The following is a 144,179-nucleotide window of genomic DNA, read 5'->3' on the forward strand; positions in this document are numbered from 1 at the left end:
ACAGTGGGAGTTGCGGAGACTCCAGAGCTGACCTTAGCCAAAATCCTTGCTCCATTGCTCCATACTCAGAGAGCCTGCCCATGTAACTCAGAATTCTGACTGAAAAGGGAAGGAAAAAGCACCACAGGAATGGCAAACAGTGCCCAGGAGCAACAACTTTCCAACCTCAAGAAAAACAAGAAGAAGGGGTTGACCCTGGATAATTTTTAGAGAGGAAAAACCCAGGCCACAGAGGGAATAGAAGAGGAAATCCAAATAAATGCACCAAAATCTTCCAAAAACATGGAAATTGTCCACATGCTCTTGAAGAATTTAAATTGGAGCTTATCAAAAAGATGGAAGCCTTCTGGCAAGAAAAGTGGTAAATAGATAAAAAAGAAAATAACAGCTTAAAGGACAAGAACTCCCAATTAGAGAAACAGCTGGAAGTCATGACAAGCAGCATAAACCAAATTGAAAAGGAAATTCAAAAGAATATAGCAGAAAATCAAAAGACTAAAACAGAAAAACAAAAGATTATAGCAGAAAATCAAGAGACTATAACAACAACAACAACAAAAAAACAGGCCTTAAGGACCAGAATTGAGCAATTAGAAACCAATGATCTTGCAAAACAGCAAGAATTAATAAAGTAAAGGCAAAAAAAATTACAAAAGAGAAGAAAACATAAAGTATCTCACTGAAAAGATGATGGGTCAGGAAAACAGAGCATGAAGAGACAATTGGAGAATCATTGGTCTACCTGAAAACCCAGAAATAAACAGAAATCTTAACATCATACTACAAGAAATTATACAAGAAAACTGTCCTGATGTTCTCTAACAAGGGGGAACAATAGACATTGAAAGAGTTTGTAGAACACCCTCTACCCTACATCCTCAAAAGTTAACTCCAGGAAAGTAATTGCCAAATTCCAGAACTTCCAAGCTAAGGAGAAAATTTTACAAGAAGCCAAAAAGAGACAATTCAGATATCAAGGAGCACCTATCAGGATTATATAAGATCTGGCAGCTTCTACACTAATTGGCATATGATATTCAGAAAGGCAAGAGAATTGGGTCTTCAACCAAGGATCATCTATCCATCAAAACTGACTATATACTTCCAGGGGAAAGTATGGGCATTCAACAAAATAGAAGATTTCCAAGTATTTGTAAAGAAAAGACCAGAACTAAGTGGAAAGTTTGATATCCAAACATAAAAAGCCAGAGAAACATGAAAAGGTAAATAAGAAAGAGAGGGAAAAGGGGAAAATGTTTTTATGCAAAATTTCTTCTTTAAGGGCTTCAATAAGATCAAATTATTTATATTAATATGGGTTAAATGTTATCTGTAACTCTCAAAAATCATATTCACTGTTATAGTAATTAGAGGGATAATTCACAGGAAGAAATGGAGGTAGTAAGTGCTATAAGATGATATGCAAAAAAAAAAAAAGAAAAGAAAAAGGGAGGGGGGAATTGAAGATGGCACCAAGAGATACTTGAAGAAATAAAATAAATAAGACAATCTTTATCACACAAAGACACACAAGAGAAGGGGAAGGGAAGAACACTCTTATAAGAAGGAGAGGAAGAGAATGCTAATAGGCAATACTTAAACCTTACTCTCAGTGAAATCAATTCTGAGAGGGAAGAGCATCTAGATCCATTGGGGAATTGAATTATATCTTAGAACCCTACAGGTAAAGTAAGAAGGAAAACTAATGGGGTTGGGGGGGCAGGTAGTACAAAAAGGGAGGGAAAGAAAGGGGCGAGGGAATTTAACAGATCCTAAAAAAATAAGAAGGGAACAAAAATGAGAGGGCAGAAAGAGAAGCTTATTAAGGATGGGGATTAGGGGGACTGATTAAAAGCAAACCACTAGTTTAAAAGTATATAGCAAAAGAAGAAATGACAGAACTAGGAGAGGATATCAAAATGCTGGGGAATACATATTTGGCAATCATAACTTTGAACATGAATGGGATGAACTCATCTATAAAATGGAAACAAACAGGAGAGTGGATTAGAAATCAAAATCCTACCATATGTTGTCTGCAAGAAACACACTTGAAGTGGAGAGACACTCACAAGTTTAGAATTAAAGGTTGAAGCAAAACTTATTGGGCCTCAACTGATAGAAAGAAGGCAGGAGTTTCAATCATCATATCTGACAAAGCTGAAGTAAAAATAGATCAGGTTAAAAGGTAGAGGGAAGGTTACTATATCCTGATTAAAGGCAATATAGACAATGATGAAATATCAGTAATCAACAAGTATGCACCAAATGGCAAAGGAGAAACTAGTGAAGTTGAAGGAGGAAATAGATAGTAAAACTATACTAGTGGGAGATCTGAACAAAACAATGAACCCCTGCAGGACTAATGATATGAAATGTCACTTCCTTCTGGCAAGAAAACTGAAGGATTTAGTGCAGACTGAAGCATTTTCCTCTTTTTTCTTGCTTTTTTTGAAACATGGCTATTGTGTATATGTTTTGCATGACTTTATATGTATAATGGGTATCATAAGTCTTGCTTCTCAAATGGGGGGATGGGCTAGAGAAAGAGCATTTGGAACTGAAATAGAAATAAGATTTAATCTAAAAGAATGAATAACCAAGGAATAATTAGAAATATTTAATCCAGGAATGTTGAATTTAAGTTCCCATAGTACTAAACAATAATGTTTATCAGTGTTTTTTAAATGCACTATTTTCAGGAAAAGTACTGTTGGATATTCAGCATGTCTCCAAAGTGTTAGTGCAGTCTTAACTCATTAAAGCTTAAAAACTTTTGGGAAAACCTGTATTTGACAAACTTCATAATTTTTGGAATTTCCAGAATTTAAAATTATTTGAGGTAGATTCTATCTTCTACCCTCATTCCAAGTAAATTGTATCTTACAAATATAAATCCCAATCAACATCCAGAGAATTTGCATGTGATTTCATTTTTCTTCTTTTTAATCTCTTAAAAATTATTATTTCAATGCTCAATCATCACATTTCCCCCCTCTTGCCTCCTATTCACTAAAAGGAAGAAAGAAAGGTAGGAAAGAATGAAGGAAGGGGCAAAAGGGAGCAAGGGAGGAAGTAAGGTAGAACTCTGTCATAAGAAGAGCAATGCCCTGGAGCCCTAGCTGATCTTTAGTTAATCCGAATTTTTAAAAAGTTTCAAATGTCAAGTAATATTCAAGATAAATTTTTGTAGAATTAAAACCTAAATAAACATAAATTTATAATAAGGATGTTTGCAGGTTAATATTTTAATCTTTGGTTAATCCAAATATCATTATAATTGGGTCAGGAAAAAGCATTCCATTTAGAGTTTGAATACTGGCACAGTTTATTAAGCTATAGGCAAAGTCAAAAATATTATTCTCTTCACTAATACAATATGAGTGAGAATCAGGGATAAACTACAGAAGGAAATGATCCCAAGTAGATGAAACAGCTAAAGAGACAAATGTTGCCCAGTATGATTAAAATATATCTGCTGAGAAACAGTAGAATATATCAGCTCTTAAAGGAAATTCAAACACCCCAGTAATCATAATATTGCAATAAAATCAATAATTTTAGCCTGGTATAATAGCTGAGCTATAGTAAAAGCATTATATTAAGAAGGATCCATTTAATATCATTGAAGAGGTTGGCTGTTACTTTACCACACAAGCACAAACCAGTGCAATCTAACCTTACATAAATGGCAAACCTTTGTGATTATCGATCAATATTAGCAACAGCTTTCTGTGTGTACAGCCCCAATACAGGAAACACCTGACAGAACAATTTGAGGTTATGTAGGAAAGTGAAACTATAATAAAACACTGTAAAGAAATTAGGGTTAAGGTTTATCATTCATTAATCCTCCCCCAATCAAAGCAAACAAATAAAGTCAGCTCTTACCTAAAGCTTTCAGATACCTGACTGTCTTGCTCCAAAGCAATGGCCGGGTTCTAATGCACTTGCTGTCTGTAGAAAATTCAATTTCAATGTCACCAGTTATTTCATCTTTCAAGAGAATGAAAATGTCACCAGGATCCTACAGAATAAAACATGTATTCCAATCAGTTTGTGACCAGATTCCTTACTCATCAACCACAGAAAGTACCAACAATGAACAGAAAAATTCTTTCAGTGAGTTCCCTCTGCTACCTTCTCAGTTCATTTTCATAGGTGATCTCTACATTCTTCAGGGTTGTGAGATTAAGAGAAATAACATACGGGGAAATGTTACCAAACTAGAGATCCTTGGTTAATTCATAGAGATTTTAGGATATTGAAGAGAGCAGGGTGTTTGAAGGGGCACCAATATGTAGACTGAAGTCTCCCAAGACAAGGGCAACATTTGGAATGGAGAGCAAGCCTAAAGTCAGAAATGCAATGCAATATCAGATATCATTAAAGGCATAACTCTCAAGACTTAATAATCATGTGGGTCAAACAGTTGTGTCCATATATTTTTAACATTTTAAAGGATTTACTCAATAAAAATGAACAAAAAAGAAATACTCTTACAGATATAATGAGGAGAAATCCTACATAAATATTTTGTATTTGACAAAATAAAAACAAATGGATGAACAAATAAACAGAAAATGGATCTAATGTAACTTTTAAGTTGATTTGGGTTATTTATGCTTTTGATATCATATATGTATATTGTTTGTACCCATTGCATATATGTATTGAATATATTACATGTGTGGATGTGTATTCACATGTGTAAATGTATATGTAAAAATATACATAGTTAATATTTGTCAGAGAAAACTTGAACTCATTCTCCCTGACTCTAAAGTTAGTTCTCTCTCCATTATATTAAACTGTCTCTTGGTCTGTTGCCCTTTTTGTATTTATATTTTTAAAGAAAAATATTTTATCATTATATAGAATTGAGAAATAAAATAATTACATTAAGTGGGAAATTTTAAAAAGATAATGTAGGAATTCTCTAAAATTATACTTGCTTTTATTTTCAGTCTCTCATGGATAAAGAGTAGGTCATTTCCCAATCTTTCTCTTCCTTCCTCTTTTTTGAACTTATGACTTTCTCTTTTACTTTTATTCTGCACCAACACATTCTAAAAGGTTGAGGTCTAACAACTTCCCTTACTTCTCATTTCTTGCTATCATGCTTCTTCCAACTTCTCCCACTTACAGAGATCTGACTCAATCCAGAAGACATTGAGTTCCTGGCCAATCTCTTGAATATTGGATGCCTTCTTACACACTGAATCTGGACAAAGAGTAGGCATGTATGTTTTTTCTACCCCCCCCCACATCTTTCCTCTCCTGTTATCATTGAATAACCTCTTTTTCTTTTCAATTTAGTCCATCCAAATTAATTAGCCTATCCAGATCTTGCTGACAATTATCTATAGCCCTTCAAGTCTGCTATAAATATTTTGGAATGAATAGGTTCTTTCCTTTTACTTTGACCTCCTTGGAAAAGAGACTCAACAAAGGTCTTGCTGGGTCTAAGGATATACATAATGTTATAGCTTCCTGGGCATTAATCCAAATGGCTCCCCAAAATGGATCAGTTCATAGTTGCACAAACAGTGACTTAGTCTCCCCAGTGTTCCATATCTTCTGAAACATTTGTCATTTTAGTCAAAATGATGTGTTAGATGACACCTCAGAATTGTTTTGGTTTGGATTTGAGCATTTTTCAAGTACTTATATATGGCTTTGATTTATTTGTCTGAAAACTATCTGTTCATATCTTTTGCTAATTTATCAATTGGATGATGACTCTTATTAGCATAAATTCGACAAATTTCTTTATATATATATATATATATATATATTTATTTTATACCTCTTAGAGATGATGAAAAATCTTGAAAATATTAGTTTGATTTGAATAAGAGATTTTCAATTTAATGTACTCAGTGTTATTCATTTTATATCTTATAATGTTCTCCAATTTCTTGTTTACTCACAAATTCCTCTCCTTTCTATAAATCTGATAGGTAATATTTTCAAAGTTCTTCTAATTTGCTTAGATCTCCTTTTATGTCAAGATAGTGTATCCATTGTGATCATATCTTAGTGAATGGTGTAAGATATTTGTCTGTACCTAGTTTTATCAAACTACTTACTAGCTGTTCCAGAAATATTTCCAAATAGTGATTTCTTATCCCCCAAATATGAATTTATATATAAACATATATAAATACAGGGTTGTTATAATCTTTTACTACTGTTTCTTGTATGTCTGTTCTGTTACACTTATCTACCTTTCTATTCATAGCCAGTTCCAGATAATTTCAATAATTACTGCTTTTATAATAAAGTTTAATAACTGGTATTGCTAGACCTCTTTCCTTTATTTTTTCATTAATTCTTTTGCTATTTTAGATACTTGATTCTTTGAAATTAATTTTGCCATTACTTTTTCTACGTTACTAAGATAATTTTTGGGTAATTTGATTGGGATGAAATTAAGTCAATGTGTTAGTTTAGGGAGGATTGTCATTTTACTTGTATTGGCTCTGCCAATCCATGAACAATGAATATTTACAATAAGCTTGCCTTGGGCAAGGAGGAATTGAATGTACACAGTGTGGGGTCATGATAGAAAAATATCAGTGTAATGCAGCCAGATAAAAGAAATGAGGTATTTAAACTAAAAATTCTCATTAAATTGAGGAGTTAGTGTTTATGATCCCACCCTCCAATCAAAGGTACATAAGCTAGTGATGAGACAAAGTGCCAAAACTGATGAGATCTTATAGCATGATGACATAATGAGAAATAAGCCTAAAATATAATTTCTCTAGTATGAAATACTTGCAGTGTACTCCCCATGAGGAAATTTTTCTGCCAGTATTGATTTACAACAAATGTGCAACTTAAAAGTCTCAAAGGATTACTTGGGAGCCCTCAGAAGTTAGATGACTTCTCCAGTCACAAAACCACTATGTGTCAGAGTTGGGGTTTGATTTCAGGTCTTCTTGACTTCAGTGATGGTTCTCTAATCACTATTTTGAGCTTACCCTCAATGAAATGCCCTTCAATAACATATCAGTATACTTATCACATTTATCACAGGTCGCATATGAAAGAAGATCATATTTTAAACAAAAAATAACCAAAAGTAGGTACCAAAAGAAAGGAATTTGAAAACTCAAGAAATGCTTAAAAATTACCAGGTTGATGGAGACTCCATCTCTAGCACAGGGTCACTTAGTCATTTATATGATAGAAGTATTCTTAATTTGGTTATTAATAAATTGGAGAATGCTTAAAATGTTTTTATTATCTTTGTTTCTGAATGATATGGACCACCTCTTCCCCCTTCTGCAGTATTTCCTCCTAGGGAATCTAGCACTATTCTGTGAACAGTGTTCACATTGAAGGCACTCATAAATGTTGCCTAGATTAAAGATAATGATATTTATGATGAAAATGATAAATAACTCTCAATTAATTTATTTGAGAAGTTTCTCCTTTTCTTGTAAATATGTTTGAGTAATATGGATATAGAATTCTAATACAAGGTTCAACCACGTGGCCTGTTATAAAATCATCAAACAACAATTGAAGAAAAAAAAGAAACTGTTCAGAAATCTATGACATGAATTGTATAAGAGATTTACAAATGTACTAAACTTACCTCACAGGGTATTTTAGCAGGTAGCACTAGAACTGATGACTCACTGATTTCTGAAGTTTCTGATGCTGTTTCAATCTCCTTTGCCTCATTTATTTCTATATGGTGTTCCATTTCTGTTTCTCCTGGATCATTAACTTCAAAGTAATTCTGGGAACCTAGAGAAAAGTCATTGATTTAAGTCATAAAAATGGTTAATTTATTCCTTCCAAATATCAATATGAAAAATAGTTTACTTCGTAGTCAACTCATTAAAACATTTTAGAAGTCTGATTAAATAATTTAAATAACTGATACAGCAAATACTTATTGAGTATATATATATTTCTATATATTCTTTTGAAAGTCATTATGCAATGCAATGTAGGATGTATGAAGATGGTTCTTGTCATCAAGGAGAATATATTTTAATTGGGGAGATAATTCTTTACTTTGATTTGGAGTTTATAATTTTTATAAATCTAAGCATTCTTTTCACCAAAAGAAACAAAAACTCTTCCATACATTTTTATTCTCTCCAAATCTATATAAGGAAAACTTCGTAAAAAAGCTATCAAGTGTACTAAGGGATTTCCTTTAGTTTTTTTTTTTAACATCTTGATGATATCTTGTGGCATTTGATGTCTATCTGGTTTCTCATTTTTGTAATTTGATTGGCCCATAATATTGCTGGATTTAGAGTCTTAAAGACCCATGGTTGAATAAAATTAGCTACTGTTGAGCCTATTAACTTATCTTGGCCTCATTTTCTGGAAGCCCCTCCAACATTTGTTGTTTACTATTTTTGCCACTTTTGTCAATCTGATAGGGTAACAGTTTTGTTGTTATAGTGTTAGGAAATACTTTTCTAATGATTCCCCTCGTTTCTTCTTTATTGGTTATTAATTATACTTATACTTATATTATTATATATATAATAATTATATACATTATTCTTATACTGTTTACTTTTGCTATTTATTTTTCATGCTACATGGTATGTGTACCTGGAGTCAGGAGGTCCTCAGTTCAAATTTGATTTCAGATACTTACTTGCTGTAAGTTACTTAACCTATCTTTGCCTTAATTTCCATATTTCTAAATGAAAGATTTTAATAAAGTGTACTATGTGGGGATGTTGTAAAGATAAAATAAGATATTTGTATAATAGTACAGGGCATGGTACAATGTAAGTATAAGATAAGTGATCATTATTATCATTATATACTTGTTAACTAAAAAAATCTGTTGTTTTATTTATTACTTTTTAACAGTGCATTTTGCCAATTTACTCTTGATTGTCAGTACTTCTATTTAGGTATTTATTCTTTTTAATAATTTGTTGTTTTTTAAGTTTTATTAGTTTCCTGCACAATTCATTGAGTTTTCTTTCTTTACTTAAAATTTTAAAATCTATAAGGTGGAGCCAAGATGGCTGTTTGAGAAGAGAAGCCCAAAGTCACCACAAGAATCCTCTCCAACCAATCTTAAAATAATGACACAAAATGAATACATGAGTGAAAGAACCAAGAAAGAGAGTAAAATAACTTTCAAGAAAAGAAAAACCTAAAAGGTAGACAGAGAACATCTGGGGCACTGGGGTGAGGTGACAGGGGAGCACAGAGAGTAGGAGGCTATAGCAAGAAGTGAAGAGCAAGTCAAGAGCAAGTCACAAACTCCCATCCCACATCTGCTGTTTCAACTTCAGAACCTAATCCAACATCCAGAACCTGGTGAAATAGGGGTCTAACCATCCCACCCCCTTGAAATTTCAAACCTGTAGTGACATCTGGAATTCCAGCCCAGGGCAGTCTTTGATAAAGCAGACTGATCTGTGTGGGACCAGAATGAAGCAAGGAGTCCTAATCTGGGCCTGTGCCACGGATATAGATCTTAGTTTGTGGTCATTGGTAGACCCAAAGAGGGTTGTAGAGCCCTAATTCTTTTTCCAAATGTTAACTGTGGAGCTACAGGACAGGGAAGTCTACTGTGTGCCTGACTAGATGAAGCCAATAGTGAGCCAAAACCTTACCTTTAAGCCAGAGATTAGAATTTTAGACAGGTTCTAACCTGATCAAGCACAGAGTGGGACCAAAACCTTACACCCAAGCCTGAGTCAAGTCTTTAAGCTCTCAGTATCTCAAGGGTTAATTGAATCAGCAGTGAGAGGAGGCATTTAGAGCTATCAGCCTTTAGGCCATCATACCACCTTGGAAGAACTGAAATGAGCAGAAACCCAGAAATAAAACTAAGGGTAGCATCAAGGAAGAACTGAAATTTAAGATGATATCCTAACCTCCCAGAGAACAGAGCCTACATATAAAAAGAAAGGAAAGATGAGCAGACAAAAAAAAGGACTTAACTATAAAGAATTTTTCTGAAGACAAAGAGCAAGGTACAAACACTGAAGGGGACAGTGAAAGCAAAGCAAACATACAGAAAGTACAAAAGAAAAATATGGATTATATACAGATTCTGGAAGAACTCAAAAAGGATTTAAGAAAACAAATAAAAATGGTAGAGGGAAAAGAAACGAAAGCAATGCAAGAAGAAATGAGCCAAATGGAAAAGTAAACCCAAAAGCTGATGGAAGAAAATCAGGTATTAAAAAATTAGAATTGAGCAACTAAAAATGAATAATTACATGGAACATCAAGAAACAATAGAGCAAAATCAAATGAATGAAAAAAAAAACAGAAGAAAATGTGAAGTATCTCATTAAAAAAAAACAATTGACCTGGAAAAATATATAGAAATGATAAAAAAAAAGAACTTGGACATTATAATACAAGAAATTATCAAAGAAAATTACCCAGACATCCTTGAACAAGAAAATAAAATAGAAACTGAAAGAATCTACAGATAACATCCAGAAAGAAATCTTCAAATGACAACTTCCAGTAACATAATTCCTAAATTTAAGAGTGCTCACGCCAAGGAGAAAACTTCAACCAGTCAGAAAGAAACAATTCAAATACTATGAACCTTCAATTAGGACTACACAAGACTTAGTGACTTCCACAATAAAGAATCAGAAGACATGGAATATGATATTCAGGAAAGTGAAGGACCTTGGTTTACAACCCAGAGTCATCTATCTGGCAAAACTGAGTATATTTTTTCCAGGGGAAACTAAATAATATAATTCTTCAAACCTAGTGGGTCAAAGGCGAAATTAGAGAAACAATTACTGATTTCATTGAAGAGAATGACAATGAGGAGACCACATATCAAAATCTATGGGATACATCCAAAGTAGTACTCAGGCAAAAATTGCTATCCCTGAGTGCCTATATCAAAATATAGAGGGAGGAGGTCAAATTAAAAGAGAACAAATTAAAAGTCCCCAGATAAAAACTAAATTGGAAATCCTAAAAGTTAAAGGAGAAATTAATAAAACAGAAAATAAAAGAACTATTGAACTAATAAATAAGACTAGGAGCTGGTACTTTGAAAAAACAAATGAAATAGATAGAATGCTGGTTAATTTAGTCACAGAAGAAGAAAAGACTCAAATGAACAGTATAAAAATGAATAATGAATAGGAAATTAAGGCAACCATTGAGAGCTCTTTTTTCCCCAATTATAAGACAATAATATGATGATATAGCTGAAATGGGCAAACATTCACAAAAAAATATGAATTGTCTAGATTAACAAAAGAGGAAATACAATACTTAAATAATCCCATATCAGAAAAAGAAATTGAACAAGCCATCAAGGAACTCACTAAGAAAAAATCCCCAGGGCCAGATGGATTCACAAGTGAATTCTATCAAACATTTAAAGAACAATCAATTCCAATACTACACAAACTATTTGACAAAATAAGGAAAGGAGTCTTACCAAATTCTTTTATGACACAAATATGGAAGTAATTTTCAAGTCAGGAAGACCAAAAACAGAAGGAAAACTATAATCAATCTCCTTAATGAACATAGAAACACAAATCTTAAATAAAATGCTAGCAAAGAGGTTATAGCAAGTCGTCACAATGATTATTCACTATGATCAGGTAGGATTTATGACAGGAATGCAAGATGGTTTAATATTAGGAAAACCATCCACATAATTAATCATGTTAACGACCAGATTAACAGAAATCACATGCTTATCTCAACAAATGCAGAAAAAGTCTTTGACAAAATACAACACCTCTTCCTATTGAAAACACTAGAATGTATAGGAATAAAGGGCCTTTCCTCAAAATAATAAAAAGTATTCATTTTAACCCGTCAGCAAGTATCTTCTGCAATGGGGAAAAATGGGAAGCCTTCCCAATGAGATTAGGAGTGAAGCAAGGATGCCCATTATCACCACTATTATTTAACATTATTCTAGAAATGCTAGCAGAAGGAATTAGAGAAGAAAAAATTTGAAGGTATTAAAGTAGGCAATGAGGAGACTAAACTAGCACTCTTTGCAGATGATATGATGATCTACTTAAAGAATCCTAGAGAATCAACTAAAAAACTAGTAGAAATAATTATCAAGGTTAGCAAAGTTGCAGGATACAAAAATAAACAAACATAAATCATCGGCATTTCTATATATTTCTATTATAACTATGCAGCAAGAGTTAGAAAAAGAAATTCTATTTAAAATCACTCTAGACAATATAAAACACTTAGGAATCTATTTGCCAAGACAAACACAGAAATTATAAGAGCACAACTACAAAACATTTTACACACAGTTAAACTAGATTTAAACAATTGGAAAAATATAAATTGCTCATGGGTAGGATGAGCTTATATAATAAAAATGATAATCTAGATTTAAACAATTGGAAAAATATAAATTGCTCATGGGTAGGATGAGCTTATATAATAAAAATGATAATCCTACCTAAACTAATCAAATTGCCAAAAAACTTTTTCAAAGAATTAAAAAAGATTATAACAAAGTTCATCTTTCCAGAACAAAATATCAAGAATATAAAAGGAATTGAATGAAAAACAATTGTTAAGGATGTAGACCTAGCAGTATCATATTTTAAACTATATTGCAAGGCAGCAATCATCAAAACAATATGGTAGTGGTTAAGAGATAGAAGAGTGGAACGATGGAATGAATAGACTAGGGGTAAAAAACCTCAGCAAGCTAGTGTGTGATAAACCCAAAGATCCCACCTTCTGGATCAAGGACTCACTATTCAACAAAAACTTCTAGGAAGATTAGAAAATGATATGGGAAAATTAGATTTAGATTAACATCTCAAACCCTATAAAATTCAAAATGAATAAAAGATAAATATAAAGGATGAAACTATAAGTAAATTAGGTGAATATAGAATAGTATACTTGTCAGATACATGGGAAAGGAAGGAATTTAAGACCAAGCAAACTATATAGAACAATACAATATATAAAATGTATAGTTTTGATTATATTAAATTAAAAGGTTTTTGTACAAGCAAAAACAATGCAATCAGAATTAGAAGGGAAGCAATAAACTGCAGGAAAACATTTTTAAGAAAACTCTATGATAAAGTTCTAATTTCCCAAATATATGAGGAACTAAGTTTTTTTTTTTTTAATTAAAAAAATTTTTTTTAGACCCTTACCTTCCATCTTGGAGTCAATATTGTGTGTTGTTTCCAAGGCAGAAGAGTCGTAAGGGCTAGGCAAACGGGGTTAAGTGACTGCCCAGGGTCACACAGCTGGGAAGTGTCTGAGGCCAGATTTGAACCTAGGACTTCCCATCTCTAGGCCTGGCTCTCAATCCACTGAGCTACCCAGTTGCCCCCTGGAACTAAGTTTTTTTTAAAAGATAAAAGAGTGGTTGTCATAAACTGTGACCTCGAAAATATGGTTTTAAATAAAAAAAATATAGCGGTCACCATGGGAAAACTCCCAAATATTAAATATACCCAAGTCGGCTGGGTTTATAGAGATTTTAATTAATACAAATTAAGGAATTAATGAAAGGAAGAGATAGTAAGAATAAATAATGAGAAAAGGGCTAGGCCAGCCTAGGCTTAAGCCTTAAGAGAGAGATCAGTCAGTCTTTAATCCACTCACCACAAGATTTTCAAGATTCTAATGTTCAGAGAGACCCACCAGTTTAGCTCCTCAGCTCCACTAAGTTCAGCCATCGAGTCCTCCAATTCAGCTTTGGCAAGCTGCCCCTCTCAGAACCCTTTCTGACCTCCTTTTAAAGATAATTTTCTCCTATGTCACCTCCTCTAAGTTTTTACATCTACTAATCACAGCAGACATTTTCCAAAGGACTGACCATTCTTAATTCACACCTGAGTAGACTAAAACTTCACACCTCTGTTGTTAAGCTTGTCCCTTGCAAGTTTGCAAGTTACCTGACCTTCATAGGTACTTAGCATCTTTTTGTATTAGATCTAAAAATAGACCCAGCTTAAGGTTTTTTAGCTTTATTTTAAGTATGGGTAAAGTACTTTTCATTGTTCAGTAAAGAGTTTACAACTTTATTTTCCCCTAAATTATGCTTAAGTATGGGTGGAGTAAGGTTATAGTTCTCACATTCCTGGTCAAGTACCTTCATTGTTTAAAATGGGGAATGGTCTTAACCAAATGTTCTAAGGTAGAGTCTGAGAATCTTTAACATTCACAAGTCTGAGAAATTTTAAGATTTACAGTTAAAAGTACAGTCATTACACAATTGACAAATGGTCAAGGGATATGAATAGGCAATTTTTGAGATGAAGAAATCAAAACTATCAATAATCACATGAAAAATACTCTAAATTCCAAGAAATTCAAATCAAAACAACTCTCAGGTACCACCTCATACCTATTACATTATTCAGTATGACAGTAAAGGAAAACAATAAATGCTGGAGAGGCTGTGGCAAAACTTGGTCACTAAAGCATGGCTGTTGGAGTTGTGAGTTGATCTGACCATTCTGGAGGGCAGTTTGGAATTTCATGCCCTTTGATCCAGTTATATCACTGCTGGGTTTGTACCCCATAGAGATAAAAATAAATTGTACAAAGATATTTATCACTGAGCTTTTTGTTGTGGCAAAAAATTGGAAAATAAGAGGTTGTCCCTAGTTTACAGAGTGGCTGAATAAATTGTGGTATATGATGGTAATGGAATACTCTTGTGCTATAAGGAATGATGAACTGCTTGATTTCTATACAAACTGGAAAGACCTCCATGAACTTATGTGGAGTGAAATGAGGAGAACACTGTATACAGTAACTGATACATTGTGGGATGATCAAATGTAATAGGCTCTGTTCCTAAATACAATGCAATGATCAAAAACAATTCTGTGGAACTAATGAAAAAGAAAGCCATATATATTTAGAGAAAGAACTATAGGAGTAGAAAAGCAGAAGAAAAACACATAATTTATGACTTGTTTATATGGCTATATGATTTGGGGTTGTGGTTTTTAAAAGATTACTCTATTACAAATATGAATAATATAGAAATAGGTTTTGAGTAATAATACATGCAAAACCCAGTGGGATTGCTTGTCAGTTATAGGTGAGGGGAGTGAAGAGGGGAGGAAAAGAACATGAATCAAGTAACCATGGCAAAACATTTTTAAAAAGAGAAATAAAATAATGTGAAAAAAGAATTACATAGAATCAGGAAAAAAGTGTACACAGTAATAGCAATATTGTGGAATGATCAGTTGTCATAGACTTACCGGATATTGGCAATACAGTGACCCAGGACAATTTGGGGGCATTTATCACAAAGAATGCTATCCACTTCCAGAGAAAGAAATGTTGGAGTCAGAATGCTGATGAAGGCATATGTTTTTTAAGTGTTTATTTGGGTTTATATTTTGTATTATGCACTTACAAAAATGAACACTATGGAAATGTTTTGCTTGATGATACATACATATCCCAGATCAAATTGACTGCCAGCACCAGGAGGGGGAAGGAAAGGGTGGGAGATAGAAATGTTTGATCATATAACTTGGGAAAATTTGAGTGGAAATTTGTTATTACATACAATTTGTAAAAATATTTTCAAATTTATTAAAAAGTAAAATAAAATAAAATTTAATTCAAAATCTACATATTTAAAAGTCAAAACTTTAAGATATATAAAATTTCCCCTTAGTCTTGCTTTGTTTGTATCCTATAAAGTTGTGAATCCATTTCTCAAACCAAATGTTTGGTTCATTTTCTTTGATGGTATTATCTATTTATTTTATCATTTGTTCTTTGACTCAAAATCAGTACATAGTAAGTGCTCAATAAATGTTTCATCTACATGTATTTAATAAATAGGTAAACATTCACACATTGAGTGTATGCTTAAAAATTTACTAATAGAATTGTGAGAATGAGTTTGGAGAAAATTAATAGACTACTATACTATATTGGATGCTAAAATATTCAGGTTTATGAAAGGATTTTTTAGTACTAATCTATTGGTTTGGGGACTTCTGATCAAGGAATTGTATTCTTTCCATTTCCCTCTGATACCACAACCAATCGCTATTCATCTCTACTTATTGACTAGAGTGAGTGAGATCAGTTCCTATTTATACTTTTCCAGAAACTTCCCAGACTTTCCAACACGTATGTTGGAAGAGTAAGTTATCAGGCTGGTAATTAATTTTTTATCTCTCTCTACATTGTGGTTTAAGGATAGGTTGGTTGTGCTGTCTATTTTGCAGAATTTTCCAGAGTGGATTTTTTTTTTAAACACAGAAAAATACCAGATAGACTTAGAAACATCATTCCATTAAATCAAGCACAGAATCAAAAAACATTAGAGATCAATTATTTTAGCCTCTTCAGTGAATAAATATAATTGCTGAGGGCAAGGAGGTTAAGTAAAGCTACCTTAAACCACAGTCAGTTTGGGTAAAATCCTCAAGCTTCTCTAGATATATTCTGTAACAAAATCATTGAGGCAATAAAAATGATAACAGTAATTGATTTTTTGTGTCATACAATCAGATATCCAATTCAATTTAATTTAATAAATATGTATTATGTCTAGGACATGCAAGGTGCTTTGCTAAACACTGGGGATAAAATGACAGAAGTGGAACTGTCCTTGCCCTTGAAGACCTTCTATAGGAGCAAATTGCTTTGCTGGCACTTTTGGCTTCTTGATGGGAAGCAGCCTTCAGAGGTGCGATAACACATGCAGGCAAATTAGGCACACTCTTATACGCACCTTTACTGGGGAGATACAATGCAAACTTAGAGAAATATAGAATTGATCAGGAAGCAAAGAGAGACTGAAAAAAATCAAACTGCAGCAAGAATATTTGAGTAAGAAGAAGACATTAATAGAAAGGGAGTGCAATAAAGACTCCTGAATTCAAGAGAGAAATGAGACAGTCAAAAAAAAAAAAGAGTATCTGAGCTAAGCCTTGAAGGAGGATCAAATTCTGAAAGAAAAAAATGAATATGGAGAGCATTCAAGAGATAGAGGACTGGTGATGTAAATGTGTGAAGGGAGGAGATGCAGGTCAAGTTCAGGGAATAGCAAAGAATCCAATTTTGTGTGTTGGATGGGTAGGTTGGACTAGAATTTGGAGGGCTTTCCATGCCAGATTAGGAAGCTTGTAGAAATATTAGAGACATTTGAAATTTCTGAACAAGCCAAAACTCTGCCTAAGAAAGCTTATTTTGGAAGTTGTGTGCAAGATGGATTGAAGAGTGACAGAGATTGGTTAGGAATGCAAACAAGACAGCTTTTATAAAAATATACATTAAAATCTTAGAGTTTATCTAATATCCCTTATTTTATGTATTGGAAAATTAAGACCCAAGGAGGATAAGTGATTTTTCTGATTAGTAGTAGCAGAGGTATGATCTCAGGCCATCTGACTCCAAATCCAGTGATCTGCTAACTCTACCATACTTTGTCCTGATTAAAATTCTGTATCAAGGAACAATCTGATAGATCTATATACAGGGATATATAATTCTTCTAAAGGAAAGAAAATTCTGAATCTTTTTTCTTACTGATTGCTTAGATGCAAGCTAATTGCATAGGTCATGAAAGAGAAAGCTAACATAATTGCTGATTTACAACTGAATTACAACTCCACCTAAACATTGCAATATTATCTACTTGTTTCATTATCAAGCTCACTGCCTTTCCATTATCATCTTTAAAAAAGATATTTTAAAATTATTCCCTCTAACTCCATCATGGACTAAGAAATGTTACTTTAAATCACCACAAAAAGGGCTGCTATGAATGTTTTTGTACAGGTAAGATTTTTGCTTCTATCTTTAATCTTGTTGAGATATAAATCTTGATCTTGTAGTGATATTACTGAGTCAATGGGTATGCACAATTTTATGACCTTTTGGGCACAGTTCCAGATTGTGTTCCAGAATGGTTATACAGTTTGCAGTTTCACTAGCAGTGTATTAGTGTCTCAATTTTTCTACAACCTCTCCAACTTTTATAATTTTCCTTTTTGTCATGTGAGTAATGGCTGTGAGATGGTACCTCAGAGCTGTTTTAATTTGCTTTTCTCTAATCAATAGTGATTTGGATAGACTCTAAATGCTCACTCTATTGCAAATATTAATAATATAGAAATGGCTTTTGAATGATGACATGCAACCATGGAAAAATATTCTAAATCAGTTAATTAAATATTTTTTTAAAATAGTGGTTTAGAGAGTTTTTCAAGTGACTGAAGATAGTTTTAATTTCTTTCTCTGAGAATTGCCTGTCTTTATCCTTTGACCATTTGTTAACTGGGAAATGCTCTATGCTCAGGTCTCTATATATTTGATAAGTGAAGCCTCTGTCAGAAAGATACTATAAAGATTTTTTTCCCAGTTTATGGTTTGACTTTTAATTTTTTTTGAATTGGGGTTGCTCCATTCTCAATCTCTCCACCATGCTTGAGGGCATTTTTGCATGTCGCACTCCTCTGTCCAGAAGACCAATGTGAGCACTTCATCCCTCTATTTTCTGGGGTAATGTGGGGGACTCATGGGCCACTTGAAGATGCTGTGTGAGCACATGATCTCTTAAAAGTTACCCAACACTAATCTAGGCCTACAACCAAAAAAATCACTCACCAAAACTAAACATAATACTCTAGGGGAATAAATGGATTTTTAATAAAATGAAGGAATTTCCATCATTCTTTTCTTTTGCATTTTTTTAAAATTTTATAATATTTTATTTGATGATTTCCAAGCATTATTCATTAAAGAAAAAGATCATTTTCTTTTCCTCCCCCCCAACCCCCATAGCCAACGCATGATTCCACTGGGTAACACATGTGTTCTTGATTTGAACCCATTGTCATGTTGTTAGTATTTGCATTAGAGTGTTTGTTTAGAGTCTCTTCTCTATCATGTCCCCTCAACCATTGTAGTCAGGCAGTTGCTTTTCCTCGGTGTTTCTACTCCCACAGTTTATCCTCTGCTTATGAATAGTGTTTTTTCTCCTAGATCCCTTTAGATTGTTCAGGGACATTACACCTCTACTAATGGAGGAGTCCGTTATGTTCGATTATACCACAGTGTATTATTCTCTGTGTACAATGTTCTCCTGGTTCTGCTCCTCTCGCTCTGCATCACTTCCTGGAGGTCGTTCCAGTCTCCATGGAATTCCTCCACTTTATTATTCCTTTTTGCACAATAGTATTCCATCACCAACATATACCACAATTTGCTCAGCCATTCCCCAATTGAGGTGCATTCCCTCGTTTTCCAATTTTTGGCCACAACAAAGAGCTCAGCTATGAATATTCTTGTACATGTCTTTTTCTCCATTATCTCTTTGGGGTACAGACCCAGTAGTGCTATGGCTGGATCAAAGGGTAGACATTCTTTTATTGCGCTTTGGGCATAGTTCCAAATTGCCATCAAGAATGGCTGGATCAGTTCACAATTCCACCAGCAATGAATTAATGTCCCTACTTTGCCACATCCCCTCCAGCATTCATTACTTTCCTTTGCTATCATGTTAGCCAAAATGCTAGGTGAGAGGTGATACCTCAGAGTTGTTTTGATTTGCATCTCTCTGATTGTAAGAGATTTAGAACACTTTTTCATGTGCTTATTAATAGTTTTGATTTCTTTAATCTGAAAACTGTCTATCCATGTCCCTTGCCCATTTATCAATTGGAGAATGGCTTGATTTTTTGTACAATTGATTTAGCTCTTCATAAATTTGAGTAATTAAACCTTTGTCAGAGGTTTCTATGAAGATTTTTTCCCAATTTGTTGTTTCCCTTCTGATTTTAGTTACATTGGTTTTGTTTGTACAAAAGCTTTTTAATTTGATGTATTTGAAATTATTTATTTTACATTTTGTGATTCTTTCTATATCTTGCTTGGTTTTAAAGTCTTCCCCCTCCCAAAGGTCTGACATGTATACTATTCTGTGTTTACCCAATTTACTTATGGTTTCCTTCTTTAAGTTTAAGTCTTTCACCCATTTTGAATTCATCTTGGTGTAGGGTGTGAGGTGTTGATCAATTCCTAATCTCTCCCACACTGTCTTCCAATTTTCCCAGCAGTTTTTATCGAATAGTGGATTTTTGTCCCAAAAGCTGGGATCTTTGGGTTTATCGTATACTGTCTTGCTGAGGTTGCTTGCCCCAAGTCTATTCCACTGATCCTCCTTTCTGTCTCTTATCCAGTACCAAATTGTTTTGATGACTGCTGCTTTGTAATATAGTTTAAGGTCTGGTACTGCAAGGTCCCCATCATTTGTTTTTTTTTTTCATGATTTCCCCTGATAGCCTTGATCTTTTGTTATTCTAAATGAACTTTGTTATGTTTTTTTCTAAATCAGTAAAGAAATTTTTTGGGAGTTCAATGGGTATGGCACTAAATAGATAGATAAGTTTGGATAGGATGGTCATTTTTATTATATTGGCTTGTCCTATCCATGAGCAGTTAATGTTTTTCCAATTGCTCAAGTCTAGTTTTAGTTGTGTGGAGAGTGTTTTGTAGTTGTGTTCATATAGTTCCTGTGTTTGTCTCGGGAGATAGATTCCTAGGTATTTTAATTTGTCTACGGTGATTTTGAATGGGATTTCTCTTTCTAATTTTTGCTGCTGAGCTGTGTTGGAGATATATAGAAATGCTGATGACTTATGCAGGTTTATTTTATATCCTGCAACTTTGCTAAAGTTGATTATTTCAATTAGCTTTTTGGTTGAATCTCGAGGATTCTTTAAGTAGACTATCATGTCATCTGCAAAGAGTAATAACTTGTTCTCCTCCTTGCCTATTTGGATGCCTTCAGTTTCTTTTTCTTCTCTAATTGCTACTGCTAGTGTTTCTAGTACAATGGCAAATAGTAGAGGTGATAATGGGCATCCTTGTTTCACTCCAGTTCTTATTGGGAATGCATCTAGTTTATCCCCATTGCAGATGATATTAGCTGATGTTTTTAGATACATACTGTTTATTATTTTTAGAAATGACCATTCTATTCCTATGCTTTCTAGTGTTTTCAATAGGAATGGATGTTGTATTTTATCAAAGGCTTTTTCTGTGTCTATTGAGATAATTATGTGGTTCTTGTTGCTTTGCTTGTTGATGTGGTCAATTCTGTGGATGGTTTTCCTAATATTGAACCAGCCCTGCATCCCTGGGATAAATCCTACTTGATCATGGTGGATGACCCTTCTGATCACTTGCTGGGGTCTTTTTGCTAGTATCCTATTTAAGATTTTTGCATCTATATTCATTTGGGAAATTGGTCTATAGTTTTCTTTCTCTGTTTTTGATCTGCCTGGTTTTGGAATCAGTACCATGTTTGTGTCATAAAAGGAGTTTGGTAGAATTCCCTCTTTGCTTATTATGTCTAATGGTTTGTATAGTATTGGGGTTAACTGTTCTCTGAATGTTTGATAGAATTTACTGGTGAATCCATCATGCCCTGGGGATTTTTTCTTAGGAAGTTCTTTGATGGCTTGTTGGATTTCATTTTCTGATATGGGATTATTTAAGAATTATATTTCTTCTTCTGTTAGTCTAGGCAGTTTGTATTGTTTCATATATTCATCCATATCACCTAAATTGGTGTATTTATTGCCATATAATTGGGCAAAGTAATTTTTAATGACCCCCTTAATTTCCTCTTCATTGGAGGTGATGTCCCCCTTTTCATCTTTGATGCTGTTAATTTGCTTTTCTTCTTTCCTTTTTTTAATTAGATTGACCAGTACTTTGTCTATTTGGTTTGTTTTTTCAAAGTACCAGCTTCTTCTCTTATTTATTAAATTCCCTTAATTTTTAGGGTTTCTAGTTTGGTTTTCTGCTGGGGGGGGGTTAATTTGATCACTTTCAAGTTTTTTTTATTTGCATTTCCAATTGATTGATCTCTGCTCTCCCTTGTTTGTTAATATATGCACTCAGGGATATGAACTTACCTCTGATTACCGCTTTGGCTGCATCCCAAAAGGTTTGAAAGGATGTCTTGCCATTGTCATTTTCCTCGATGAAATTATTAATTGTTTCTATGATTTCTTCTCTAACTAAAATACTTTTGAGTATCATATTGTTTAATTTCCAATTAGTTTTTGATTTGGTTTTCCATGTACCATTACTGATCATTATTTTTATTGCCTTGTGATCTGAAAAGGCTGCATCTACTATTTCTGCTTTTCTGCATTTGTAGTCCATGTTTCTGTCACCTAATGTATGGTCAATCTTTGTGGATGTGCCATGTGTTGCTGAGAAGAAGGTGTATTCATTTTCATCCTTATTGATTTTTCTCCATATGTCTATTAATTCTAATTTTTCTAAGATTTCATTCACTTCTTTCACCTCTTTCTTATTTCTTTTTTGGTTTGATTTATCTAAATTTGATAATGGTTGGTTCATGTCTCCCACTAATATGATTTTACTGTCTATTTCATCCTTCAATTCTCCTAGTTTCTCCATTAGAAATTTGGGTGCTATATTATTTGGTGCATATATGTTGATTAGTGTAATTTCTTCATTATCTAAAGTCCCTTTTAACAAAATATAATTACCTTCCCTATCCCTTTTGATCAAGTCTATTTTTGCTTTGGCTTTATCAGATATCATGATTGCAACTCCTGCCTTCTTCCTATCAGTTGAGACCCAGAAGGTCCTACTCCATCCTTTAATTCTGACCTTGTGGGTGTCAACCCACCTCATGTGTGTTTCTTGAAAACAACATATGGTAGGGTTTTGGATTCTAATCCATTCTGCTATTTGTCTTTGTTTTATGGGTGAGTTCATCCCATTCACGTTCAAAGTTATGACTGTCACTTTTGGACTCCCTTGCATTTTGATATCCTTCCCTAATTCTAACCTTTCTTCTTCAGCTCTACCTTTTAGTCCAGTGATTTACTTTAAATCAGTCCCCCTTGTCCCCTCTCTTGATATATTTACCTTTCTTGTCCTTCCCTTTTTGTTCCCTCCCCTCCCCCCTCTTCTTCCCTCCCTTTTTTGTGTTCCCTCTCCCTTACCCCCCTTGGTTTTCCCTTCTCCCTTCCCTTGTTGGGTAAGATAGAATTCACGATCCCATTTGATCTGGATGTTCTTCCCTCTCAGAGTTGATTTCCCTTAGAGTAAGGTTTAAGTAAAAACTCTCTTCCTCTCCTTCTTATAGGAGTTTTCTTCCCCTCCCCTTCCTGTGTGAATCTTTGTGTGAGAAAGATTATTCTATTTGGTCTTTCTTTCCCCCCTATTTACTCATTACATTTTCCTCACATGTTAGTATACATAGATTGATATAAATGTAGTCCTTATTGAAGGGAGTTTGAGTAAAAGAAAAAGATAACATTTTTCTCCTTTTCCCTCACCTTCTCATTTACCTTTTCAAGTATTCCGTGCCCTTTGTTTTTCGATATCGAACTTTCCACAGAGCTCTGGTCTTTTCTTTGCAAAAACTTGGAAATCTTCAATTTCTTGAATGCCCATACTTTCCCTTGGAAGTATATAGTCAGTTTTGCTCGATAGCTGATTCTTGGTTGAAGACCCAGATCGCTTGCCTTTTGGAAAATTATGTTCCATGCCTTATGATCATTCAAAGTGGAACTTGCAAGGTCTTGTGTGACCCTGATTGGCATTCCTTTATATCTAAATTGTCTTTTTCTGGCTTCTTGTAGAATTTTTTCTTTTGTTTGATAGCTTTGGAATTTGTCAATTACATTCCTGGGAGTTGTCTTTTGGGGATTTAGTGTAGAGGGTGTTCTGTGAGCTCTGTCAGTGGCTGTATTGCCCCCTTGTTCTAGAATCTCTGGGCAATTTTCTTTGATTATATCTTGTATTATGATGTTGTGTTTGCTGTTTATTTCTGGCTTTTCTGGAAGTCCAATTATTCTTAAATTATCTCTTCTTCCTCTATTTTCCAAATCTGTCACCTTGGCAGTGAGATATTTTATGTTCTCTTCTAATTTCTTGGTCTTTTGGCTATGCTTTATTAATTCTTGCTCATTATCTTCGAGTTGCCTGATTTTGACTTTTAAAGCCTGGTTTTTCTTTTCACTTTGGTCAAACTGGTTTTGCAGATGCGAGAATTTCTTTTGCATTATTTCCCACTTTTCCTCCAGAGGGCTTCCATCTTTTTGATCGTTTCCTATTCAAATTTTTCATGGGTTTGTGGAGAGTTTCCATTTCCTTTGGAAGGTTTTGGAGCATTTGCTTGTGTTTCCTCTTCCATCTCCTCTGTATTTTGTATTTTTGCTCCATAAAATGTGTCCAAAGTTGCCCCCTTCTTCTTGTTTTCTTGGAATTTTGGGGCTTTTGTGCTTCTGTGGAGTTTGCCATCTCTATCTGAGTGGGGAAGACTAGCTTTTCTTATCTCTGTCTGGTTGTCAGAGGTTTTAGCCCTAGGCAGATTGTTGGCAGATTGTCCTTTCTATGCAGTTGTTGTTCTGTCTTCCCGGGTAAGCCAGGAATTGCTTGTGTTTCTGTGTTACTGCCCTCCCCAGTTCCCTCCCAATGCTTCTCCTTTGCCTTACTTCCAAGCTCTGAGCCTGGCTTGGCCCGTTCCTGGGGGTGTTTGTTTCTGTGCCTTAGCAGGCCAGGAGATCCAGCACTCTGAGGGGGGAGGTGCTGAGGCTTCCCGGAGCTCTGAGGGCTCCTGATATGATTAACTTTCTCTGGGTTGAACTGAGTATGCTTTGAGGCAGGGACCTTCCGTGAGACTCGGATGGAAGGATCCAGCCAGGGGGCTGTAGGCTCCTTCGTCTCTTTCTGTTTCCCTGCTGTCTGGGTGCCCCCGCGACTGGGTCAGGTTGTTTTCAGGATACGGCCTTCAGCTCCAAGGCCCTTTTGCCAGCCCTGAGGGTTACTGTTGTTTCAGAGGACCCTGCTCTCTGAGGGGGGAGGGGCTGTGGCTTCCAGGAGCTCTGAGAGCTGGTGATAGGATTAACCTCAGACTGAGTATGCCCTGAGACTCAGGTGAGACTATGATGAGACTCAGATGGAAGGATCTGGTCAGAGGGCTACAGGCTCCCCCCATCTCTCTTTGTTTCCCTGCTGTCTGGGTGCCCCTTTGACTGGGTCAGGTTGTTTTCAGGAAGTAGCCTTCAGGATAGCCGTCCCTGAGGCTCTGAGGTTCCCTCTGCTGCCTCTGACTCAGCTCTCTCAGTTGGGAGGATGGGTACTGGGACCTTCCTTCTGCCTACCCCTTAGGTCCAAGTGATCTCGGGTTCTGGCTTTTGGGGGGGCCTTACCTTTTGATCCAGGTCCAGGTCCAGGAGGAGGATTCCCGGGGTCTATGCTATTGTTTGTTTTGAATTTAGGTGCCTTAGGAGCATATAGTTTGAGTTAGGTAGGGAAGGGTTTCCGGAGACCTGAACTTTAGCTTTCTCTAAGCTGCCATCTTGACTGGAAGTCCAATTTCCATCATTCTTAATGAAATAATCAGGGCTAAAAGAAAGCTTAGTGATCATATTTGAAACTCAAAAGAAGCCTAACAAGGTACAAAGAAAAAAAAAACCTCAAGAATCACCGGAGTTAAACTAATCACAATCCTGTATGGGAAAGTGGTAACCAGGATATTCAATATTTCCATAGTACAAAAAAGGCCTTATGTATTAAATATATTTAAAGTAATTAAGGGAAACAATTGTCTAAAGTGATCTACATTCCTTGCACAGGAAAGTAATTACTAGAACACTTAAGATACTTATGGTACAAGAGATATTTAAGATACTTAAGATACTTTAAGGTAACCAAGCAAAATGATGAGTTTAAACTGATTACATTATTACTAAAAAGGTGATAACTAAGATGCTTAAGATATATAAGATGCTTAGAGTACCCAAGATACCTAAAGTACTTAGGATCATTAAAGTGCTGAAGATATTTAAGAAATTTATCACTATTAGGACAAAGAATAGGAGCAAATATTGACAGAGCAAGGAGCTAAGATGAATATGATAGGAAATTGTTCTTTTAATCAAGATATAAGTAACAGTAATACAATGCAAAAAAGAGAAAAAGAGAGAATGTTTGGAGTAAATTATCTCACATGAAGAAGCACTAAAGAATTGAGACAGTGGTATGTAAGGTAAGGGCATAGCATACAATGTTTGAAACTTACTTTGATCAAAATTGTTACAAATTTCAAATAATATCTACACTCATAGGTACAGAAATCTTTCTTACCGAGCAAGAAGAGTAAGAATGGGGAAAGGAACAAAAAATGGAGGGGGGAGAACAGACAAAAAGGAAGAAAACATTCAGGAGAAGCAAAAACATTTGTGAACAATGAAAGGCTGAAAGGAGATAAAGAGAAGAATAAATGGGGGAAATAAGATGGAGGGAAACACAGTTAATAATCATAATTAAATATGAATGGAATAAATGTATGCATAAAATCACAGAGGATTGCAGAGTGGATTAAATGCTAGAATATCACAATATGCTGTCTACAAGAAATCGTTTAAAACAAGGATACAGATAGAGTAAGGGTGAAGGGATGGAGAAAACCTATTTTGTTTCATCCGAAGTTTAAAGAGCTGAGGTAGTGGTGGCAGCTGGGTATCTCAATGGATTGAGAGCCAGGCCTAGAGATGGGAGGTCTTAGGTTCAAATATGGCCTCAGACACTTCCCAGCTGGGTCATCCTGAGCAAGTCACTTAACCCTCATTGCCTAGCCCTTACCACTATTCTGCCTTGGAAAAAATACACAGTATTGATTCTAAGAAGAAGGTAAGGGTTTAACAAAAAGCTGAGGTAGGAATTATTATCTCAGACAAAGCAAAAGTAAAAATTGATATAATTAAGAGATAAAGAATAAAATAACACATTTACAAAGGGAACCATAGTTGATGAAAAATATCTATATTAATCATATATGTATCAAATGGCAGAGTATCCAAATTCCTAAAAACTAAACTACATGAATAACAAGAAGAAAAAGACAATAAAACCAGATTAGTAGAGAACCTTAAACTTTCCATCTTAGAATTAGATGATTTAAATGAAAAAATAAACAAGAAAGAAATTAAGGTGAATAGAATTAGTGAAAAATTAGACTTCAAATATCTCTGCAGCAAAGTGAATGGGAATAGAAAAGATGATATATTTTCTTAATAGTAGATGGAACTTTCATAAAAATTGATCATATAATATTATGTCTCAATCAAATGCAAAAAAGCAAAAATATTAAATACATCCTATTCAGACCATAATGCTACCAAAATTAAACAAAGGACTGGAGAATAAAAGACCAAAGTTTAATTAGCAACCAAATAGCCTCATATCACTGAAAGCATCAAAAATTTCACTAACAGAAATGATAATAAGAAGACAACATATGACAATTTTTGAATGCAGTCAAAGGAGTATTTAGGGGACAATTTATATATCTGAATGCTTACATCAATAAAGCAGAGAAAGATCAGGTAAATTAATTAGATATGCAACCAAAAAAACTAGAAAAAGAATAAACATTTAATGCTCACTCCCCCACCCCCATTAAACACCAAATTAGTATTACTGAAAATGAAAGGAGAAATTACTATTTGACAAAAACTGAAGGGAAAACTAGAAAATAGCATGGCAGAATTTAGACATAGACCTTACTCCATACACCAAGATAAAGTCAAAACAGATATATGATTTAAAAATAAAGGGTATGCTATAAGCAAATTACTGGCAGAAAAAATACTTTATTATCAGACTTGTAAATAAGGGAAGAATTTAAGTCAAAACAAGATATAGAGAATATTATAACATGTAAAATAGATAATTTTTGACTATGTTAAATTTAAAAGTTTATGCAGAAAAGCAATACAAATGAAATTAATTTTGTCAGGCAATCTAATGATTCTTAAATTTTCTATCCTGGATCTGTTTTCCAGGTCAATTGTTTTTCTTGTGAGAGATTTCAAATGTAGTCAATCTGTTGTTTTTCTTCGGTGTTTCTACTTCCATAGTTTTTCCTCTGAATGTGGATAATTTTCTTTCTCATAGATTCCTCTGGGTTATTCAGGATCACTGCATTGCCACTAATGGAGAAGTCCGTTACATTTGATTGTACCACAGTATGTTGGTCTCTGTGTACAATGTTCTCCTGGTTCTGCTCCTTTCACTCTGCATCAATTCCTGGAAGTCATTCCATTGGAATTCCTCCAGTTTATTATTCCTTTGAGTGTTAATAGTATTCCATCCATTCAACATATATATATATCACAATTTGTCCAGCCATTCCCCAACTGAAGGGCATCCCCTCATTTTCCAATTTTTTGCCACCACAAAGAGCGCAGCTATGAATATTCTTCTACAAGTCTTTTTCCTTATTATCTCTTTGGGGTACAAACCCAGCAATGCTATGGCTATATCAAAAGGCAGACAGTCCTTTAGTGCCCTTTGGGCATAGTCCCAAATTGCCCTCCAGAATGGTTGGATCAATTCACAAATCCACCAGCAATGCATTAATGTCCCAACTTTGCCACATCCCCTCCAGCATTCATTACTTTCTGTTGCTGTCATATTCACCAATCTGCTAGGTGTGAGGTGATACCTCAGAGTTGTTTTTATTTGCATCTCTCTGATTATAAGAGATATAGAACACTTTTTCATGTGCTTATTGATAGTTTTGATTTCTTTAACTGAAAATTGCCTATTCATGACCTAGCTGCTCTCAGGGGTAGGTCCTAGGTGGTCTCAGTCAGCTGCCAAGGACCCAGAGGTGGCCCTCACTCGTTTGAGAGGTGTCCCTCACTCACTCACTGATTCTAGTCCTTCCTGGCTCTGGCTCTGTAGGTGAGGTGAGGGAGGGTAGATCAGCTTTTTTTTTATTGAAGATTTTTCACCCCCTTATGATATGGAAATACCCAAATCTCATGTACCTTCAATTCTGTGCCCTACTGTAGAGTCCCTTTGTTCATATGAGTTTGGGTTTTTTTTTTTTGGCTTTTTAAGGTAGTCCGTATTGAGGGGTGGTGAGGAAAGGTAGAGTCCTGTGTCTAGACTGTTGCCATGTTTACCTGGAAGTCTCTCCACATTTTCTTTTGAGGCTTAAGAAATTTTCTTTTTTGTATTGTTGTCCTCTTCTGAGATTATATTTTGGTTATCTCTCTTGTTGAGATATTTTTCTTGCATCAGATTTTTTCTCTATCTTTGAATTATTCATCCCCCCTTCTCCTCAATTTTGTATATATTCTGAAGGTTATCTCTATTCCTGGGTAGCGGGAGTACTGTACAACACTTGTACCATGCCTGAGATTGACTCAGCTGTTTTGGTCTTGATAATATATGTTATTAATATGAGACTTATTGGGACCTTCAAAAGAGAAATACAGTTTTGGAAAATGAACATCTATTTAAAAAGAAATGGATTGAATTTCTGAACTTTAGCTTAGGTGTAGGAATAGTGAACAGTTGGCTATGAAGTTAGTTGAAAAAGGACTAATCAAAGTGTATTTATATGAATATTTGAGACTTGGTCAAGAAAGGAACATAAAGTATATATATTCCTTAAGCCAGATTTTTCAAAAAAGAGAAATTAAGAAAAATATCAGTGGAGACTAGAAATTTAAATAAAGTATCAGTAGGGTATATTGTTACAGAAAAGAATACCCGAAATTATTGACAAGAAAACACATGGCCTTAAAGGGTGCTAAAGAAATATATTCACTGCTGTATATGATATATGTTTTGGAAACTCAACTTGTTTCAAAATGATTGACATGTATGGAACATTTTGAGCATAAAGTAGAATTTTGAATCAGTTTCTAGAAAATGTATTAGAGAGAACATAGGAAATTGTACCATTTCACAATAACACACAAGCTGCAACCCTTTCCACTCTCACATTCACAGGTGGGCTTCATATTTTTATGAAGGTAAAGTCCTTTATTTATTTTTTATTTTCTGGCAGAGTTGGGGTTATAAATATAGGGGGGAGAGTGCATACTATTCCCATTTCCTTTGACTGTGGTGTCCTACTATTGGTGAAGTGGCATGCCCAATCTATTTATGCATACTGAACAGCATCCCAGGAACTAGAGCCATAGAGACATAGTCACTATTAATTAAAATATTCATGAATTTCTTAAACATTTAATGTGTAAAAATGTGCTACTGATTTTTTATTAAGTTCCTATCGTAAAAAAAAAAAAGTATCACTGATGGAGTATTTGAATGTTGTGTCCCTAACTCCATTTCCTCCATAAGTTCTGTAGTTTTTATTGCATAATATTGTACATCAAAGTGCTTTTTGGGAATTTATATGTCACATTATTCCTGATTTAATTGTATGAGCAACAACCAACATGAAATCATATCTGTCTATAAGACAAGTTTGACTATATGGTTCACACCAAGATTTTCTGAGATGTGATCCACAGGTGGAATATGGTTTATGTCTTCATTAATTTACTCCACAACTATTTCTCTGTGTAATGCCCTTGTTAGACCTTGGGGAAATTACAAGGATAATTTAGACATGGTTCTTGTTTTCATGTCTGAGAAATGGGTGGGTGTTAATCTTAGGATCTCTTAATTTTAAGTCAGTTGCCCTACCACCTAGTTCTATTAATATTGTTCTAATATTAGCAAAAAGCTTTCCTCGCAATAAGTGGAAAAGGACATGAAAGTAAAATAATTTCCTTCTCATGCCAACTCTTCAAGGTCACTCATGATGTCTAAACAAATAACCTATTTTCACATCTTTTTAAAACCTCTCTGAAGCACCTGACACTGCTAACTACCCAATCTTCTTGTAGTTATTATTCTTTCTGGGTTTTTGTGGCACTGAACTCTTTTGGCTCTCTCCCATCTATTTGAAAAGTTCTCCTCAATCTTCATTGCCAGACCCTCACAAGGCTTTGTCCTGGGACTTCTTCTGTTCCAACCCTCCCCCCAATATTCTCAAGGATTCCTTCAGCTGCTATGGGTTTGCCTATCATCCCAATGCAGATGACTCTCAGATCTATTTAGCTAGTTCTGCTTTATCTTTTAAACTCATCACCATTTTATATAGAATATATCCCACTGGATAGCAACATAGCAGGAAAAGCTCTCAAGGCCTAGATATGGAGCATCTCACCCCAGAGCGAAATAAAACTAAAATTTGATAAGGAAGAATTCAAACAAAAACTTATAAAATCATCAATTGTTCTTGTAATTCAGAAGAGGTAAAAAAATGTGACCAGATTTTGATGGCTACACTATTAAAATAACTATACCCCACATGTAGATTTGCTTAGAGAGAGAGAGAGAGAGAGAGAAAGAGAGAGAGAGAGAGAGAGAGAAGGTGTGTGTGTATATGTGTGTGTGTGTGTGTTGCATGCACATAGAGGCTGTGGGGGTGCAAAAGTCCCTACATATATTGTAGATCCCAGTGATGAGTGTGGGTCAAAGGAAGTGGAGTCTCTCATTCTGTTATTCTTTATTCATAACCTGGAGTGGGGAGAATAGGCATATAGAAGGAGTAATATTTAAAATGGGGGGGAAAAAGATCCAAAAGAGGACTTATGCTAAACATAGCCCCTTTTAGGTCCCAGGCTGGTTCACAATGTTGATTCATCTATATCTGTGTTAAGAGGTTCTCAACCTGGAGCCTATGAACCTTTTATTTTTGGAATATTTTGATTATGTATAATTGATTTCTTGTTCATTCTCTTATTTTATGCATCTGAAAACACGATTTTAAAAATGAGTCCATATTCTTTGAAGAATAAATTGTATATGTCTACCTAGAGAAGGAACTGATAACTAGAAATAAGTAAAACATGATTTATATATGTAAAAAGAAAAAAGATCCATAGACTTTCCCAAACTGTGAAAGAGGTCTATGACACAAAAATTCTTTGGACTACAAGTTTACTTTATATTTCAATCTCGTTCCATTTACACACTGTACTGTTAATCATATATATAAGAAAATTAACCTATGATAGCAGATTGGTTCCAGAAGAATTGTGATTCATGGGGGCAGGAGGGGAGGGCAGAATCCTTATTCTGCCATCTTTTGGAAGCTCTCCCTCGGGTTGGGTGTGTCTTCTGCTTTTCTTAAACTAAACATTCTCTTTAATCTTAATTGGCATTATTAATATCACATACCCAAAGAAGATTAATATTACTATTTTCTCAACATAGCAACAGGCTAAACTCAATAAGAGAGGAAAGGGAAGAAGCTCTCAGAGTGAGGATAGATATACAGTCAGTGCAAAGAGTGCTTATAAGGCAAACAGCTGTATCCAACTGCAACAGGGCATTCTTGAATCTAATAGAGAAGAGTTGAGATAAAATTTTTGGGGAGGAGACAATGAATGCCACATCTGTCTCCCCCTCATGATATCATAAGGGAAGGAAATTTGATGAATTATCTAACCAAACATGATCCAATCAGCTTAGGAAAAAGTCTGTTCTTGGCAGAAGCTGTAGCACACTGCTTCATCACAGTTTTTTCAAGAGAGGATTACTGGGGAGAAAAATAGCAGGAATCAATAGTGCTCCTCTAAGATGGAAGGTGAACTCTGATCTTTATACTTTTGACCCACAATTTCCTCTTCTGGCATATTTTTACAAATGTAGCAGTCCCAGTTCTATAAGGACACATGGGTTCTAAGATAATATCTCTAGTCTCCAAGGTGATGGTTATTTATGATTAGTTTATACTTGGTATATACTTGATAAATATAAGGCAGAAAAATTAAGATTGGCTCTTATTTCAAACCTTAAAAGCAAATGATAATATATGGTGCAGATTTTCTTTGTAAGAAATGGGAAAATCTCAACGTATTTGAATTCAAGATTTACTTTAAGCATCAACATAATTGACCAAGAAATAAAGGGAAAATGATATAACTATTAGGTACACTATCTTCATTGGTTCAGAATTGTCAAAAATCATTCTTTATATTGGTGGAACTGTGAAGTGCTCCAGTCATTTTGAAGAGCAATCTGGAGTTATGTTAAAAGAGTTATAAAACTGTGTTTACCTTTTGACATAGAAATACCACTAGTAGGTTTATTTCCTATGGTGATCAAAGAAAAAGGGAAAAATTGATATGTTTCAATATATATGCATATATATATATATATATATATATATCAGATCTTTGTGGTGGTAAATAAACAGAAATCGAAGGGATGCCCATCAATTGGGGAATGGCTGAACAAGTAGTTTTGGCATATGATTGTGATGAAATACTACTGTGCTATAAGAAATGAACAGGTTAATTTTGAAAAACATGGAAAAATCAACATGAAACTATGAAGAGTGAAATGAGAAGAACCAGGAGAATATTATGTACAAGATCAGGAATATTTTTTGAAGAATGACTTGTGTATGACCACTTCTAGAGAAAGAACTGATCAACTGAAATAGGCAAGACATAGTTTTATATATGCATATATAGTTTTTTTCAAGTGATGCCTTCTTTAGTGTGGTGTGGGGAGAGAAGAATAGAGTATTTTAATGTAACAGAAAAATTAATATTTAAAAAATAATCCTTTATATATGGATAAATCATCACAGGGAAGTAAAATGATTTATAGTTTCCTTTTTATTCTATATCCCTCATAAATTCCAAGCTATGAACAAGGATAAATCTCAGACCAGGAGGAAGAAATCCTTGGAGCTTTCTTTTTCTAACATAAATGCCCTGCACTCCTCAGAAGACCTGGGGTTGGAGATGTGATTTAAATGTGAAAGTGCACTTATAATGTGTTCTGACCTTGCTTGCACTTGTAGCTTTAGACCTCCCATAGACTCTCCTCACATCCACCTCTCAACTATAAGCAGACCAACCAGATGTCCTTTGTTTATGTGAGTGCATCCCTTGATCCAAAAGTTCTTTGCCATATTTTTGACCTTTTTGTCAATTGAAACAATATCATAAAGCACTTGGCACAATGTATTAAATACTTAATAAATGCTCCCCAACACTTTGGCAGTCTGGTGAAGCATAGGGGTTCCTAAGCATATTTTAAATACAAGAAATAAAATACATAAATGACAAAGGAACCATTTATATTGAAATATAGTTACAATTTTAAGCACTCCTGAATTAAGTCACTTCATCTATGAGTAGCCTTTAAATCCTTTGTCCTGCCAGAGTCAGTTTCTGTTCAGTTTCCTACTTTCCTTACACTAGTCTTTAGCCAGCTAAATTCCTTGACCTCTGTCAACAATTCAGAATATGTAATAAATTCTCTCCTATTCCTCACAGAAGCATTTAATGGACTGGGCAGAAGGCTCCTGCCTAGATAGGAGATCAAAGCACTAGACTGGTTGTATGGTTTTGTTGCTGGGGATACTGAATACTGAGCTGAAGGGTTAGAAACAGAAGGAAAAATCTGGATAATATGCTGGATTAGGTACCTGGATTAATCTGAGTTTGAAAAAGAAAAGAAAGATTTACTCTGGAAGGTCAATAACTTCTTACAAAGAAGTTTGAAGTTCTACATAGAATCTTCACAGTTTGCAGCACTTAATTTCCTTGAGGAAACAGATCTATTTTTATGCCTGGCAACAAGTCTGGACCAAACTTCCATATCTTTTCTTAAATGACTTCAGTTGGATGGAGGCCTACTGCTATGGGCAGTAATCTCTAAGGAAAGGTCCATCTCAAAGTGGTGAAAAATACCTGCAAGTTTTTCAAGTAACCTATGAACATAGAATCCAATTTTTGCACTTGGAAGGGAATTCAGAGGTCAGTTAGTCCAGAAGTATCATTTAACAGATGAAGGACTGAGGCATCTAGAGATAAAGTGATTTGTCTGAAGTTATAGACAGGTAGTAAATGGCAGAAACAGAATTTGAACTCAGACTTTGTGACTCCAAATCAAGCATTCTTTACATTGGGCCATGATGCTTCATTGTTTCTCATAAGCTGTGCTCAACTTGGATACAATGTTAGTGTTACAATTCCCTTTGCATAGCTTGTTCTTGTTTGGAGTAGAAAACTCTGTTTTGATCGATGTGGGAAATTCAGGTATGGACATTCCCCATAGACTATGGTCATTTAGTTGTTTTTCAGTGTTGTCCAACTTTTCATGACCCTATTTGGGGTCTTCATGGCAGATACTGGAGTGGTTTACCATTTCCTTTTCCAACTCATTTTATAGATGAGAAAATTAAGGCAAACAGGATTAAGTAACTTGTTCAGTATATATACTATATATACTATATATATATATATATATATATAACTAGTATATATAGCTGGTTAATACCAGAGGTAGATTTGAACCCAAGAGTCTTCCTGACTTCAGGTCCATCTGATGCACCATCTAGTTGGTACAGCTTTGCAAATCTGTAACTGAATGTCTTTGAGTGGTACTTTGGTTAAATGATTTATTGTTCATTGGGTTAGAATCTAGATTTTCCTAACTCCAAAAATTTCTTACACTAAACAATACACCATATTGTTCTCCTCTACTCCCCTACATTAATGCTCCCAGGAGTTCCTACAATCGTATGCCAAATCACTTTCGGGAATGGTAATTGTTCAAGATTGTGTTGGAACCAGTTTGAATTGGATGGTTAAGTTTTCTATGTGATCTTAACAGCTTGTGGCTTGATTGTTTTGTTAATTCCTATATTTAAGAAAGTATTAATAATGCAGATTAAATTTAAAGTTCGTTTTTCTTTTCTATTTTGCAGTCCAGTTGCTAAATACTTATGGGTATATCTCTAGATTCCCTCAAAATAGCTCTTCAGCAATAAAATACCATTGTATTGAAGGTTTGCTCATTCTTGCCTATTTTTTTAATACAAAAACAAAAGAGATAGATCCCACAATGAAGCAACAGATTAGGTGCTTAGCTTATTTTATTTTTCTTCTTCCCATGTTTCCTCCCCCTCAAAAAAAAGAAAAAAGAAAATAGTTAACAGATTAATAGAATACATGATGTTTTATGATGTGTTATATCATTATCTATTATTATATTCTATATAGTATTCAGATTATATATATATATATATATATATATATATATATATGCCATGGTAAGAACATAGTCTTGATGTCCAAATTGTTTCCTTCATCTATTTTTAAGTCAGTTAATTTTTTCTTCCTTTCACCATCCCTTCATAAACATTCCCACTAATGTAATGAATTTATCTCTGATTAAACTCTGGATGGATATCAGCTAATTAAATTCCTATCCAACATATTCAAAGATTTTCTGTTTCATAAAACTATAGACTAGAACCCATGAATTGTTCACCCAAATAAAGACCCTAAAAGATAATAGGATCATAGTTTTAGAGCTGAGATTGATGTTAAGAGGTCACCTAAGCCATTTTGTTAAGAGGTCGCCTAAGCCACAAACAGCTCATTTGTCACAGGTGTAAACCTAGGCTGAAAGGTGAAGCAATTTGCTCATTATCACAGAGGTGAAAGGGTCAGACCTGGGATTCAAACACAGATCTTTTGAGTCCATACTCAAGTCTCTCTTCAACAGTACCACAATGCTTCTCACATTTAAAAAAATGAATGCTCTGAAGAAGTTTGAAGCACATTCTCTAGAAATATAAAACATATATTGGATTAAATTAAATGAGTAAAAAGCAATTACTCTTAGCCTAAATATAGAATTAGCATGAAATATGTGATGCTACAGGAATTAAAGAAGGAAGGAAGAATGGGCATAAATTTGTAGAGTCAGGGAGACAACGGAGAAGGGTGAATTCTATCTGGAACTGAAGGATAGATAGGACCTGGTTAGGAAGGCAAAAATATGAGTCAAAAGAAAGGGTTATCGATGAGTAGGATGTCTAGCCAATGGCAATAAGAAGTCTTTCCTATTTGGAATATTGTTTGTCTTGGAAAACTGTTGGGCCCTTGTGGTCAGCTTAGATTTCTTCAATTCTGGTAGCTTAGAATTTATAATTACATGCTATATAATTATATGATATAATAAAATGAATTTGTAAACACATAAATGTAAAAATATGTGTTTGCATACATATACATATATAGTTTTAATTGTTCAGTTGGTGTTTCAGTCATGCCCAACTCTGTGTGATTCCATTTGGGGTTTTCTTAGCAAAGATACTGTCTTGGTTGGCCATTTCCTTCTTCAGACGATTGAACAGATGAGAAAACTGAAGCAAACAGGGTTAAATGATTTGTCCAGGGTCACACAGCTAGTAAGTGTTTAAGGTCAGAGCTGAATTCATAAAAATGAGTCTTTGTGACTCAGGCCCATACATACTTACCTATTCACACATATTTATTTTATATATACATATACATATATACAACACATCTCTATATATGATGAATAAAGAAATGCACTACTCACTAGATCTTTATTTGGGTGAAGCATTCATGATGAATGAGTTTTAGATTGTATTCTAATGAACCTGAAAGTCTTTGACTATATTGGAAAGGAATTTAGTTATCTGATCTCCATCTAGGTTTTAATGAGTTGTGCCTTCATTCTCACTAATAGGATTGCTTATGAAGGGATAGAGATCATATGCAGACATCTATTCGCATATAAATACATATTTACATATATTATATATTTATACATACACATATGCATATATACACAAATACATATATTTACATATATAGCCATATATGCATACACACATCTAAATATAATCTCTGAGAAAAAAGGAGGCATCAGAAAATTTAAAGAAAGATTCAAACTAACATGGGTGACATGAATAGAAAAAAGGACTTGAAGGAGAGACACCTTCATTCCATTGAAAGAATATTGTCTTCAGAGTCAGAGAACTCAAGATCAAATCCTGCCTCTATCAAGTGTAAAACTTCTTTCTCATTGGACAATCCATTTCAATTGTGTAGGCTTCAGTGTACTCATCTGTAAGATAAGGGGGTTGGAGTAGGTGACTTCTAAGTTCTCATCTAGATTTCTAACCCTATGAAGACATAGGAAACAGCTCTATCAATGAATACAAGAGAGTCCATTTTTTTCGCCAAGGGCTTAATTAAAAAACAAAACAAAACAAGAAATTAGAATTTTTTAGAACACTTGAAAACAGCATATGGTCTCAACCTCCAGCTATGTATGTCTAAGGCATCAACTCCTGTTACCAGCTTAAACTCACAGCCTATTCCACATTAAAACATTATATTTGTAAAAATCTCTTAACACAGAATTATAGTCTTTGTGTGGATCTGACCTGTTTTCTTTACTGATCTTGCGATAATGTGCCATTGCAATGAACTTTATAAAGAATTCAGAGATTCTGGGGGCACTGCTTTGTGATGGAATTTTTAGTGGTTTTTGTTTGTTTTAAAAGACTATAAGGAAAGAAAAACATATTTTAAAAATACCTATTACCTGCCAGGAACTGTGTTTAGCATTTTACAGATATAATTTCATTTGAGCTTCTCCACAGCTTTGTGAAGGAGGTTCTATTTTCATCTCCAATTTATAGTTTTGGGAACTGTGACAGACAGAGGTTGTGATTTAATGATGTGCCCTGGATCATGTAACTAATAATGTCTGATGCAGAATTTTAACTCAGACCTTTCTTCCTCTAGGCCCAGGGCTCTATCCACTGAGACATCTAGTTACCTCTATAAATATCATAAATCAAAATTGGTTTAAATAAACTCTGATTCTGTACCAAGTTGAAAGCAAAAGAGAGAGAAATTTTTTTCTGTTTTTTTTTTTCTTAAGTTTTTAACTCCTGAGTCTCTCTATCTATTCAAAATGATAATGTTCTGATTCACTGGTGGTAGTTTTCTTTGGTTTGCTTTTGACAGACATCTATTGCTATTCTTCACATTTATAAAAGATTAATCCAAGCTTTGACCTTCTATCTTGACAATCAGAACTACAAACTTAGAATATATTCCCTACATCTCTATGAGTTCTACTCATTGAATTGGCCTCTCTACTGATGACTTCATTTTTCAATCTCCCTATTTAATTCACCTAACTCAGGGCTGTAGATCATTTCAGTATATTTTATGCAAAACTTTTAGAATGCATTATAACTTTCAGTTTTATACTTTCAAATAAATTTATGAAATGACTTTGAAATTGCATGCCACTACATAAAAATAGTATTTCAAATGAAGTAACCATCACCTCTCACTTGCTCCAAAATGAAGTCCTTTACATAACTTGTGAGAAACCTCGCTCATTTCTCCAGTAAAAAATAGAATCATATAGTTTAACCTGATTCTCCTACCTTTGAGACAGAAATAGAATTTATATGTCTCTTCAATTTACTGAGGCAGGAGAAGAAAGAAGAGAAGAATCTTTCCCTTTTTTTCAAAGAAGGAGGGAAAATGAGGCAAATGAGTTCAGTCCAACCATGTTCAGTTGTATACTCCCCCTAGCAGAGGAAGGTGCAAGGGAGGAAATATTTGTGATGAACCGTCACCAATGAATATCTCAGGGCATTTCTTTATCACTTTTATAATGATTTACTGGAAACCTGTTCTTCCAGTGTCCAGCAGACTCCTCATGGCTAGTAAGCTACTTGCTATTTTATAAATTGTCAAATTGTACAAAAAAAGAGGAAAGAAATGATAAGTCTAAGAGGAATACAGAGAGATATTCCTTTCTTCTGTGCTCAGGAAACAATGTTTTCTCCAAAAAAATGGAGAATGCACATAGATATCCCGAAGGAAAAAGACAGAATCAAACTTGAATTATGAGGAAACTTAAATAAACCAAGATAAACAACTTAGAGAATTTCAATGTGAGGAAAGAAAATGTAAAATTTTAGTCATGGAAAAAGCATCCTGTGAGCAATCTCAAAGGGGAAAAAGATGCAAGACACAGCCCAGTGGTATACTTAACTATAATGATAGAAATTGAATATGAATGATGAATATGAATCCATAGAAAGCTCAAAATCTCAGACAAGAAGAAGATAAAATATGAGCAAAGGATGCTGTTAAAAATAAAGAGAATGAGTTTTGTGTAAATTACATGCTCATGATTAAGGAATTGGGTCCATCAGTTTATATGGTAGATCTAAGATTAACCAAATGAAAGAATTCACAAAAACCTAAAGATGAAGGTCAGATAGGAAAAAAAAAACAACAACAGGGAAGGGGGCCAAGGAAACTATAGAAAGATAGTCTTTAGTTATTATATATCCTAGATTTGCTGCAATTGTGGGTCTTACTAAACTTTGTGGGCCTGATCCCAACCCTGACTTAGTAAAAGAAGATACTAAGGATCCCCTGACTTTTTAATATCACATTTATATGTATGTGACTATAAATATACACACATACTATCTTCCTCAATAGAATATAAGTTCTATAAAAGCAAGAACTTTCCCCTCCATTTTTACCTGATCACTTTTCTTTGTGTAAACACCTGGTAGTAGAATTATTACTTGTAAGAAGCATATATATATATATATATATATATATATATAAATTAGTGACTTTTTAAAAATTATAATACAAATTATTTTGCAGAGTAGTTAGAAGAATTTATACTATCATGGCCAGCATACTAGTATCTTTTGTCATTCTATAGAACCACTGATATTTATTTTGTCTTTTATCTTCTTAATCTATTGAAAATGGGTAAAACCTCAAAATTGCTTGCATTTTCATTTTTTTAAGCAGTATTTTGGAAATGTTCATATGATTGTTGATAACTTGCATTAGTTCTTTTGAAAAATTGTTCACATTCTTTGACTAGTTATTTCTAGAGGAAAAGTTATTTTAAAAAATTAAATTATCTTTTATTAATATCAACTTGACAAGCATCAAGAAACATAAAAATAAATGAATACAATGGAAAACAATAAAAGTGATTTAATATGAAGTTGTGAAACTGTGCTACATATATTTTGTGTATTTTTGAGAATATTATTCAAATTTAATATATTAGTTCTAACACTGTGGAAACTGTGCTGTCTATATTCCCATCTGAATTTCTTTTCCCTCCAATGTACTTTGTAATTATTTAATGATGACCTTTTATAAATTACTTGGCGGGGGATATAAGAGAGTAGTTACTTTATGAATCCTCCTGAGTCCACAATTTTCCACTTTTTCTAAAAAAGAAAAGTAAGGTCAAGATGGTGGCCTAGAAGGAACAGAAGTTCAGACCTCTGAATACCCTTCCTAACCAATCACAAACTGAATGTTCCTACGGGACTAAAAATCAAACTTAACAAAAAGACAGAGCCAAGGAACCCTCCTGCTGGACTTAATTCAAAAGGTTTTTCCCCAGAAAAATTGGAAGCCGAGAACACTCGGGTTTAGGGGAAGACAAAAGGAAGTTCCCAGGACCCATCCACACTCCCACCCATAGTGCTGAGACTCCAATGGCAGTGGGAACTTCTGGGCAGGCAAAGGTGCTGGTCTGGAGGGGGTACCTTGCGGGCAGGGATGTCCCAAGTTCAGAGTGTCCAACATAGACAGAGGGGAAGGAGATAGAGAGGGAGCATAGACCTGGCAGCCTGGCCAGAGCTGTGGAGATCCTCCATATTTGCTCCAGCCTTCCAGGAGGTTTTGGATTCAGAGCACACCCAGACCAACAAAGCTAAACTTAATCCCATCAAATATCTCCAGAACTCAGGGAAGCCCAGGCTCCACACCCATCCTCATTGACTGCTGGACATTAATCCAATCAAAAGCCTCCAGAGGACAGGGAAGCACAAACCCCCAACAACCCTCCCCCAGAGACTACACCTAGAGATCCTCTGATAAAGTTTCAACAGGGGAGACCTAAAGAAACCCCAAAACCAAAAAAATGAGAGGAGCAAGAGCACAGACAAATATGGGGAGTAAAGAAGAGGTGAATATGAGCAAACAACAGAAAAAGAAGAAACTACAATAGACAGCTTCTTCTCAACAAATGGAACAGAGGGGGAGAGATCAGCAAACGATAAATCAGAAATTCCAGCAAATTGGATACAGGCTGTGGAAGAACTCAAAACACAATTAATAGAGGCTGAAGACAATTGGGAAAAGAACTTAAAAATTAAGATAAGTCATGTGGAAACAGAGGCACTTGAACTAAAACAAGAAAATAGTGTCTAAAAAGCCAAAATCAACCAGCTGGAAAATGAGGCAAAGGAGATGAAAGATGAGGCAAAGGAGATGAAAGATAGGGTAAAGAGGATGAAAGATGACCTCCAAAGAAAATCAGACCAGAAGGAAAAGGATGACCAAAAAGCCAGGGATGAAATCCAGTCTTTAAGAACCAGAATACAACAACTCCAATTAAGTGACCTCACAAGGTAGCAGGACACTATAAAACAAAAAGAAAAGAATGAAAAATTTGAGGAAAATGTGAAGCATCTCATTCACAAAACAGAAGATTTAGAAAATTGTTTGAGAAGAGTCAATTTAAGAATCATTGGTCTACCAGAAGACCATGACAAAAGAAAAAGCCTGGACATAATACTACAGGAAATTATTCAGGAAAACTGCCCCCATATCCTAGAATAAGAGGGGAAAGTGGAGATTGAAGGAATCCACAGATCACCTCCTGTATTTAATCCCCAACTGAAAACACCCAGGAATGTTATAGCCAAATTAAAAAAACTATCAGACCAAAGAAAAGATATTACAAGCTGCCAAGAAGAAGTCATTCAGATACCATGGAACCACAGTGAGGATAATGCAGGATCTGACTGCATCCAAAATGAAGGACCAAAAGGCATGGAATATGAAATTTTGGAAAGCAAGGGAACTAGGTCTACAATCAAGAATCAACTACCCAGCAAAACTGACTATATTCTTACAGGGAGGGAAAGTATGGTCATTCAACACAATGGAAGAATTCCAAGCATTCATAAAGAAAAGACTAGACCTGAACAGAAAATTTGATGTCCAAGCACAGAACTCAAGAGAATCTTCAAAAGGTAATTTAAAAAGAGGGGAGAAAAGAAAAACAAAACAAAACAACAAAAAAATTAAGAGACTCAATAATTTAAAATGATATGAATCCCTATAAGAAAAGAGGTCATTGGTAACTCTTAAAAACTGTTGCTATCACCTCGGCAGCTAGAAGAATTACACTTAGAGGGAACAGTGACAAACTGTATAGGATGAAAGGACAAGACAAAATAGGTATATAGATATATGCATGCATAAATGTGTGTGTGTGTATACAACTAGAGCTAAAAAAGAGGTTAATACTAAAAGAAATGGGAAAAGAAACAAATGGCGGTAAATTTATATGTCACAAAGAAGTTCATGGTGGGAGGGCAGAGAACATCGATACACTGGAAGGGTAAAGAGATTGTAGATACAAAATACTCAACTCTTACGTGCTTTGAAATTGACCCAAAGAAGGAAGAACAATCCAACCCATTGGGGCAGAGAATAGATTTGTGCCCTATAGAGGAGTAGAAAGGTAACAAATGGACTGGTGGGGAGGGAAACAGTACAAGGGAGGGAAGGGGTAGGGGGGGAAATTTTTAAAATACTACAGGGAAAATAAGGTGGGAAATAAGAAGGGAGGGGGCTAGAAAGGGAAGTAAAATAAGGGTGGGAACTAGGGGGCCTGATGTAATATTTATTGGGAAAGGAAATGGGGGGATTGGAAAAATGAGGGGGATCAAGGGAGGTTTGTATGGGGGTAACGTGGAGTTGAAGAGAGAGAGAGAATATTGCTTGGTGAGGCAAAGGAGGGAGATGCCCCCTGCTGAGAGGAAACAGCAGGGGTCCAATAAGGACCGTTTGTTGTTGAATGACTGAACTGAAGTTCAGCTCCCTCTATGACCAGAAAAGATAGACCACATATCTGACTGAGAATTCAAATAATATAAATTTTAATAACCAGTTGGGATTGGAGTTTTTCTCTTAGCTTCAGGGTTGAGGCCAGCAGAGGGTTTTTCCCACTCCCATCTACTCTATATCAGTCCTGCTTAGTCTAATTCAGAATCTTAGCAGTAGACAGAAAGCAAACAAGAACAGGTCTAACCTTCAGAAGCCTGTGTCTTATGGCTAAACCAAGAAGAGTGTGCCACTCCAGACTGGGCTGAATAAGCTCCTCTCTCCTCCAACACCAGGAAGAAGTTCCACACGGCAGGAAGGAAGTGCTAGTCACAAGACCCAACTGCCACTCCCAGACGCCCCTTCCCCCACCAACTGTCAGTCTTATTTCCTTTCCACACTGATTATAAACCAACATCGGTGTAGTTGGAAGAAAAGTCAGGACCAGGAGTAGAAAACAAAATGCTGGGAAATACACAGCTAGTAATCATAACTCTGAATGTGAATGGAATGCACTCACCCATAAAATGCAAGCGAATAACAGAGTGGATTAGAATCCAAAACCCTACTATATGCTGTTTACAAGAAACACACATGAGGAAGATAGATAAACATAGTGTGAAAGTAAGAGGATGGAGCCAACTGATAAAAAGAAGGGTATCAACTGATAAAAAGAAGGCAGGAGTCGCAATCACGATATCTGACAAAGCCAAAGTAAAAATAAATCTAGTTAAAAGAGATAGGGAAAGAAATTACATCCTGATAAAAGGCAGTATAGACAATGAGAACATATCTGTACTCAACATGTATGCACCAAATGGCATAGCATCCAAATTTCTAAAGGAGAAACTAGAGGAGAACAAGGATGAAATAGACAGAAAAACTACACTCGTGGGAGACCTGAACCTTCCTCTATCCAAACTAGATAAATCAAACCAAAAAATAAATAAGAGGTAAGAGAAGTGAATGAAAACTTAGAAAAATTAGCATTAGTAGACATGTGGAGAAAAATAAATAGGGACAAAAAGGAACACACTTTCTTTTCAGCAGCACATGGTACATTCACAAATATTGACCATGTATTAGGGCATAAAAACATTGCAAATGAGTGCAAAGGGGCAGAAATAATAAATGCAACCTTCTCGGATCATAATGCCATGAAAATAATAATAAGTAAGGGCACATGGAGAGGTAAATAAAAAATTAATTGGAAATTAAACAATACAATTCTCCAAAACCAATTAAAGAACAAATCATAGAAACAATAACTTCATTGAAGAAAATGTTAATGGTGAGACATACTTTCAAAACCTACAGGATGCAGCCAAAGCCTCACTCAGGGGCAAATTTATATCGTTGAATTCAAATATTAACAAATTAAGAAGGGTAGAAGGCAATGAATTAGGCATGCAAATTAAAAAACTAGTGAACAAATTAAAAATCCTCAGATGAAGACTAAATTAGAGATTCTAAAAATCAAAGGAGAAGTTAATAAAATTGAAAGTCAAAGAACTATTGATTTAATAAATAAGACTAGAAGCTGGTACTTTGAAAAAAAACAACAAATAAAATAGAGAAAGTACTAGTCAGTCTAATTAAAAAAAGGATAGAAAAAAATCAAATTGACAGTATCCAAGATGAAAATGGAGACCTCACCTCTAATGAAAAGGAAATTAAAGGCAATCATTAAAAACTACTATGCCCAATTATATGGCAACAAATATGGCAATCTAGGTGAAATTGATAAATACTTACAAAAATATAAATTGCCTAGACTAACAGAGGAAGAAATAAATTACCTAAACAACCCCATATTAGAAAAAGAAATTGAACAAGCCATCAACAAACTCCCTAAGAAAATACTTGAAGGCATTAAAATTGGCAATGAGGAGACCAAGCTATCACTCTTTGTGGATGATATGATGGTATACTTAAAGAATACTAGAAAATCAACCAAAAAGTTAGTTGAAATAATCGGCAACTTTAGCAATGTTGAAAGATACAAAATAAACCTGCATAAGTCATCAGCATTTCTATATATCTCCAATCCATCACAGCAGCAAGAATTAGAAAGAGAAATTCCATTTAAAATCACCCTAAACAATATAAAATACTTCGGAATCTCTCTGCCAAGACAAACACAGGAACTATATGAACACAACTATAAAACACTCTCCACACAACTAAAACTAGGTCTAAACAATTAGAAAAAAACATTGATTGCTCATTGGTGGGATAAGCTAACATAATAAAAATGACAATCCTACCCAAATTAATTTACTTATTTATTGCCATACTCATTGAAAGACCAAAAAACTTCTTTATGGAATTAGAAAAAAAAACATAACAAATTAATTTGGAAGAACAAAAGATCACGGATATCCAGGGAAATCATGAAAAAAAAATGCAAAGGAAGTTGGACTTGCAGTCCCAGATCTCAAACTATACTATAAAGCAGTGGTTATCAAAACAATTTGGTACTGGCTAAAAGACAGAAAGGAGGATCAGTGGAATAGACTTGGGGTAAATGACTTCAGCAGGACAGTCTATGATAAACCCAAAGATCCCAACTTTTGGGACCAAAACCCACTTTTTGATAAAAACTGCTGGGAAAATTTGAAGACAGTATGGGAGAGATTAAGTTTGTATCAACATCTCACACCCAACACCAAGATAACCTCAGAATGGGTGAATGACCTGAATTTAAAGATGGAAACTATAAGCAAATTAGGCGAACACAGAATAGTATACTTGTCAGATCTTTGGGAAAGGAAAGACTTTAAAACCAAGCAAGAGCTAGAAAAAAATCACAAAATGTAAAATCAATAATTTTGATTACATCAAATTAAAAAGTTTTTGTACAAACAAGACTAATGCATCCAAAATTAGAACAAATTGGGAAACAATCTTCATTACAAAAACCTCTGACAAAGGTCTAATTTCTCAAATTTATAAGGAGCTAAACCAGTTGTACAAAAATCAAGCCATTCTCCAACTGATAAATGGGCAAGGGATACGAACAGGCAGTTCTCAGATAAAAAATCAAAACTATTAATAAGCACATGAAAAAGTGTTCTAGATCTCTTATAATCAGAGAAATGCAAATCAAAACAACTCTGAGGTATCACCTCACACCTAGCAGATTGGTTAACATGACAGCAGAGGAAAGTAATGAATGCTGGAGGGGATGTGGCAAAGTGGGGACATTAATGCATTGCTGTTGGAGTTGTGAACTGATCCAACCATTCTGGAGAGCAATTTGGAACTATGCCCAAAGAGCCATAAAAGACTATCTGCCCTTTGATCCAGCCATAGCACTACTGGGTTTGTACCCCAAAGAGATAATAAGGAAAAAGACTTGTACAAGATTATTCATAGCTACGCTCTTTGGGGTGGCCAAAAATTGGAAAATGAGGGGATGCCCATTGGGGAATGGCTGAACAAATTGTGGTATATGTTGGTGATGGAATACTATTGTGCTCAAAGGAATAATAAAGTGGAGGAATTCCACGGAGACTGGAACAATCTCCAGGAATTAACGCAGAGTGAGAGTTACAGAACCAGGAGAACATTGTACACCGAAACTGATACACTGTGGTACAATCAAATGTAATGGAGTTCTCCATTAGTGGCAATGCAATGACCCTGAACAACTCGGAGGAACCTATATGAAAAACCACTATCCACAAGCAGAGGATAAACTGTGGGAGTAAAAACACCAAAGAAAAACAACTGCTCGAATAAATGAGTTGAAGGTATATTTTTGGGATGTAGATTCTAAATGAACATCCTAGTTTAAACAACAACATGGAAATGGGTTCTGATCAAGGACACATGTAATACCCAATGAAATTGCGTGTTGGCTGAGGGTAGAGTGGGTGGAGGGGAAGGAGGGAAATAATGTGATTACTATAACCAAGGAATAATGTTCTAAATTGACTAAATAAACTTATTCAAATGGAAAACAAAATTTAAAAAAAAGAAAAAAAGAAAAGTAAGACTTCTTTTGTAAACAAAAACAAAAAAAAACAGTTTAATTAAGGAAAATAAATCCATAGATCATCTGAAAATTTATCTTTTATTTTTTACCTCTAATCCATCTATACTTACTCAAAGGTGGAGAAGCATAATTCATCATCCGTCTTTTGGTTTGGTTGTAATTATTTATTGCATCAATATTAGTCCTGAAACTTATCAAATCTGTTTTCCTTTAAACCACTGCAATAATTACATTAATTTTTCTCCTGGTTTTGCTCACTTCATTTAGCATCAGTTCAAAAAAATCTCCCCAGCTTTCTTTAGATATTTCTGTAAATATTTTAAAATACATGGTTCTTTCTCCTACTTCTTTGATCTCTTTGAAGTATAAACCTACTAGTAGTATTTATCAGTCAAAGGATATAGGAGAAGTTGAGTTATGAGGAAGCTGAAATAAAACTGAAATAATAGCTAAAAAAAAAAAGATGCCAAGATAAGTAATGTGGCAAACCACATTATTGAGAAAGGAAAATATAAAGTTTTAGTGTTAGGGAAAAACTATTTCTCTGAGCAATGTAGAATAGATGTTTATTAGATATAAAAATATATTAACTCATAATTTGAATACCATCAAATGGAATCTGTAAGTTAATTGAGGTAGTCTTGTCATTTTAATTAAACTTTTATAGCCCAACAAAGAATAATGTTTCCATGTATCTGACTTTATTTCTGTAAATAGTACTTTGGAATTATGTTCATAAAATTCCTAGACTTTAAAATATTTTATATTTTCCTTATATGTTTAAATAGAATTTCTTTTTCTATCTCTTCCTGCTGTGTTTTGCTGGTAATATACAGAAATGTAGATGATTTGGAGGGTTTATTTTATAGCCTGCTATTTTACTAAAGTCATTCATTGTTTAAAACAAATGATAGTTGATCTCTAGGGTATCATAAATAAATCATTACAACATTTCCAAAAAGCAATGATTTACTCTTCTCTTTGCTTATGATTATTTCCCTAATCTTTCTTTTCATTATTACAGCTATTATTTCTAGGCTTTTATTAATCATTGGGACAATACATATCCTTGCTTTTTAATTGAAAGACCTCTTGAATGAATGATTCTAAATCTGAGTTTTAGATAAATATTGTCTACCATACTTAATAAAGATTTAATTACTTTTATAGTTTGCAGTATTTTCTTTTTTTTTTTTTAATTTAAGATTTAAAAAATTACCTTTTGTCTTAGAATCAATACTTGATATTGGTTCCAAGGAAGACGAGTAGTAAGGGCTGAGCAATGGGGTTCAAGTGACTTGCTCTAGGAAGTGTCTGAGGCCACATTTGCACCTAGGACCTCCCACCTCTCAGCCTGGCTCTCAATACACTGAGTCACCCATCTGCTTCCTCCAGTATTTTGTAATGGAAGTAAATGTTGAATTTTGTCAAAAGCTTTTTTTTCTGTATCTTCTGAGGTAATGATATGATTTTTTTGTGGTTCTTATTTTAAATATGGTCTGTTTTATTTAGAATTTTCTATACCACCCAAGGCTTGATGTCTGGCAAAAATCCCACCTGGTCTTTTTATGGTATAATCTTTTTTCATATGGTGCTATAGTTTCTTGGCTAATTTGAAATTTTTCTAATGACATTCATTAAAGATATTAATCTATATATTTTCTCTCTTTTTTCTGTCTTAAGTATTATGATCATATTTGATCACAGAAGGAATTTAGTTTCTGTTCTTTCCTGTTTCTGCAAGGAGTTTATATAATATTGGCATTAATTGTTCTTTGAATATTTGATAGGACTTACTTATAAATCCATCTGCTTCTGATTCATTTCCCCCCTCCTTTGGGTGTTTATAGCTGTTCAGTTACTTTTTCTGAAATTGGATTATTTTACTGATCTATTTCTTGTTCTGTTATTCAGGGTATTATATACTTTGTAAATATTCATCCATCTCATTTGTCAGTTTTGTTGGCTTAGAATTGGGCAAAACAATTTTTAACAAGTTTGCTTATTTTTCTGCTTCAGTTGTAAATTATCCTTTATCAGGTTTCATATTAGCAATTTGATCTTCCTCTCTTTTAAAAAAATCAGATTATATAAAAGTGTATCTAGTTTGTTAGTTTAAAAGTGCTAATACTTTGTCAATTACATGTATTTTGGTTTTTTTTCAAATTTCATTTTTCTTTTGTTTTGAAAATTTTTGTGTTTGGGATTTTCTGATTTACTGTTATTCTAGTATATTTCCCTAATATATTTTTGGATGAATTCAAAGATATTCAATTTAATTCTTATATCATTTTTTAGTTTCCCATTTTATGATCCATACTACAGAGTTTATTTGACTTGTGTTTTGTTTATCATTCTGTTTCTATCCTCAATGGGATGGCATGAGATCTCCTCTGTACAACTTTGAATTGCTATCTCTATTGAAAGGCAGAATCTACACATCAGGAAAAGGCCCCTGAGAGATTAACCTTTCCTCTATATCACTGACTAATAATCCTTTCTATAGCATCGCTGATAAGTGGTCAGTCATCTTCTGTGTAGGGATCTCCCATTCTCCTTTCTGGATACCTTTCTCTTTGTCACAATTGGGTATGTCCTCAATCATAAAGAAGACACGGCAAGAAGCATATAAAAGAAAACCATGTAGAGGTGAGGATGTATGGCCCAAATCTTCATTTTTGGCTTTAGAAACCTCAACAACTCCCACAGTGTAGAGACCTAAGGATATATACTAGTATACAAAACACAAATAGGCTTATATATAAATTGAATCATTCATTCATGTGATCAAGGGGCCAGGATCATCATAGACGTATAGAGGATATACTGAGGAGTTAAAAAATGTTTTTACATGTAATTGGAGGAAAATGTTGAAGATAAAGAAGTAGAGGGGACAGAAAATGAGAGAATCTCTTGCTAAATTGAGGGAACTATAAAGCGTGCCAACTGGGCTGAGGTAGGGCATGTAGGTCCTGGAGGAGAAGGCAGCTTAATTTTCTGTAACAAAGAATAAAGTAATAAAAGCTGTAATAAAGCTCAGAAGTAACACAACTAACTGTTTAGGAGTAGGACTGCATCTCTATTCATTGCACCAAGCTTTACAGTATTCTGGCAATGCTGTGGGAGGAAAAACCCTCTTGTTCTCTTTAAGAACTACTCTTGGCTTAAGGTGTAAAGAAGCCAATTTTTGCATAGGGTAGACTTAACTACAGAACTGAGAAATACATCTCAGGAGGGTGTCTTTCACAGCTCGACTCCTGATAAGAATGGAGGAAGGAGAGTTAAAGGCAGTGTGGTTATTGATTACATAGAAGGCCTGCGTATGTAATGATCTAGAACTAGAAAACATTTTTCACAGTTTTTGTTTCCTTGTATAGACTTGCCCTTAATTCCTGTGGAGGGCTTTGAAAAAGAGGAATGTTGCATAAGTGATAAGTACTAGAACATGCAGAGCCAGCCTCCTCAAACGGGAAGCTATTAAGGAGATGGATGAGTATTACCTACATCCCTATGAATATATTTGATAGTGTAATGGTCCCAAAGCAAACATTAACATTCAGAAATAAAATATGGATATGGGGTAATCTCAAGTGTCTGGAACTTTTAAAGTTGGGGGGTAGTGTCAATTTCATTCTGTTCCCTACGTGCTGATAGTAACTCAAAAGGAAATTACAATCACTTAGAACCATGTAATTTTAAATAGAAAAATAGATCTTAAAGGGATGTGGGCAAATTAATTTGCTACCCTGACTTGAAAATTGTCACTTTGTATTTGTTGGCATAGCTGAAGTTAAGGCATTGTATTTCACTTACTTTTAAATATAATGGAAACTAGTTATTGTATCTCAAAGTGATGGACAGAGCTAAAGCTCACTTACCTCCCATATGATTGCTCATGTTAAACAACAATTTGGAAAACAGTATTTGGGTAAACCACCCTGTCGCAGTCTGACAACCTACAATAACCTTATTTATCTTTTGAGGGTTTGCTTTTCTTCTGAGGAGGAGGAAAATAAATCTAAATAGAGGTGAAAAAATATCAGAAAGAAGCTCAGGCTGGAGAGTGGAGGAACAGGGAACTCCAGGTGAGGAAATTCCTTCTTTCCATGTCAATCAGAAAATGTATTACAATGTGTAGTCCTAGTGCATAGCCTGAGTCATTCAAAGGTTAATTGACTTGTGAAGGAGTCACATTTGAATTGAGGTCTTCTGGACTTTGAGATAACTCTATCCAATATTGTTTTTCAGGAGAAGAAGATAACATATAGAAATATAGTCAGGAAAGCAATCACTAAGTACTCAGTTGCCATCAGGAACAAAATACTTTGAACTAAATAGTAGAGTTAAAATAGGCCTTAAGTTCTGTCTAAATGAGACCTAGGCCACATAGATAGGCATAGATCTTGACATTTTATTTGGTAAAAGACTGAACCATTTAAACTATTGTTTTTTACCTTTTTGCCCTACACAGGGCCTAATTATATATTAGTTTCTTTTTAAAAGCAGTCAATACACTAGTAAATTCAAAAAAGCTAAGCACAGATACTAATCACATACAGAATTGACCACGCTTTAAAAAGTAGCTTGGGATGGAGGTATTGTAAACAAACTGACCTCAGGGTGCTAGTTCTGCTCCTCATGGTATAAGACATCTACCAGTTAGCCCTGATTAGCATTTTACATGGCTATTTGTCACCTTGAACAGGTGCTGGAGCTGAGAAAGGGAAGGAGTTAGTTTTGGCAGAGGAATGGAATTGGAGTTGGGGCAAGAAGAAGGTGTTAAGATTGTCATTCAAAGAAAAGGGGCAAAGAGATATTGTAACCCACAAGACACAACTACTTTGACTCAAGATATTTTTATTTTGGTAACATGAAATGCATCTCCAAATTAAACTAAATACTAAAAGAACAGATATCACATAATATCCTCAATGTTCATTAAAACTGTGACATCTGAATAAGTTTTACTTTTATTTTATCTAAGAATGACCCAACACTTTCTAGTTTTGTGAGTCTGGGTAAGTCACTTTACCCTGTTTGCTAGCTCTTGCTCTTCTGTCTTAGAGACATTACTAGGAAAAAATAAGTAATAAAAAGAAACTAAGAATTTCCAAAAAAAAAGACTAGAAATTGCATTTGAGAATTTTAAAAATGACAACAATGAGAAACAAGTCCTACTCTGATGCCTCATTGGATCACAAAAGTGACCTGATATTTGGTAATAATAACAGTAATAGCTAGAGTTTATGAAGCACTTTAAGGATTACAAAGCCTTATCTCATTTAGACCTAACAACTGCCTTATATTATTATCTCTTTTATAGATGAGGAAATAGTCTGAGAAAAGTTAAATGGAGACATCTGGGTTAAGATGACCCTAGAATAGAAGAAAGGCTCTTCCTCTCCTCTCCACTAACCAATATAAAGTGCCTCAAAAGGAGAATAACCAAAATCAGATGAGCAAAGGGGCCCCACTGTAGGGCACAGCATTGAAGAAAGGCATAGTTTGGGCATTTCCATGCTAAAAGGGGGAAAAATTACTCCCACCTAACCAGGAGCTCATCACCCCTCCCCTACTCAACCTACAGCTCTACAGTCAGAGTGAGTGTGGGAAAATCTCTAAGTTCTGAGAGGGCTGGCTGAGGACACCACAGACTTAACCCTGAGAGAGCAAGACTTGGGACCCCAGGATGCTGAGGAAATGTGGAGATTGGGCAGAGAGGGGCTGTACATAGCAGACACTACAGGGAATCAAAAATAGCCTAAGGGGACAAAACTTCTCTGGAGCTCAGTAAAAAGATCCAAATATCGTCCACCTTCCTCACTCAGACTTCTGAATGGGAAGGAACAAAGCAATGGCCACTAATACCCAAGGACTACAATCCACAACAACAAAAAAAAAGAAGAAAAGAAAAACACCATGACCCAAGATAATTTTTATACAGAAAAATTACAGAACACAGAGGAGACAGCAGAAGGCAATAAACAAGTAAACACAGCCAAACCGTCCAAAAAATGGAAATTGATTGATCACAAGCTCTTGAGAGCTCAGATTTGTGATAATGAACCAAATGTGAAAGGTAGAAGAAACTTGGCAAGAAAAGTGGAAAATAGTTCAAAAAGAAAATAACAGTTTAAAAGATAGAAACTCCCAGTTGGAAAAAGACACACAGAAATCAAATGATATAAGCAAACTGAAGGCCAGAAATAACTTCCTAGAAGCCAGAAAAGAAGGATAGACCAAACCAAAAAGGAAAATAAAAAGATCATAGCTGAAAACCAAACTTTAAAGACCAGAATTTGGCAAATAGAAGTTAATGATCTCATAAGACAGCAAGAATTAACAAAGCACAGTCAAAAGAATGACAAAATAGAAGGAAACATGAAATATCTCACTGAGCAGATGACTGACATGGAAAGCAAGTCTAGAAGAGACAATGTGAGAATCATAGGTCTACCTGAACCCTAGACATAAACAGAAACCTTGACATTATAGTACAAGAAATTATCCTAGAAAACTGCCCTGATGTTCTTCAATAAGAGGGCAAAATAGACATTGAAAGAATCCATAGACTTCCGGTCAAGATGGCAGCTTAGAGAAAGCTAAAGTTCAGAGCTCCAGAAACTCTTCCTTACTGATCTCAAACTAAATGCTCCTAGGGCACCGGAATTCAAAACAAACAACAGAATAGACCCCGGGAACACTCCTCCTGGACCTGGATCAAAAGGTACGGCCCCCCAAAAGTCAGAACCCCAGATCACTTGAATCTAAGGGGTAGGCAAAAGGAAGGTCCCAGGACCCATCACCCACAACCCAGAGCTCTGAATCCGAGGCAGCAGCAGGAACCTCAGGACAGGCAAAAGGGCCTTGGGAGACAGCTATTCTGAAGGCTGCACCCTAAAAACAACCTGACCCAGTTGAGGGGGCACTCAAACAGCAGGGAAACAGAGAGAGATGGGGGGAGCCTATAGCCCCCTGACCAGATTCTTCCATATGAGTCATACCGAAGGTTCCTGCCTCAGGGCATACTCAGTCTGAGGTTAATCCTACCACAGGCCTTTGGAGCTCCAGGAAGCCATGGCCCCTCCCATTCATAGTGCAGGCTCCTCTGGCCAGCAAAGGCATTGAAATAGATCTGAGAGTGTCAAGCCAGGCACAGAGCACAGAAGTAAGGCAACAGAGGAGCATCTGGAGGGAAATGAGGAGGGTAGTAACACCGAAAAACCGAAACACCAGCAATTTGGGGCTTCCTGGGGAAGACAGACAATTTACCTGGGGCTAAAGCCACTGAACACCAGACAGATAACAGAAGAGCCAGCCCCCCTCACTCAGATAGAGATAACAAACAGAACAGAAGCAAAAAAGCCTCAAAACAACAGGAAAACCAAGAAGGGGGCAACTTTGGACATATTTTATGGAGCAAAAATACAAAATACAGAAGAGATAGAAGAGGAAACATAAGCTAATGCGCCAAAATCTTCCAAAGGAAATGGAAACTCTCCACAAACTTTTGAAGAATTTGAATCGAAAATGATCAAAGAGATGGAAGCCTTCTGGCAGGAAAAGTTGGAATTAATGCAAAAGAATTTCACACAACTACAAAACCAGTTTGACCAAACTGAAAAGGAAAATCAGCCTTTAAAGGTCAGAATTAGGCAACTGGAAGACAAAGAGCAGGTAAAAGAGCAAGAATCAATAAAGCAAAGCCAAAAGATCAAGAAATTAGAAGAGAATTTAAAATATCTCACTGACAAGGTGACAGACTTGGAAAATAGAGGGAGAAGAGATAATTTAAGAATAATTGGACTACGAGAAAATGCAGAAATAAACAGCAAACACGACATCGTAATACAAGATATAATCAAAGAAAATTGCCCAGAGATTCTAGAACAAGGGGGCAATACAGCCACTGACAGAGCTCACAGAATACCCTCTACACTAAATCCCCAAAAGACAACTCCCAGGAATGTAATTGCTAAATTCCAAAGCTTTCAAGCAAAAGAAAAAATCCTACAAGAAGCCAGAAAAAGACAATTTAGATATAAAGGAATGCCAATCAGGGTCACACAAGACCTTGCAAGTTCCACTCTGAATGATTGTAAGGCATGGAACATGATTTTCAGAAAGGCAAGAGAGCTGGGTTTTCAACCAAGAATCAGCTATCCAGCAAAACTGACTATATACTTCCAAGGAAAAGTATGGGCATTCAACAAAATAGAAGATTTCCAAGTTTTTGCAAAGAAAAGACCAGAGCTCTGTGGAAAGTTCGATATTAAAAAAGAAAGAGCATGGAATACCTGAAAAGGTAAATATGATGGAAATGTAAAAGGAGGAAATTGTTATCTTTTCATTTATTCAAACTCTCTTCTATAAAGACTACATTTATATCAATCTATATATATTAATATATGGAAAATGTAATGTGTAAATAGGGGGAAAAGAAAGACCAAATAGAATCATCTTTCTCACACAAAGATTCACATGGGAAGGGGAGGGGAAGAAAACTCCTATAAGAAGGAGAGGAAGAGAGTTTTTACTTAAACTTTACTCTCAGGGAAATCAACTCTGAGAGGGAAAAATATCCAGATCCATTGGGATCTTGAAATCTATCTTATGCAACAAGGGTAGGGAGAAGGGAAAACCAAGGGGGAGAGGGAGGGAGGGAAAACACAAGGGGAGGGAAGGAGAGGGGGAAGGGGGAGGGAACAAAAAGGGAGGGGCTAAAAAGGGAAACATATCAAGGGAGGGGACAAGGGGGACTGATTTAAAGTAAATCACTGAATTAAAAGGTTAGAGCTAAAGAAGAAAGGATAGAATTAGGGAAGGATATCAAAATGCCAGAGAATTCACAAGTCACAATCATAACTTTGAACGTGAAAGTGATGAACTCACCCATAAAACGTAGACGAATCGCAGAATGGGTTAGAATCGAAAACCCTACCATATGTTGTCCTCAAGAAACACACATGAGGTGGGTAGACACCCACAATGTCAGAATTAAAGGATGGAGTAAGACCTTCTGTGTCTCAACTGAGAGAAAGAAGGCAGGAGTTGCAATCATGATATCTGATAAAGCCAAAGCAAAAATAGACCTGATTAAAAGGGATAGGGAAGGTAATTATATTTTGTTAAAAGGGACCCTAGACAATGAGGAAATATCATTAATCAACATGTATGCACCAAATAATATAGCACCCAAATTTCTAATGGAGAAACTAGGAGAATTGAAGGAAGAAATAGACAGTAAAACCATATTACTGGGAGACTTGAACCAACCATTATCAAATTTAGATAAATGAAATCAAAAAATAAATAAGAAAGAGGTAAAAGAAGTGAATAAAATCTTAGAAAAATTAGAATTAATAGACATATGGAGAAAAATAAATAGGGATAAAAAGGAATACACCTTCTTCTCAGCACCATATGGATCATTCACAAAGATTGACCATACACTAGGTCACAGAAACATGCAGAATACATATGCATACAAATGCAGAAAAGCAGAAATAATAAATGCAGCCTTTACAGATCACAAGGCAATAAAAATAATGATCAGTAATGGTACATGGAAAACCAAATCAAAAATTAATTGGAAATTAAACAATATGATACTCCAAAATCATTTAGTTAGAGAAGAAATCACAGAAACAATTAATAATTTCATCAAGGAAAATGACAACGGCGAGACATCCTTTCAAACCTTTTGGGATGCAGACAAAGCAGAAATCAGAGGTAAATTCATATCCCTGAGTGCATATATTAAAAAACTACGGAGAGCACAAATCAATCAATTGTAAATGCAAATGGAAAAACTTGAATGCGATCAAATTAAAACCCCCTAGCAGAAAACCAAACTAGAAGTCCTAAAAATTAAGGGAGAAATTAATAAAATAGAAAGTAATAGAATTATTGATTTAATAAAGAAGACAAGAAGCTGGTACTTTGAAAAAACAGACAAAATAGACAAACTACTGGTCAATCTAATTTAAAAAAGGGAAGAAGAAAAGCAAATTGGGGGACATCACCTCCAATGAAGAGGAAATCAAGGCAATCATTAAAAATTACTTTGCCCAACTAAATGGCAATAAATACAGCAATCTAGGCGATATGGATGAATATATACAAAAATACAAACTGCCTAGACTAACAGAAGAAGAAATAGAATTCTTAAATAATCCCATATCAGAAAATGAAATCCAAGAGTCCATCAAAGAATTCCCTAAGAAAAAATCGCCAGGGCCTGACAGATTCACAAGTGAATTCTATCAAATATTCAGAGAACAGTTAATCCCAATACTATACAAACTATTTGACATAATAAGCAAAGAGGGAATTCTACCAAACTCCTTTTATTAAACAAACATGGTACTGATTCCAAAACCAGGCAGATCAAAAACCAAGAAAGAAAATTATAGACTAATATCCCTAATGAATATAGATGCAAAAATCTTAAAAAGGATACTAGCAAAAAGACTCCAGAAAGTGATCAGAAGGGTCATCCACCATGATCAAGTAGGATTTATACCAGGGATGCAGGGCTGGTTCAATATTAGGAAAACCATCCACATAATAGACCATATCAAAAAGCAAACCAACAAAAATCACATGATTATTTCAATAGACGCAGAAAAAGCCTGTGATAAAATACATCCATTCCTATTGAAAACACTAGAAAGCATAGGAATAGAAAGGTCGTTCCTAAAAATAACAAACAGTATATATCTAAAACCATCAGCCAATATCATCTGCAATGGGGATAAACTAAAAGCATTCCCAATAAAATCATGAGTGAAACAAGGATGCCCATTATCACCTCTACTATTTGACATTGTACTAGAAACACTAGCAGTAGCAATTAGAGAAGAAAAAGAAATTGAAGGCATCAAAATAGGCAAGGAGGAGACTAGTCGCTCTTTGCAGATGACATGATGGTCTACTTAAAGAATCCTCGAGATTCAACCAAAAAGCTAATTGAAATAATCAACAACTTTAGCAAAGTTGCAGGATACAAAATGAACCCACATAAGTCATCAGCATTTCTATACATCTCCAACATAGCTCAGCAGCAAAAACTAGAAAGAGAAATCCCATTGAAAATTACCTTAGACAAAATAAAATACCTAGGAATCTATCTCCTGAGACAAACACAGGAACTGTATGAACATAACTAAAAAACACTGTCCACACAACTAAAACTAGACTTGAGCAATTAGAAAAACATTAACTGCTCATGGGTAGGACAAGCCAATATAGTAAAAATGACCATCCTACCCAAACTTATCTATCTATTTAGTGTCATACCCATAGAACTTCCAAAAAATTTCTTTACTGATTTAGAAAAAACCATAACAAAGTTCATTTGGAAGAACAAAGGATCAAGGATATCCAGGGAAATAATGAAAAAAAAATACAAAGGAAGGGGGCCTTGCAGTCCCAGATCTCAATATATATTACAAAGCAGCAGTCATCAAAACAATTTGGTACTGGCTAAGAGACAGAAAGGAGGATCAGTGGAATAGACTTGGGGCAAGTTACCTCAGCATGACAATATATGATAAATCCAAAGATCCCAGCTTTTGGGTCAAAAATCCACTATTCGATAAAAACTGATGGGAACACTGGAAGACAGTGTGGGAGAGATTAGGATTAGATCAACACCTCACACCCTACACCAAGATAAATTCAAAATGGGTGACTGACATGAACATAAAGAAGGAAACTATAAGTAAATTAGGTAAACACAGAATAGTGTACATGTCAGACCTTTGGGAAGAGAAAGACTTTAAAACCAAGCAAGACTTAGAAAGAGTCACAAAATGTTAAATAAATAATTTTGACTACATCAAATTAAAAAGATTTTGTACAAACAAAACCAATATAAATAAATTCAGAAGGAAAGCAACACATTGGGAATCAATCTACATAAAAACCTCTGACAAAGGTTTAATTACTCAAATTTACAAAGTGCTAAATCAATTGTACAAAAAATCAAGCCATTCTCCAATTGATGAATGGGCAAGGGACATGAACAGGCAGTTCTCAGCCAAAGAAATCAAAACTATTAATAAGCACATGAAGAAGTGCTCTAAATCTCTTATAATCTGAGAAATGCAAATTAAAACAACTCTGAGGTATCACCTCACACCTAGCAGATTGGCTAACATGACAGCAATGGAAACTAATGAATGTTGGAGGAGATGTGGCAAATTCGGGATATTAATTCATTGCTGGTGGAGTTGTGAATTGATCCAACAATGCTGGAGGGCAATTTGGAACTATGCCCAAAGGGCAATAAAAGACTGTCTGCCCTTTGATACAGCCATCTCCGGAAAACCCTTCCCGACCGATCTCAAACTAGAAGCTCCTAAGGCGCCGAAATTCAAAACGATCAGCAGCACAGACCCTGGGAACCCTCCTCCTGGACCTGGACCCGGTTCAAAAGGTACGGCTCCCCTTAAAAGCCAGAACCCGAGATCCCTCGGACCTCAGGGGTAGGAGCGCAGAGTCCAAGGCTCCCGGAAGCGGCAGCCGCGCCGGGCTCAGAGAGCAGGGTCTGAGGAACAACAACCCTCAGGGTCTTCTACCCAAGTCCCAGTCCGGGTGAAAGTTACTGCCTGGGGCCTCCGCTGCAAAGAGCCTGTCGGTCCTGGTGAAAGTTACTGCCTGGGGCCTCCGCTGCAGAGAGCTGGTCAAAACAACAGCAACCCTCAGGGCGGGCAAGACAGCCTCACGGGCTGGATCCTGCTATCCAAGTCTCAGTGAAAGTCTGTGCTCTCGGAGCTTGGGGAAGCGGCAGCCCATCCCCCCGCAGGCCGACGAAACAGCCTCACGGCCAGGGATTCTGAAGGCAACTTCCGGAAATCGAGCCAGGGGGAGAGTGTGGCCTCGTGGTCCGACCCTTCCATTCCAGTTCCAGTGAGGCATATTCAGTTTAACCCAGGGAACGCTCATAGAAACAACATCTGCCCAGGACTAAAGCCTCTGATCACCAGACAAAGACAAGAAAAGCCAATCCTCCACGTTCAGAGATGACAAACTCCACAGAAGCACAGAAGCCCCAAAATACCAAGAAAAATAAGAAGAAAGGGGCGACTCTGGACACATTCTATGGAGCCAAAATACAAAATACAGAGCAGATAGAAGAAGATATACAAGAAAATTCTCCAAAATCTTCCAAAGGAAATAGAAACTCTCCACAAACCCATGAAGAATTTGAATCAGAAAGGACCAAAAAGATGGAAGCCCTCTGGGAGGAAAAGTGGGAAATGATGCAAAAGAAATTCATGCATCTACAAAACCAGTTTGACCAAACTGTAAAAGAAAACCAGGCTTTAAAGCAAGAACTAATAAAGCAAAGCCAAAACACCAAGAAATTAGAAGAGAACATAAAATATCTCACCGACAAGGTGATAGATCTGGAAAACAGGGGGAGAAGAGAAAATTTAAGAATAATTGGACTCCCAGAAAAGCCAGAAATAAACACCAAACTGGACATGGTGATACAAGATATAATCAAAGAAAATTGCCCAGAGATTCTAGAACAAGGGGGCAATACATCCACTGACAGAGCTCACAGAACACCTTCTACACTAAACCCCCAAAAGACAACTCCCAGGAATGTAATTGCCAAATTCCAAAGCTATCAAACAAAAGAAAAAATCCTACAGGAAGCCAGAAAAAGACAATTTAGATATAAAGGAATGCCAATCAGGGTCACACAAGACCTTGCAAGTTCTACGCTGAATGATCGTAAGGCATGGAACATGATCTTCAGAAAGGCAAGAGAGCTGGGTCTCCAACCAAGAATCAGCTACCCAGCAAAACTGACTATATACTTCCAAGGGAAAGTATGGGCATTCAACAAAATAGAAGACTTCCAACTTTTTGCAAAGAAAAGACCAGAGCTCTGTGGAAAGTTCGATACCGAAAATCAAAGAGCAAGGAATACCTGAAAAGGTAAATATTAAGGAAAGGGGAAAAATGTTATCTTCTTTTACTCAAACTCTCTTCTATAAGGACTACATTTATATCAACCTATGTATACTAATATGTGGGGAAAATGTAATGTATAAATAGGGGGTAAAGAAAGACCAAATAGAATAATGGTTCTCACACAAAGATTCACAGGGGAAGGGGAGGGGAAGAAAACTCCTATAAGAAGGAGAGGAAGGGGGGGGGGGTTACCTAAACCTCAATCTCAGGGAAATCAACTCTGAGAGGGAAAAACATCCAGATCCATTGGGATCTTGAATTCTATCTTACCCAACAAGGGTAAGGAGAAGGGAAAACCAAGGGGGGGAGGGGGAGAGGGAGAACAAAAAGGGAGGGAAAGAGAGGGGGGAGGGGGAGGGAACAAAAAGGGAGGGACTAAAAAGGGAAACATCAAGGGAGGGGACAAGGGGGACTGATTCAAAGTAAATCACTGGACTAAAAGGTAGAGCCGAAGAAGAAAAGGTTAGAATTAGGGAAGGCAATCAAAATGCCAGGGAGTCCACAAATGACAATCATAACTTTGAACGTGAATGGGATGAACTCACCCATAAAACGTAGACGAATAGCTGAATGGATTAGAATCCAAAACCCTACCATATGTTGTCTTCAAGAAACACACATGAGGCGGGTTGACACCCACAAGGTCAGAATTAAAGGATGGAGTAAGACCTTCTGGGCCTCAACTGATAGAAAGAAGGCAGGAGTGGTAATCATGATATCTGATAAAGCCAATGCAAAAATAGACCTGATCAAAAGGGATAGGGAAGGTAATTATATTTTGTTAAAAGGGACTCTAGACAATGAGGAAATATCATTAATCAACATGTATGCACCAAATAATATAGCACCCAAATTTCTAATGGAGAAACTAGGAGAATTGAAGGAAGAAATAGACAATAAAACCATACTAGTGGGAGACTTAAACCAACCATTATCAAATTTAGATAAATCAAATCAAAAAATAAATAAGAAAGAGGTAAAAGAAGTGAATGAAATCTTAGAAAAATTAGAATTAATAGACATATGGAGAAAAATAAATAGGGATAAAAAGGAATACACCTTCTTCTCAGCACCACATGGCACATTCACAAAAATTGACCATACATTAGGTCACAGAAACATAGCACACAAATGCAGAAAAGCAGAAATAATGAATGCAGCCTTCTCAGATCACAAGGCAATAAAAATAATGATTAGTAATGGTACATGGAAAACCAAATCTAAAACCAATTGGAAATTAAACAATATGATACTCCAAAACCGTTTAGCTAAAGAAGAAATCATAGAAACAATTAATAATTTCATCAAGGAAAATGACAATGGCGAAACATCCTTTCAAACCTTTTGGGATGCAGCCAAAGCGGTAATCAGAGGCAAATTCATATCCCTGAAAGCTCATATTAACAAACAAGGGAGAGCAGAGATCAATCAATTGGAAATGCAATTGAAAAAACTCGAAAGCGATCAAATTAAAAACCCCCAGCAGAAATCCAAATTAGAAATCCTAAAAATTAAGGGAGAAATTAATAAAATCGAAAGTGATAGAACTATTGATTTAATAAATAAGACAAGAAGCTGGTACTTTGAAAAAACAAACAAAATAGACAAAGTACTGGTCAATCTAATTAAAAAAAGTAAGGAAGAAAAGCAAATTCACAGCATTAAAGATGAAAAGGGGGACAGCACCTCCAATGAGGAGGAAATTAAGGCAATCATTAGAAATTACTTTGCCCAATTATATGGCAATAAATACACCAATTTAGGAGAAATGGATGAATATATACAAAAATACAAACTGCCTAGACTAACAGAAGAGGAAATAGAATTCTTAAATAATCCCATATCAGAAATTGAAATCCATCAAGCCATCAAAGAACTTCCTAAGAAAAAATCCCCAGGGCCTGATGGATTCACCTGTGAATTCTATCAAACATTCAGAGAACAGTTAACCCCAATACTATACAAACTATTTGACATAATAAGCAAAGAGGGAGTTCTACCAAACTCCTTTTACGACACAAACATGGTACTGATTCCAAAACCAGGCAGGTCAAAAACAGAGAAAGAAAACTATAGACCAATCTCCCTAATGAATATAGATGCAAAAATTTTAAATAGGATACTAGCAAAAAGACTCCAGCAAGTGATCAGAAGGATCATTCACCATGATCAAGTTGGATTCATACCAGGGATGCAGGGCTGGTTCAACATTAGGAAAACCATCCACATAATTGACCACATCAACAAGCAAACTAGCAAGAACCACATGATTATCTCAATAGATGCAGAAAAAGCCTTTGATAAAATACAACACCCATTCCTATTAAAAACACTAGAAAGCATAGGAATAGAAGGGTCATTCCTAAAAATAATAAACAGTATATATCTAAAACCAACAGCTAATATCATCTGCAATGGGGATAAACTAGATGCATTCCCAATAAGATCAGGAGTGAAACAAGGATGCCCATTATCACCTCTACTATTTGACATTGTACTAGAAACACTAGCAGTAGCAATTAGAGAAGATAAAGAAATTGAAGGCATCAGAATAGGCAAGGAGGAGACCAAGTTATCACTCTTTGCGGATGACATGATGGTCTACTTAAAGAATCCTAGAGATTCAACCAAAAAGCTAATTGAAATAATCAACAACTTTAGCAAAGTTGCAGGATACAAAATAAACCCACATAAATCATCAGCTTTTCTATATATCTCCAACACAGCTCAGCAGCAAGAACTAGAAAGAGAAATCCCATTCAAAATCACCTTAGACAAAATAAAATACCTAGGAATCTATCTCCCAAGACAAACACAGGAACTATATGAACACAACTACAAAACACTCGCCACACAACTAAAACTAGACTTGAACAATTGGAAAAACATTAACTGCTCATGGATAGGACGAGCCAATATAATAAAAATGACCATCCTACCCAAACTTATTTATCTATTTAGTGCCATACCCATTGAACTACCAAAATACTTCTTCACTGATTTAGAAAAAACCATAACAAAGTTCATTTGGAAGAACAAAAGATCAAGGATATCCAGGGAAATAATGAAAAAAAACACATATGATGGGGGCCTTGCAGTCCCAGACCTCAAACTATATTACAAAGCAGCAGTCATCAAAACAATTTGGTACTGGCTAAGAAACAGAAAGGAAGATCAGTGGAATAGACTGGGGGAAAACGACCTCAGCAAGACAGTATACGATAAACCCAAAGATCCCAGCTTTTGGGACAAAAATCCACTATTCGATAAAAACTGCTGGGAAAATTGGAAGACAGTGTGGGAGAGACTAGGAATAGATCAACACCTCACACCCTACACCAAGATAAATTCAAAATGGGTGAGTGACTTAAACATAAAGAAGGAAACCATAAGTAAATTGGGTAAACACAGAATAGTATACATGTCAGACCTTTGGGAGGGGAAAGGCTTTAAAACCAAGCAAGATATAGAAAGAATCACAAAATGTAAAATAAATAATTTTGACTACATCAAACTAAAAAGCTTTTGTACAAACAAAACCAATATAACTAAAATCAGAAGGAAAACAACAAATTGGGAAAAAATCTTCATAGAAACCTCTGACAAAGGTTTAATTACTCATATTTATAATGGGCTAAATCAATTGTACAAAAAATCAAGCCATTCTCCAATTGATAAATGGGCAAGGGAAATGGATAGGCAGTTCTCAGATAAAGAAATCAAAACTATTAACAAGCACATGAAGAAGTGTTCTACATCTCTTATAATCAGAGAGATGCAAATCAAAACAACTCTGAGGTATCACCTCACACCTAGCAGATTGGCTAACATAACAGCAAAGGAAAGTAATGAATGCTGGAGGGGATGTGGCAAAGTAGGGACATTAATTCATTGCTGGTGGAGCTGTGAACTGATCCAACCATTCTGGAGGGCAATTTGGAACTATGCCCAAAGGGCGACAAAAGAATATCTACCCTTTGACCCAGCCATAGCACTGCTGGGTCTGTACCCCAAAGAGATAATGGACACAAAGACTTGTACAAAAATATTCATAGCTGCGCTCTTTGTGGTGGCCCAAAACTGGAAAACGAGGGGATGCCCATCAATTGGGGAATGGCTGAACAAACTGTGGTATATGTTGGTGATGGAATACTATTGTGCTCAAAGGAATAATAAAGTGGAGAAGTTCCATGGAGACTGGAACAACCTCCAGGAAGTGATGCAGAGCGAGAGGAGCAGAACCAGGAGAACATTGTACACAGAGACTAATACACTGTGGTATAATCGAACGTAATGGACTTCTCCATTAGGGGCGGTGTAATGTCCCTGAACAACTTTCAGGGATCCAGGAGAAAAAAAACACCATTCATAAGCAAAGGATAAACTATGGGAGTGGAAACACCGAGAAAAAGCAACTGCCTGAATACAGAGGTTGAGGGGACATGACAGAGGATAGACTTTAAATGAACACTCTAATGCAAATACTATCAACAAAGCAATGGGTTCAAATCAAGAAAACATCTAATGCCCAGTGGACTTACGCGTCGGCTATGGGGGGTGGGGGGAGGAAAAGAAAATGATCTATGTCTTTAACGAATAATGCTTGGAAATGATAAAATAAAATATATTTAAAAAAAAAAAGAATATTCATAGCTGCGCTCTTTGTGGTGGCCAAAAATTGTAAAACGAGGGGATGCCCCTCAATTGGGGAATGGCTGAACAAATTGTGGTATATGTTGGTGATGGAATACTATTGTGCTAAAAGGAATAATAAAGTGGAGGATTTCCATGGGGACTGGAACAACCTCCAGGAAGTGATGCAGAGCGAAAGGAGCAGAACCAGGAAAACATTGTACACAGAGACTGATGCACTGTGGTACAATGGAAGGTAATGGACTCCTCCACTAGGGACAATGCAATGTCTCTGAACAATCTGCAGGGATCTAAAAAACACTATCCACAAGCAGAGGATAAACTGTGGGAGTAAAAACACCAAGGAAAAGCAACTACAGGGGTTGAGGGGATATGACCGAGGAGAGACTCTAAATGAACACTCTAGTGCAAATACCAACAACATGGAAATGGGTTTGAATCAAGGACACATGTGATACCCAGTGGAATCACGCTTCGGCTATGGGAGGAGTGGTGTGGGGGGCAGGGGAGGAAAATGATCTTTCTCTCCAATGAATAATGTTTGGAAATGACCAAATAAAATAATGTTTAAAAAATACTATATTGCTAATAGATGTGAATTTTAGATTAACTCCACCCTGCTTATGCTAACTAACAGGAATGTATACACTCCTACTTAAGGATTAAGTGTTGAAGAGGATGGCCTATGGCAGACATGTGCTAGCAAGTGACATATAAGAAACAACAGACAGACCTCCTGGGCCCAGGAAATGGGATTTAATAAGTGACACATGTAAGACCTAGAGGAATTGCTCATTGGCTACAGGAGGGGAGTGGGAGGAAGGAATGGAAAGAACACGAATCATGTAACCATTGAAAAATATTCTAAATCAATTAAATAAAAATTCTTGAATCAAAAAAGAAAAAAAAAGGGGAAAAACAAATGACTTGCCCAACTTCACACAGTTGGGAAGTATCAGGCAGAGTTTACTCTCATGTCTTTCTGACCCCATGTCCAAAATTAACCTTTATGCTACCTATCTACAAAGGTTCTTGAATGCTCTATCAATGGAGTGCAACCTCTATAATGTGCTAAATAATGCCTCTTTAAAGGATGTCTCTTCCAGGCTTCCAAGATGGCAACTCTGGAATCATAACTAACTCCTTACTCTTCCTAATTCTATGTAGTCAGTTAGCTGGCAAGTCTTACCTATGCTACTTCAGAATCTTTTATATCAATCCTCTTTTCTTCATGTATGTGGCCTCCCCTCTTCAGTCAGACCCTTATCACCTCTCCCATGAACTATTGCCTCAAGTATCTTTCCTTCACAATCTATCCTCCATAAAACTGCAAAACCACGCTCCCCAAACACGGGTTCCACCATGTTTTTCTCTTGCTCGATAGGTGAATGGTTCTTAATAGGGATTCCATCAACTTGTTTTCTCTTTAACATTGTGAAACCTTTATTTCAATTTATTTATTTCCTTTGTAATCACATGGATTTAATAGTATACATTAAAAAATTCATTACCTTCCATCTTAGAATCAATAATGTGTATTGGTTCCAAGGCAGACGTCTGGGAAGGGCTAGGCAATGGGGGTGAGATGACTTGTCCAGGGTCAAACAGAGACCAGATTTGAACCCAGGACCTCACATCTCTAGGTCTGGATCTCACTTCACCGAGTCACCCAACTTCTCCTTAATGTTATGCATTTAAAATGATACATTATTCTGAGAATGAGTCCATAGGCTTCATTCACCATAGGCTTCTGTATTGCAAAGAGTTTCAGTAATGTCTAGCAGTAATATACGTTCTTAGTAATATCCAGCTAAGTGGTAAAGATTATTGGGTTTGGACTCAGGCAGATCTGAGTCCTAGATCTCACTCAGACCCTTGGTAGCTATGTGGCCCTGGGCAAGTCACTTAATTGCTATCTTCCTCTGTTTCCTTATCTATAAAATGGGAATAATAGTACCTACCTTACAGAGTTGGAAGGATTCAAGGATATAATATTTGTGAAGTGCTATGTTAACTTTAAAATGCTATATAAAAGCTCATTATTATTGTTACCCAGAAGAAAGGTTAAAAACCTCAACTGTATATGAACTCTTGAATATTTGTGAAGTGCCACCTAAACTTAAATGACATATATATATATATATGTATATATATAATAGCATATATATGTATTTTATTTATTTATTTATTTATTATTTAATATATTTTATTTTTTATATATTTTTATATATTGTATAATTTCTATATTTATTATTATATCAGAAGAAAGGTTAAAGATCTTTGTTCTGGGATCATTTCAAAACCTCCCTACAACCTACTCTTCCAAGTGTGCTATGCACTGTCATTCATTCATGCACTTGCTCTTACACAGGTATGGTATGATGTCTTTCTCCCCTCCCATTCTCATGCTCTAGCACAGGTATGGAATGCTGCTCCTTCTCACCAACACCTCGTAGATATATCCTAGTTACCTTCCAAGCTCAGCTCAGATTTCAACTCCATTGTGAGGCTTTCCCTCTTCCCTCTGGCTCGTTATGCCTGACTAATCAACTTCTTTGGACTTTATTTAGATGTCTATTTGTACATGTCACCTCACCCAGTTGAATGGAAGCTCTCTGAGGGCATGAACCATCCTATCCTTTTTTTGTGTGTGTCCCACCTCCTCGTGCTGTGCCTCTCACACAGCAGATAATTTCTTGTTAATTGATCAGTAAAGGTTACATGACAGCCTGTATATCTATTTTCTGAGGATCAGTATAATTAAATTCAGGCAGACTCATCACCAGGGTCTCCATAGGATAATAATGAACTTTTGGCATAGTTATTTTTCAATGACTAAATTAAATAGGGGCTGTTATCTGGTTTAGCAATCCCTCTGGATTAAGAATACCAGCGAGTACTGATGCTTTGAGTATTAAAGAATTTCTAAAGAATGAAGAAGAAAAAATGAGAAAACACAAATGCAGCAGGGTAAATGTGCACGTCTGAGCAGCTAAGTGGTTCAGTAGAGTCCTGGGCTTGGATTCAGAAAGACCCATCTTCCTGATGGCATTAGACACTTATTAGCTAGTGACCTGGGGCAAATCATATTTGCCTCACTTTCCTCATCTATAAAATATACTGGAGATGAAAATACCACTCTGGTATCTCTTCCCAAAAAATCCCAAATGACATGATGAAGAATTGGGCATGACTAAAACAACTGAGCAACAAACATGTACCTGTGCACACATGCCTATGCATAGAATTTTTTCATTAGAAACCTGACTTTTGTGGTCTATCAGGGTTCACATAAAATATATGACTTCCTTTTCACAATAACCATAGACCCAAAGAACAAATCGATCTACTTGATTGAACATGCAGTACTAAGGGTTGTGAGGAACATAGAAATTTACTTTCGAAATGCCCCAGTGTATGATTAGATACTTGGACTTGAATTTATAATAGAGACTCTTTGAGTAATATGCTTTTTAGCCAATTCATCATTTTAATTGGAGTTCTGAAGTTATAATAAACTATTAGTTTCTTCAGAAGAGAAAAGCCATGCCTATATTCAATTCCTCTACTTGAAAGCTGGCAGTTGGTGATTTATTAAATGCTAATCAATTCTCAAATTAAGAAAATTATGGTGCCACCTTTTGTGCTATAATGTGTAGAATTATCATTATAAACTTATATTTTGAGTGGCTTAATTGTTACTTAAATTAAAAGTCCATTAAGAATTGGGTTATGAAAATGGATTTGTCTCTCAAGTTTGGTGCTATTCTCTACATTATGAAGCTTCCTGAATTAAAAAATGTGGCTAATGCTATATCTACTATGCCACAGAGTTTCCCAATCTGTGCCAGTGAGAAAATACAGAAATGTTGAGAATTTGTAGGTCTTTGGTATGGGAAAAAAAGCCAGGAGGAGGAGAATAAAAAGAACAAGGGATTTTGAAATATTCATACTATAGTGTAGGAGCAGACATGGCTTTTAGAACATATCTAACAAAAGGAATTTATTTTGCTTGATTATGCATATTTATGAAAAGGTGTTTATTTTCTTTTTTCCTCTTTGCCCAATAAAGGATGGGAGAGAGGGTAAAAGGGGATAGGCATGAAAAACTACTTCCTCCATCTTTTCCCCCTTACCCTCCCCCTCACACACACACACACACACACACACACACACACACACACACACACCAAAAAAAAAACAACCAACCAAAAGAAAAAAAAAGATGATTGAAGGATTTTTAAAAAAATAAAAAAAGACAAAAGGAAAGAGATAAGTGGGATAGCTTTGAAACTACAGGTGGAATATTTAAATACTTAAAAACAGAACTTTATCGATATCTGCACACTACATATAATATTCTCCTGTTCTATCAATGCCTATGAAAATGCTTATTTTATTTGATGTTTGCTCCTTTAGGGAAAATGATTATCATATATCTAAAATTGGAAGGGATCTCAGGAGTTATCTAGCATAGATGTTTCATATTACAGATGAGGAAACAGAGGTGCACAGAAGTTAATGACTTGTCCAAATTTACATAGGTAACAAGTAGCAGAATCAGAAGCTGAACACATGACCTTTGACATCAGATTCCATGTACTTTCCAATGTACTAATTCTAATCTAGGTATACCCAGTAATGAGTTTCTAATAATCAGCAGACTGGCAGTATACATAGGATGAGGGAACAGGTGAAGCAGTAAAGCAAAGAACCATGTGAAAGCATCCAATGATGCTAGATGCCACAGTAGGTTGTTGGCAGAAATACTGGCAAGCTGATGCACATCAGAAATCTACAAACACCAAGGGGTTGATGATTGAGAATCTGGGAAGATTACTAGATCAGTATCCCAAAAGAGATCAGTGATAGAGGGAAAGTACCTATTTGTTCTTTTAAATTTTATTTAATTAGTTAATTTAGAATATTTTCCATGGTTACAAGATTCATGTTCTTTCCCTACCCTTCCCCAACTCCCTCCTGTAGCTGACATGTAATTCTGCTTGATTTTACATGTGTATTGATCAAAACCTATTTCCATATTATTGATGTTTACACTAGGGTGATTGCTTAGAGTTTACATCCCCAATCATGTCCCCATTGAACCATGTGATCAAGCAGTTGTTTTTCTTCTGTGTTTCTACTCCCACAGGTTTTCCTCTGAATGTGGATAGTGGTTTCTCTCTTAGGTCACTCCAAGTTGTTCAGGGTCACTGGAAAAGTCCATTACATTCGATTGTACCACAGGGTATCCATCTCTGTGTACAATGTTCTCCTGGTTCTGCTTCTTTCACTCTACATCAATTCCTGAAGATTGTTCCAGTTCACATGGAATTCCTCCAGTTCATTATTCTGGAAAGGACCTATTTGTACAAAGATATTTCTAGCAGCTTATTTTGTGGTGGCAAAGAACTAGAAACTGAAGAGATACCCATCAATTGAGGAATGGCTAAGCAAGTTGTGATACATTATTGTAATGGAATAGTATTATTGTGCCATGAAAAATGACAAATAAGATGATCACCAAAAAAACATGAAAAGACTTATATGAAGTGATGCAAAGTGAAGTGAGCAGAACCAGGAGAACATTTTACACAGTAACAATAAAGAATGATGATCAATTGGGAATGACTTACCACTTATCAGCAATGCAAGGATTAATGACAACTTCAAGGGTTTTTTGCTGAAAAAGACTAGGCACCACCATAGAAGGAACTGATGGAATCAATGCAGATTGAAGAATGTCATTCTTCACATTATTTCCTTCATGAATTTTTTTCTTATATAAGCTATATATGCCTTCTTTCACAACCACAATGACTATAGGAATAAGTATTTCATGATAGCACATGAATAACCTATATCATATTACCTGACGGAGAGGGGGGGGGGGGAAGAGAGGAAGAAAGAACATGGATCACAAAATGTCAGAAAATATTTGTTAAAAATTGTATCTACACATAATTGGAAAAATATAACAAAAAATGAATGAAAAAAGAATTTGGGAAGATAGGCAAAGACTAAGAAATCACAGGAAGTAATGGGTAAGACAAAGCAAGAAGTCTGGAACTATCAGATGCCAGATGCCAGCAATAAAACCTTGATATCTGAGATCACTCTGTCTCTTTTTTTAAACTCAAAAGAATTTTTGTTTCCTGTGACAGGCAGAAGTCTAAAACCTAAGGATGGAAGGAAGGGAATGTGAGCAGCTGTCCAGAGACGAAAGAGAGCACATGAAAAGAAAACTATGCATGCATTATTGAGCATTGACTTCAATTGTTTTACTTCTCTATGAATTCTGTAGGCTCTAGGAAGCCTACTTCTGTTTTGAGATGCATAAAGGGAGGAAGGAAAGGAAAAAGCATCTAAGGAAAACATTGGATTCGATAATGAATTTTTCTATAGCATGGAATTTCCCCTTCAGTGTCCAAGTGGGAAATGCTATTTCTGAAGGGGAAAGAAGTTCCTTTTTATGCAAAGATCATTCATAAAAGAAAGGAAACACTAACTTAAAAAAATAAAGACTAAGCATAGCCAGTGCTTCATGTGAAAATATCATTTTGTCCCCTTCCCCTGGCCTTTTTTGAATAAGTGAGTAAAAGAATTTATTAATGCTATGTTTGTAGCTAAGACATGGTTACTTTGGGAATTTAAGTTAAATTAACAAGTAATTATGCAGTAACAGGAATGACCAAGTAATAATTCAAAGAATCTCTAAAATAGCTGAAATAATCATGCCACCTGTTGAAACGTCCAGTATTATTTGGTCCATTGATCATTTCCCAGTCACATTCAACAACTCTGTGCTCACAGGAATAGTAAAGGAATACATAAAACTTTAAATAATTGGGAAAGGAAACAAGGGTGTTGGTTGTCAAGTCAGAAGTTGAGACCTTTGGAAAATGGTAACCCAGACACAGATGTGCACGCTCACATACACATGCATAAACACATCCTTTTTTTTTTTTACAAAAAAGAGAGATCTGTATCTATGCATATACATGTATATGCAAATATATATATACATTTTAAGTTATAGTTCTGTGTATATATATATATATAAACACATAATATAATATACATATGCACGTGTATAATAGAACTTGGGTATATTCATATAGATAGGTAAATAACACAGGAATGTGTGCATATGTACATGTATACATTTGCATGTATATTTTGCATGTGTATAAATGAATAGAATATGTATAAGCATGAGTGTACATATCCTGTGTCTCTAGATGCAGTTTTCTTCATGTTTAGTGAAGTAGGTGCCTTGTGGATAAAGGAATGAACTTGGAGTCAGGAAGACGGGATCAAATCTCACCTCAGATATTTACTAGCTATGTGACTCTGGGTAAGTCAGCCTTAGTTTCTTCATTTGTAAGATGGGAATAATAACAGCTTAGGAATTTTGTGAGGATTGAGAGGGAAAATTTTTAAAAGTACTTGACATAATGCCTGGCACAAGAGTAGCTATTTTATAAATGCTAATTCCTTTGCATTTTAGAAAATATAAAATTTTAAAAATGATAGGGAATTAATCTTTTTGATTCAACTCCAATTTCCAGCACACCTATTAATTCATGTGACAGGTACTCAAATGTGTGATAATTTAAAAAAATACAAAAATTCCATGGCAACCCATAAATTATAGAAGAATCTGAATTTTTTTTTTTAAATCTACCCCTGAACTTTCTTTGTTAATTGTCATCTGGTAGAAATAGTGTTGGGAAAAACCAGTAGTAAGATATAAAAGATAAGTATTTCCAGATAACAGGTTGTCAATTACCCATTTTTCCAATAAAGATCATTAAAAGCTTCCTTTAAGGAAAATAAGTGATTAAATCTCTAATGTTTCAGAGGATTCTTTCTTCTTTTGAACTGTCTAAGCCTATTCTCTTTGCAATAAATGGTATCACTAAGACATATTGTTGTTCTTAAAATTTGCTAAAGTGTCTACCAATCCTCAGGTAAAATATAATGATTTCCTTAATGGAATGCTTTGTAGTAATGAAAAGAAAATTAAATTTAGAGACAAAAATAAAGAGATAAACAATTCTCGGGATCACTGAAGGATCCAAGGTGTGCATCATGGATGTGGATTAAAGTTCCAAATATATGCAGTAAAATTTGGGATCATTTCTTCCTCTTATTTCTGATAGTCTCCTAATCTGTAATGCTCTTGGACATTCATTTCCTCCTAATCCCACTTAAAACTATAGATGAGAGGGTTTTCTGTCATGGATCTATTAATTCAAGAACTATTTGAATGTGCTTCATAGACAAAGCACAATGCTAAGTTTCATGTAGGCAAAAGAAATAAGCATAAACATTAGGTTCTTGCCCTCAAAGGTATCATAATCTAATTGATGTGATAAGAAATCATTCTATAAATTTGTGTCTTGGAGACCACCTAGCCCAACCACCATCATTTTACAAATGAAAAGAAGGTGACCCAGAAAGGTTAAGCAATTGGTCACTGTGAATAGCAAAGCTGGTATCAGAACTGAAGCTATTAGAAGGATATTAGATTATCTTTCCTTCAAGTACATTAGTGTTTATGCTGCATTATTTTGGCTCCTTTTAAACTGACAAATAAGACAGTGTAAAATAAAATTCCATATATGTAATAGAAACTGAATACTTTAGGACTTCCAATTACAGAAGGAGCATCTACAACTGGAACAATCAGAGGACTGATTGGAAGGTAGTGATTTGGACTGACACCTAAAGGATGGGGAGGTTTTCAAAAGGTGGGTATCTGGGGAGGGCTTTCTAGACCAAGGGAAGATCATAATCAGAGAATTACAAGTAGAATCTTTTGGGTAGAGTACAGAAGTTATGAGGTGCAGATAAATGGCAGATAAGACTAAAAAAAGACAGTTTAGGATCTGCTAAGACTCTGGATTTCACTCAATAGGCAGTGAAAAAGTAACAAATATTCCTGTTCAGGACAATGGTGTAACAAGCACAGGAGCAGTTTGTAAGATGCATATCAAGTGTTCATTCAATTCATTCAAACAGTAATAACAACTGACATGTGTATGGTACTCAATGTTTTATAAAGTGCTATACATGCATTATTTCACTTGAGCTTCATGGCAGCTCTAAGGAATTGGCACAGATTATTATTCCCACTTTACAAGATTACAGTGGTTAATGACTTATCCATGGCCACACAGGAGAGAAATAAAATGAGATTCAAATCCAGGTTTTCCTCACTTCAATACATCAATCAATCAGCATTTTTAAACACACTAGTTTTAAGGACTCTGTCATGGAGAAAAAGATAACAGTCCTTGCTTTAAAAGAATTTATATTAGACCAAGGTGAAAATATGCATCTATGTAATGTGTATATATGTACATGTATTTATACATACATTCATACATACATATAGATTTTTGTTGAGTTGTTTCAGTCATATTTGACTCTTTGTGAACCCATTTGGGGCTTTCTTGGCCCCAATACTAGAAATAATAGAGTAGTTTGTCATTTCTTTCTCTAGCTAATTTTACATATAAGGAAACTGAGGCAAGCAAGATTTAAATGACTTGCCCAGGTTTATATAGCTATTAAGTGTCTGAGGCTGGATTTGAACTCATGAAGATGATTCTTCTTCCTAGTCCAGTGCTCTATCCACTGCACCACCAGTTGCACACGCAGACACACACACATATAAATAAATGTGTGTGTGTATGTGAATGCTTGTGTGTGTACACCAGCACCTGAAGGAAAAGAATCAGATTGACTGACACTTTCATATTCCTGGCAAGCAGTCTTGTACTAGTTTATAGTTAACAACAAGTATATGTCATATAATTTTTGGATCATGAAAACAAAGTTGTATGTGTTACACCTACACACATATATTTGTAAAATCCAACACTGCCTCTCTAGAAGAGTTAAAAGACTACTAAAAATCTCAAAGGTAAAAGGTAGCAAGTGATCATGAAAAACTAGAACAGGTTTTGAAGGAAGAAAAAAGGGAACTTTTTGAAATTCAGTGTCAAAAGGTAGAAGGGAAACCTACTAATGAAGGATGACCTTGAGTTTCTCAACAAAGTGTTTTGCAGTACTGAAATAAATAGGAAAGTCAAGAGGGAGAGAAGTTAGGGAGTAGAAGAAATGGAATAGAAGTATTTCAGCTTTTTCACATATTGCATTCTAGGGGCCATCAGGATGTTCATTCAATTGGAAATTGAGGACAGCAGCTCTAGAGAAATGTCAGTCTGGATCTCAGGAAATTAGGAAGCCATAGAAGAAGAAATGAGTTTTCCTAAAATACAGGTCTAGCCATGTTACCCTTCTAAATAATAAAATCCAGGGCTCCCTGTTACCTCTAGGATCAAATACCTTTTAAAACGAAGCCATTTGTCATGTAATGGATGTTCTTCATGGACTCTACAGGCCAGTCAAATTGTCCTTCTTACCATTTATCTTTTGTACCTTTGTACAAGCTGTTTCCCAATCCTTAAGCCTCTTCATCTTTGTCACTTAGAATCCTTTGTCATTGTTTATCAGTTGTTCCATTTTGTCTAATGCTTCATGAGCCCATTGGTTTAAGCATTGGCATGCTTTTTAATGGTGTTTACTTGGCAAAGACACTTAAATGGTTTGCTATTTCCTTTCTTCTTGGGTTAAGGTAAGCAGAGACTAAATGACTTTCCAGGGACTTACAACCAGTCTCTTGAGGCCAGATTTGCTCTCAGGTCTTCTTGACTTGAGATCCAGTGGTCTATCCAGTGAGTCACCTAGTTACCTCTATTTAGAAACTCTAGTATCCCTCAAAGTGGGATTTTAGAGTAGTTGATCTCAAAGGCCCTCTACCACTTAAATTTAGGATTCTATCCCGCAGCAGCTAGTCCCTTGCAAAATCTACTCAACCTGTCTCTTCCACTTCAATAGAAGCACTTTGAAGGCAGAAATTCTTTCACTTTTTTCTTGTATCTTCAGCACCAAATACAAGCCCTGTCATATAATTATATATATCTTAAGGAAAGATTGCTTCTTGGCTGATTAATTGAACTGGAGTCTTGGAAGTAGATGAGAAGAATATAATAAAAATATATAAAAAAAGAAACACGAGAGCACAAGAATGCTCACATTTAGAGGCTCAAATGGAGAAGCAGAAGAACAAGGACACAATGCAAATATCACAGGAAAAAAAGAGAAAGTAAGTATATATTCTATGAAGAGATTGCTGGTATGACTTACTTGTTTTGAGCTGTATAAAAACCAAGAATCAGTTGTCATATTTACATATTAAAATATGCTGCCCCTGTAGAATCTAAAACTATTCTGTTTGGTGTATGGTGTTTGGTTGATGATCATCAACCCAGAATTGGATCTCATAGTTCTCATTGCCTATGGTATGGGATTCCAAGGTCTAAAATTCTTTCTTGGAAAACTGGTTTGAGAGGGATAAACTGCTCTCAAGAGTGAACTGCTGGAGACCAAAAGTAATAATTATGCTGAATGGGGAAATGGACAAGTTGTCTGATGATACCAGTGTGGATATATGAGGTACTCACCATATTTTTTTTAAATTTGATGTTTAAAAGTCATGTAAAACAATTTAGGAAATAGAGGATAAATGTGGAAACAGAAGAATGCCCTGTCACAAGATTGTGTCATAGAGTATAAGAGCTCAGAATTATCTGAGGCTGTGAAAAGCTAGGATAACTAAACAACATTTGTGGTTTGGGATTTTTTTTTTGTTTTACTGAGAAAAAGAGAATGATCAAAGAAGGCTTGGAACTGATCCTCAGGCTGGAATTAATTTTTATTTTACTTCTGTTCTCTTTAACAAGAAGACTGACCCTTAGACTGGAAAGGGCAGAATAATGGTAGTCAATAGGGAATGGAGATTCATAGTAAGTAAAAAGATAATAAAAGAGCACTTTACTGCCCTTGAGGAGCTCTACTCAGCAGATCCAGCTATAACCAAAAGGATTTGTGACTGGTGAGCCACTGACAATGCCCTCTGAAAGGTCTCAAAGAATAGGAAAAGGGCTATCTGAATAGAGAAAAGTGCATGCTATCTGATTATTTTTAAACATGGAACATAGAATCTGTGAGTTAGCCTTCAATTTCCTGACCAAATTCAAGAGCATATTATTAAGGAGAGGGTTAGTCAATATTTAGAAAAAGAAGAAGTTTTCACAAAATTCAAGCAAGGTTTCTCCCTGCTGCCTTTCTGGTATGCTCCACCTCTACACCAGCTAACTTGCCCCTCTGTGGATCACTCCATGCTGAAGCTGGCGCTGGTGAGTTCTTACCCAGGACATCTTATCATTAGAAGTACCAGCTATACTGTTCACTTCTTCCTTCCCTCCCCTATCACTCACCTAGTTGCTTCTTCTCTCCCACAGCTGCTGTCTTGCCCTGATTTTAGGTGAGACAATGTTTTTTCTATCTTGCTTTGGATGTTTTGCCTTCCCTATTAGAATGCAAGATTCCTGGGAATAGAGATAATCTTCTTTTCCTCATTTTGCCTCTCAAGTGATTTGCACAGTGGCTAACACAGAGTAAGTCCTTATGAAAAGCCTTAAATATCCTTCTGTGAAATTCTGGGAGACTGGGATAACTTCAGAGAACAGTATGTTACTTACTTTCTTCTTTAATTCACAGTACATGAAAGTATATGTGCAACTTCTTGAGAATTAAAGACACTACCCTAATAATAAAATTTACCTTTTTTCCTTTCAATAATTTGAATGATTTGAAAGAAAAAAATGAAGTTAAACATGATAGCTTCATCTTTGTTCAAATATTGTTCATCTAACTTTAACTCATTCCCTTCATAACTGAGATGGAAAAGCACAAACTGATTTTTGGATTTATATTATCTGTGGACACTCAAATGAATCTCTCTTTAAGGAATGGCTCTCATCCCAACTATGCTACAAAATGCCACAAGTAATATATGTTATTAGTCAGGAATCAGAGTGGATAAATTGCCAGGGCTGGAGTAAAGAAAACTCATCTTCCTGAGTTCAAATTGGGCCACTGATTAGCTGTGTGTACCTGGGCAAGTCACTTCATCCTATTTGCCTCAGTTTTCTGATCTGTAAAATGAGCTAAAGAAGAAAATGGCAAATCACTCCAGTACTTTTGTCAAGAATACCCCAAATGGGGTCAATGAAGTGTTGGATACTACTGAAACAACTGAACAACAGCAATAATGTGTGTTATCCTTGATCAGTAAGTCTATGACACTCTTTTTTCTCAAACTTTGGACACCATTTGGTAAATTGAAACATAATTTAGGGAAATGTAATGGAGGTGCATTCTCATAAGCCAATTCAAACATAGTGAATCCCCACTTTAGACTTTCAATTAAAATTATCTCATCTTTGGAGCAAGAGTTCCCCATGTAGGAGAGAAGCAGTGTGGTATGGCAAAGAATGAATAGTCTGAGAGTCGAGAAGCACTCACTGGATTAGGTACATGTTGGTTGTGGGCCCTGGACAAGTTTCTTAAACTCTTAGAGCCCTATGCAACTTTTTAAGATTCTGAATTGGAGAAATAGAAGATTTGCTTTAGTTAATAAGACTTACGGTAGGAGAAAACTCAAAGACAATGAGACTACAACCCCACATCAAAAAAAAAAAAGAAAAAAAGGTTAAATATCTGTGATATCAATTTTTAAAGCATAGAGTTGAGTTGAGATGTTTAGAGGACAAAACATGATTAAAGTTTAAAACCAGAAAATATATAAGGAAATATTCCTTCTTCCCTTTCAGGGGGCAGCTGTATGGCACCATGGATAGAGTGCCAGGACTAGAGTCTTCCCAAATTCAAATCTGATCTCAGACATTTACTAGCTGTGTGAACCTGGGCAAGTCACTGAACCTTAACTGTTTGCCTCTGTTTTCTCATCTGTAAAATCAGCTGGAGAAAGAAATGGCAAAGCACTCAGATTTCTGCCAACAAAATCCCAATAACCTTCCACAGAGATTGCATACTAGAAATGCAAGTGATAGTATATACTAACTGACTTGGTTTGTTATTTAATTTTATTGAATAGCATTTTGACTTTTTCTTTTTTATTCTTTATTCTAAGGGTAGGGAAAAGTAGAACTTTGTATTTGGAAATGTTATGATTTAGAAAGTGATATAAAATCAAAAGATATAATTAAAAATCTATAAAGGCTATAATTTTCAAACCATTATCTGCACTTATACCTTTGGCAACTCTGGCTCTAAAATCCCACCGCAATGGCAGTACTGTTGATCACTCCCATTTTCAGTGTAGTCAGTAAGTGAGTCAGAACCTGTCATAAGTTGAAGGTAACCTCCTCCTAATTTGCTTTACATTTTTGAGATCAGATTTGGTTGGTGAGTTCTCCATATGTCCACATTGGTGTCATTGGGTAACTTTTCCATTTCCCCATGTAATGCAATTATTCATTTTCATCTTCATTTATCATTTATAGAGTTATAAAATAAGAAACACTTTTTTTTAATTTTGTGGCAAGACTTAGTCAGAATGGATATGAGTTTAACTTTTATTAGATTGAATCAACTGGTACCATATAATTTAATAACTTGTTTTTTCTTTTCTTTTTCTTTTTTGACATAATATCATAATTTATTCTTTGGCTAAAAGAAAGAGAGCTGAATCTAAAATTAATTAGAGTAGACAAACAGTACCTCTTTGTATGACACTCCTGATAACTGAGATATAATCTTCTGGCTCCTGCTCAGTAGAGATCTCTTGGCTGCCAGGGGAGATGGTTAATAATTCATAGAGCTCATCTGAACTCTTTACTCCACAGAGCAGGATGACCACACTTTCTGGTGAATGGAGAAGTGTGTCCAGAAAATGGCATTTCCTAGGGGTCAGACCTTTCAGGAGGATGTTCGATAATATCAGTAATTTACATTTGTAAGAGGTTAAGCCCAGCATTTCTAAGTGCTGGGCAGAGGAGTTGGTCAAGCTGTATAAAAGCATCGCCTCCATCTTCATGACATGGAGGAAGACTTCTCTCAGGTACAGGGCCCATTCCTCGGCTTCTTCTTCATACAATATCAGCAGGTCCTTTAAGTTTTCTGTGAAAAGTCAATGAACAAGTCAACATTTAGTAATTAAAATGATGACAGCTCATCATAATATCCTTCTTGGAAACTGAATAAATTATATAGAAAATATTCCCTTTTATCATTATATTTAATTATATTATTATAATACAACAAGTAACATTGTAACATGTAATCATGTATATAATTATTTTGTAACATTGTATATGATAATTATTTATATTTAAAATTATACAACTCTCTGCTACACTGACCGAAATTAAGTAAATTCCATTCATAGTATCCAGACTAAGCTAATCTAACCCCTGTAGGGTAAATGTTGATATTCCTTCCCTATATTCATAATCCCAGGTAAAGTGTATAATTGTCATCAATCCAGGGGTGAAAAAACCCTTGTGAGTTATGTTATTATTATCTGTCCTTTTGATGAGCTTATATTATATTAGAGAGAGAAGCTGGTGTGGGGTCTAAAGTCAGGAAGACCTGAGTTCAAATATAGTCATTTATTTACTAGCTGTGTGACTCTGGGTAAGTCTCTTAACCTCTGTTTATATCAGTTTCCTCAACTATAAAATGAGGATAATGATAATGATAGCAACTATCTCTTAGGTTTGTTATGAAGAAATAATGACATTTGTTCTTTAAAATTAAATTAAGTTAATTAATTTGCTTGTTATATTAAAGTTCTTAGGTGTGGCCCTCCTTTCCTCCCCTCCCCCCATTAGAGAAGGCACCTTTTGACAAAAAGTTAAATGTTATCAGTTCTTTCTCTGGAAGTCGCCATAAGCATATTTTTAAAAACAAAAACAAGACACAGTACTTGGTACTCTATATAAGTGGTTACCCTTCTGTTGCTATATTTTATACTTCCTATTTCTTGTCTCCAACTTTAATCACTTGTCCATAGAACAAGTCTTGTTCTTTTTGTTTTACAGACTCAACAATATTCACCCTCCCTACATACAATTTCTTTATATAAAATTATTTAATTCAAAAAGCTTTTTAAAATGCTCTTGTTATGCTTAAGTAATACACATGTATACATACAAACACACATATGCACACAGGCATATATGGCCCCATCCTCAAGGGGCTTACACAGCTAGTCAGTTAAGATACAAAATAGGAAATGATGAGATTTGGCCCAGAATTTTTTCCTGAATATATTCCACTTTTTACCTCTTATATTGTGATCCTATCATTGCTTAAGAAAATCACAGAGTTTTGATGTAAGATAAAAAAGAACAACACTACATTCCCCTTCAGGTTTCTCTTTTCTAGATGAAACCATTTCAATGACTTTTTATCTTTTATATGAATCTAGCTATGGAGTTGATGCACAACATTTAGAACAGATATTTTATTTATTCTCAGTTTTCCTTAAGCTTATTTATTTTAATTAAGATTTACATAAAGTAAGCATTTAATAAATACTTTTTTATTCATTTATTGCTTTTCTTTTTTCATAAATACAGGGTACCTATAGTCCTCCTCAATGACCTGAAAGCTCCTTCGTGAGTTCTCAGATTAAGCTAGTAGCCTTGCATTTGTACTTCGTGTCTTAACAGAGATGAACCAAACCTATGTAGTCAGCTCCCAAAGAATAACTGACCTAACTGCCTTTTTTCAAGTGGTCAGTCTCATTAGCACACCAACATACACAAACAATGTGATGAAATTATAAAGGATGAAATTGTAACACATGAACAAAAGACTGTCATTAAAAATGTTTTGATCATAAGGCAAATGGCTATTGAGCAATATGATTAAATCATTTTTAAAATTTATTAAAATGGAAACCTCTATGCTGGTAACACAAAACAAATAGCAATATATATCATAAGCACCCAATAAATCCAAGCTTATTTTGAAAATTCTTCCATATAAAAATCTATTGGATATTTTTATATCCAATACCAATATATTAATTATTCATTAACTCCTAAAAATTAGTACCCATCCCAAACTTATTAAACTGAAATTTTTTCTTATCAACATGTCTTTCATAAAATTAGTTAAGAAAACATTTCACTATCAGAATAAGATTAACCAATCATAGTTCAGAGTAATGAAATCATAAATCAAAATCCTTCCTATTGCATTTATACAACAGAGAATATAGAAAGATTTTCTTCTCTTTGAATAAGTGCTGGTGCTTTTGATGATTCATTTTTTATTGTCCATTAAGGAGAAAGATTACATAATGTGTCCTTTCAATAGTCTTTTAAACAGTTACCAATGGGGAAAACCTGGAGAATTACAAAAGAAAGGGTGACAGTCAGAATGGAGGCAAAAATGACAAAAATATAGACATTGATATTGATATAATCACTATTGTATTGCATTTTTACCAACAATATAAGGGAATTGGTTTATCTTTTTTTAAAAAATAACTTTTCTATTTATCCTGTAATTTTTAATGTCAGAGTAAACTAAGATTGGAAGATTATCTATCTACCTCCTTACTCATTTTATTTCCTCCAAAGGAAACTGACTAGTATTATTGTTTATGACTCTGTATTCTTGTTATTCTTGTACTGATAGTTGATATGAAATAATTCTCCTATAGCTTAAAGATTCATATAAATGTCTATAATAATAAGCATATACATAAATAAGGATTATATTTATAAATATATTCACAATTATATTTTCATACTTTTTTTCTTTAAACATTTGATTTTACTAAAAATAACCCTAACAAACCTAAAGATAATGCTTATCAGGAGGAATGCGGCAGTCAAAAATCAGCCACAGAGTTGATCTTAGAATAGAAAAGACCTGAGTTTAAGTCTCTTTTCTCACATTCATGTGTGTGTATATCAGAGAGAGAGAGAGAGAGAGAGAGAGAGAGAGAGAGAGAGAGAGAGAGAGAGAGAGAGAGAGAGAGAGAGAGAGAGAGAGAAAGGACTGAGAGAACTACTACATGGGGCTGGACACTAACCCTGCACTGTGATCTCTGTATTTATTGGCAGAATATTTGAATTTTAGCTTTGTTATGAAGTACCTGTGAGGCTATAACTCCTTTGGGCTTTTGGTTCCTTGGCCATAAAATTATGAAGTTGGCAAATGGCTTCCCATTCTAAATCGGATAGTCCTAAAGGGATCCATCTCTAGTTGACCACACAAAATACCAGTACTTCAGACCCTCATCAGAAAAAGAAGCCCTGAGATTGAATGTACCCTGACAGCTGACAAAAGCTCATTTAAGAAGACTATTGTTTTAGAAAGAGGGTCAAATTAACAAGTTAATTATAAGTTCTCCAGATTTTCAAAGCCCTGTCATGAAATTAAGTTAAATCATCAGTAATTATTATATAATGAATCATATTAGCTCAGTTCCCTATGAAGAAATGCCTTCATCAAGATAACATTTAATGGTATTTCCACATACAGTAAGATATTAATAATGGGTTTTTGTCCAAGAATTAGAAAAAATAGGTTCTCAATAAAAGGGAATGACTAAACAAATAATATAATATGATTTAGTACAGATGCATAATAAAATTTATAATATATGAACTGATGAAGAGTAAAATAAACAGAATCAGGATAATAATACGCATAAGGACTTCAATAATGTAAATGGAAAAAAAGTCACAAAAATTTTGTAATTTAATACCATGGACATATCTCAATGACTAAGTTTTCTCCTCTATGCAGAGGTGAAGAGATTGATTGTGGAATGTTTTATTTGTTGTTAGGTACAGTTTATATTTTGACTGATTTGACTATATAGTGTTTTATATTTCCATTTATATAAATACCTCTTTTTTAAAATTAACCTTTGTGCCAAAAGATGGCTCATGGGAAAGAGTAGAGAGGGATATATTTGGAACATCAAACCACCCAAAAAAGTTTAAGTATTTTTGAGAAAAATTATATCAAGGTAAAAAAGATATTATTTAATACTTTTGTTTCTATAGAAGTCCAGTTCAAATAATAATCATTTATAAATATATATAATAAAATAATAATTTTAGCTAGGCTGGTCCTAGAACAACAGTCATGAATTCCATGCTCTAATAGCCTTCAGGAACCTCTTGGAATTTGTTCCCCACTAATATAACCTTAAAGAATCCAGTCACAAAGGGACAGTGAAAAAGACCTTCCATGGAGGATAAATCCTATGTCAATAATTTCTCACATAGACATTGGTTAGTTGGTTTATAAACTAAGGGGGGATAACTACTTTGTGGCAGCATTTTAAAACCAAATCATATTGATGAGATGACCATTCTCTATGACAACAGAATGAAGATTAAAAAATATTTCAGTAATCTGGAATAATGGACCTATATATGATGAAAAAAGAAGAAAAAGAAGAGACTTGAGTTTATATGTTTCAAATTCACTGCAAATGTATGGGCCAAAAAGAACTACACCTTGGTTCTGATTAGTGCAAATTTAATTACCCAAATTCCTAAAATAATTGCATTTGAATTTGCCATATATATATTTCCATTGGTCTGAAACCAATGGTGAAATTTCACAAAATTATTTATTTTACTAGTATGAATTTCAATACACATAATTCCTTCAACAAATTCATTGTTTTTACTATTTGGAAGATCATTACACTACTCAAAAGTTTATATGAAAAGGAAAAAATGGAGTTTTAATAATTCTAAGCTCTTTGTTCCCTGTTTGATAAAAGGGAAGTGAGGAGTATGGTCGAGGAAAACTTGGGGTATCACAGTTTGGCTTAAGGGGAGTTAACACTCTTGACTAGAGAACAGGCATTGAAGTCATGAAGTCCTGAATTGAAGTCCCACCTATCCTGACTGTTTGACTTTGGGAAAACCCCTTAACCTCTCAGTGATCCAGGCAACATTATAAGACTAAAAATTATAAGAAAAATGTCCCTTGCACTGATAAAGAGAATTTCCTTACTTAAGAGTTGCTTAAACCAATGAAATCAGAGGTTCAGCACCTAGCCCTAATAGTATGTGAGGTTAAATCCCAAACTAGGGTTTTTAGATAATCAAAGCATTTTTATGTACAACAGCTCAATGATTTAATCTTACATAGGACATAAGTTGATAGATGGTTTCTAAAAAAGCCACAGTGAACAGCAGGAGAGAAAACATTATTCAAGCTATTTCACTGTCTTAGAACAAAATTTTTCAGCTCAAAGTAAGGTGAAAACAACAACAACAACAACAACAACATTAGGATGCAGTATTTGAAACAGATAGGAACTAGAGGGCTACAATCCAACCCATTCAGTTTATATTGAACCTTTCAGTGTCTCTGAGGTTCTTTTCACCGCTGTGTAGGGTGTAGTCACTAAGAGTGGACCCCATCATTGAAAGAAGTTCACAAACACAGAGTTTAGAAGCCAGGTTTGAAGACAGCAGTTTATTCTCCCATGAAAGGGACATGTCAGAGCTTTGGGTGCCTAAGAAATATCAAAGTGTAGAGTCCAAAGATTCTATTTATAGTGTCCTCCAATCAAAGAAGCTCCACCCTATCCCTTCACCTTCCTTATCCCACCATTTGTAAATGGCCAGGTCAAGGGTTTTGTCTTTAGAAAAGGGGTGTTTGTGTACTAACTTCTAAGTTCTTAACACTTCTCATGAAAAAAACACAGATTAAATTCCACTCAATTCCCTATTCTCCTTTTTTTTTTATTGTGTGCTTTCTTACCCCATTTTTGTGCTCTCAGATATTCCATCTAGATTCAAGACTGTTTTGTTAGAATCCTAATCTTCACAGTAGCAAATATTAGGGGGACAATCTTTGCCCAGAAGCCTGAAGACATCAAGTCCCACCAATGGAACTAAGAGGTCATATCCAATTGCATGGTTAAGCCTTTCTGGTATTTGGTTTCTATCTTTGAACTAATCTGGGATTCCTTCAGTCATATGCAAATAGACTGATTGATTGAAGGATTCTTGAGGAGAGACTAGTTTCTCTCTTTTTCTGTGACTGATTTGATGGGGTAGAATGGTTGAAATATGCTATCATCAATGGAATTTCCACTGCTCTCCTGCAAGACTACCAGAGCTTTGCCCAAGGGATGCTTCGATTTGCAAACCTGAGTCCCATGCCATATTGGGGCATGCTCCAGCTGCTGTGGACTGAGTCCTCAACTCATGTGTTGTGAGATACACAAAGTGTGATTCCATAGTCCTCTTTTAGCTAGATATCCCTTTTGTCCCACTTATCTTGGTGGATAGGCACAGGGAAGCCAGTGCATTGCAATTCTTTGGGTTAAGTTCTCAGAAGAGGATAATCATTCACTTGAATTCTGTCTCACATCCACCCAGCCTCAAAAGGAAGGGGAACACTTGTGCCCTTGGTCACCCACCCAAGCAGGCATAACAGTCAGAGTTCCCAAAACTATGGATTTTGTACTTCATCCATTTCCACCATGCATCAATCTCCTTATATCTCATGTCTATCTCAGTGACTTGTCTTAGATCCTTAGCCATTGTTACATCAGGATCTGACTGGAGGATGCCCGGAGAAGTTGTTGATTGAAACAAACTATGCATTCAGTGATTCTAGCCATGTTGCCTCCCCTTTGACTGGGACAATCAGAAACATTCCCAAGTCATCTCAACATGCCAATTTTATTCCAAAACTGTACTGCCTGCCCCATTCTTCTTTAAAATTCTTAAGAAACCAAAAATGGTTCATCCTGAGTCTTTTAGAGTTGGCCTGCACCTGTTTTGTTGATGATAGCCAAGTCATTCATAGTGTATCATCATACATTATTGCTGTTACTATGTACAAAGTTCTCCTATTGGTAGTAGAATTTAGCCTGCTCTAGACTGACCAGGTAGAAATAAATTTGTCACCTTAATATAACTGATTCTATTTTTAAGTCTCCATTTTGAGATTGAAATATTTTGAATAAATGATTTTTCTAGAAATTGTTTTCCAATAATATTTCAGTAATATAATTAACTTTAATATTAATTAATAATTAGTATGATATGAATAAACAAAATGTGTGTATTATTAAGCAACTGATCATATGTGAACCCTCTGATTAAAAAGACCACTAATGAAAAAAATGTTATAAGCAATTTTATCAGTAATTTATGTCTGTCTAAGACAGTACGTGGCTAACAATTTATGGACATCCATAGATAGAAATAAAACAAACCAACGAACAAAAAGTGTAGATGCCGCAAGCATTAACCTACTTCCAGATCACTAGGACTTGTTCCTATATTTAAAGTCATGTCCATTAATCAGAAATGCAATGCTGATTGATTGCTGAAGACTTCTCACATGACCAGAGGGAACTTTGTCATGGGGAACCTCTAAGCATTGAAATCTTTGAAATTCTGGGTGGTTCTTAGAGCAAGGTATTATTACCACACTTTGACCAATATACTTTATTGATAGCATTGAGAAGTGGATCTCTACTTTTTTATTGTAAAAGTTAATATACATGAAAGGAAACCAATTCATTCTGTCTATTCCATACTCTATTAAAAATCTTTAGTAGCTAAATAAATATGTCTTCCAATTAGTAAAATAAACTCGTAATCCTGGCATTTAAGCCCTTCACTATCTGGCACCAAACATGGGTTCAACCTTTATCTTCTACTTTTCACATACTCAACATTTTTAGCCCAATTTGCATTCTGCTTCTACTCTTTACATCTGAAATTAGTTAATTCCTTCTCCTTTTCTACTTCATTTTCCTTATCTTTCCTTTGAAAATTAACTCAGATGGTTTCTCTTTCATGTAATCCTCTCTTTCCTGTTCATATGAAAGTGATATTTCCCTCTACAGGTTTCTGGTAGCAGTTTTACTGCATTGTCTCAGAATTCTTTGTATATACTCAATACTTGTCCCCCAGTCAAAGTACCATGAGAACAAGGTCTTTCTGGTACATTGTATATCTTTGTATTACTTGAGAACAGTACAGCATCTTGAATATAATAGAAAACTTAACAATTATTTGTCAAATTGAATTAGTATTGCATTAAAGTATATTATCACCTTTCAAATCAAATTTAATTTGAACTTTTCAAAATTTCTAAGAGCAAATGTACAAATACAACATGTTATTAGGTCTCTATTTAAAATTTTTAAACATTCAATTATAATTTGTAATGTGAAAAAAATTCAGAACACTTCAAAATTTTCTAACATCAGTTAATTCTCTATGTTCTTAGCAGGCTGTTCTATAAGAAAGGTGGTACCCTGAACAACAAGAAATCATTTAGCTGTAAATAGCTATCTTGAAAATATGTACTTTTCCTTTTATGGAATAGGAATAGAGGGAGGGAAAAGAAAGAATAAAAAAAGTAGTTTACAATAAAGAAAATGTATTCAAGAACAGCAAATTAAATAGGGAAGGACCTTTAGGAAAGACAAGAAAACCTATCAGGAACCCAATAAAATTTGGTAGAAGTTTTAGACAGTTGGTATGTAAAAATCTTTGTTGGTGTGAGGAATAGGTCCTGACAAGATGGTGGACTCCTCTCATAAGCCTGTATAATGGAGTAAGAAGAAAAGAAAATTGAGTTCAGTTTCATGTTCCTAGCTTAAGCTGCCTTTCCCCACCTCCATACCAGCAGGACATGATTAGGAAAGATTTCTTTAAGAGACTAAGGGATGAAGTTGCTTTATTTTAATGTGAATGATTGGGGTTGCATTAGGATCAGCTCACTCTCATGACTAGATAGCTCTCTAGCAACCAGCCAATAGTAAATAAGGGGAAGGACTGATTCATAAAAATAAAAGGGAGCCTGCAGTGCTCTCATTCCTTTGCTTGCTTGGGAGCTAAAACACCTGTAAAGCTGGCTCATGAGTAGCCATTCTCACTAGAAGGAAATAAAAGAGCCTGTGCCACATTACCGCAAAGTTCAAGATTCTTTTGAGTAGGGGATTGTTTCTCTCAGTTGGGGTAAATGATATTGATCACAAACTATATATTTAATCATAAGTTTAAATATATGTGCATGTGTATGGTCTCAACTGTAAGTCCTAGTATCTCACTTAATTTGCAGGATAAACGAGGAGGGGGCAATAGTATGCTGAGCCACGGATGCTGCTGAAATACACAAATAAATTAAATGTTTGGCCTGTGAATGGATTTTGCTAAAATTGTATTCTCTAAGCCTGGATAATTTAGAGAATTGTTATTGCTTTGCAAAGTCTCTTCTACCTGAAGATTACAGATTTCCTGAAAAAAAAGGAGACTGTTCTCAATGGGAAAGTTTTTAGTTTCTTTCTCAAATGACCTAAAGGATGTTAGTGCAATTCAAACATCAAGATCTTTTCAAAAATAAAACTTTTTTTTAATCAATATCATTAGAGAAAAGCAAGAAAGTAAGGAACTATAATCATGCTTTTGAATAAAAATATAGATGAATACTTGTTGTAGTTTACAGGTAGGTCCCACTGTCCAGATTTCTGTATTTCAGATTTTGTGGCTGTAATAAAAATAAAACAAGGAGAATTCCCTGGGCTCTGTGGTACAGGGAGGTCTTGCAAACATTGATCTACATCACTCTAGCCATAGTATCTCAATTTAACAAGTAAAATATGCATTGGTAGGAATTAGATCATTAGTTATTTACCATGCCTTTGGGCAGGGTTGCAAGAAAAATGATTGCCTGTCTTCTAAGTTTTACATTTAAAGTCCAGAGCTTGGAAGTAGAAAGACTCTCTTGGAAAACAAGCAAAAACAGAAAACTAAAAAAAACTGTCTGTTTTCTGTTTTATAAGTCATACATGGCACTTTAGAACCTATTACTATTTAGAATAATAATATTTTAATTCTATTTAAACTTCTACATAGAAAAAATGAATTATTTTCCAAGTGTGAAAATTGTCCTAAAACCAATAAACAGTACATTGTGGTTTAAATCAGATTATTGAATATTAAGAGTCAACTCTTTTCAATTTGTTCCACTCTATCCATGTTATATTTCTTGTACCAAGTACCTTATTCATCATTGTATCTCTTGTACCAAATATCTAATTCATCACTGTCAAAAAATTTGCCATCAAATCATTGTCTTCTTTTACACTTAGATCCAGCTATCAGTAATTCAGAGAGTTGTTTTGTTGGCTACTCCTTCACTGTAATGTAGGGGGTGTTCTTAACCTTTTTGTGTGTCAAACCCCTTTGCCCCACTTTTAGCAGCCTGCTGAAGCCTATGGACTCATTCAATGAATCATATTTTTAAAGTACATAAAACCCATAAGATTAAAAAGGAAACCAATTAATCTTAAATCATTATCAAAATTTTTTAAAATTCATTGATCCAGATACACTAAAATCTATCTACTCTAGCCTTGAAAGCCTGTAGGGTCACAGGTTAAGAAACTCTTATAAGGAAATTAATAAAGACTTGTGGAGATGAAACCCAAATCCCTCTACTCTAATCATCTTGGCAACTCATAAGTTTAGTGACGGAGCAAGCCGAAATTGTCAGTCAAAATGAGATTTTTAATTATCTATGGAGTTCAATTATTTATGTTCTCCTGATGCCCTGTTAGCTTGGATAATCAAGACTTGGCAGGACAGGCTGTCCCTGAATTACATATGCTCAACTTACTTGCAGCCACTCAGGAGCCACAGGCGTGCTTCTATCCATCCTGGTGTCTCTAACAAACGCTGAATTAGGATTCAGACTACCTGGCACTGCCATTTACAAACTGTGTGACATTAAGCAAGTCATTTTACTTCTCTGGGGTCTCAGTTGCTTCATTTGTCAAAAGAGAGGGGGGGCACAGCAAAAGATATCTAAGATCTGTCCCAGCCCCCCTAACATCTGTTATTTGTGATGGTCCAGGGAGAAGCCTACATTGTTAAGGGTGGAAATAATGAGAGAAATAATAAATTCAATCATTAGCTCCCCTAAGCCTAAACCCCTGTTTTCTTAGCAGTGTCCCTGCACCAACCTTTGCTTTTATCTGAATTCTTCACTCTTCAATGTAGAATCTTCTTGCTATGTTCTTACTCCAGAACTTCCTTCTCTAACCCAACTCCATTCACTTGCATGTCCTTAGATAAATTACCCCAATTCCTTCAACCTCAACTTCATATATAAAGCATGGGAAATTGGCCTAGGTGGCCTTTGTTGTCCTTTCCAGCCCTCAAGTTTTTACATTACTTTTCTAACAACAATCCTTTGAGGTGGAAATAGCAAGTATTATTATGCCCATTTTATAGATGAGAAAACTGAAGTAAAGTAACTTTTCCATCATTCTATGGCTAATCAATGCCTGATACTCTGTCCAGTAAAGCATGGTGATTCTCACCAAATAATTGTTTTCTCTTTTTTTTCTCCTCTGTTTAATTGTGTAATGAATAAGAAGAGCTGGAAAGCTAGGCAGGCTGAACTGTTATGGAATCAAGGGATCTACCAAGCCAACGGGTACTCCTCCCCCACCCCTCCCTTTCAAGGGACAGAGCTTCTTTTGTAGCTCCTTTCTGTTCAAAATGGATTACCCTTCCCAAGCAATTTTCTCTTCATCCCCTTCTGAACCATAAAAGCTTTTAAAGACCCAGATGGTAAAGGGCTATTGACAAAAACATGGAAACGAAAGTTGGTGCTTGCTCCCCTTGCTACCTGTGGCCTCATACTACCTAATAATTTTCTCTTTATTGCTTTTTGAATTCTGAATTCATTATTGGGCTTATAACTGTTTGATACCATTATCCCATTTTTTCCAACTTCAATAAACATTTATTAAGCACCTACTATCTGTCAAGCACTATAGTAAACACTGGAAGTACAATCAATAAAAATGAAAGACAGTCCCTGTTCTCAAGGAGCTTGTAATCTAATGCAATGGGTGTGGAAGAGGGTAGACCAAGAGGTATCCAGTTGAGCAGCATCTTGTTCTATGGAGCTGAAACCAGGGACAGCAACAGATGCTTAGCAGAGTGACCAAAAAGTCCACTCTCTGCCCTCTGTTAAACTCCCCTGCCAAATTCATTCCAAACTAAACATATGAGTGAATGGCTCACCATACAAAGGGAAAGGAAAGAGGACCAAAAGGACACAGATCTCTCCTTCAAGCCATGCTTGAATCAACAGTGCAGGATATAACCCAACTATATAATTTGCACTTGTAGAACCTGGCTATCCTCACCAAGACTCATTTCCCAAGAGACTGGTGCCCAAGCACATAGGAAAATTTAATCATGACAAAAGAAATTGTTCATCTTGAGGGGATGAGAATAGAGAAGAGAGAAAAAGGACTATCTAAGAGTTGAAAGTGAGTCTATAAAGGATTATAGATATCCAGGATATCTAGGTTTCTAAGAATCAAATAGATGTCTGATTTTGTAGTATCTTTGTGAACTTTCTAAGTGATTGGAACATGAAATGTTCCATATTTATTGCCTTTTCTATTAGCATGTGAGCTATTTGAGAGAAGAGAATTTCTTGGTTTTCTATTAGTCTATATCAGCAATTAGGGCATTGATTTGCACAGAATAGGGGCTTAATATATTCTCTCTCTCTCTCTCTCTCTCTCTCTCTCTCTCTCTCTCTCTCTCTCTCTCTCTCTTTCTGTCTCTCTCTTTCTCTCTCTCTTTCTGTCTCTCTCTTTCTCTCTCCCCACATGTGAAATATACTTCCACATTAGGACTGCTACAATAAAAGAAAGAAAAATAAGGAGAAAAATATACTTCAATCTGATTTCAGAATTCATCTGTTTTGTATTGAGGTATATAGCATTTTTCATCATGAGTCCTTTGGAATTGTCTTAGATCATTATATTTATCAGGGTTGCTAAGTTTTTGTAGTTTATTATCATTACAATATCACTTTTACTGTGTGCATTGTGTTCCTGATTCTGCTCACTTTACTTTGTATCAGTTTGTATAAGTCTTTTCAGGTTTTCTGAAATCTATTCTTTTCATCATTTCTTAAAACACAATAATATTCCACCACAATGATTTTCTATAATTTGTTCATTTCCCAGTTGATGGGCATCCTCTTATTTTCCAATTCTTTGCAAACACAAAATGAGATGTTACAAATATTTTTTGTATATATGTGTCCTTTTCCCATTCATCTCTTTGAAGTATATACTTAGTAGTGGTTTTACTTCATGAAATGTTATGGAAAGTTTTGTAGCCTTTTGAACAAAGTTCCAAACTATTCTTGAGAATGATTGGACTATTTCTCAATTCCACCAACAGTGTATTATTGTACCCATCTTCCCACACCCTCTCCATCACTTGTCATTTTTCTTTTCTCTTATATTGGCTAGTCTAATGGACATAAAAAGGACCTCTTTCTCAAGAGAAAGATTTACCTTTAGAGATATATTCTAGATTTGACTACCAATGTCAGAATTCTAAACTTTAATACTATTCTGGTGAAAAAAGCAAAATATTATAGTCAAGAAACTCAAGAATATCATTAAGAAAACAAAATAGAGGTGAATAAGGCTTAGCGGTATAGGTAAAGAATTAATCAACCAATGAACATTTATTCAGCACCCACTATGTTCTAGGCACTGATAAGTGCTAGGGATACTAAAAGAGATAAAAAGCAATCTCTGTTGTCAAGTAGAATCTAATGGAGGAAGCATCATGCAAAAATATGTACAGAGCAAGCCATATTCATGATAAATAGTAATTAAGGGAGGTAAAACACTAGAATTAAGATGGATTGAGACATGAGCTACTCTGCCTCTGACATGTACCCACTGTGGGATGAAGAGAGATTCACATAAACTCTCTGAGCCTAATGAATTCTTAGATGTCCGTCAAAGATGGCAAATTTTGAAATATCCCTAAGCATAGTCAGTAAGATGTTTTATAAATCTTAAAAAGCATGATCAATGTAATTAGCTTTATAAAAATCAGAAGTCATGAGAAATTGTCATAATTCCCTAAGAATTATACTTTGGCCAAATTATCTTCTAGAAAAATAGTCAATTTTCTTTAAATTTAAAAGTAAATTTAAACAAAGTAAGGTATGTTTAAACAATAGTTATGGATTTCCTTCAAATCTCAGTTAAAATCTCCCTTTCTAAAAACAACTCTTTGGTTCCCCCTTAATGCTAGTGACTTGTTGCTGTTGAATATCTCCAATTTATACTGCCTATAATTTGCTTACACATAGTTTTTTGCCTGTTGCTTCCTTGAGTAGACAGTGAGCAACTTGAGTAAAGAGATTGTCTTAAAAAAAAAAAAAAACTTTCTTTGTTCCCCCAGCCTTTAGCACCGTATCAGGGACTTAGTCATCTCTTAATAAAAGCATGTTAATTAGAATTGAATAAAATGGAGCTGTTTTTCTTAATGACAATTAAGTAAATGTTAAAAAAAATAAAATATTTTTTGTACTCCCTACAAGTCTGCCAATAGAAATGGTTGTGTTCAAAAGTATTGCTGTCTTTAAGGTTCTTTAGGGTGAACAAAATAACATTTTGTTGAAGAGAGAATCTAAAATTAAATGCTAGAAAAACTCTCCTTTTAATGAACAGAACCATTAGTATGTTTAAAATCATCAAGGCTGTAATCTAGTGGTGATTAAGACAGACTGCAAAACACTAGTTATAAAGAAACAATCTTTTAAGGATGCAGGAATAATAATGATCATTTTCTCATATATTTTGCATATTCAAAGCACTTTTCAAACTACAACTAATTGACCCTTTGGAAAATTCCCCAAGTTTGTATGGACCTGATGAGTACTGAGCAGCTTAAACTAGTTAAGCCAAGAAACCCAAGAAATCTTCCCCAGAATTCCTGCTCTGCTACCTCATCATGCTGTGGGATGTGATTCTGGGTTTTTGAATAGAGTTATGGTTTTCAAGAAAGACTAGCAGCACTAGTGTGAAGACTTGTCAAGCCCTTTTCAGGGCTTCTCATCCACCTTTGGTGTCCACTTGACACTCAACTCTCACCTTGGCTCCAAGAAGCTATAAAAACATGGTGGTCACACTCCACTAAACCATCTGGGCAGATGGACTAAACCAGGCTGAAGATAAGCAGTGGGCCACAGGCACATCAGTGAGTTAAGGAGGGTGTCTATCCCAAGCATGTAAAGACTATTCCCGCCCAGAATGGCAGATGATTTAGTGGAGTGGTCATGAAGGGAGCTGAAGAAGGTGTTATTGATGGCTTAGAGCTTGATCAGACATTAAGGATGCAATGATCATCTGCCTCCTGGACTATCATCAGTTGTTCTGACTTTTGTTCTGCCACTGAACTTTGATGTCTGTGATGACGTTGATGACTTTGTACAATGCCTCATGTAAGTCTAATTCACGTACAAGGCAAGACCTCATAATTTCATTGACACACTTCAAAAATAAAGAACAAAAAAACAACAACTAAGTTGAGAAATCTTCAAAGATAGAATGGAACAGTAGAAGGTCAACCAGACAGAGTACTGACTCCCCATGTGAAAACTATTGAAACATTTCCAATTGAAGCAAACACAATGAAAGGCAATATACATGAAAAATCACTGCTACTCAGTGATTCTTATAGGAAATATAAATTGAAGATTAGATCACAAGACCCTTGTCTCTAGTATTCCCATACTGGCCTAGCACAACTATGGCCTGAGCAGTCCTTACTCCCTCTTTGATAGAGTTTAGCTATCAAATTTGGAGTTAAATTCTGCTAATATCCTAGATCAGGCATTCTTAACCTGAAGTCTATAAACTTACTGTTCTTTTAGCTTTTACATGCAAATATTTACATCAATTAACTTAATTTAAAATATTTTTATAATTGCTTTTCAATATAATTTGACATTTGTAATTATTTAAATTTTATTTTATGTGTTAAGCAAAAATCCATACTACTGAGAAGGGGTCCATAAGTTTTACCAGACTGTCAAAGACATGTCATGACCCAAAGACAGTTAAGAAAGAGCATCTGATTGGGACACTAATATACTATTGGTGGAGATGTGAACTGATATGTCCATTCTGGAGAATAATCTGGAGTCATGCCCAAAGGGCCATAAATTTGTGTATACTCTTTCTCCAGAAATGTCATGCCTAGGTCTCTATCCCAAAGAGAACAAAGATAGAAGACAAGGACATACCTGTACAAAAATATTCATAGCAGCTCTTTTTGTAGTAGTAAAGAATTGGAAACTGAAAGGATGTCTTAAGTTGGGCAATGTCTGAAAAATGTTATATATAATTGTGATAGAATACTATCGTGCCAAAAGAAATGATGAACTGGAAGGAAAAACTCATCTGATGTGATGCAAAGTGAAGTGAGCAGAACCAGGAGAACCATGTACACAGCAGCAGCTATTGCTATTATCAGCAATGGAAGGATCCAAGACAATTCCAAGGGATTATTGATGAAAAAGGATATACACAACTAGAGAAGGAACTGATGGAATCTGAATGCAGATACTATTTTTCAATATATTTCCTCCATGAATTTTTCTTTGTCTTCTTTCATACCATGATGAACATGGAACTATATATTGCATAGTAGCATGTGTATAATCTATATCATGTTGTCTATCTTTTTGAGGGTTGGGAGAGGGAAAGAGAGAACATGAAAAACTATGATTAAGTTTATGTCTATATGTAATTAAAAAAGTAATTATTTTTTTAAAAGAACCCCTGTCTTAGAAGGTAACTTGCTGCCAGGTTAGGTAGAGGGTTGACAGTCAGATTAATTTTGACCGGGGAGAGGAAGGGAAGGTGGCAGTGTTAGAAGACTGTAGAGCCTAAGGGAGAAAACTGTAGAAACCTGAGGAGTAAGTACCAAGTAAGGTACTTAATATAATTATTTAACACAAGAGGAAATAGTTATCAAGAAGGAAGAAGAGGACTAGTTGCTCTAGCTTCATAGATTGAAAAACAGAAAGAACTTTTAGGGTTTTCTAGTTCAACCCCTATCTTAAATTTGAGGAAACACAGAGAAATTAGGGTACCTTGTAAGAACAAAAGCAGAATTGGGTTCTCTGCTAAATTTAGACCTCTCTACTGCTCCATGTTCCCTCCATTATCCTAGAGGACTTTTCTCAATCTCTTCCCTACTAATCAAATAAGTATTTAAGTGCCAGGTACTATATGAGGCAAAAGGGAAATAAGTAAAAAGAATGAAACAAACCCTATTGACCTTTGGATCATCCCAGAGCCTCATGAAAGTCTTAGGGGGGAAGATAGAGCCCAAATGAGTAGGAATGAGAAAGGTAAAAAACAGGTGCAAATGAATCTGCATCTCGTATCTGTTTAACTGTGTCCCAATGAGGAACTCACATCTTCCTGTATGAAGGTCATATTAAACTAAATCCTGTTAGTGTGAGAGGACAATAGCAGGTATCAAGGGCTGGTAAATGCAAAAAAAACAAAAAACAAAAAACAAACCAAAAGGTCAATGAGGCTAAAGAAGAGAAATAATTGATGTTTACTTAATGGAATTATAATACACAACTTTATTTTTACTTTAAATGAAAATGAATTATATTTCCCAGTAAAAAGAAAGAAAATATGGAGGAATATATTTTTAAAAATATAAAACCTACCAATTTCCTGAATACATGGACCATAAAATAAGATGAAAATGTGCACAAAGAATGAAAAAAAAAAAAACAAAAAGTTGCTTTTATGATTTCAGATAAGGAAAAATGCAAATAGTTAAAATACAACAAGGGAATTATATTATACAAAAGGTGCAATAGACAATGAGAATATGGCTTTATTAAATCTGCATTCCACAAACAGTACAGCATCTGAATTCCTGAAAGAAAACCTGCAAAAAGAAACTGATAAAAAGTAGGAGAATTTATTGTTCTTGTTCATCGTACATTTTCAGAGAGGAACAATGACTTCATCACTTACATCTTTTTAACTCGAATATAAGTTGAATTTAAGAGAGTCCAAATTGCACAGTCATCTCAACAAAAAGAAAAATATAGAGAAAAAATTTTTGGAAAATAAGATTTGACTGAACTATGCCAATTTATCAATTGGAATGTAATAATAGACATATTCTCATCATCCCAAAGCACTTTTACAAAAATGATGATGTGGGTAGACATAAACAAAGATTAAAAAAGTAAAGAGACCCATATAATAACTGCATTCTTTATAGACCACAATAAAATGAAATAAAATTAATTATAGATGATGGAAATATTGACAAAAAGATGCAGACATAAATAGAGACTGGGTAAAAACTTCCTGAATAATGACTGGTCAAAGAATAAATCATACAAGCAATAGTTATTGTATAGGTCATGAAAATAATGAGGACATTATTATGACAAGCAGCTAAAGGAGAATTTTAATCTCTTAAAATTAATGTGAATGAGATAGAAAAAGAGAAGAATCTTGAAGTGAAACTACTAAAATATATGAAGATTAATAAAATAGTAACCCTAATAAAAGTGGGAAAGAAAATTTAAATACTAGAAAATGAATAGAAACTTTAGAATAAATGTTACAGAGTTGATAAACAAAAGCAAAATTTTAAAGACTAAAAGAAGTAAAAACATTTAGTTAAAACTGAATGAGAAATGGAGAATCAAAATTAAATTACCAAAAAACCCAAAGAAGTTATTTGTAGTTTATATCAGTAGGAAAAAAAAAAGAATTCTCACGGATTACTATGTAATATATGCTCCAAACTTAGAAGCAAATGAGCATGATTGAACATATATCAATATTCATAGAGCTAGTCCACATTTTAGATAATAAAGATTTTTAATCATTAGCTTCAAAATATTAGTGTCTGATACCAAAGAGGCTGGCAAAACAAAATTAATGTTTTTTTTTTTTTCCCAGCTGTTTCAGATTGTAGTAGAGAATTCAAATTATGTTAGCTCCCAAATATTGTTTGTATTGGCTTTTGAGTTTTTCATTTTAAAATTTCTTCCTGGATTTTTTTAGTACGTCAAAGAAATGTTGATGATTTTTATTGTTTAATTTATATTATACTACTTTTTTGAAATTATGACCTTAATTACTGTTTTTGTTAATTTTGGTGGGGGTGCTAAGAATATATGACATTTGAAAAGATAAGTAAAATTCTACCATTTAACCAATGTTTATACCTTTAACTTTAATTATATTGATTTATCACTCATAGCTAAGATTTCTATAACTATGATAAATAAGGGGGAAGGGAAGGAAACATCACTGATTTATTCCTTTTTTACTGTGAATACTTTTTGGACTTCTACATTGTAAAAACAATTTAGTACCTTTTGCATTTTTTGAATAAATCAAACTTTTCTTAGTACAAAAAATAGTATCTATCTAAAACCAAGAACTAGCATTATTTTTTATGCAGATAAAGAAGAGGCCTTTCAAATAAGAATAGAGATAAAGAAAGCCTTTATATTATCACCATTATTCAGTATAGCGATAGATAGGCAAGCTATACCAGTAACATAAGAAAAATAAATTGAGAGACTAAGCATAATCAAAGAAGAAGCAATATGATTGTTTTTTTTTTTTGGAAGATGAAATGCTAGATTTCAAATGATCAGAAAACAGTAGACATCAAAAGTACTTGGAACTGATTTAAAACAAAGCAGAAAAGTAGGTCAGTGGAAGAGAATAAATAAGCAAAACCCAGAAGCGACTGAAAATGGTAGCCCTATATTTGATAAGCTTAAGAGCATAAATTATTGAAGTGGATGACTTCTTTTTTGAACTTCTGGAGTAAACAGAAAGTGGCTTAGAAGAAATTGTTCATAAAATTATCATCCTCTATTAAGCAGTTGTGGTTGAAAATCTCGAAATCAATTTGGAGCAATGTAAGAAAAGTGATTAAGCTTCTCTCCTTGACACAGAGAGTCAGGAAGATTCACTTTCCTGAATTCAAATCTGTCCTCAGACACTTACTAGCTGTGTGAACCTAGGCAAGTCATTTAACCCTGTTTGCCCCAGTTTCCTCATCAGTAAAATGAGCTGGAGAAGGAAATAGCAAAACATTCCAGTATCTTCGCCAAGAAAACCCTAGATGGAGTCATGAAGAGTCAGAAATGACTGAAAAATGACTGAAATTGATCCAGAGATTCCACTGAACCCATAAACATAGAAACAAGCATAGACTCTGAAGTCTAACATATATCAAACTATTTCTATATAGCATGATTCTTCTTTGAGGCAAAGACTTGGAAACAAAGTGGAAGATTATCTCTAGGGGAATCACTGAAAAACATTATGGTATGTGAGTGCTATTTAATATTATTTTTCAGTAAAAAATTCTGACTACATGGATTCAAAGAAATGTAAGATGAGTTGTATGGATTAAGACAGTGAAATGAGTCAAACCAAGAGAAAAACAATATAATAACTAAAACAACATACATTAAAATGTCACTAATAGGAAGTCAAACTCAGGACAGTTGGAAAATGAAGAAATGGAAATGAAACCTGCCTCCCCATCATAGCAAAGAAGTGGGAGACTACCAGAAAAGCCTACTGCCTACAGACATAGTCTTGGTATTTCCTGTTTCTGTTTAATTTTTTTTTGTCATAAGAAAGAATTAATATGGGAGGTTGAAATTACTGTGCTATATTGTCCTTTTTTTAAACCCTACCTTTCATGTTGGAATCTATACTAGGTACTGGTTCTAAGGCAGAAGAGGAGCAAGGGCTAGGAAAGCTATATGCTTTTTTTAAAGAAGTATATACACTTATAAAAAATGAAGAAAGCAGAATAAAAAGAAAACGGAAAATAACAATTCAAATGAAAACTTCAGAATTCAGATTAATGACAATGACCTTGTCTTGGTTCCAGAAATCAAATGATGAAAGCCACTTCCTTCCCCTCATTTAAGAAGTGGTGAATTACAAATATGAGATCTTGCATAAACTATCAGATGTGGCCACAATGAACATTTGTTTTCAATAACTGTTTTTCTTGGTAGCAAGTGAAGGTTCTAGAGTGTGATAAGAATGAATCCCAATGGTACAAAGGAATAATATGAAGGAATCAAACATTTTTAAAAGTATTAAATAACCTGCAAATCGTATCAATCAATAAAAAAACATTTTTAAAGCAATTGTGCTATTTTATAATTACCATCAGTCCCTGATGTTCTGCACCTACCCAAGATATAAGAACACTATTTTCTGTATACATTCACACATACATTAACTAAATCATTACTATTGTGGCATTTTCAACTTGAGATTACAAACAGCTCCAAAATTCATGAAAGTCTAATGTTTTAACTCATTCTTTCTCTTCTGGCTGTGCAAACAAGGAGTATAAAGTTTTAAATGCCTGGGATGTATACGAGGATGATATTTTTCAGCCTAAAATCATGTCGTAAAAAGCAAATCTTCTCCTTTAGGGACATTTAAGGACCAGAGCAGTAAGGAGGAAGGGAGAGGAAGAAGTCACATTAGGCATGAGTGAAATGAAATTATATTTGAGATCCCCAAGTAGTCTGATATTTTTATACCATTATGTTGAGTAGGATTTTGGGACAAAAGCCCACACTCAAAAAATGTGTAGATGATACCAAACAAATTGGGATGCAATGTTAGTACCTCAAAGACTTAGCATGAAAATGCTAGTACCTCAAAGGATAAAGATTGAAAATTATTCCCAGGCATAAAAGTGGTAAGGCCATAATGGGCAGCAAAGGGAGATAATGGTTTTCTATTCTCTAAATACTTTAAAAAAAAAAACCAGTCTCTTTTTCAGAAATGGTTCTAAAGAAGTAGATTATATCTTAATTTCCCTTCCATCTCTATGGAATAAGAATGAAATTTGATAGGGACAAAAAAATGGGTAGTGCATTGAGAATAAGTAGGCTGGAATTCCAAGTTGATTGGGAAAGTATTTTTTTTTTCCTTTTCAACTTTCTCATTCCAAATGGCCAGAAAACTTAGATTACAATGAGAATCATATTGTGGGGCATTGTTGCCCTCCTCTCCTGTAATTATAACACAATCTATAGTCCTTCCCTAAGGAGACTAGCAAGGGAGAAGAGGAAGCAGGGATGGTCTGTAAAATGATGACTAGGTATTTTCATTCAGATTTCATTTAGAAATTTCCTTTAAAAATTCTGCAATATCTCCAAATAATATCTCATCATGGAAACACTCAACCAGACTATATCACCTCCCATACTTGTACTCATATACTATTTGTGATTTGGCCTTTTTCTCATATAGAAAGAAAGCAGGGATGAGGAGCAAAGTAATCAAATGTTCATATTTATAGTTGGGACCTCATTCATTTCATAACTTCATGCTTCCTTCAGTTCTTCTAATTCTGCATATAGATATTAACCTAAGTCTGGAACAGAGGTGCTAGATTTAGGGAGAATTGCAATACATCGTAATGGAAAATAAGGGACTGGGATTTGGAAGATCTAAACTCCACTTCTGAATCTGTCACTAATGATTTAGATGACTTTAGCCCAGTTAATTTCCTTCTCTGGAACCCAGTTTCTTCATCTGAAAAATGAGAGGATTAAATTAATTGTTGCTTAAGTCTTTGTTCACTGTGACACTATATGATGGTACTTAAGTGCTTTATATATAAATGTACTGCTTTGCTGTTAATTTTTTAATGTTAATATAATATCAGCCTTTTTGCTTTTCAGCAGCTAATTAGATAGAGCTGTGACAATAGGCCCAGGGAAGGCATAAAATGCCTCTATGAAGTGGTATAATGGGAAAATCATTGGTTTGGGAGCCAGAAGACCTGTTTTCTCTTTCTGGTTCTTCCATTTAAAATCTGTGTGACTTTGGACAAGTCACTTAATCTCAACAATACTCTTTTTTATCTGTAATACTTTTTTAATTTATCAATACTTTTTTAATCTGTAAAGCGAATGAGCTAAAATGAATGATGCCTAAAGTCCCTTCCTGTTCTAAATCTATGATCAAATAAAAGCCACAAAATTTTTGATAACTGAAATCTGTGGCCCTGAACTATAGCTCCAAGTTAATTCAGACCAGATTTAAACAAACTGATACCGTGGGAATCTTAGCAGTTTTGGTTAAAACTACTTGAAGCCAGCACCTACTGAATTTTCCCCCTTTAGAGCAATAAGTGTTTATTACACAACCTTATATTGAAGTCAGGACAAGACTAATTCATTCAAAATAGAAAATATTATTATATCTAGAAGTCATCAAATAAAATACAGCATAAAGAGAGCAGAATAACTATCCAAACTATTTCCTCTCATATTTACTATTTCCAGCCAACAAATTGGCTGTGCCTAAGATACTTCCAATATAAGGGACTGAGATAGTTGTTTAAGGACCTGCTCCAAACACCCACTTATTATGCTTTATCTCAGTGAAAAAATCCAATATGCTCATTGTGATTGCTCTAGGTCGTACAATATTTAATATATAAAGGGTAAGATCTCAAAAACTTCCTGGGTCCATTAAGATCTCTAGCCTGGTGTAATCAGGGACAGGAAAATCTCTTTTGACTGACTCTTTTGACTCTTTTGCTTATTTGAACTTGGCATTAAAGGTCTTCACTTCTCTTGCAAGAATTAGGCTACCAAATAGCAACTAATCATAAAAGTTATGTAAAGAAGATAAAAAGATTCACACCTAAGGCCAGTTAACAAGTCATTGGCTCATAGATTTATAGCAAGAAGGGATCACAGAAAGGATCTAAGTCCAACCCTCCCCCTTGATTTTACTGATAAGGAAACTGAGGTTTAGAGAGTTTAAATGACTTTCATGAACAAACCTTCCAATGAGTATTGTTTCCACCTTCCAATAACTCTTGTCTCTTTCCTTTCAACCTCGACCCCATATAAAGGTTCAGTTACTATAATGATAAAATCCATTAGGCCAATAGGTCCAATCTTTGCCTCATGTACTACTAGGACCAGGGTCTTAAGATTAGTGTAATATCAATTGCTCTACTCTTTCTCTTTGGAGTTTATATATTTTTTCTGATTCTCCTGGTTTCCATACATATGGATCAGATTTCAGCCCTTTTGGTAAATGGAAATCAGCATAGAACCACCAGACCATGATGGCTCCCTAGGCTTAACTCTGAAACTTGACATTTAGTTGGCCATTCCTCCCCAGTCAATGATTTAAACGATGCATTCTTTGTAGCCATTATATCCATATTCACCTGTGTGTTTGTGTCTCTCTCTTAGCAAGCACTGTCTACAGATTTGGTTTGCTTTCAAATGGACATGTACCCTAGAGCTTTTCATTTGTGCTATTCATGGGAAGGACAAATGACTGCAAAACTATTGATTGCCGCTTACTAGTTTATGTGCTGTATTATTGCATTCCCTTCTCCATCTCCGAAGGTAGGGTGCATTTTTTAAAATCTCTGTAGCTTCTTACATATTGCCTGATGCATGGACTCAAAAAACTAGTTATTAATGTCTCAATGTCAATGTGGCTGGAGGTCTATAGTGGAGTAATCTAGGCATCTATGTTTGGCCATTTGCTATTAGACATTTTTACCCATGATGTGGACAATAGATAGAGGCATAGATAGTAAGCTCATAAAATTTAGAGATCACATAAAACAAGAATAGATGGCTAATCCTAGATGACAATCAGAATCTCAAAGGATCTTGAAAGGTTAAAATACTGAACTGAATCTAATAAGATAAAATTCAATAGTGAAAATTCTAAAGTCATACATTTTGATACAAAAAAAATCAATCTTTAGGAAAACAGATAAGCTATGGAGCATTCAAGGAGGGCCACCATGTTCACAAAAGGACTTGAGCTTATGACGTATAAATATCAGTTGGAGGACGTGGGTATACTTAGCTTGGAGAAACAAAGACAAAGGGGAATTGAGAATAGTCTTCTTTATTTTAAGGCTTCCAAGTGATGCATAGATTGAACTTCATTTGTTTGTTTCCAGAGCTCGGAATGAGAAGCAATAAGTGGAAGTTATAAAGAAAGAGTTCAATTTAGTCTTGATATTAGGAAAACCTTCCTGACAATTGGAACTCAAAGTCACAAACTCTGTGATTCTGTGATAACATGCTTGAGAAGCATTTGTTTAATTGATCTAAACATGGGACTGGTGGGAGGGAAAGAAACAAAATTTCTTAGATTGTTCTTCAGCATGAATTAAACTGATCAATTTCCAAAGAAATCATTAAGTTACATGGTCACATGATAGTCATAAATAATTGTAGTGTAATAATTTACACATCTTTCAGCTGTGTAAAAATAAAGACAAGGAAATGAAAAGGATTTCTGCAAAACAATATCTTGAATAAAATTATTTTACCTAAAGAAATTTTATCTGAAAGTAGACATGCTAAATTTTTCTCTATCCTTTAACTTATATATTATATTATTTGAGGTGACAACTGCTCATTTAGTATTAAGGCCTGGATTGCATCCTTATAGGAAATAAAATGAATGATTTACACTAATTATTAGTGTTTGCCAAAAGAGGTCAGTTGGCCATCCCACATCTGCTCATCAGTTCTATCCTTAAATCATCAAATCTGTGACAAAATAATGATCAAAAACAAAGTCAGTTGTCACAACCTATTTATAGAAGCAATCTAGCAAACTATGCTTCCTCCTTTCTCTTCTTCTCCTTTTTCACTAAACATCCTCCCCCATCATTCTTTCCTGTTAGTATACTTCATTGTCCTATCCATTATTGGCCAATTATAATACTCAAATGAATTTGGACTGGAACCCATCCACATCTGCCTATCTTATGCAAGTCTTGTTCATGTCCTTCCACAAATTCACCATATGGAGTCCATCCAACATGCTGGAAACTGTCCACACTTTGAGTAGTTACTAGGAAAGAATTAGTGAAGCACACAGATGGTCACTATCAAAATCCCTTACTTCTGCAATGAGGCCATTTCATCTCATGTTTGTTCAAATATTTAAGAACAATTAATTTAATTAATAGAAATATTAAATTGATTACACAACATCCAGGACCATGATGCTAGAGATATTTTCTCAACCACTCTCCTTGAAGGTTTTTTTTTAATGACAAAATCTTTCAGATCCATTCCATTTTTCTTTGGCTTATTATCTTTCAAACTTTATGCTTCAAAATGATATTTTTAGTTGTCTCTCTCACCAAGCTTTCTTTAAACTGATTTTATCCTCCTTTGCTTCTCTTTTAGGTAGCAATATTTTTCACAATGTTCAGTCATCCCTTTTTTGTCAGATCTTAAAAATAAATTTATAGTCTAAATGTGTATATCCCTACATTGCTTTATCCCTCTACTTGACAAGCAAGTCAAGAATTGTGTAACTAAGTTATATTTTAGTCATGTGATGATAGCAAGGATTTACCCAAGTTAAAGTTATTCATGAAATTATTATAATACATACTATTTTTCATGTATATGCTATTTTATCAATATCTTTTCAATAGAAGTAGATAGAACTATTTTAATTATTTCATTTTTTGCATATTCTTTTTTTCTATCTCTGTGCTAATTTTAACAATTTCTCCAGAAAAAAAAGATGGTTTGAATGTACACAGTTTACTGAATTCTGGCTCCCTTATGACTAATGAGTCATTTTCTACATGTTAAAATCAATTTCTTTTTTGTGTGATATTACTTTGTGCTGAGCATGTTTGTGTTCACAACCTTCTGATTCTCTTATCCAAAACAAATTATGAAATATATATTCCTGATTGATATTATATAACTTATTTCTTCCTATTCTTGCCTAGTAGCACTTTCAAATGGAAACATTGAGCATACTATATTTTAACATGTGGTTTTAATTCAGTGGAACTTAAGTTTTTGTAGAATTTGATTAAAAATAAGCTTAAATTATTTTCATGGAGGTTTTTTTTTTTACAAATATTTTTCATGAGCAATGAACCCACAGATGAACAAAAGTCACATTAAATGATGTTTTCTTTGGTGCTTTTGGACACATTATAACCATATTAGTTCCCTCAGTTCCTTCTCTAAGAACCTTGTGAGCCAAGTTGAACAAAAACTACCTTCTTCCTTTTGTCAACTAGATGGTGTAATACATGATTCTCAACTTAAGAATCAGGAAGACCTGAGTTCAAATCCTACCTCTGATGTTGTGTGATGCTGGGGATGTCATTTATCTACTGCAGAAGAGAGAGATTGGGAAAGGCTGCAACAAGACAGGAATAGCTGGGACTGATGATCTGTCATTCAAACAAGAGCATTCTGTTTGGAATGTGACCAGGAGAAGCATTGGAGGAAGGGAGCAGACCAACTGTAGTCTAGACCTTTTGGCTTTGGAAGACAGAAGAGTTCTGAGGTCTCTTGGCTTTTGGAGACTGAAGCCTGAAGGTTGTCTTTTGACTTGGAAGACAGAAGAAAGAAGAACAAAAGTCCAACTCTCTCTGATTTGCTCTGTTGTGATAGTGACTGAACTTCCAGACCTATCAGCCATTTTCCAAATTGAACTATATTCCACCATCCATCAACCTAAGACTCATTCTAGTTTTAGGGAAATCCCATACCCTCTCTCCTTTCAATTTCTCTTTCCTTTATTCACCAATAAACCCCTTATTTAATTTAAGGAAGAGAAAGAATATTTATTTGAAACATCATAGACTCATCCTGAGTTGATTTAAAGACCAAGAGAATAAGGAGGGTGAAGGGAAGGAAGGAGGGAGGAAAGGAGGAAGAAGGGGAAGGAAAGAAGGAAGAAGATTAACTGCCTGAATTTTAGTTATTATTTACCATTCAAAATACTCCCTCATTGCACTACTCAACTTCAGTTTCTCCATCTACAAAATGAGAATTACAATATCCTACCTCATCTGGTCAATATGAGGCTTAAATGAGAAAAATATATATGTAAAATACTTTGTAGAATAACATTGTCTTAAAGAAAATAACAATTGACTAGAGTTAGGAGAAACATGAGGCAATGATAGCAAAGTAGGAATCTAGTGTAATAATCTAGAGGGGGAATGATGAGGGCTTCAACTGTAGTGGCAGGGGTGCAAATGAAGAGAAAGAGTAGGGATGGGCTAGTTTATGGGTTGATATCTCCAGTATTTAGACTCATAGGTCCTTCAGAAATGTTTAAGTAAAATTAATTCAGGTGGAAAGTATCTGGCTCCTCAGCCTTACCTTGGACCAACAACAGGAGAGACTGGGCCAGGTTTGACTTTTCTAGAATAAATGAAGCTTGTCTATTTTCAGTCAATAAATATTTATTAAGTGCCTACTATGTGCCCAGACACTGTGCTAAGTAGGGTAGCTAGGTGGCATAGTGGATAGAGTGTCAGTCCTAGAGTCAAGAATCTTCCTATACTCAAATCTGGCTTCAGACACTTATTAGTTGGGTGAAACTAGTCCAGTCATTTAATCCTGTTTACCTCAATCTTCTCTTCTGTAAAATGAACTGGGGAAGAAAATGGCAAATTACTCCAGTATCTTTTCCCAGAAAACCCCAAATGGGTCATGAATAATCAGATACAATTGAAAATGACTGAGAAAGAATAACAATTCTCTGCTAAAGATTAGGTATTCAAAGTCCTTTCCCTCTAGGAGTTCACCATCTAATGGGGGAGACAACCTGCCAACAACTAAGTACAAATATGCTATTTAAAAGGAAACTTGGACAATAACAGAGGAGAGGCATTAGGGTTATAATTAAGAGGAACTTCTTGTAGAACGTGGGATTTTAGATGGAACTTGGAGGAAGAAGAGTCAAGAATGAAGAGGGTGAATATTCTAGACATGGGAGATACGGCTAGTTCAAAATATACAGAATTGGGAAATGGAATGTCAGTGTCATTGGACTGCAAAGTGTGGGGGCAAAGGCATAAGAAGGTGTAAAGGGTAAGAAGACTTGAAAAGCAGGCAGGGGATTGTGAAGGGTATTCAATACCACATGACTTTAAATTTGATCCTGAAGATAATAGGGGAATTTATAAGGACAGTGAAGGTTGTTATGAGAAAATGTACTAAGTGTAAACTGTGTCTAGTACTAGGAATATAACTAAAGAGCAAATTTAGATATTACTTTATAGATGATTTTTGGGATTTGTTTTTGAAACTAGAAAAAAAAACCCAGTCTGATATGGTAGATAGAAAGCTCACCAAAAGCAGAATGAGCTGGTTTCAATTCTCACCTCTGATATGTATTGGCTGCATGAACCTAAACAAGTATCAACCTCTCAGTGCTTCTGGCAACTTCTGAAAACTGTAAGTTGAAGAAGAGTTGTGAATCTGCATTGGTTGATAGAATGTCCTTGTGGGTGATCCTTTACATCAATGAAATCACAGGCATATCACAGTTTGAGACCAAAATAAATTCATGTAACTAATGGAAAATATGGAAAAGTGAATACGGCACTGGGTTTTCAATGAAGACCTGCTCTGATTCTATCTCTTCTGATTATTTTCATTGAGAGTCTGGACCAGAGTTATTTGGACCAGAGTTCTTTATCTTTAAAATCACTTTTGACTAGATGACCTCTGAAGTCCTTCTGTCTCTGAAGCTGTGATCTACAGTGTTTGTCCAATATATAGCTGCTTGTTTTTTCCCCACAAAACAAGCTTGATACATATTGAAAATACCTCTGCAAACCAAACACTTAGGAAGAGAAAGGAGGATCAGGCCCAAGGTGGGGAATTAAGAAATGGGTACACCATTATTGGCCTTTCTTTGCCTTTTACAATGACCTTATTATACTGTAGAGATGAAAGGAAAACAGAGACAGAGAGTCTCCTTTCTAAGAGATTTCCTAACTATGTCTGACAATGATTAGATGGTTGTAGTGAGCAAGTCAGTGACTATAATTTTGCTGTTTGTTTAGAAACAGAAGGAAATAATTAGATTGGTGAAATAGGGAAGCTTCAAGGGTTGAGAGCCTCACATGTACGTTATGAGCATAGCAGAGAAGCCAGAGTTGTGGTGAGAATATGATTCAAGTATACACAAAGTCAAAATGGTTGATTGTAAAGTTTCCCTCTGGGTGGTATGAAGCAAGTGATATATCACAGGGAAAGTGAGAATGGGGGCAGGTTTTGGAAATATATTGGGTATTTGAGAAGACAAGTGTTAAATGTGGAGCAGGAATCTGAGAGAAGTGACATTAGACAGTCAATGTAGGTGACTTTCAAGTAAGAAACCTTGAAAGAGGTACTTTCAGGGGTGAAAGCAGGTGAAGGCAGAGGCTGAGAGCCCCACAGGACATGGGAAAGACCATGAAGGTTCTTCTTCTACATTTCCTTGTAGTATGTTTGGTCTCTTGGAAAATGTTCCTTTCTCCATGATCTTTATAATCTTTATGCCAGTAAAGGAAAAGCACACACACACACACACACACACACACACACACACACACACATATATATATATATTGGGGTGTATGGGGTGCTCAAGGAGGAGTAATATCTTTGGTATGGAGGGCTTGTCGTGCCTTCCTAGGGCAGCTCTCCAGCCTCTGACCCCCACCTGACACCCAGCTCTCACTTGTGGCTCCTAGTAGCTGCTACCATGCGGCAGTGGTCACACCCAGGGCAACAGCTTCTACAGGCCGGCTAAACCTTGTGAGGGTAGCCATTGGGTCATCAACCCCTGGTGAACCAGGGCTTTGCTCACCCAGCATGTGAAGACTGCTTCAGCGGAACAGGCGGAAGAAGCCAACAAGAAGGTTCAACGGCTAAGAAGGCGATGCAGCAAAGCACTGTGGAGTGCTTAGGGCGTGTTGGAGCACAAAAGACAACACGGCCATCCATTGCAGCTGAGGAAGTCTCCAGGTGTAATGACTTTTCGTGCCACTGGACCCAGGCTTCCAACGCTGAGAGAGTGGGACTGTCTCTGTGCATCGACTTTTCCACTTAAATCTTCATGCACAAAGACAATCATCATCCTCGGTTACTGAGAGACTATTACCATACCACCATATATATATATATATATATATACATATAAATAGAAAAACAGATTTAGTGAAGCATTACATATCTTGTCTTTTAGTTTTCAGTTTATAGACTGACTCAAAGCAGTCTCTGGACAATCCAACTCTCTTTACCTCATTAGGAAAGAGAAATATTGGTTTGTCAGTGTCTTCCTTCCAAACTTCAAAAAACATTCTAAAGGAATGCTAACTTGGTATGAAATGTCCTGTGGCAGACCAGGAATGGTGAAAAAGCTTATGTTAAGGAGAGTAAATAGAACAGTTAACATAGTCCCTGAAGAAATCCTTTCTTTATATAATGGAACTCTAAAAGTAGAGTTAAACACAAGAAAGGATACATATCCAAGTCATTCTGGTATGAAAATGCCTGAAATCATTAACTTGGATAAAGTATAATGCTTTATTGGTACCATCTCCTGGGAAAGCAGAGCTGATAAAAAGTGACTAAGGAAAAAAAGTGATTTGAGTTAGAAAAAAGCAATGAAAGTACAGCAGTGAGGGCTTTGGCTTTTAAGAGAAATGGATTCCTGATGGGGAAGGAGCTTTACCAGTAAAGTTGTAGTGATAAATGATAGAAGGCAGAGCTGCACTGCTGAATTATTGGGAAAAATCAAACCCTAATATTCTTCCACCATTCTAGAACTTTTTGAGGGTAAGGAAGGAAATGAGTTATTTAAAGGGAAAAAAATGAAATTGCTCAATAGGTTCAAGTATAAATCCTTGCTCTTATGTTTACTATATAAATAAATTCTATTTTACATTTGATACCTTATAATACTAAGTGTTTCTAAGGGGAGTGTGGGCCCTGAGAGAGGCAAATAAATCAAATAAATCATAAGTCTACAAAGTTAGTGGTACTTCGTATTAGTAGAGATATTCTAAATTAAGGTTATTTGGTCTTATCATAAGATATATAAACATTTAACTATCTAATGCATTCTTTCTGCCAAGTTTACAAAATAAAAAATTATATTATTTTTTGCTTTTCTAGATGCAAAATAAAATTGGGAGCAGTTTTGAACATTTTTTCAGGATATGATAATAATTAAAATATAGCACTTCTGGGCTAAAATGGCTGCAAAGTAGATGCAAGAGACTTCCTATTCTCACCACCTACTTATATAAAGTGACTCAAAAGGAAAAAAAACAAAATCAGGCAAATGAAAAGACTAAAAAATTGTCTCAGGCAAAAATTTCTCTGTAGTTCAATACACAGATAACCTGCCCTCCTCACTCAGTCTTCTGACTGGGAAGAGAAGAAAGAACTAGCAATGAAATGGCCACCAACACCCAGGAATTACAATCTGCAACTAACCCCCCCCCAAAAAAAAAAAACCCAAAACAAGAAAAGAAATGAACTTTGATAATTTCTATGGTAAAAAACTCCAGACTACAGAGGAGACAACAGAGGATAACAAACAAGCAAACACATCCAAACCTTCCAAAAAAAATGGAAATTGATCACAAGCTCATGAGGACTTCAGATTTGAGATGAGGAGGAAAAAAGAAACTTGGCAAGAACAGTGGGAAATAGTTCAAAAGGAAAAAAACATATAAAAGACAGAATCTCCCACTTAGAAAAAGAAGCCCAGAAATCAAATTAATTAATAAGCAAACTGAAGACCAGAATTGATCTGCCGGAAGCTATGAAAAGCAGGATAGACCAAACCAAAAAGGCAACTCAAAGGATCATAGATGAAAACCAGTCCTTAAAACTAGAATTGGGGAAGTAGAAACTAATGATCACACAATACAGCAAGAATTAATAAAGCAAAGTCAAAAGAATGTCAAAATAGAAAGAAACAAGAAATATCTCACTGTGAAAATGGTTGACTTTGAAAACAGGTCCAGGAAAGACAATTTGACAATCATAGGCCTACCTGAAAACCTGGAAATAAACAGAAACCTTGACATCATAATACAAGAAATTATACAAGAAAAGTTCCCTGATGTTCTTGAACAAGATAGAAAAATAGACATTTAAAGAGTCCATAGATTACCCTCTACATTAAATCCTCAAAAGACAACCCCCAGAAATGTAATTGCCAAATATAAGAGCTTCCAAACTAAGGAGAAAATGTCTCAAGAAGGCGGAAAGAAACAATTCTGATATCAAGATACACCAATCAAGATTACACAGGATATGGATGCTTCCACACTAATGTTCCACAAGGCTTGAAATATGAGATTCAGAAAGGCAAGAGAAATTGACCTACATCCACAGATAACCTATCCATCAAAACTGACTTTATACTTCCAGGGGAAACTATGGGCATTTAACAAAATAGAAGATTTCCAAGTATTTGTAAAGAAAAGACCAGAAATAAACAGAAAATGTGATGTCCAAATGCAAAAGTCAAGAGAAACATGAAAATTTAAACAAGAAAGAAAAGGAAATATTTTTTTTTCTTTTAAGGGCTTCAGTAAGGTCAACTTATTTATACTCCTATATTGAAAAATGGCATTTGTAACTTTCAAAAAATGTATTAACTCTTACAGTAGTTAGAAAATTTATTTATAGGTAGTGGTTGGGGTACTAAGTGGTTTAAGATGATATGTAAAAAAGGAAATGGAAGAGAAATAATGATGGCATCCAAGAGAAGCTTGAAGGAATAAAAAAATAGGATAAATTATACTACAAAAAGAGGCACAAGGGAGAGGGAGGGGAAGAATACTATTACAATAAGGAGAGGAAGAGAGTGCTAATAGGTAATACTTAAATTTTACTCTCAGTGAAATCAGTTCTGAGAGGGAATAGCATCTAGATCCACTGGGGTTTCTAATTCTATCTTACCCCAGAGGGAAGTTGAGAGGGGGAAATGTAGGGGAGAAAGTGGGTTAGGAAGTACTGAAAGGGAGGGAAAGAAAAGGGAGAAGGAATTCAATAGACCCTACAGAAAAAAATATAAGGGGAATAAGAAGGAAGGGGGTGGGAAGGGAAGTAAATTAAGGGTGGGGAGGGAAGTAAATTAAGGGTGGAGATTAGGGGGACTGATTAAAAGTAAAACACTCGTGTAGAAAGAAATACTAAAAGAAAGAAGGTAAGGACTGGGAGAGGAAATCAAAATTATGGGGAATACACAGGTGGTAATCATAACTATCAATGTGAATGGGATGAACCACCCATAAAATGTAAGGAAATAGCAGAGTGGATCAGAAACCAAAATCCTACCAAGAAACACACATGAGACAGGGAGACACACACAGAGGAAAGGTAAGAGGTTGGAGCAAAATCTATTGGGCATCAACTGAGAAAAAGATGGCAGGAGTCACAATCATGATATATGAAAAAGCCAAAGTAAAAATAGATCTGATTAAAAGAGATAAAGAAAATAGTTACATTACTTTACATGTATGCACCAAATGGTAAAATATCGAAATTTCTAAAGGAGAAACTAGTGGAGCTCAAGGAGGAAATAGATAGTAAAACTCTACTAGTGGGAGATCTTAACCTTCATCTATCAGATCTAGATAAATCAAACCAAAAAATAAATAAGAAAAAGGTAAGAGATGTGAATGAAATCTTAGGAAAATTAGAGTTAATATGGAGAAAAATAAATTGGGACAAAAAAGAATATACATCCTTTTCAGCAGCACATGGTACATTCACAAAAACTGACCATATTTTAAGGCATAAAAACAAATGCAAAAGAGTAGAAATTATGAATGCAACCTCTTCAATTTATAAGGCAATAAAATAATAATTAGTAAGGGTACATGGAGAGACAAAAAATTAATTGGAAACTAAATAATATGATTCTCAAATATCAGTTGGTTAAAAACAAATCATAGAAACAATTAGTAATTTCATTGAAGAGAATGAATGAAGAGACATCATATCAAAATCTATGGGATGCAGCCAAAAGTAGTACTCAGGGGGAAATTGATATTCTTGAGTGCATATATTAACAAATCAGCAAGTATTATGGTTAAATTATAGAAATAAGAGGGAATTTAAGAGAAGCTGAAATTTGGCTTAAAGAGACTAGCATGAGCACATGCTAGGAACTCTGGGAAAATATTCTGGAATGCAGGGGGAGAGTTTTGAAAGTGTGATGGTCATCTTGTCTCTCTTCCTGTACTGAAACCTGAGAGGAAGTATCTGCTTATTGCTAAGCCTGTTTTAACCAAGTCTGTTGATGAGAGAAGGGAAACCTTTTGACTTACTTTGGGAGTTCCTTTTCTGACAGAAGAAACACACTTAAAGAAGATCTTTATACTATCAACCCTGAGTAAGAAGAAGCATTATCCAGAATTATTGGTTGTGTGAGGTATGAGGTTTTCACCTCAGATTCAGTCCAGCTAGGATGAGTCCCATTACCTTAAGTTCATCCTTATCCATATTGGAAAATTAATAATATCCATATACACCAACAAGGGAAGATTTTTAATATCATGTAGTATAGAGGAGGACTTTGGGAATAATTTAGCCAGAATCAGGGAGAGTAATCGAACATCAGGATTGCAAAGATTCCATTTCTCAATGGATTTAGGGGGTAAAAGGAAGTAAGAAACCTTAGAGATTAGGGCATCTTCCTTCCTAAATCATACCTCTATTACATTTACACAGAGAAGTTTTGAAGACTGGTTAGCTGTCTGGCCCTATTGTGGTAAGGCCAAATCTCCCTTACTTCACTAAAGGGGACTTGGTATCCCTTGGTGGAAAATAACATCCACACACCTCAATTTATACTAATATTTCAGGAGGGAAGAGGTCAATGAATTGGGAAAACAAATTAAAAACTTAGAAAGAGAACAAATTAAAAATCCCCAGATAAAAACTAAATTAGAAATCCTAAAAATTAAAGGAGAAATTAATAACATTGAAAGTGAAAGAACTAATAAATTAATAAATATGACTAGAAACTGATACTTTGAAAAAAACAAATAAAATAAAGTGTTAGCTAATCTAATAATAAAGGAAAAAGAAAACCACATTGACACTATCAAAGATAAAAACATGACCTCACCTCTAATGAAGAAGAAATTAAGGAAATCATTAAGAACTATTTTACCTAATTATACGGCAATAAATATGGCAATCTAGGTGATTTGGATGATTATTTACAAAAAATATAAATTGCCTAGATTAACAGAAGAAGAAATAAAATACTTAAATAATCCCATATCAGAAAAAGAAATTGAACAAGTCATCAAAAAACTCCCTAAGAAAATAGCCCCAGGGCCTGATGGATTCACAAGTGAATTCTATCAAACATTCAAAGAACAGCTAATCCCAACACTATACAAACTATTTGACAAAATAAGCAAAGAAGGAGTTCTAACAAATTCCTTTTATGACACAAATATGGTACTGATTCCAAAGCCAGGCAGGTCAAAAACAGAAAAAAAACAACTATAGACCAATCTCCTTAATGAACATAGATGCAAAAATCTTAAATAGGATACTAGCAAAAAGACTCCAGCAAGTGATCACGAGGATTATTCACAATGATCGGGTGAGATTTATACCAGGAATGCAAGGCTGGTTTAATATTAGGAAAACCAACAACATAATTGACTAAATCAAGAAGCAAAACAACAAAAATCATATGATTACCTCAAAAATGCAGAAAAAAGTCTTTGACAAAATACAATGCCCAATCTTATTTAAAAGACTAGAAAGTATAGGAAAAGAAGGGCTTTTCCTAAAAATAATAAACAGTATATATTTAAAACCATCACCATGCATCATCTGCAATGGGAATAAATTATAAGCCATTCCAATAAGATTTGGAGTGAAACAAGGATGCCCAGTATCCCCTTTTTTATTTAACATTTTACTAGAAACACTAGCAGTAGCAATCAGAGAAGAAAATGAAATTGAAGGTGTTAAAATAGGCAATGAGGAGACTGAACTATATCACTCTTTGCAGATGATACGATGGTCTACTTAAAGTTTCCTAGAGTATCAACTAAAAAGCTAGTGGAAATAATTAACAACTTCAGCAAAGTTGCAGGATACAAAATAAACCCATATAAATCTCCAGCATTTATATATATTTCCAACACATATGGAAGCAATAGGTAGAAAGATAAATTCCACTTAAACTCACCCTAGTTAACATAAAATTTTTAGAAATCAATTTTCTAAGACAAACATAGGAACTATTTGAACACAACTACAAAACAATTCCTACACAATTAAAAGTAGATCTAAACAATTGCAAAAACATTAATTGCTCATGAGTAGGAAGATCTAATTAAATAAAAATTTAAGTAATGCCCCAAATAGTTTAATTATTTAGTGCCATACCTATCAAACTACCAAGAAACTTCTTTACTGAATTAGAAAAAATCATAGCAAAGTTCATTTGGATGAACAAAACCTCCAGAACATCAAGGGAAATAATGAACAAAAATGTGAAGGATGGAGGCCTGGAATTCCAGATCTTAAAATGTAAAGCAATGTTCATTGAAACAATTTGGTACTGTCAAAGAGACAGAAGGGAGGATCAGTGGAATAGATTTTGGGCAATTGACCTCAGCAAGCTAGTGTATGATCATCCCAAAAGATCTCAACTTTTGGGACAAAAATCCACTATTTGACAAAAACTGCTGGAAAACTGGAAAACAGTATGGGGGAGATTAGATTTAGATTTACATCTCACTCACTAATCAAAGATAAATTCAGAATGGTGAATGACTTGAATATAAGCAAGTAAACTGTAAGTAAAATAGGTGAACACAGAATAGTTTACCTCTCTGATCTATGGGGAAGGAAAGATTTTAAGACTAAGCAAAAGATAGAGAATATTACTAAATTTAAAATAAATAATTTTGAGTACAATAAATTAAAATGGTTTGTATAAACAAAACCAATACAACCAAAATTAGAAGGGAAGCCACAAATTGGAAAAAAATATAAAAACCTCTGAGACAGGCCTTATTACTCAAATTTATAAGGATAATTCAAAATCAGTGGTACACAAAAATCAAGCCATTCCCCTGCAAGGGACACGAATAGATAATTTTCTGATAAAAAAATTAAAACTATCAAAAAGCACATAAAAATGTTCTAAATCTCTTATTATCAGAGAAATACAAATCAAAACAACTCTGAGGTACCACCTCACAGCTAGCAGATTGACTAAAATGATAGCAAAGGAAGGCAGTAATTGTTGGTGGGGATTTGGCAAAGTTGGGACATTAATGCATTGCTGGTAGAGTTGTGAATTGATCCAATCTTTCTGGAAAGCAATTCAGAACTATGCCCAAAGGGCATTAAAAGACTGCCTGTCCATTGATCAAGCCATAGCACTGCTGGTTTATACCCCAAAGAGATAATAAGTAAAAAGACTTATACAAAAATATTTATAGCCACACTCTTTGTGGTGGCAATAATTTGGAAAATGAGGGGATTTCCATTGTTTGGGGAATGGTAGAAAAAATTGTGTTATATGTTGATGATGGAATACTATTGTGCTCAAAGGAATAATAAGCTGGAGGAATTCAATGTGAACCGGAAAGACCTCCAGGAATGGATGGAGAGTGAAAGGAGCAGAACAAGGAGAACATTATACACAGTGATTGATACATTATGGTACAACAAAATGTAATGGACTTCTCCATTAGTGGCAGTGCAATGATACAGGAGACTTCTGAGGGACTTAGGAGAAAGAACACTATCCACACCCAGAGAAAGAACTGTAGGAGCAGAAACACATTAGAAAAACAACTGCTTGTTCTGGGCTGATGGGTATATGATTGGGGATGTAAACTCTAAATGATCACCCTAATACGGAAATAGGTCTTGATGAACAACACATGTAAAACCCAGTGGAATTGCTTGTTGCTTATGAGAGGAGAGTGGAAAGAAGGGAGAGATATAACATGATTCATGTAACTATGGAAAAATATTCTAAATTCATTAATTAAATAAAAGATATTTTAAAAAATTAATAAAATAAAATATGGCAAAATCTCAGATATCTGGGAAGCTTATATCATTTGAAAATGCTATATTTGGAGCATATCTAGTGGCTGAGGGACGGAGAGCCATATCCAAAGTTGGTAAGTCCTAGGAACAAATCTGGCCACAGATCCTTTCTAGCTATATGACCCTTGGAAGTCACTTAACCCCTCCACTGCATAGTCCTTGCTGCTCTTCTGCCTCAGAACCAATGGATAGTACTGATTCTAAGATGGAAGGTAAAGGTTTTTAAGAAAAAGAAATTGTGGTGTTTACTAGCCCTTTCTAGGTATAGCACAAACTGATACTCACCATGACTTACCTAAAACACTGCTATATCCTCAGAAATATCTTTGAAATGACCAACGATAGAATTATGCTTCCTGTACTATTTGTGAGTACCATATTTGTAAACATATATATCAGACATCCTGACATGATAGAAAAATAGATCATATTGAATATGAATATTTATATAAACACAGAAACACAAAGCCTTAACTTGCACATTCTAAAAAAAATTTTCCAAGTTAATCTTAGCATAAGGTACTCTTCTGACTGTAATCTTTCACATATTTATATATGTATGTATTCAGATACATATATGTGTATTCCCAAATATAGTCACTACATATAGGTAAGCAAGAATTCTTAACTTTATTTGTTATAGATCCTAAAAGAAATATTCCATCTGTCAAGTTAAATTATATTTTCCAAAGGAATAGGGGCTATATATGTCAGGGATATAATTGATAAAATAGATAAAACATTTAACATATAAAAGGTTAATGAATAAAGATATATTTATTTAATGAATAGATGAAGTTTAATTGATAAAAATTCCAGGATGAATAAACTCCATGGAGTTTATTCAAGTTTATTCCAGACCAATGGAGGCCTGGGAATCTTCTCCATGAAGTGCAATCTTAAGTAATTCCCCAGTTCACTGTGAGGTTAAATACTTGGCCCAGTGGCTCATAGGAAATATCTGGTGACACCCTAGCATGATAGATTGAGATTTCCATAAGTATCACCTAAAATGAAACTAAATTTGATTAATTAATAGCTGAAAAGTTAAAATTCACTCCTTAATAGAACAATGGCTAGCAATATGTGGTATAGCTAGCTGTCAACTGCATATCACTCGTGCCATTTCCCATGTCTCCTTCAATAAAATAAATTTGAAAATATCTAGACCGTCTAGTTACATGTTACTTTGTACACAATTATGGAATGTTTTAGATACAGAGAGGAATTTAAGAATTCATCTAGTCCAGCCTTCTTTATTTTACAAGATGTTGAAGCAGAAGCCCCAAGAGGAGTAAAACGGTTTACCCTGAGGCACACATAGTAAGTTAGTGACAAAACAAGTCAAGGTGTTCAAATCCCTGTTCCAAGAGGCATTTCACCATTTTGCAAAGAACTCCATATGAGTTCAAATATATGCAGTTTTACATATGAAGATAAAAACCCAAATGATATTCTCCCTGGAGCATAAAATCTAGTGAATGGCTATATCTGATATTATGGGCAAAGCAAGAGAGGGCATAGCCAGCTGGGCATTGGTACTGCTATTCTACATTCTAGATGAGTAACAGCTTCTTGTAGAGTAGCTAAGTTCCTTGATAATCACTGGATAAAAGATATAAAACTTAAAAGGACTTAGTGAGTATTACCTCCCCTCCATTTTTTTTACAGAAGAAAATAGATTCAGAGATATTAGGTAACTTGCCCAAATTCGCATAGTAAGTGGCAGAGCCAAATTCCAACCCAGGGTCTTTTATTCAAAACCTAACTAGATTTCTATTGCACTAGTATAAGACTATAATAACAAGGAGAACAGACAACACATTTTTCTCCTTTATCCTACTATTTTTTCCTGTTCCCAAGGTTGCATTGCTGTGCCCTATGAGCCTCAAAATTAAAAATTTTGCAATGATGCCACATTACCTATGTAGCTCTTTTCCAAGTAGCCCATATAAGGTTCAAAGATTCCAAAGAGGACCATTTAGAAAACAGAGAAGCCTGTAAGTTTTTATCCCTGTAGATTTTAAAAATTAATATCCACTACTCCAAGTATTATATTTAATAATATTTATTACTATTTAACTTGAAGCAAAAGGAAACTAAGATCTATAGAAACAGAGGCTCACATGAAAAGAGAGGAGAGTGAGAGAGTGAGGAGTTACCAAAACATATGCATTCATAACAAATGCAAATGTGAATGAAGGGGAAAGGATTCTTGGGAAGAGAAAAGAATCCTGGGATATGGAGTCCAAATTTTTCTAATTATACACCTCCAATTTCCTTTCCCCATAGTTCATTTATTAAGACTGCTAAAAAGCAGTCAAGGTTCTCCTCCAAACACTACAAAACTTGTTACCTGCCGTGGAAAGGAAACTAGACTAACAGTTGGTTATCCCCATTTTTCCAATCCTCCATTATCTCTCCCAATAAGTATTACACTGCTTTTGTTAAATCTTGTAATCTCACTGAAGATGGTGGCTAAGAGTACTTCCTAATTACTCAAAAGTTTCCAAACATTAAAAATGGTCCTGTGCACGAAAGCTGTACTGATCTCATCAAAATGGAAGTTCCTTCCAGTAGGTTGCAAATTATGCATGCCAGTCCTTTCCTGAATAACTCTTCCTCATGCCCTCTCAAGTTCCAGAGCAAACAAACAGTCCACTTAATATGTCGGGGTTTTCCTTTCTTTTTCAAGAAATCTAAACATTCTCTGCACAACTACCAAAGAATCACTTTATAAAGCTAGAAAACAATAACAAAATTTATTTGGAAGAACAAAAGATTAAGAAAATCCAGGCAATCAGTGGGGAAAAAAAATCAGATGTCAAATTATATTATAACACCACAATCATCAAAACAATTTGATATTGGCTAAGAAATAGAATAATACTGATCGGTGAAATAGATTAGGTATGCATTATGAAGAAGTAAATGACAATAGGAAGCTAGCATTTTATAAATTCAAACATCCGAGGTTTGGGGGAAAAACTCACTATTTGACAATAACTGCTGGGGAAACAAGAAAACAATCTGGGAGAAACCAGGTATACACAAACATCTCATATTGCTTACCAAGATAAGGAAATGAGTACATAATTTAGACATGAGATGATGTCATGAACAAATTAAACAATTTCTTGTAAGATCTAAGGATAAGGGAAGATTTAATAATCAAACAAGAGATAGAGGGGGTCATGACAGGTGATGTGGATAATTTTTATATAGGATTAAAGTTTTTGCACTAACAAAACCAATGTAGCCAAAAAAGAAGAAAAGTGGGAAATTGAGGGAAAATCTTTGCAGCAATTTTCTCTGATAAAAGTACTCTCACATATATAAGAAACTAAGTCAACTTTATAAGAATAAATACCATTCACCAATTGATAGTCATGAGACGTGAACAGGAAGTTTTTAGGAGAAACTAAAGTTATGTATAATTATAATAAAAATGCTGTAAGTCACTGATAAGAGAAATGCAAACTCTAAGAGTTACTGAGCTCCTTCTTTGATGTGGGCATGTCATGATAGAAGGTACTGTGCTAGCATCTCCTGTGTCTCACAGTCAACACCAAAGTTCTTCAAAGAGACTTTGAGAGTGTCTTTGTACCCCTTCTTTTGACTTCCATATGAGTACTTGCCTTGTGTGAATTCTCCATAAACATCTTTTAGGTAAATATGCATTTCGTATTTGGACTATGTGACCCATATTAGAGCGCTCTGCAGTAGAGTCTGAACATTTAACAATTCAGCTAGAGAGAGGACCTCAGTGTCCAGTACTTTATCTTGCCAGGTAATCTTCAGAATCTTCCCAAGAACAATTGAAATAGAAGTAGTACATGCATCTGCAATCTACTATTCACTCAAACATATACAAAATGTGTTTAAAGAGCTAAAAAAACTGATGATAGGGTTTGTGGGATTTTAGGGTCTAGAGCTCAAAGTGCCCATCAAAGGACACAAAAACAACTCCTCCATCATATAGCAAGAGAAGTGGAAAAAGGTAAAACTAAAGGAAGTCCACAACATATGTTAAGCTTTCTTGTATAAATGTGACAGATCTTCTGATAGTGCATTAAAATATGCTGAAAACTGATTGCTAAGGGCAAACCTAAAACTTCAAGACAATTACTTAATATTTATAAACTAAGAGTAATTTTGATGAAAAGACGCAAAATGTATTATTAGTTCAATTAGTGAGTATAATAGACAACATTTAAATGTCTACTCAAAACTTTATAGTTAATATGTACACAGAAATATAGATGAATGTTTGTAAAGATCTTACCCAAGACTTCATCAACTTTAAGACTTCCCTCTGCCAGAAACATTCTTAACCTTTTCTACGTGTTCTGGATCTTTTGGGGTTATACATGTATTATCATGCAAAACATTCTTCCATATTGGTCATTGTTGTAAAAGAATACTTGTTTAGGGACTTCCGGTTAAGATGGCGGCTTAGAGAAAGCTAAAGCTCAGATCTCCTGAAAACCCTTCCCGACCGATCTCAAACGATAAGCTCCTAAGGCGCCGAAATTCAAAACGATGAACAGCACAGACCCTGGGAACCCTCCTCCTGGACCTGGACCCGGTTCAAAAGGTACGGCTCCCCTTAAAAGCCAGAACCCGAGATCCCTCGGACCTCAGGGGTAGGAGCGCAGAGTCCAAGACTCCCGGAAGCCGCAGCCCAGCCGGCTGGGCTCAGAGAGCAGAACCCTCAGGGCCTTCTACAGTCCCGGTGAAAGTTACTGCCTGGGGCTTCCGCTGCAGAGAGCTGGTCGAGAAACAACAGCAACCCTCAGGGCGGGCAAGACAGCCTCACGGGCTGGATCCTGCTATCCAAGTCTCAGTGAAAGTCCTTGCCCTAGAGCTTGGGAAAGCTGCAGCCCATCCCCCCCGCAGGCCGACGAAACAGCCTCACGGCCAGCGATTCTGAAGGCAACTTCCGGAAAGCGAGCCGGGGGGAGAGTGTGGCCTCGTGGTCCGACCCTTCCATTCCAGTTCCAGTGAGGCATATTCAGTTTAACCCAGGGAAAGCTCATAGAACCATCTGTCCAGGACTAAAGCCTCTGAACACCAGACAGAGACAAGAAAAACTAATCCTCCACATTCAGAAATGGCAAACTCCACAGAACCACAGAAGCCCCAAAATACCAAGAAAAATAAGAAGAAAGGGGCGACTTTGGACACATTCTATGGAGCCAAAATACAAAATACAGAGCAGACAGAAGATAATATAAAAGAAAATGCTCCAAAACCTTCCAAAGGAAATGGAAACTCTCCACAAACCTATGAAGAATTTGAATCAGAAATGACCAAAAAGATGGAAGCCTTCTGGGAGGAAAAGTTGGAAATAATGCAAAAGAAATTCACGCATCTACAAAACCAGTTTGACCAAACTGTAAAAGAAAACCAGGCTTTAAAGGCCAGAATCAGGCAGCTGGAAGACAACGATCGTGTAAAAGAGCAAGAATCAATAAAGCAAAGCCAAAATACCAAGAAATTAGAAGAGAACATAAAATATCTCACCAACAAGGTGATAGATCTGGAAAATAGGGGGAGAAAGGATAATTTAAGAATAATTGGACTCCCAGAAAAGCCAGAAATAAACACCAAACTGGACATGGTGATACAAGATATAATCAAAGAAAATTGCCCAGAGATTCTAGAACAAGGGGGCAATACAGCCACTGACAGAGCTCACAGAACACCTTCTACACTAAACCCCCAAAAGACAACTCCCAGGAATGTAATTGCCAAATTCCAAAGCTATCAAACAAAAGAAAAAATCCTACAGGAAGCCAGAAAAAGACAATTTAGATATAAAGGAATGCCAATCAGGGTCACCCAAGACCTTGCAAGTTCTACTCTGAATGATCGTAAGGCATGGAACATGATCTTCAGAAAGGCAAGAGAGCTGGGTCTCCAACCAAGAATCAGCTACCCAGCAAAACTGACTATATACTTCCAAGGGAAAGTATGGGCATTCAACAAAATAGAAGACTTCCAACTTTTTGCAAAGAAAAGACCAGAGCTCTGTGGAAAGTTTGATACCGAAAATCAAAGAGCAAGGAATACCTGAAAAGGTAAATATTAAGGAAAGGGGAAAATGTTATCTTCTTCTTTTACTCAAACTCTCTTCTATAAGGACTACATTTATATCAACCTATGTATACTAACATGTGGGGAAAATGTAATGTATAAATAGGGGGTAAAGAAAGACCAAATAGAATAATCATTCTCACACAAAGATTCACATGGGAAGGGGAGGGGAAGAAAACTCCTATAAGAAGGAGAGGAAGAGAGGGGGGGGGTTACTTAAACCTCAATCTCAGGGAAATCAGCTCTGAGAGGGAAAAACATCCAGATCCATTGGGATCTTGAATTCTATCTTACCCAACAAGGGTAAGGAGAAGGGAAAACCAAGGGGGGGAGGGGGAGAGGGAGAACAAAAAGGGAGGGAAAGAGAGGGGGGAGGGGGAGGGAACAAAAAGGGAGGGACTAAAAAGGGAAACATCAAGGGAGGGGACAAGGGGGACTGTTTCAAAGTAAATCACTGGACTAAAAGGTAGAGCCGAAGAAGAAAAGGTTAGAATTAGGGAAGGCAATCAAAATGCCAGGGAGTCCACAAATGACAATCATAACTTTGAACGTGAATGGGATGAACTCACCCATAAAACGTAGACGAATAGCAGAATGGATTAGAATCCAAAACCCTACCATATGTTGTCTTCAAGAAACACACATGAGGCGGGTTGACACCCACAAGGTCAGAATTAAAGGATGGAGTAAGACCTTCTGGGCTTCAACTGATAGAAAGAAGGCAGGAGTGGTAATCATGATATCTGATAAAGCCAATGCAAAAATAGACCTGATCAAAAGGGATAGGGAAGGTAATTATATTTTGTTAAAAGGGACTATAGACAATGAGGAAATATCATTAATCAATATGTATGGACCAAATAATATAGCACCCAAATTTCTAATGGAGAAACTAGGAGAATTGAAGGAAGAAATAGACAATAAAACCATACTAGTGGGAGACTTAAACCAACCATTATCAAATTTAGATAAATCAAATCAAAAAATAAATAAGAAAGAGGTAAAAGAAGTGAATGAAATCTTAGAAAAATTAGAATTAATAGACATATGGAGAAAAATAAATAGGGATAAAAAGGAATACACCTTCTTCTCAGCACCACATGGCACATTCACAAAAATTGACCATACATTAGGTCACAGAAACATAGCACACAAATGCAGAAAAGCAGAAATAATGAATGCAGCCTTCTCAGATCACAAGGCAATAAAAATAATGATTAGTAATGGTACATGGAAAACCAAATCTAAAACCAATTGGAAATTAAACAATATGATACTCCAAAACCGTTTAGTTAAAGAAGAAATCATAGAAACAATTAATAATTTCATCGAGGAAAATGACAATGGCGAAACATCCTTTCAAACCTTTTGGGATGCAGCCAAAGCAGTAATCAGAGGTAAATTCATATCCCTGAATGCTTATATTAACAAACAAGGGAGAGCAGAGATCAATCAATTGGAAATGCAAATGAAAAAAACTGGAAAGCGATCAAATTAAAAACCCCCAGCAGAAAACCAAATTAGAAATCCTAAAAATTAAGGGAGAAATTAATAAAATCGAAAGTGATAGAACTATTGATTTAATAAATGAGACAAGAAGCTGGTACTTTGAAAAAACAAACAAAATAGACAAGGTACTGGTCAATCTAGTTAAAAAAAGTAAGGAAGAAAAGCAAATTCACAGCATTAAAGATGAAAAGGGGGACAGCACCTCCAATGAGGAGGAAATTAAGGCAATCATTAGAAATTACTTTGCCCAATTATATGGCAATAAATACACCAATTTAGGAGAAATGGATGAATATATACAAAAATACAAACTGCCTAGACTAACAGAAGAGGAAATAGAATTCCTAAATAATCCCATATCAGAAATTGAAATCCAACAAGCCATCAAAGAACTTCCTAAGAAAAAGTCCCCAGGGCCTGATGGATTCACCTGTGAATTCTATCAAACATTCAGAGAACAGTTAATCCCAATACTATACAAACTATTTGACATAATAAGCAAAGAGAGAGTTCTACCAAACTCCTTTTATGACACAAACATGGTACTGATTCCAAAACCAGGCAGGTCAAAAACAGAGAAAGAAAACTATAGGCCAATCTCCCTAATGAATATAGATGCAAAAATCTTAAATAGGATACTAGCAAAAAGACTCCAGCAAGTGATCAGAAGGATCATTCACCATGATCAAGTAGGATTCATACCAGGGATGCAGGGCTGGTTCAACATTAGGAAAACCATCCACATAATTGACCACATCAACAAGCAAACTAGCAAGAATCACATGATTATTTCAATAGATGCAGAAAAAGCCTTTGATAAAATACAACACCCATTCCTATTAAAAACACTAGAAAGCATAGGAATAGAAGGGTCATTCCTAAAAATAATAAACAGTATATATCTAAAACCAACAGCTAATATCATCTGCAATGGGGATAAACTAGATGCATTCCCAATAAGATCAGGAGTGAAACAAGGATGCCCATTATCACCTCTACTATTTGACATTGTACTAGAAACACTAGCAGTAGCAATTAGAGAAGATAAAGGAATTGAAGGCATCAAAATAGGCAAGGAGGAGACCAAGTTATCACTCTTTGCGGATGACATGATGGTCTACTTAAAGAATCCTAGAGATTCAACCAAAAAGCTAATTGAAATAATCAACAACTTTAGCAAAGTTGCAGGATACAAAATAAACCCACATAAATCATCAGCTTTTCTATATATCTCCAACACAGCTCAGCAGCAAGAACTAGAAAGAGAAATCCCATTCAAAATCACCTTAGACAAAATAAAATACCTAGGAATCTACTTCCCAAGACAAACACAGGAACTATATGAACACAACTACAAAACACTCGCCACACAACTAAAACTAGACTTGAACAAATGGAAAAACATTAACTGCTCATGGATAGGACGAGCCAATATAATAAAAATGACCATCCTACCCAAACTTATTTATCTATTTAGTGCCATACCCATTGAACTACCAAAATACTTCTTCACTGATTTAGAAAAAACCATAACAAAGTTCATTTGGAAGAACAAAAGATCAAGGATATCCAGGGAAATAATGAAAAAAAACACATATGATGGGGGCCTTGCAGTCCCTGACCTAAAACTATATTACAAAGCAGCAGTCATCAAAACAATTTGGTACTGGCTAAGAAACAGAAAGGAAGATCAGTGGAATAGACTGGGGGCAAGAGACCTCAGCAAGACAGTATACGATAAACCCAAAGATCCCAGCTTTTGGGACAAAAATCCACTATTCGATAAAAACTGCTGGGAAAATTGGAAGACAGTGTGGGAGAGACTAGGAATAGATCAACACCTCACACCCTACACCAAGATAAATTCAAAATGGGTGAGTGACTTAAACATAAAGAAGGAAACCATAAGTAAATTGGGTAAACACAGAATAGTATACATGTCAGACCTTTGGGAGGGGAAAGGCTTTAAAACCAAGCAAGATATAGAAAGAATCACAAAATGTAAAATAAATAATTTTGACTACATCAAACTAAAAAGCTTTTGTACAAACAAAACCAATGTAACTAAAATCAGAAGGGAAACAACAAATTGGGAAAAAATCTTCATAGAAACCTCTGACAAAGGTTTAATTACTCATATTTATAATAAGCTAAATCAATTGTACAAAAAATCAAGCCATTCTCCAATTGATAAATGGGCAAGGGAAATGGATAGGCAGTTCTCAGATAAAGAAATCAAAACTATTAACAAGCACATGAAGAAGTGTTCTACATCTCTTTTAATCAGAGAGATGCAAATCAAAACAACTCTGAGGTATCACCTCACACCTAGCAGATTGGCTAACATAACAGCAAAGGAAAGTAATGAATGCTGGAGGGGATGTGGCAAAATAGGGACATTAATTCATTGCTGGTGGAGCTGTGAACTGATCCAACCATTCTGGAGGGCAATTTGGAACTATGCCCAAAGGGCGACAAAAGAATATCTACCCTTTGATCCAGCCATAGCACTGCTGGGTCTGTACCCCAAAGAGATAATGGACACAAAGACTTGTACAAAAATATTCATAGCTGCGCTCTTTGTGGTGGCCCAAAACTGGAAAATGAGGGGATGCCCATCAATTGGGGAATGGCTGAACAAACTGTGGTATATGTTGGTGATGGAGTACTATTGTGCTAAAAGGAATAATAAAGTGGAGAAGTTCCATGGAGACTGGAACAACCTCCAGGAAGTGATGCAGAGCGAGAGGAGCAGAACCAGGAGAACATTGTACACAGAGACTAATACACTGTGGTATAATCGAACGTAATGGACTTCTCCATTAGTGGCGGTGTAATGTCCCTGAACAACTTACAGGGATCCAGGAGAAAAAAACACCATTCATAAGCAAAGGATAAACTATGGGAGTGGAAACACCGAGAAAAAGCAACTGCCTGAATACAGAGGTTGAGGGGACATGACAGAGGATAGACTCTAAATGAACACTCTAATGCAAATACTATCAACAAAGCAATGGGTTCAAATCAAGAAAACATCTAATGCCCAGTGGACTTACGCGTCGGCTATGGGGGGTGGGGGGGGGAGGAAAAGAAAATGATCTATGTCTTTAACGAATAATGCTTGGAAATGATCAAATAAAATATATTAAAAAAAAAAAAGAATACTTGTTTAAAACCCAAACTCTAAAATAAAAACAAACATGAAAAATAGTATTCTTTGATTTGCATCCAATTCCAACAGTTATTTCTCTGAGGGTGGATAGTATTCTTTGTCATAAGTCCTTCAGAATTGACCTGGATCACTGTATTGATAAGAGTAGCTGAATCTTTTAACAGTTGATCATCATACAGTATTGCTATTACTATGTACAATATTCTCCCAGTTCTACTAATTTCTCTCTGCATCAGTTTATGTAGATCTTTTCAGCTCTTTCTGAAATTATCCTGCTGATCATTCCTTATAGTACTACAGTATTCCATCACCAACACAGAGTGCAATTTGTTCAGCAATTCCCCATTTGATGGGCATCTCCCCAATTTACAATTCTTTGTCACCACGAAAAGCAAGCCTTCATTTTTAAAGCTTTCAGGTCTATATCCTTAGGATGAGCTCACAATTAGCCCCCAGTATCAGTTCCTGCAAACACCCACACACCAACATGCACATGACATACACACACAGATCACACACATTTTCTGTTACATTTTTCTAATTACTTTGCCTCTTTCCAAGCTGTCACTGATGATGCTATTGGTCTAGAGGAAAGAGAAAAATACAGAAGAAAGAAAATAAAAATAATTCCTCATCTCCAAACCTAAAAATAAAATTCTTAGTAAGAGCTTCAAATATTGAGATCTTACAATAGTTATTAAGAAATTATCCTAACTGAATACAATGGAATGATTTTCACTGCCTGTTTTTTAGGATATTGAAATTTACTGAAAGGAAATCATAGTAGTTATGATTTCCCTGGACAACTTTTTAAAGATAAGCAGGGGCCATCTGAATCATTATGCTTACTCAATAAAAAAAAGCCTGTCTAAATTGAAGAAGGCAGGCAAAATAATTCATTGAATACATAATTATTATTTATTATCCATAATGTTTTACTTGGGGCAGGTAGGTGCTACAGTGAATAGAGTTCTGATCCTGGAGTCTGAAAGAATTGTTTTACTGAGTTCAAATCCAGCCTTAGACACTTACTATGTGTGTGATCAATCCCAGGAAAGTCACCTAATCATTTTTTCTCAGTTTCCTCATCTGTATAATGAGTTGGGGAAGGAAATGGCAAACCATTCTAGCATCTTTTCCTAGCAAACAAAAAAAGGTTCACAAAGAGTGAGACAAGACTGAAACAATCCAAATATAAAAAGTATTATAATGATAGTTTAATCAAGTATATAATTACTACATCATGATAATTTAATTGTTATGGAGACATAGTTCTTTTGTCTTTGTGTTTATAAAATAATGTTAATAGCATGTTTTGCAAAATTTTTTATGAATGTTATTTTATTCTCATAACAACCCTAAGAGATGTCAGTGCTATTATTATCCATATTTGACAGGTGAGGAAACTGAGGTAGGCAATAGTAAACTGACTGATTCACAGTTACAATTAGAGTATGAAGCTTGACTCAGGTCCATTCCTCTCTCTACTATGCCATTTAACTCTCTATATTTTTGTTCCATATCTAAGATTTATTTGATTCAAAATCCAAGGTCAGCAACATAACCTCTAATGTTGTCATTCTTAAGGGAAAACACATTGTATTCTCTGACATTCTTTCTATAGTAATTTTCAGGAATATATTACAATTTAAAAAGCAAAGATCACTTGTAACCAAAATTCTAGGAGAATAAGTTTCAGATAGAAATTACAAAAGCATAGTTGTCCTCAAAAGAATTATCTATAAATTTTGTTTCAATTAACAAGAATTTATTTTCTTTCCTTCCCACTTCTCCATAAGGAAAAAACACATAACAAATTTCAAAGGAAAATAAAACAAATTCTCATATTGGTATGTCCAAAAAAATTTTTTTATGTATTGAGTCCACTTGAAATATTTCTGAAACTTGCATTTTTTTTCTAGTGGACAGTATGAAAGTAACTCTATTACAAAGTTTCATTGGGAGATGTAAGGAAAAAGAGGTGAGATAGAAATACTAAATAATGGAATCATGATTTCATATCTATCTAGTCAAATAAATATACAACTGACTCTGGTTCTTTCAAAATTTCCTCCAAAAATAAGATTGAGATATGCTTCGCATGTGTACCAAAAACCTTACAAAAGAGAGAATCAAGGGATTTTAAAAGCACCTCAGCTATTTGGAAGCCATATTTATTTCAACATATTAGACATTGTTCTGATAGATTTTTCTGTTCTTGTTAAAAGTATATCAATAGGGGACAGGTAGGTGGCTGAGCAGATAGAGTGCTAGGCTTGGATTTGGGAGGACCTGGGTTCAAATCTGGCCTAAGACACTTCCTAACTATGTGACCCTGGGTAAATCATTTAATTCCAATTGCCTGGCCCTTACCACTCTTCTGCCTTGAAATGATACTCATATCAATTCTAAGAGAAAAGGTAAAGTTAAAAAAAATGTATACCAAGATAATACATGTATAGCCCAATGGAATTACTTATCAACTCTGGGAGGGGGAGAGAAGAAGGGAGGAAAACAACATGAATCATTTAAACATGGAAAACTTGTGTGTAAATTTGTTATCAGAATAAAATAAAGAAAATTAAAAAAAGTAAAACAAGCAAACAAAAATGATATCGGTAGATGATTTATAGGGTAGATATAAGCATGGAAAAATGTATTTTAAAGTCACAAAATATATCATTTTATAAGGCCATAAGCATGTGTTTCCAAACATGTTTAATTTTTTAAAGTTATTGATTTCTTCTTTGCTTTGTTTAAAACTATTTGGATACATACTTTTATAGTTTACTACTAAGTCAACAAAATTCAAACAAACCAGATTAGACATTCCTTTCCACATTTCGGTCTAAGACCTATATTTTCCATTTAAGTCATAATGACTACAAAAATAAATTTCCTGAGAAACAAGTACTTGAAAAGAGAGTGTAAATATAGAAAACACAGCCTATTCACCTTCTCAAAATGATATTAAAAGGGTTTAGGATTTACTTCTCCATGTGGCTGTGGGTGTACAGATTATTCAAAGTGGTTCATTTAGTTCCAATTCATCACTTGATTCTGAAGCCTGAATGTTTTCTTTGGGAGAACTTGAGGATACTGATTTACAATGGTGTTTTTTTCTGAAATATATACCCAGGATTGAAGGTTCTTGGAAAGGTGAATGCCATATTCAGATTCATGTTTCAGGAAAATAGTTGGAGTGGAGCAAGCATAAGGGAAGAGAGAGAATGGAATATTCTGTTTCTAATTGGGTAGCCATTTCATTAGTCCAAATATGAAGCAATGAGGGTGATGGCAGTAGATATAGAAATTATGGGACAGATGTGAGATGATGGGAAAGTAGAACCTACAAGACTTGGCAAATGATTGTAAATGAAGAGGATGGAGAGGGAGGAGTGAAGAATTAATTGAAGGTTAGAACCTGGATATCTAGATGTGCTAAAGAAAAAATAAGAAGTGTTGGGTAAAAGGTAGGGTTAATAGGGGAAAACAATGACTTCCATTTCAGACATGATGATTTGGAGATATCTATGGAGATTTAAAAGGAGACACTGAAGAACAGGAACGGGAGAGAGAGTAGGTTTGGGTCAGGAAATCATCTCGAAAGTGACAATAATTGTACGTGTGGCAGCTGATAAAATCACTTAGATGGGGTACACAAAGAGAGAATGCAAAGCTTGGCAAGTATTATTTTAGCTCATCAGTGCTTAGGAGGTGGAACATGGATGATGATTCAGAAAAGGAGACTGGAAGGAAGAGAAACAGAGAAAGCAAAAGAAATGGGAGAAGTAGAGGCAAAATGCAGCAATAATTTAGCTTCAGTAGGGACTATGAAAGAGAAGTGATATATGGGAAGTACATTTTCTATTTTTAATAGTTATTTAGTGCCAAGTAGGTAGTGGCTATGTCTTCTGTTGCCAGGTGATGGAGAAGCTGATAGTCAAATTTGAGGAGAGGAGGCTCCCTACTCAACATTCTCTGCCCTCCCATTTCTTTCCTCCACTACCATCATTCTTGTCCACATGCTGCCTTGACTCTAGGTACTCATCTCCACTTACTTAGGAAGATGGTGAATGATGCTTGGTCTCAGGGAATGACAAAGGGCTGCAACCAGAAGTGAGTTCCCAAGTTGTTTCACCATAATGTCATAATGTGTATAAGTTTGAGGATAGTTGAATATTGTAAAGAGAGGCAGTGGAAGAAAAAATGGAATGCCTTTTCCATATTCCATTTTTGTCTTTTCCTTCTATTCTTAAACAGCACTGATAGACAGAGATAGAGGAAGAGAGCATTTCTACATAAAATGTGAATTAAAACATGTTTGCATATGAAGCTGACTCTATTAGATTTAAAAGTACATGATAAATTCAACCTGTTCCTTTCTGGTTTTTTTGACACAATTAAGATGTGTTATCAATACTTCATATATAAATATTGAGATGGTATTTTAAATAAACCACTTACCTTGAGTTTCCTTTTTCTGTATTTATACATCTTAAGTTATTACTTCAATGAATGAAAAGTCAATTTTCCTGGGATAGAAAAGTACTAGGAAAACTGTCAAATTAAGATGTCAATTTATGCTTGGTTAGATTTCATTATGTGATTTTAAGCACAAGTATTTGGAAACTTTTTGGGAAACTTCAAAAAAAATTCCTTCTCTCTTAATTTTTCTTCTTGGCATCATAACAAGTACTTTCCAAGGTTCAGTCAGACAAATTGTGCCACAGAAGGCTTTGCAAAGAACATTGTTGTTGTTGTATCTTTTGTTTAGACACCATAGTTCTTGTGCCAGAAACTGCAAGCAAAAATAAAAGTATCTTTTTTATGGACACCTGCTCTTGGCATTTCTTGACTATCAGAAGAAATCTCAGAACATCATGTTGTCCCTGAACTACTTGATCTAAAATATCTATAGATTGAAATCTAATGGTTCTACTCTTGACATTGGTAGTCCTTGTCATATGGATTCCTGTTCCAACAGAATAATATTTCTCCATTTCATTAGGACATTCCAAAGTTTGTAAAAATATTTGGTACTCACATACCTTAATTCTTCACAAATTCCCAGAGCTTGGTTTGGCTGTTTATCTCCCTCTTTCTTTTGATTATTTAAAAAAATTCCAGTTATTTCTTTTACAAAAATAGTATGAATCAATACATATTGGTAAAGAGATAGGATGTTTCTTGCAGTTTGTTGCAAAGTAGGCAAACCCAGGTCAATAGTCACATGGAAACTGGGGCCAACAATTCTGTCAATGCCCCCAGGACCTTCAAGGAAGATATGAAGTGCTGAACAACATGGTCACTGTGGCTACCCAGCTCCCCTAATATACTTCAACTTTTCACTTGTAAAGTTATCTACTTTACCTGTGTTTTTCTGAACTTCCTTCTGTTCTCCTCTTTTAAATATTTTAATAACTCACCTTTCCAATCTTTTATTTTTTGGTGACACCACTCCTAATTCCCCATGCCCTACCAAAATCTCTTTCTGATAGAAAACAAAGAGAAACAAACAAAAAAGTCAAAATGGATAGGCACAGAAAATCCCCATTTAAGCTATGTCCAAAAATATACATCTTATTCCTCACTTGAGTTCCTCGCCTCTATCAGGAAGCGGGCACGCTGTTTCATTATTGTTCTTCAGTTGTCACTGAATTAATCAAAGTTCTTCAATTTCCCCCCCTTTGAAATAGTATTGTTATTGGTAAGGTTTTTTTTTTCTTTTTGGTTCTTTTTCTTTCTGCTTCTCCTCACTTCCTTCTGCATCAGTTCTTATAGGTCTTAAAAGAAGGAATTCTTACAGGGTCACATAGCTCATTTCCAGTGCTCATAATAGTCTGGATACCCATCTCCTGCTTTTGTTTTTCAGTAAACCTAGTAGCCAGAGTATCAGGCATTCTAGGTGGGGATTGGAAGTTTATAACAGGAGACAGCTGGTACTGAAAGAATGTCTATGTCCCCTTAGCCCACCTCTTCCCGGTGCATTGAGCTTTCTTGTGCTTCTCTTGATGATTTTTTGCTCTTGGTTTTAGTTTCTCCCAAGCCTTCCATTCACCTAAGGGCTGGATCTAGAAAACCAAAGCTGATATAATCAAGAAAACTGGTTGGAGTCAACCATTAGCAACCTGTGGCTTAGAAGAAAAGCAACACAATTTCCCCCTTCTTTCTTCTAAGTGCACAGCTTATTCCATGCAGAGAAGTTTCAGGACTGAGTAACTTCTGCCATTCTCACCTGCATACATTCCTGCTAGCCTTGTCTTGGGGGGAAAAGAAACCAAAGCGTTAGCATTTCGATGGAAGAGGACATGTCTGACTCTGATTTTCCCAAACCCTATTAGAGGAGTGGAGTCTATCCTAGCTCCCCCACACATGGACCATAACTGCATCCCTTAGACTACCGTCCCGTAAATTTGTAAGGTCTAGGGTGAAGCTCTAATTTCTCCACTATAATTACAACTCTGATGATGAGAAATGTTTAGACTTCCCACATTGCAATATTCCAACACATAGGAAACAGAACAGCAGCAGGAAGAGAATAAAACATGGCCCCAGGACACTAACTTTTTATCTCTTTTATGTAATTATCATGTTATTATGCATCATCATTATTTGTGTATGGTATATATGCCTATGTAAGATTAGCTCCATGCAGGCAGGGGTTGCATCTATTTTAAACTTTGTATGTCTCACAACAAATAGCAGAATATTCTGCACACAGAAGGAACTTAACAATAGTTTATCATTCCTTCATTCATTCAATAAACATTGATTAAGTGCTACCATGTACCAGGCAGGTACATTATCAAAAATAGCCAATAAAATCGAACTGAAGAGCAATTATTCATATATTCTTTGAGTTATATGTTGCCTTATCATTTTCTTGTTTTTTTAATAGCCAGGGGGCATGGCAGAAAATCAGAGAAATCCCAAAGTGGCGTAACAAGGTAGTAATAATCAGAGGTCCCTACTAAAACAGAAGTGTTGAAGTTCATGACTCCACACTCCAATCAGAGGGAAAGAAGGTAAGGATAAGATGGAATACCAAAGTAATGAATTTTTACCAATAATAAACTTCCTGGGGCATGGTGGAAAAAAATTATAGAAGACCCAAAATAGTACAGTCAGGTGAGAAATGAAATGATGTCCTAAGCTAAACTCTGATGTCACACAGGTAATATGTGGGCAAAACTAGAGACTGAACTCAGATTTTCTGATTCTAAAATTTTTGCTTTGTGCCACTGCAAAGGATTCATCTAGTAGATTGATTAGTAGTTAATAGTAGAAATGATTCTCTAGCCTAATTTTCCTGACATCCAAAATCCAATGTGCATGTATATACACGTTTATAAACACAAATGGATACATATTTAACCTCCCATATTTGTTTTTAATAGCAATGTGACAGTTCATTTTCTCATGATTGCTGGATCGCTTTGAACAACATTTTTAAGTCATTTGTATTTCTGCAATAGAATTCTTGAATTATCTTCCTTATGTCTCAATCTTGACTTTTTCCTGTTTTTCTACAATCAATCTATACTATAATATATACTATGTGCCAAACACTGTGCTAAGTGCTGAAGAAAAAAGAGCCGCAAAAACTAGTCCTTGGTTTCAAGGGGTTTGCAGTCTAATGAGGGAGACAACATGTAAAATGTATGTACAAACAAGATTTAGACAGGATAAATTTTGGATAAATAATATAGGAAAACTACTAGAATTGAGGGCAAATAGAAAAGAATACTGTGTATTAGTAGGGACTTGAAGCAATCCAGGTAAATTATGATGCACAAATAAGAGACTTCCAGTAATTGGGGAATGCCCTTGAAAATACCCAGAGCCTGAGATGCAGTTACATAGGCAGGAGGAGGACTAGGAGAGAATCATGGCATAAAAAAACCCAGAGAGTACTGAGAAGAGACTGATCAACAGTGTTAAAGCCACTGAAAGGTCAAGAACTATGAGGATTAAGAAAAACTCTTTATTTTTGACAATTAAGAAATTATTATCAGCTTTGGAGAGAACAGTTCTCCAATTCATCATCATCAATCACATTTTTTCCCAAATATTATACTTCTCTCTTCCCTTCCATCCCTCACATTTGAATATCACCTAGAAGGAAGACTGGTATTATAGAAGCAGTGCTGGAATTGGAATCAAAAGTCATAGGGGGAAAAAAAACACTTCAAACAAATTAATTAATTATTTTTAAAGGCATCAATTCAAATTCTGGCTCTTTCACCCTCTGGCTAAGTGATTTTGAGTAAGTTCCTTTTCTTTGGACCTCAGTTTCTTCATTCTTCATTTATTCTTCAATAAAGAGGTTAGATTGGATACCCTACCTGTAAATGTGTTAGCCAATTCTATACATGACAAAAATGTTCATTGACACTGGATTGCCCCTTATATAATACTATTTGCCATGTACATTTGGTTTGATCCATTGATATTTTATATAAAATATTAATGACTTATCTTTTATGACATTTATCTTCATATACCGGAAATACTGCAATAGCAGTTAATGAGTTATGGTGCTATTATCTCTCCTTACCTCATTCATTAAGATAAATGTCCTAACTTCTGTTTCCCATTTTTATCTTTTTTTTTGCCACTGCACAGAAGCCAGATGTTTCCTAGAATGGATAGACTATTCAATTCCCTGAGTCAACTGTGGTTTTATCCAGAACGCTAAAGAGATCCTCATACCATGTCATGGAAAAAAGGGAGAGAGAAAACTACTCAGGGTATGTCTTTTTATATAACAATTCACTAACCCGTTTTTATGTGTTCCTCTGTTTTTCTCCCACTCATATTCTCACTCATATTCTCTTATCATCTGCCTACCCCTCCTCACAGTAAGACATACATTCTTAAAAATGACAGTGTCTGTTTCAGTTGTTGGTTTGGCATCCTTAGCATTTAGCCTTGTACAAGGAATTACTGATGAATAAATACTTGTTGAATGGAATTGCTGAATAATTATAAACTTCCTACAAATCACTGAACCATTAATTTCTAAATTTATTACTTGTCTGCTAATCCTGTACATTCAATATTCTTATAGGAAAGGTTGCAAGCATTCTTTAAAACACTGGTTAAGATTTTAGTCCCATAGGTTAAAGACCCCCAAATGTTCTCCATGAGATCAACTTGGTAGAAAGGACATCATTGTCAGGAAATTAAAGATGTAATACCCTTCTTTCCCAATACTCCTGTCCCACTGTGCCCTAAACATAAGTTCTCCTACTAAAATATCATATTACTTATGATATTTCATTTACAAATCTCATCTGTTTTTATACTATTAATAACAATAATATTTAGTACCCATCATGTGCTAGACACTACTAATGCTTTAAAATATTTTATTTTTATTTTATTTTATATTATTTTTTATCTTATTTTATCCTCACCTTAAAGTAACTTGTGATGTAGGTGCTATTATTATTCTCCCTTTTTTACTGTTGAGAAAAATGAAACAGTTTAAGTAATTTGACAAAGGTCATATAGGTAGTAAATTATTAATAGTGTGGAAGAGGTATGAAGGAAGAGAGAACTTCATGCATGCAAGACAGAAAGCTGGGGACATCATCTGTCAATCAAGAAAGAATATTCCAAATAGAATGTTCCCAGGAAAGACAGTTGGAGAGTTAAGTCAGGCTGAAGTGGGAAGAAACTCTGAACTGGACCCCTGGTATCTTCTGTCCTAGGCTGAAGGACCCTTGGGGGGTGGCTTCTGGAGCTAAGACTGAGAAGAAATTAACTTTTGTTGGTGGTTTAGAGTGTGAAGAACTGAGAGTATATTTGAGATTTGAGTTTGAAAGAAGAAGAAAGAAGATTAAATAGTTGTCCTCCATCTCCCTGACAGCCTTTTGTGTCACAATTGTGACAGGACTGACATTTTCCAAAATCCTCCTAACCCTCCTTACAGATGAGGGACAACCCTATCCCTCTCACCTCATCTTCCATCCTTGTCCTATTTTCCCAATAAAGCCCCTTACTTGAGAAAAGAAGAGTAAAGAATATTTCTCTGAAATCTCATAGTTCTCCTGAGTTACTTAGAAGGTGGCTGACTAAGACAGGGGGAGGGGAAAGGGAGGCAGGAGGGTTTGGGTGGAAAACTGGGAGGTGAAGGGTGGAGGGTAAGAAATATTTTGATATATTAGCCATCAGTAGTGATCAATAGGCAACCTCAGAGTATCCCCTCTAGTAGTATCTTTCTATCTTTCAGAAGTATCTATATCTCTATTACAATTAGGCACCCTGAGGTTTCCACTAGTATCTCTCTAGTCAGCCAGAGTATCTCACTTATTACAACTAGAAATATCTCCACAGTATCATTTCTATTACCAGAAATAGCTCCAGGCTTATCTCTTCAATATAATAGTACCCAAAATTTTCCAAGATGGAAAAAACTTCCTGCAACAAAAATGGCAATTTTTTAAGAACTAGATGTTTCTGGCTTATAGATATTTTTGGGAAAAGAGTGTGAAATTTAAAGAATAAGTAATACTACCCATGGCAATGCAAAATAGTCATAGGAAGCAATTACCTAGTAAACTACAGCATGATTCTTTGTAAACAAAGATGTGAACTCTTTGTGAAAAGACAAAAACAAAACTAATACTGAAAAGTTTACACCAAAAAATGGTAAGAGAACACCTAGCTGCCCTTAATGAGCACAATTCATGTGTTCTGCATAAATGGCATCCTGCAGATATTATAGAATAAACATGGCCACTGTCAGTCATCTTTAAAAGATATTGGAGAGGGGGAGCAGCTAAGTGGCTCAGTGAATAGGGAATCTGACCTAAAGTTGGGAGGTCCTGGGTTCAAATGTGGCCTCAGACACTTCCTAGCTATGTGACCCTGGGCAAGTCACTTAGTCCAGCCTTGCCAAATCCTTATCACTTTTTTATTTTGCTTTGGAACCAATACATGGTATTGATTCTAAGATGGAAGGTAATGGTTTAAAAAAAAAGATATTGGAGCTAAAATGGAGATTTTAATAGATTAAAAGCTTAAGAATGGTCAGGAGTATGTTATGACATATAAGAATAATGAGTTCTTACAATGAATTGAGAGAGTTAGTGTCAGTCAGTCAGTCAATAGGCATTTATTAATTGCCTACTATGTTCCAAGCACTGTAGTAAGGCCTGGAATCTTTGAAACAATAAGCTAATTTAATTTGTTTTTAAAGAGGAAAACTAAATGACCAATGGAATGAATAAAATCACAATAATTAAAGAGAAAATAAAAGGAAATTATTTAAATTTTACTCTATCTAAAACATGATAACCTAAGTAAGTGTTTCGGGGAAAATACAAAGAAGCCACATATTAACTACTAATGGAAAAAATAAAATAAAAACCAGATCCAAATGGATTTACTAGTGAGTTCTGTCAAACATTAACAAAACAAATCAATAAATATTAGATAAATTCTTTTTTTTAAATAGAGGAAAATATCATCCAACCAAACTCCTTTTATGAGACAAATATGGTTCTGACACATAAACCAAGTAGAAATAAGTCAGATATAAAAAAACAGACCACACACACACATATATACATATATATAATCAATGCATAAATATTTCATTATATATTTTTAAAGAGGTAACATCAAAATATTAAAAAGATTATAAAGTTTGATTTATACTAGTAAACCTAGATATTTTACATACACACACAAGCACATACTCTCACACACGAGAAAGAACTTATAGCACTTTAAGGTTTGCAATGTGCATTATCAATATAATTTCATTTTTTTCCTTCCTTACATCCTTGAAAGTAGGTGCTATTATATCCATTTTGCAGGTGAGAAGACTGGAGCAGACAGCACATAATTGACTTGTGCAAGATCACAGACTTCTTCATTTCTGAGGTTGAATTTGAATTCAATTCTTCCTGATTCTAGGTCCAATATTCTTATCAATTGTGACATTACGTAATGCAAGGTTGGTTCACTATTAAGGAAACTAGAAATTATCACATAAATAACAAAAGCAATTTTTGCAATAATGTGATTATATCAGTAGATTTTTTAAATGTTTGACAACATACAAGTCATATTTGTTTAAAAAAAAAGAGAAACTCTATATATGTGGACTTTTAAAAAAAATATGGCAAATGGTATCCATCCAACCAAGCACTAATATTACCAAAAATGGAGAAAAAACTCAAGACTTTTCCAATAATAACTGGGATAAAGCAAGCAAAGTGATAGTTTTTGAAATTATATCCATTAATTCTAAAAATTCTTGCTTTAAGATGAAAAAATTAAAGGAATAAATATTAGGCAAAAAAGGAAAAGCATCACTTTTTGCAGAGATAATAGTCTGGTTTACTTAAAGAATTCAAGAGATTCAATTAAACTTAATTGGAACATCTAAATAATTACTTCAGTAAATTAGCAGAATATAAAATAGAGGCAGAAAAATAATCATATTTTATGAACAGGCAATTTCCAGAAGAAATCAAAGCTAGCTATAGTGATGTGAAAAATGCTATAAATCACTATTAATTAGAGAAATGCAAATTAAAACAACTCTAAGACACCACCTTATACCCAGCCAATTAGACACAAAGTCAAATGATGAATGTTGGATGTGATAGGGAGAAACTGAGACACTGATGCATTGCAGTGGAGTTTTGAGCTGATCTAATTATTCTGAAGAACAATTTGGAACTATACCCAAAGGGCCATAAAACTGTATACCCTTTGACCCACCAATACCATTACTAGGTCTATATCCCAAAGAGATAAAAGAAAAAGGGAAATAATCTATAGGTATAAAAATATTTATAACAACTCTTTTTGTGCTAGCAAATAATTGGAAATTGAGACGATGTCCATCAGTTGGGCAATGGCTGAACAAGTTGTGGTATATGATTGTAATGCAATATTAATGTGCTATGAAAAATGAAAATACCTGGAATAATTACACGAGTTCAAGCAAATTGATGTGAGGAGAACCAGGAGAAAACAGAACACAGTAACTGCAGTATTATATGATGATCAGCTGTGAATGACTTAGCTATTTTGATCAATGCAATGATCCAAGTCAATTCTAAAGAACTCATGATAAAAAATGCTATCTAACTCCAGAGAAACAAATTGATGGAGTCAGAATGTAGACTGAAGCGTAACTTTTTTCACATTTTTTTGCTTCTTTTTATTGCAACATGGCTAACATAATTAATTTGCATTTCTTGGCTTCTCAATGGGTGGTGGGAGGGGAAGAGGAGAGATATGCAACTCAAAGTTTTTTTTTTAATGTATGTTGAAAATAAGTAATAATTTCAAAATCACCATTGATTCTATGTATTACAAAAGAAAACATGGCATGAAGAAATTCCCTTCAAAA

At 35.1% G+C, this 144,179-nt stretch overlaps 1 protein-coding gene across 1 annotated transcript; it reads right to left on the reverse strand.

Annotated features, from left to right (window-relative positions):
* Positions 1-3,874: 3,874 nt before the first annotated feature.
* LOC130455102 (B-cell scaffold protein with ankyrin repeats-like) lies at positions 3,875-82,927 on the reverse strand. The gene is made up of 3 exons (XM_056803148.1): positions 80,926-82,927; positions 7,610-7,764; positions 3,875-4,027 (listed from the first exon to the last, which is right to left on the reverse strand). The coding sequence occupies exons 1-3, from the start codon at positions 81,239-81,241 to the stop codon at positions 3,881-3,883; spliced, it is 618 nt and encodes a 205-aa protein (XP_056659126.1). The 5' UTR covers positions 81,242-82,927; the 3' UTR covers positions 3,875-3,880.
* Positions 82,928-144,179: the final 61,252 nt, after the last annotated feature.

Source organism: Monodelphis domestica, chromosome 6 (assembly GCF_027887165.1).
Source record: "Monodelphis domestica isolate mMonDom1 chromosome 6, mMonDom1.pri, whole genome shotgun sequence".
In the NCBI taxonomy this organism is placed as follows: Eukaryota; Metazoa; Chordata; class Mammalia; order Didelphimorphia; family Didelphidae; genus Monodelphis; species Monodelphis domestica.

What these genes read in the sequence shown, in the direction of transcription:
- LOC130455102 (XM_056803148.1), bottom strand. Translation starts at nt 81,241, where the DNA reads ATGAAGATGGAGGCGATGCTTTTATACAGCTTGACCAACTCCTCTGCC. An exon ending in CAGGAGTGTCATACAAAGAG is followed by an intron (nt 7,765 to 80,925) that starts GTACTGTTTGTC and finishes ACTTTTCTCTAG; the next exon opens with GTTCCCAGAATTACTTTGAA. An exon ending in CTGCTAAAATACCCTGTGAG is followed by an intron (nt 4,028 to 7,609) that starts GTAAGTTTAGTA and finishes TTTATTCTGTAG; the next exon opens with GATCCTGGTGACATTTTCAT.